Below are 144179 nucleotides of genomic sequence, written 5' to 3'. Positions count from 1 at the left end.
GTGGAGAGAGGGGAACTCTCATCCATTGTTGGTGGGAATGCAAACTTGTGCAGCCACTGTGGAAATCAGTGTGGCAGTTTCTCAGGAAACTGGGAGTCAACTTCCCTCAAGACCCAGCAATTCCACTCTTAGGAATATACCCAAGAGATGTCCTATCATACCACAAAAGCATTTGTTCAACTATGTTCATAGCAGCACTATTTGTAATAGCCAGAACCTGGAAACAACCTAGGTGCCCCTCAATAGGAGAATGGTTAAAGAAGGTGTGGAACATATATACATTAGAGTTTTACTCAGCGGTAAAAAACAATGACATCTTGAATTTTGCATGCAAATGGGTGGACATAGAAAACGCTTTACTGAGTGAGGTAAGCCAGACCCAAAAAGAGGAATATGGTATGTATTCACTCATAAGTGGATTCTAGCCATAATTAAAGGTCTTTGAGCCTATTATTCGTGATTCTAGAGAAGCTAAATAAGAAGGTGAACCTGAAGAAAATCATGTAGTTATCCTCCTGGAGATTGGAAATAGACAAGAGTCCCAGGTAACCTCGGGTGCATGGGGGGGTGGGAGTGTTGTTGGAAGGGGAGAGGGTTAGAGAGAAGGGAGTAGGGGAGGAATGGGGAAAGCTCGGGGAACTGGGATGGGGGGAAGGGAGGAAGGATGGATATGGGATCAGGGAAGAATATATCTCAACTAAGGGAGTCATTTTAGGGTTTACAAGAGACTTGATTATAAATGGAATCCCAGGTCCAAGGAGAGATCCCGAGATTGTTCTCTGGACAGAGGAGAGGGTGCCTGAACCGGCCTTGGCCTATAACTATACTGATGAATATTTTGCTTATCACCATAGAACCTTCACCTGGCAATGGATGGAGATAGAGACAGAGACCCACACTGGAACACTGGACTTAACTTCCTAGGTCTAAACGAGGAGCAGAAGGAAAGAGAACGTGAGCAAAGAAGGCAAGACCAGAGGGAACTTTCATCCGACGATGGATGGCGATACAGACGGAGACCCACATTGGAGCACCGGACTGAGCCCCCCAAGGTCCAAATGAGGAGCAGAAGGAGGAAGAACATGAAAAAGGATATCAGGACCGCGAGGGGTGCGATCACCCACTGATACAAGGGGACTAATCTAATGAGAGTTCACCAAGGCCAGTTGAACTGGGACTGAACAAGCACGTGATCCAACCAGATTCTCTGAATGTGGCCGAATTCTCTGAATGTGGCTGGCCCGGAGCCTTTCTGAAAAGCCATTGACAATGACACTGGGACTTGTTTCCTCTGCATATACTGGATTTTTGGGATCCAGTCTGTTTGGATACTCACCTTCCTGGACCTGGAGGGAGGGGGGAGGAACTTGAACTTCCCACAGGGCAGGAAGCCCTGACTGCTCTTAGGGATGGAGAGAGAGAAGGGGGGGTGTGGGGGGAGTGGGAGGGTGTTGGGAGGAGGGGCGGAAATGGAAACTTTTATAATTTAATAAACTTTTTAAAAAAATCTTGAGTGTTTAATATTCAGAGTAATTTACATTTAAGATACTCTAATATTTACTATAAAGGAGACTCCACCATCAAAATAAATATGATCATTTAAAAAATGATTACAATGTAACTTTGTTGTCCATCCCCGATCATAGGTATCACTAACAGCAGAAGACAGTACTGGAACCTGGAGATGGATGGATTTTGCGTGGAGGTAATCACAGAACCAGGGAAGAAGCCCGGCTTGTTGACACCTATTTCCTTCAAGCAGTGGAAGTTGAAGTCGTGTGTTAGCCTACTTAGAAATGCACACATCAGACAAGACCCATGTCCAAGTGAGAACCTTGTTTAAATATAATGAGAAATAAATGTTAACTATGTGGGAGAATATTTAACATACTGTCAACCCATTTCAAGAACACTCTGAGCTACACTATTATCAACTCTTGGGGAGAGTAACTAGGAAGCTTTTGAGAGAAAACTCATAAAAATGCTCCCTGGGGTATAGGGATTACATTTCCACCCTGCTCTGCAATTCAAAATGTAATCAACCAAGTTTGCTTCAAGGAAATGATCCTTTTTGCAGGAATTAGGGAAACTGTTAAAATCCTGTTAATCCATAAAAAAATACAAAATTGGGTGTCTAAGTGTTTTAAGTAAAAAATTCCCAAACAGGTATCATTAGCTCCATGTGCACAGTTAATGGAAGATGTGTTTTACTCAACAGACCATCTGTCTTTCCCTGGGAAGCATGGGTGTTTGTGTTATACAAGGAACCTTTGCAGTTCTGATTCACTTCCCTTTAAAGCATCCAGATATTGCTTTTTATGGGCTGTGTAGTGACCAGACAGTCTCTAAGGGGGAGCTGAAACTTTCAAGCCTTGCTTTCCATAAAATAAAGCAAAATAAAGAAGAAAGGAGGGTCTGTGTGAGTCTTTGTGGACTGCGAAGCTCTCCTCAGACAAGATCTAAGAGGCATAAGTGAGCGGGGAATGTTCTAGATTCCCTTTCCTGTTGAAAAATGGACTCTGCACAAAAGCTTCTTTTACAGCTTGAAGCACATCTTCCTACCAGAAGCATAAACATTATCGCTGAACCAAAGCAACTTCTACTTTCTCTGTCAGAAACTACCTGGAGACGTCGCAGAATGAAGTCATGGTACCATTCTAAACTATATGTGGTTTAGGTATAGCTCAAGAGAAAGTTGGTGGAAAGTCATTCTGACCTAAGCGCAGTCTAGTACTCAGGATCGCTGAATGAATCAGATGGTGGGATGATGGGGCGTGCAGTCCACTGATGGCTAACTCCACAGGACCAGCACCTTGCCCTTTTGTCTTAGGATTGCTGCTGCTGTGATAAAACACCAGGACCAAAGCAACCTGGGTGATGTGGGATCCCCTTCTCTATATGTGATGCTTTCATTGGCTGATGAATAGAGCTGTTTCAGCCAATGGCCTAGCAGAGTAAAGCCATGTGGGAAATCTGAACAGAGATATATAGAGAGAGTAGGTGGGGTATAAAGCCTTGTAGCTGCTGAAAGAGAAAGACACCACCAAAACCTTACTGGTAGGCCACAGCCTCATGGTGATACATAGATTAATGGAAATGAGTTAACTTAAGGTGTAAGAGTTAGTTAATAAGAAGTGTGAGCTAATTGGCCAAGCGGTGTTGTAATTAATAAAGTTTCTGTGTGATTATTTGGGTCTAGGTGACCAGGAAACAAAGTGCAGTCTCCGTTTACACTTGGGGAGGAGGGTTTATTTGGCTTACACTTCCTATCACTGTTCAACATTTAAGGAAGTCAGGATAGGAACTCAAAGAGAGCAGGGACCTGGAGGCAGGAGCTGATTGAGAGGCCACGGAGCAGTGCCGCTTAATGGCTTGCTTTTCCATGGCTTTCTCTGTCTGTTTTCTCATATAACCCAGGACCACCAGCCCAGGGATGGCACCACCTGCAGTGGGCTGGGCTCTCCCCCATAGATCACTAAGGAAATGTTGCACAACTGGACCTGAGGGAAGCATTTTCTCTATTGAGGTTCTCTCCTTCCAGATAAATCTAGCTTCTGTCAAGCTGACATAAAACTAACCAGTACACCTTTTCTTGTCTCCATTACTAAGATGAATGTCTCTGGCTTATTCAAGAAAATCAGATCACTTTTGTCTTAAACCATCCCTTTATCTTAGTTCTATATTAGTCTAGTAAGTAGTATAGAAAGAAGGCTTAAAAATACCAAGACTGAATGAAGCATTTTCTCAAACAATAGTTGAATACTTTGGCAGTTTGATCAGCAGAAGTCCATCGGTGACCCAAGCACTTTCAGGTCATTGCTAAAGGCACTATTTAGGTTCTTTGTCTGGTCACACCATAGCTACCTTAAGCAGATGTCTGAGGAAACCATCCAAAAATCAGTTCCTTCTCCTTTACTTACTCAGTGTAAACTCTAGGCAGGTAACATGCTCAGCACTGTGTATATAACAGTGAACCCCTGAGAAAATTGATATTGAGAGACCTGCTTCAGAGGGCCATGGCTTTACAACAATAAATACTACTTCTCCTTTGTGATGTGTATCTGTTTCCAGGAGACAGCAACATGGAAGTAGTAATAACCACTGAATGCTCTTCGTCTTGTCAAGGTCTGTGTTTTCCTGCGAGCTCTACCTCAGAGCTGATACACCCACTCACTGGTCATGTGCCCTCAATTAATTTCACCTCCGTCCTACTAATTCCCAGATTCTGTCTTTGTTTCCTACTTCACAACAAACATTAAAGTCACTTAACTTGTATTTTCCAACCATTTTCCACTGCCACTTTCAAATTTATGTCAGTTCTATCCGTTTAAGAGAACCCCAAAAAATCTGTAATCTTTACAATCTTTGAAGAAGGTATTAAAGGCTCTTAAGAAAAAACATAACAATTAGACTACTCAGGAAAATCTTTAAAATACAAAGAAGCAGAAGATAATATCTTCCATAAAAGATAGTGCAGTATATTTTGAAACTTCAATAAGTGAAAGGGTTGGATATTCAATAAAAATGGAAAATACATGGGATATAATAACGTGTTCAGAAACATATTCAAATGCCTATCGAGTTTTGGCTTATCATGAAGGTGACATCTCAAACTGGGTAAAGAAAGAAGAATTCAAAGAACGATGTTGGGGAACTAGCTGGTCACTAGAAAAAAAAAGATTAAAACTATATTTCTCTCATCAGAAATAAATTCCAGATGTGTTATTCAAATGAAAGAAATAAAGGATTTAGAGAGAGGCTTGAGGAATGAGAAGTGTTACATTTATCTTACTTCCTAAAATAACTAGAAAAAGTGTAATAAACAATGGTTTTCAAGCATTGGATGACAAAGTACAATAATCCCTGGGAGAGACACACCAACGACAGGAGCTCAGAAACACCCAGCCTAAGGCCTGGAGAGTTCCCAGGTCATACCATGGGGAAAGAGAAACCAGCTATCAGGACCTCATTACACAGAGAGGATGAGGCCCAGAGGCCCAAGGCCTCTAGAGACCAGAGTAGTGTTCAAGGCTAGAGAGAGACTAGAGTGATTTCCAAGGCTAGAGAGAGACGAGAGTGGTGTCCAAGGTTGCTAGACACCAGAGTGGTGTCCAAGGTTGTTAGAGACCAGAGTGGTGTCCAAGGTTGCTAGAGAAGAAAGTGGTGTCCAAGGTCACTAGAGACCAAGATGGTGTCCTATCAAAAATAGGATGCAGAGAGTAACTGCTGAAATTTCAGTCTCCTGAGAGAAATCAACCCCAATATGCTTTAACAGACATGTAGGTGTCAACTAGTGGAGACGTTGAAAGCCAGGAAGACAGCCATCTGAAAGGACTAGAAGGCTTGCCTCGGAGCAGGCTCAAAATGGTCCTACTCAGGATTGGAGAGATAGCTTAGTTCACTGGCTGCTCTTCCAGAGGTTCTGGGTTCAATTCCCAGCAACCACATGGTGGCTCACAACCATCATCTGGCATAAAGGCATACATGCAGATAGAGCACTCATACACATTAAATAAATTTTAAAAAAAAATAACAAAAGCACAAGAACATGTCTATGAAATCTAACACTTTGTACATTAATCTAAAATAAATAAATAATATTATTAAAAACAAATGAAACAAACACACAAGCAAAAAGGTCTTATTCTCTCATCTAGAAACTATTACTGGACATTTCTCTCCTGCTTGCCCATTCCCAAATAACTACTCAGAGGCTTAATATCAATTATAAATATTTGGCTAGTGGCTCAGGCTTATTACTATCTAGCTCTTACATTTAAACTAACACATTTCTATCTATCTATCTATCTATCTATCTATCTATCTATCTATCTATCTATCTATCTATCGCCATGTGGTCTGAAACTTACTGGTGGTGCCCTGGCATATTGTTCCTTAGGCAACTGGATGGTGACTCCCTCTGACTCTGCCCTTTTTCACCCTTTATCTCTGTTTGGATTTCTCATCTGACTCTATTCTGCCTGGCTATTGTCCGAATCAGCTTCTTTATTAACCAATGGTAATAAAACATATTCACAACTTACAGAAGGGCATTCCACATCAAGAAACACCTCAGTATTGACAGGGCATGAGGTTTGTCTCTTTAATGGGAGGATTTTTTTCTTCAAAATACTACTCTTGTCTTGACTAACAAGATCAAGTGGACTACAACCAGACTCAAGAATTAGTGTGGGGTGTAGCTCAGTGGTAGAGCACATGTTTAGCACATGGCGCAAGGTCCTGGATTTTATTTTATTTAAAATAGATTCGTCTCTCATACAACACATTACGACTACAGTTTCTCCTCTCTTCATTCCTCCCAGATCCCCTGGGATAAATCCTGGTGCCACTGCCAGTGGCACCTCAGTCTGCCCAAGCCATGCAATTGTCAACCACATTCAGAGGGACTAGTTTGGTCCTATGCTTGTTCCTTCCCAGTCAAATTGGAGTTGGTGAGCTACCAAATGGTACTGGCATAACTGGATGTCAACATGTAGAAGAATGAACATAGATCCATATCTATCGTCATGCACAAAACTAAAGTCCAAATGGATTAAAAGCCTCAACATAAATCCAACCACACTGAAGCTCATAGAAGAGAAAGTGGGAAGTAGTCTTCAATCCATGGGCACAGGAGATACTTCCTAAATTTAACCCCAGTAGCACAGACACTGAGAGCAACAATAAATAAATGGAACCTCCTGAAACTGAGAAGCTTCTATAAGGCAAAGGACCCAGTCAATAAGACAAAAAGGCAGCCTACTGAATGGGAAAAGATCTTCAACAACCCCACATCAGACAAAGAACTGATCTCCAAAATATATACAGAATTTGATTCTTAACATTAAAAATAAAATAAAAATTCCAAAACCAAGAGTATTCACAAGATTATAAAAATGATTAGTATCTAACAATATAAAATTCCTCATTTCTGGGAGGAAGGATGGGAGGGAAGGAGGAATGAAAAGAAAAAGGGAAGGAGGGATGGAGAGAGGGAGAAATTTAAAGCTGGGCAGTGGTGGTGCATGCCTTTAATCCCAGCACTTAGGAGGTTGAGGCAGGTGGATCTCTGTGAGTTCGAGGTCAGCCTGGTCTACAGAGTGAGTTCCAGGACAGGCTGCAAAGCGACAGAGAACCCCTGTCTTGAAAAAACAAATACATACATACATACATACCTACATACATACATACATACATACATACATACATACATAAATACATACAAAAAAGTGAATTTAAAGATGTGTGAATATGTAACTGCATGTCATGTGTGTACACAGCTCTGTTTTTTTTTATTATACCCAGAATATCAACTCTCTCTCTCTCTCTCTCTCTCTCTCTCTCTCACACACACACACACACACACACACACACACGCACACACACACATCTTCATTACACAAACCCCTCTGGCATCTGGTCAACCAGTTACCCATTCTCTTGTGTCTTTCTTTTCTCTCTTCTAGTTACTTTTATCCAGCAACACACACTTTGTCCATGTTGGACTTCTGGTCAGGCTAAGCAATTTTATTTTATAGTTTTTGCTACCTCACTTCTTGATGAAAAGCTAATAGCCATGTAGAATTGAATGCTCCCTGTATGCCAAGACACATTTTAAAATATGTTTTATTTAACCATTAAAGATCTCAATGAGAACATGTAAGGACTATTATCACATTTCAAAACATAGAGAAGAAGAAAAGGGAATATTAGACAATTTGACTAAAACCATAGAGCTAGTAAATAAACAATAGACTAGCTGAGAACCAACAAAAGTAACCTGATTCCAGATCTGAACTTCTTGCTATTGCTTCCTTGATAGGTCTTACTTGGTTGTCCCTGTTACAGCACCATTAATTTTCGGAGCTTGTGACCTAGAGTCTACTTTCCAGCTCCTCCTCTGCTTTGGTAGAAACATTCCTCTCACTTCTTTTCCTCCTGAATCCCTCCCTCTTCCTTGGTTTCTATTGCATGCTCTATTGCTTCTTGCATTAGTTACTTTTCTATTGCTTCAATAAAATACCATGAGCAAGGCAGATTATAGGAGAGGGAGCTTATTTGGGCTTGTGATTCCAGAGGGTTAGAGTCCATGATGGCAGAGTGAGGCAGAAAATGACAGGCATGGCAACGGGAACAGCAGTTAAGAGAGCTTACATCATAAACAACAAAGAAGAAGTAGAGAGCTAACTGGAACTTGTGATAGGCTTTGAAACGTCACAGCCTGCCCCCAATCACATACTTCCTCCAGCTAGCCCACACCTCCTAAAGTCACCCAAACAGAACCATCAACTGGGAGCCAAGTTTTCAAATATCTCAGTCTCTCAAGGACATAAACATTCAAATCACCACAACACGGTTCCTCAGGATTCCATCACTGAATTTTGTCTCTATTTCTGACTCTCTTGAAGGGACTTTCCACACAATGCCCTTTCTCTCTAACTCCAGGAACTTTGGGAGCCATAGATCCTCAGTTTTCCTTAGTAGGCATCAACAAAAGCATGTTTCCTAGGCACCAATATTTACAAAAGTCCAGAACTGTACCCATCTCCCAGCTTCTCCTTGCTTCTCCTATTCTGTTTATCATCTGTTAGATAACTCAGTAGAGTCACAGACCCATTCTTATATTACTCTTCATCTACTTTTTCTAGTTATTTCTAAGTTTTCTGTCTGTCTTAGTCACTGTTAGTCACTGATATGAAAAGATGCCATGACCAAGGCAACTCTTACAAAAGAAAGCATTTAATTGGGGGGCTTGATTACAGTGTCAGAGGTTTAGTCCATTATCATCACAGCATGGCAATAGGCATGACAGGCATGATATTGCAGAAGTAGGTGAGGGCTACTTCTTAATCCATAGGCAGAAACAGAGAGTCCATGGGATTGGCATGGGCCCTTGATACCTCAAAGCCTATTCACAGTGACACACTTCCTCCAACAAAGCCACACCTCCTAGTCCTTTCAAATAGTTCCACTCCCTGGTGACATAACATTCAAATACAGGAGCCTATGGGGACCATCCTTATTCAAACCACACTGTCATACAGCTCTAACATGACAACTGTATATTGTCTTGTATGTAGTCTCTCACTTTAAAGACGCTCTTCATACTGCTATGAGAGTATTCCCAAGTCAATGTCTGATTATTTTAATAGTGTATCTAGTGTCCTCCATGGATGCTCACTACCATCAGTGACAGAAAGCTGTCCAACTTCCACAGTGTATCATTGGGAAATTCTATTAACTTCACATACTTTTATAGCCTAACCCCTGTGCCATTTCACCCTTACCGCCCTCTAGGTCTTGAACTAATTCCCTAGCACAACATCCCCAAGTTTTTTGCACCTCTTGGTCTTTTCATAAATTGTTCTCGTATCATGGATGGCTTCCCAATCTTTTTATGGCTGGAAGACCTGACAATATTCTACAATGAGGTCAAATGACGCTCTCCATGAAGCCCTCTTCAACTTTCCTAACGGAAACTGCCTTTTCTTCGCAGCCTGACAGCACAAATACCTGTTATATAATCTGCCACGAAGCATTTGCCTGCTCTCATAGTTTGTCCAAATGACCTATTTGTTTGCCTGACTCTGCACTCAACTCCTATGGGGGCCTATGATGTTAGAACCCCCGGATCTTATTTAGTTTTCTTCTTAGCTCTAGGTATGTGTATTTTGTTCTGTGATATGTTAGAGATCAGAAATTTAAAAATTGTAAAATGCTTTAGTTGAATATCGCATTTGGTCGCTGAAACATGAATTTAAATTATATCCTATCAAATTTATAAAGACGGTAGATTCTATCCAAGTATTAACCACATGCCCAGAAGTAGTTGGCCTACACAAAACAAACACTGTGAGTTTTTTTTATTTTTTATTTTTTTTTGGTGGACTTTTTGTTTCTTCTTGACATTTGGGGGTTCTTATTACTATGCTTTTCTTTGTTTTGATTGGGTGGGTAAGAGGTGGGGAGTATCAGGGAGGAATCAGGGGAGGGATAAAAATCATTAAAATATATCATTTGAAAAATTGTTTTTTAATTTTAAGAAAAACTAATGTTACTTATGTCCCCAAACTGAGAGATTTGTAAGCCAGTTCAGTTTACCATGAGATTTTTTTTTAAATCAGTGCTAGGCTTGTTGAGCCTTCGTATTCCCCTGGTTGTTGCTAGACCTCCTTATTCCCCAGGGAAAAGGTGAGTGCGCTATGTGCCCATTCTACAGTCCCACAACAGGACAATCAGCCGCGATAGGAAGTTGAGTCAAAGCAGGAACTCAGTTTATTACTGTGAGTGTCAACTTATAAAGGTTAAGTGATGTTATATGATGTGGAGGTACCTCCAGCCAATGAGAGACAGCTCCCTCGTGCCCAGCTTTTCTCTGTCCTACAGGCCCCGAAGTATAGGCCTTGAACTAGAGCCCGGCTTTCTTCTGTTCTATAGGCCTCAAGGTACAGGCCCTGAGATAATTTTGGCCCAACAATCAGTACCATCCAAGACTGAATCCCTTTCTTAATATTCTCCATTAAAAACAAATAAATAGTCAGCCATAACCATGTGCTGTCTGATCAACAAGATAATTCAAGTGGTCTTTTCAGAGACGTAGCTCCAGGCAAAGGCTCACAGCTAAGGTGAGTACTATCATCCCACAGAAGAGTGACTGCCAAGTATCCTCAATAAAGGGAGACACAGCGACTCTTTTAGGGCTTTAACCAGATCCCCTGCACAAAGTACTCAACTCACCAAGTAGCACGAGAGCAGCCATAGACGAAAACAAAAACACACATCTCTGTGTAGATAAAAATTTTATCTATGCATAACAAAATCTTAATTTTATATATTCTATATGCATCACAAAATATTGTTATTTTAATGCTTTTCCAATTCTGTAAACATGTGCCAATTAGAAAGCAGAGTGATGGCTCAGCAGTTAAGAACACTTGTATGGCTTCTGTGTACCACCTGCATGCAGTGCCTGTCGTGACCAGAAGAGGGTATCAGACACTCAGTCACTAGCATTACAGATGGTTGTGAGGTGCCCTGTGGTGCTGGGAATCAAAACCAGGTCTTTTGGAAGAGTATCAAGTGTTCGTAACTACTGAGCCACCTCCCGAGTCCCATTATTTTCATAAGATTGATTGATTAAACTCATTTCTTTAGAATATCTATTCTGTTGTGAGCATTTGCATTTTAGCCAAGAGTTTAACATGTGTGTATTCTGGTTCCAGGCTTGTTGCCTTGGGTGTGATCTCCACTGTCCAGTTCTGCCCATATTAAATATCACATATTTATTACAGTTTTACAAATATTCACAGAGATTGGACAACTTGCACATCTAGGTAATAATCTAATGGCTCAGCTTGGGTTAGAGTACAAATATTTTCCCCTCACCTCTAATGTGTCCCTTTGTTCTAACTTGTTTCCCACTGAAGAACCCAGAGGATGTCAGACTACGGAGATTAGATTAGAAACATGCCAACTTCACTGACGTGTGTGTAGCTAGATGGGAAATGCTAATCCCACCCTACGTCATCTCTTCCCAGATACTCATGTTTTCCACTGAAATCCTTCCCTGAGCTCTAAAGCCAACAGTACTAGACACCATGACTTGGAAGAGCCTGAAAGGAAAAAGGCAGAAGCAATCGGAGGCACGTGCCTGGTGACTGTAAAATTAACTAGCAGAACACAGAACCATAATCACGCACACACTCACGTATACATGTGCGCACGCACACGCACACACATACACACACACACATAACTGTGAGTGCGTACTCACATATTGATGAGAAGAAATTGTAAAAGAGCCTAAGTGTATACTCGGCAAAAACAAAATTACCTGGAAACGGGAAATTCATGAAGTGAAACTTTCAACTTCTGCTGGGAAAGGCATCCAGCAAACACAGATGAAGTGGACCATGCTCCTAAGGAGGGGCTAGCCTTCCCATACAGCAGCAGGCATTCCCTAAAGTAATCTATAAATTGAACACGCCCTGAATTTCCAAAGCAGCAAAATATGCTTTTGAACCAAACAGTCTGATCAAAAACTAGCAGCTAGGGACACAAGAGAATCCTAAGAAAAGTAGAGGCACTGAAAGGAGACGTTCTACTGGACAAACAGTGGATGAAGTGACTTTGAGAGTGGTGCGGCAATAACGCCAACTGAGGGTACCAGAAGACCACAAAAGCAGTGCTGATTCTGTGGTGTGAGGGTGATGTTGTGAAACTGTGAATAGCTGATAGGCTGCTTAGGAACTGGCGCTGAAACAGCTGGGTCGTCACTTGGAAGAAAACGTCAGGTTTGATTGACCTCTTTTTTGGTATGAGTACTGGAAGAAACACGGGATTAAAAATAACCTCAAATGGGGAAACCTGGCCTAACTGTGCCTGTAATCCCAGCACTTTGGAAGCCGAGTGAGATGTATCTTCAAAGGTTTGACACCAAGCCTGGGCTACATAACGAGTTCCTGGACAACCTGGGTTAAATAATAAGGCTCTGTCTCAAAACAAACTAACTAACTAACAAATAGTAATGCAAGGAAACCCATCCTTATGATACATGAAATGCACAAAATTTTTTTTTGCTTCTCATCTGCTTATCAGTGTGCTGGCTAGTTTTTTTGTGTTTTTTTTTTTTTTTGTCAGTTTAACATAAACCTAGACATCCCTGGCAAGAGGGAATTTTAACTGAGGGAAAGCCTTCATCACACTGTGCAGACATTACCCGCGTGACATTTTCTTCTTCTTCTTCTTTTCCCCCTTTACGAAATAATTTTTATTTACGGTTCTGATAGAAAGCAGCAAATAGTGAAATTATTTCTGTATTTTGACTGCCAGATGAGGACTAATAAGCCTTTGCATGGGGATTTCAAAACACATTTTTATTTCCCATGTTTAAATCTTCATCCAATCTGAAATCTACAAAACAATTTAAATGTTTTAAAGTTGATCAGATTCATAATATTAAGGAACTCAGTTACTCATTTATGATGGGCATTTTGGGATAGCAACAAATCTTTTTCTGTCCTTTTTAATTTATTGAAAATGGTTTTTTTCCATACAATATATTCCAATTACAGTCTCCCCTCCCCAGCTCTTCCCAGCTCCGCCACACTTTCCCACCTACCCACATCCACACCCTCTGTATCTTCCTTCCTTCCTTTCCTCTCTCTCTCTCTCTCTCTCTCTCTCTCTCTCTCTCTCTCTCTCTCTTTCTCTCTCTTGTTAGAACACGAATAGTCATCTAATACTAATAATAAGATAAAATAAAAACAAACAAACCAGAAAAGAACAAAACAAGCCAACAAACAAAAAGAGCTTAGGGAAAAGCCCAAGAAACATCTAAAGAAGCTGGGACACATATTCTCACACACAGAAAACCCATAAAACCAAGACTGGAAATCATAACATGTAAGCAAAAAAAAAAAATCTGTAAGGTTAAAAAAGAAGAAAAGCTCCAAAACTATCATTGAGTTCATTTTGTGTTGGCCATGTACTGTTGGGTCTGGGGGCATGCCCTGAAGTGTAGATACGTGGGAATTTTCTTATTGGCTAATAGATGTAGTGGGTCCCAGCCCACTGTGGGCAGTGCCATCCCTGAGCAAGCCAGAGCAAGCAAACCAGTTAGTGTTCTTTCATGGCCTCTGCTTCACAGATGTCTCCAGGACATGAGCTACTTCCCTGGCTTCCTTGGAAGATGGACTAAGATGAAGTAAGATCTTTTCTCCCTAAATTGCTTTTGGTCGGTATTCTATCAACTCTAATGCCAAGTTCCAGCAAATCTCAAACCAAGAATACAGAGAAATAGGTATTCTCATGTATCTGTGGGGGTGTACCAGTTTACACAATCCGCCAGTCGCTATTGGATTGCCAATGAATCTATATGTTGTACAAGGAATTTCATCCCGCATATAATGCATAAATGCATAAAATTATTCAGGAAGACATCATCAGTAATAAAAAATAATTGTTATCATCTCCAAATGTTCATTAATTGTGAATTATAGTACATTTACGTTCCAGATACTACATAGCCATGAGAAACACTAAATTAGCTACTCAAGTGTGATGCAAGTTGATTTCCATGATATATGGTTAAAAGGCAAGGAGGGACACAAGGCATATGACTATCAGCTAAATAAATCACTGTACAAAAGTGAAGTTGGGGCAGTTGCTATCCACAGAGATAGCATATGTCTCTGGGCAGAGATGAAGGACACTGACTGCTCCTCCAGAGTTTTCTGAGTGGGACCACGGGACCAGAAGCAGGACCTCCCGCCTGCCCCTTCACCTTTACAACTCAGGACAAGTACCGTTGTCACTGCTTTTTATAACAGACCCACAACCACTATGGCCCATAGCTTTGCTGCCAAAATCCTTCCCCACCTTGCCTGGTCTCTTCCAATCTGCCCTGCTTAATAAACTTACTTTATATATCTTACTTATATAGAAGTAAGATAAGTACCATTATCTTACTTCTATAAGCTGAATGAATGTACAAAAGCTTGCAATAGCCTGTTTTAAAATCTGTGGAGACAGGGAATGTAGTTTATTTTTAAATTGGGTGAAATTCAGAAAATTTTCAGATAAGATAATGGTACTTATCTTACTTCTATAAGCTGAATGAATGTACAAAAGCTTGCAATAGCCTGTTTTAAAATCTGTGGGGACAGGGAATGTAGTTTATTTTTAAATTGGGTGAAATTCAGAAAATAGCTGCCAAAATGATTAAACCGACTGTAGAGACAGTTTTATTAAAAAGACGAAAAGCCCCAAGTCTGTGTCATTTGACTAACTGACAGCAGGGTTAAGTTGTGGTTAGCATAAGCAAGTACTTGCCATGCTCAAACGCAGAAAAGGGGAGGAGAAATTGAAAAAGAATAAAACAAGACGTATCCAAACGAAAGTCTTGGTCCATCCATCCATCTACTCATCTGTCTGTCTCTGTGTTTCCAGAGCAGCTCCTCCAGGGAAGCAATGATGATGTCTCATCCTTACCATCCTAGAACATCTCTATCTTCTCGGACTTGCGAGTCCCCACCTGAGTAAGAGACATTGTCCCCAGACACTTCTTCTGTACCTAAGCATCTTTCCCTATCACATACTGCCTTCACCAGGTGTTCCATTCCATCCCACTAGACACCAGATTGTGTTTCTCAATGCCTTGGGCACAGTCAATGTGAATCAAGGAGATTTTCTGTCCAGACAACAAAATTATGCTCACTTCCAACGATGAGGCTTGGAAAGAGGTTTGCTTGCAGGTCCCAGCTGCCATCACTGAGCTTAAGGAATTAACACGAACTCTCTTACGAGAAACCAGTGGGACACCTGTAATCCCAGCACTCAGGAGGCAGAGGCAGGTGGATCTCTGTGAATCCAAGGCCAACCTGGTCTGTAGAGCCAGTTGCAGGACAGTTAGGGTTGTTGCACAGAGGAAACCCTGTCTCAAAAAACCAAAAAAAAAAAAGAAAGAGAGAAAGGAGGAGGAAGAAGAAGAAGAAGAAGAAGAAGAAGAAGAAGAAGAAGAAGAAGAAGAAGAAGAAGAAGGAAGAAGAAGAAGAAGAAGAAGAAGGAAGAAGAGAAGAAAAAACAAAGAAATAAAAGGACAAAAAAAAAAGGAAAGGCTGGTTTAGTAGCATCCTTGCATTGACGAGCTTCTTTTCTGCAGAGCCTTCCCTGGAACACAGAGATCTGTCTACCAGAATGCCATGATGATTGTGCACTATAGGAATCCCTTTGATTATTTGTAATCTTTATGCTGGGTCTCTCAACTAATGTGCCTATTGTATGACTTGAATTTCCTAACTGCTAGTTCCCAGTTTATGTTTATTTAGGCTTCTGTGTCAGTGTGCTCAAGGAGGTGCATCACACATAGAACAATTTGTGTGTGTGTATGTGAAATCATCCATGACTCTGAATGTGTCTTTTTTTATTTATAGTCATGTGTCACTGTGTATCTAAGACGCATATATGGGTAAGACGAGCCAAAATACATTTGGAGAAGCTCTCTGGTAGAGTTTCCAAAACAAATACACAAGAGTACATTGTAAAATCATTTGTGACTTGTGTTTATTTTAGAGTTTCCCTACTTTTCAGATGGAGGAACTGAACTGAGACTGAGAAGTGACCGAATGCATTCCTCAGCAGCCACATCAGGTGAGGCTGTACCCCTGTGGACAGAGTACAGCATCTGAGAGAATGATCTGGAGACCAGACAGTTTCTGAATCGGATGGAAAATTGACAGTTATGCCTTAGGTTGTGGGCAAGAGAAGAATTGCTCCTCTCTGGGCCACAGTTCTCTTAGGAAGACTCTGAAGAGTCTAAATACACTAAAGGGCTTGGTCACATGGTAGAGAGGCTGGACTTTACTATGTGGAACAAGGCCAATGCCATCATCAATGAGAGATTCAGCCTCCTAGCTACTGTGTCATCATGAATTTGGCTACAGATGACAGAAAACTCAAATGTACAATGGCACAAACACACAAAATAGGCAGAAGCAGATTGTGGCTGTTTAGAAGTTCCATTGCCTCCCATTCTCTATCATTAACATCAAAATCTGTATTATAGGGGCCATGAATCAATAGAATTATTGCTTTGCATGCCTGAAGCCTTGGGCTTGATCCGTAGCATTTTGTAAACTAGAAAATGGTGTCCATCTGTGAGCCTGGAATTCAAAAGGTACAGTAAGGAGGTTCAGAAGTTCAAGGTCATCCTTGACTATGTAACAGCTTCAAGGCCAGTCTAAGAGACATGAGACACCAGTTAAACAAGACTAAGGACAGCAAAGTCCATATTACACTTAAAGAGTTTACTTAGAGTCCGTAGACATTTAAAGACCCTGTTCTTTAAACAATAGCACAAAAGATACAGCTCAGTTATTAAAGTCAGGATGGGTCTGGTAACATAGGTCAGGGGCTGGATAATAGCACCTGCTGCCAAGCCTGAATACCTTAGTTCAATTCCCATACACACACACAATGGAAGGAAAGAACTTTGTCCCACAAGTTGTCCTCTGACTACCACATTCTCACTATAGCACAGATACAAACACACGTGAAATAAATACAACTGCAATAAAATCATGGTGCATTTTTTATATTTATTTATTTATTATGTATAGAATATTCTGTCTGTGTGTATGCCTGCAGGCCAGAAGAGGGCACCAAACCTCATTAGAGATAATTGTGAACCACCATGTCGTTGCCTGGAATTGAACTCAGGACCTTTGGGAGAGCAGGCAATGCTCTTAACCTCTGAGTCATCTCTCCAGCCCCATGGTGGATTTTTTTTAACTCCTCAAAAAGCAATTACACTGGATGGTAACAGGGGCAGACTAAAGAGTAAATAGCTAAAACAGGCACCGGACTAACATCAGCATTTAAACGTACTCTTTACACTCTATACAAAATATTTTCTTGCTCTAGATTCCCTCAAATATTTTTATCTGTTGTTTGCTGTGAGATGGGAAACACATGGATATTCACTGTGACCATAGAATCTATGAGAAGACACCCTGGGCTCACTGAAATGCAGTTACAAATTGTCATGAGTCAGGTGATCACACACCAGTCACTCCTTTGCTTTGTTTTTTCCCTTTTTCCATTGTTTTGCTTTTTAATCTTTTTTTTCAATAATGACTTGCTTTATGATGAGTGTGTGTGAGTGTGTGTGTGTGACTGTGTTAGTGACCCTCTTGGAGTTTTGCTTATTTCTCTAAAATTAATTCAGCTAATAACAAAAGTTTGAAGAAAGAGTTTCTATCACTTGGCAACAAGCCATGGAAATTGTAAGAAAATGTCCTACTTGTTCTGTGTATAACCAAGCTTTACTACCTGCAGGAAGTAACCCAAAGGGTACTCAAAGAAATGAAATTAGGCAAATAGATGTGTTTTATTTTATAGATTTTGGAAAATTAAAGTATGTGCACCATACCATAGATATTTATTCAGGATTTCAGTGGGCAGCGCTTTGAGCTCTGAAATAGCTGATTCTGTAATTACACATTTATTATAAGTTATGACCATCATGGGGATACCTGTGCAAATTAAGACTGACAATGTTCCAGCATATGTCTCTGATTTCCATATTCTCACAAATCTTTAACAACTGTTACTGCCACAATCTATGATAATGAAAGGGTGTTTTTTTTTGCATGTTACAATATTGAAGATATTACAGTTATACCACACAATCCTACAGGACAAGCAGTTATAGAAAGATCTAATCACACTTTAAAAGATATTCTTAATAAACAGAAAGGGATAATAAAGACCCCCAGAGATAGACTGCACAGCACTTTATTGACTGCAAATCTTTAAATGCTAACAAGAAAAGAGTAACAGCTGTGGAGAGACATTAGATAGTAGGATAAAAACTGCTAAATTAAATCAGTCAGTATACTTAGTGTACTTAGTATACTTAGTATACTTAGATTCCAACAGGAGAGAACTCTTGTTTAGGAGAGGCTATAGTTCATCAAACTGCCTGACCATTTCATTTAAATTAATTTATAAGACTAACAAACGTCTTTCATTTGATGGGAAATAACCCACCAAAAATGGGAATTTCTCAATGTTAGGGGCAAGGTTTTGTTTTTGTCTTTTCAGGAGAATAAAAGCATTTATCTAGAGAATCTGAAGATCACTGGACAAACGATTCATCTGAAATAAAAGGACAAATCATTCAGAGAAAATGTCCCCCAAAAGAGTAAACTGGCCTAAAGGTATCACATATTTCCAACAGAAAAAATTCATAAATGTTTCCAAATGTTTGAGTTTGCTGTTCTCTACAGATATATAAGGTAAATGATGTTTTGTGGCTCAACTCAGTTAAAATTTAAAGCTAGCTTTGTAGTTGGAGTGTGACTCTCTCCTTATCTAAATTCAAGCAAGCTTGTTAAAGGAAAATCCAAGGTCTCTATCTCATGTCAGAAAAGTCACCTATATGGGACAGAAGAAAATCAAAATTTAAGAACTATTCTATTGTCACCAATCTCATAATCTTTTCACTTTATTTTGAATCTTTAAAACTTTTCTTAAGGCTTAAATATTATCTCAAAATTTTTATTATTATATAATATATATTTAAACTTCATGTTGTGATATTAATGGTCATTTAGAGTACTAACTAATTCTAGATTTAGGCTTCATCTAGGTTCCTGTACATGATTTTGGTCTTAAGTCTGAAGCAAGAATGAGAAAATAAGATTGTATACCCCAGACACATTTAATAGATTATGGTCCTATAATTTCTCCATATGACATTTTAAATGTCTAAGTTTTCTGCAGTGAACCATGGCCATGACTAACAGTGACCTTTAAAGTCTCCAAAAGGGTGATGGGGCCCAACAATGATAAATCCACCTGAATGGGCTAATACCACAAAGCTGGCAAACACCACCCAAAGATCAGCTTTGCTCTACAAAATTCTCAGGACAACTTCAAAGTGGTTAGCTAAGATGGTCCAACCTCAGCTTCAGATAAGCCTTGTCATTTCTCATCACACTGAGACTGGACAATAGTTAGTTAACCCAGGACTTGATCTTTATCTCATTTTTTCAGGATTCCCTAAAGATACTGTCATCCCCAGACAACAGCAAGTGATTTTAAGAGCACAATTCCCACATTCTCAAGAGGTGGAGTGACTGATTTTTGGTCACTCAGTGAATGTTTGTCATCATTTGGGGGAGTTGGTTACAAGTTGTTATTAGTCATAGTCAGGGAGGAAACTAAGATTCAGGAATCTCATTCCGAAAAAAGGGGCCTGTAGAAATTATAAGATAAAGGGGCAAATTATTAACTATACTCTCAAACTAAAAAGCAACTACTAGTTTCAAATATTTTACATTGATACAGATTTTTTATGTTGATGCAAATTTAAGGTTAGTTTTTGCTATATTTTATGTCTCTATTTCTTGTTTAAGGCATTGTACCTATGCAGCTTATTTAAAAATACAATGTAAAATTTTAGTCCTTGAAAGCTATTTAGGATAATAAAGAAAGACATGTTAGCAGTTAGTAATCTATAACAATCAAACATATCGTCATGTTGGGTATGTTTTCAAGATCAAACAGGGAGATGTTTTAAATAGAATGACTTCAAACACTTCAGAGACCTTCAGAATATGGCATTTAAAATATTTTAATGACATAAGACTTTTTATTACAGCGAGACACGTCTGCTCCTGACAGCACCAACTTCAGAAAAGGATGATGGGCATTGAAGAACCTCCATATGGAGTTTGCTTTTACTGTGGCAAAGCTAGGCATTTGGGCAACAAGCTGCCCTTGCCTCCACTGCTGACAGTATGCTGCCCAAATTGGATGATCAGTACACAAAATGAGGCAACTGCCAAACTTATCCAAGAGAAGGTAGGACAGCCTTCAATATTCCTGTTTCACAAAATGTCACAAAGTATTCTAGGCCTGTATCTTCTATCTTTGATGGGGCTAAAGACTAGATAGTTTTAGTTATAGCTTTCCTTGCTACCAAATTCAGAAAAAAAAAAACTCACAAAAAAAAGGCTTAAAGTATATAAGGTTGACAGACGTATAATCTTAAGTTGTTTATCTCAGAAAATGTTTTGAGGTCTAAAAAGATAGTTTGGGGTTGGTAATACATGTTAGGATAGAAAGCAAATTAGGTGCAATTTAAGATGCATAATGGAATATTTTCTCTAAATTTGACAAATACAGATAGATTGGATATTGTAAAAGTAATACTTATCTGATAACTGTTCTTATTGTATATAGTTTTACTACGTTAGAGTTAAAACTTTCCCTTTTATTTAGACAAAAGGGGGAAATGTAGAATATTTGTACACTGTGAAGAAGTACTGCTGTGATTGGTGCAATAAAAACCTAAATAGCCAATAACTATGCAGGAGAGAGAGAGGTGGGACTTCTGGGAAGAGAGAGAAAGCTGGGAAGAAGTAAGGTGGGGTTGACAGTCAGACAAGGAGTGCCGGAAGCCAGCCAACCTGTTCAAATATGCCTGAAAGGGGGAGGGAGGACTGAGGGAAGAAATAAACAAGAGACAGAAAATAGAGTCAGGAGGGCATCTAGTGAATATTGTAACCCCTCAAATTCATTTCTCAAAGCACTTAGATACCCCATACAAAAGGAAGGGCAAAAGACTTCCTTACTATGATACAAGGAACAAACGCATGTAATTATTTCCTTAATTCTCAAAGCATCCAGTAACCACAGCTTAGATCAAACATCCAGCTATCTGGCCTTGAGGATCAAGGATAGGTTTGAACTCTCTGACCTTAGGTCAAGATGGAATGGAATCAAATCTGTGGGCTTTCCCAAAGGAGGAAGCAGGATGTACAGAGTAAAGGTTACCTAGCCATGTAAAAGAATGCAGATTAAAAGATATGGGTTGTTTTGAACTATAACAACTAGTTAGGAGCAAGCCTAAGCTAAGGCTAAGCTGTCATCATTAATAATAAGTCTCTGTGTCATTATTTGGAACTACTGGTAGAAAAGAAAGTCCATCTACAGAAAGGAGAGCAAGAGCCCCCCAGAAATGCCACCTGCGCCCTTGTCTCCCACAAATCATGGCTGGCCTTTCACAGTGAATAAACGGGCATACTGTTCCACACAGTAGACAAGAACACCTGTTATTTTGGGCTTAAAATACAAATTGTGTACAGAAACAGCGTCGGCTAATGTGTGGACTGTGAGACTTGTTCAGATCATCACTTCAATGGATGACATATGGAAGCCTGTGATGGTAAACCGAGGAAAGAAAGAAATGTCTCAGGATCTGTTCTAGATCTTTTATAGCTGGTGCTTTTTTTTTGGTAATACTTTTTTCACACACCATCCCATAATTACACTTTTATGCTGGGGCAGCAGTCTGGGTAGGACATAGGCTAGCATACACTCTTCCAGGTATGGATAAAATGGCAATAACTCACCTTTCTTCTTCAGCAAAATATTCCCAGAGCAACAGGGACTAGCACCAATTTAACACACTTCCCTGTGGAGAGAAAGCAACAGAGTCACACGTGGTGAGGATGTAAATCATCACCACCATCACAGAATGTGGTACAGAGGTTCGTGTGGTCCAGTTTTCCCACTTCTGGATATAGAGCAGAAGGAAATGGAAACACTTTGTCAAAATCATGCCTGACCTTGTTTACTGTAGCACCATCCCTATAATCAGATAAAGAGTTTGCAAAATGCAATATGCATGTGTGTATGCACATACACACACATATATACACATAATCCATAAATAAAAATATGTGTGTGCATGAAAGCATATGTGTATGCATGGTATATATGGGATATTTATTCCATCTTAAAACAGAATGGACTCCTATCATATGTGGTAACAGATGGAACTGGAGGACATTAAGTGAAATAAGGCAAACACAGAATGGAAGAGTTTATGTGTTCTTTCACATACGAAAGCTAAAAATGAATCAGAAAACACAGTGGTAATTACTATAAGGTAGGAATCAGAGAATGCAGGCATGGGAGCACAGATCAAGTAACAGGAACCATAATACAGAACATACACTTAATCTTTATTTGATAAAGAACTATAAATGAGGATTTTAATGCTCCCAAGAAGAAGAAATCATAAATGTTTAAGAAAATGGAAGTGTTAGTTGACTTGACTTGATCATTCCACATTTATATGCTTTGGATTATCACACAATAAGTACATACATGAAGCCTGTAAATATGTACTGCTATTAACATGTGCCAGTTAAAGGATGCAATCAATGAAACACATAGTGTTGTGACTAGCAGTGCCAGAATGTGGGCTTCTTTCAGGCTGGCTCCAGACTTTGTTTGCCATAATACAGGTAACATAGTGGCAAACATTATTCTTGTTACATTATGCTGAGACAAGGGAATTCCATACACTTCGTTAGGTAACAAAGTTGTAAACTTACAACTTCATATTGAAACTGAAATGCTATTGCTGAAATTCTGGAAAGAAAACTCCTAGAACTTTATTCTCTTGTGGAAAAATGAGATCTGAGAGTTAGCAAACGTGCCCTTAAGAGGAGAATTCCTGCGAGGCACTAGCTCTATTGGCAACCTTGGCTTTGATTAGCAGTGTATGTGACCAGCAGCAGCAGAAGTGGTTTCTCACTGGGAAGTGGCAGAGTATGTTTGTATATGTGACCACGTCATAGAAAGTGGTATTTCAGAAGTGAAAAGCTGTGGGTGACCTTCCAAGGTCACAGTTCATGATGTTTAGAAGGGCAGTAGCACTTAGAGACGGTGGGGATTCTGATAGAAGAGGCCTGCTTTAAACACCCCGAGAAAGCACATACATTTCAACGCCAGCGGCTCATTCCAGTCAAGAACTTTCCCTGCCAAGAGCTTGAATATGATCAAGAGGTTGAATATGATCCCTCAAGGTATAAATCCTTGCTTTTGTTTATTTATTTTATTTGCTTCTCCTGAGAGACAAACAAGTTGGTCATGAAGATGAATAAGCCCAAGCAATGCAGCTTGCCCAGAATTGGTGAATTCACTTGGAAACGTACCATGCTATATCCGTTTCCCCCAGGTCTGAAGAACAGCAATTAAATTCCTTTCCTGGCAGACAGAGGGCACTGGAAGGAGGCAGCTGGTTTACCTGAGTGGGAATAACTAAAATTCCTTCCATCTCAAGGTGCAGTGTGTCAGGGAATGCTTGCTAGTGCCAATAGCAACACCACCACCACCACCCCTCTCCACAAGTAGCAAATAAGGAGAGGGGGAGAGCAAGAATTTAAGTCTATAAAAATGCCAAGCTGCATGGAGCTTTGCTGGCCCTTAAGAAGGGCAAGGGGGAGGTCTCTCTCACCCAGGTAATGACTGTATGGGTCCCATAAGGAGATGGTTAAGTCAAACTGAGATGACTGCGCTTAGAAGGGGAAAAATATGTCAATCACACTGTGCCTTTGACACAAGGAAATTCCTTGAAACTGAGAATGGAGAGTGGAAGGGAGGGAGAATGTCTCCTCATGTGGGTGGCCAGGAAACCAGGGGCCGGGAAAGCGTGAGAGGAGAGAGGGAGAAAGAGACGGGGTGGGGAGTAGGGGGACAGAAGATTGAATTCTAATCAAAATGCTATGAAGCGTTCACACCAGTCCTTGAGAGAATATTAACAAGGTTATGGGGGGGGACTTTAGCCCCAGGAATTATTAGTGAATATGGAATTATATTTGCACAAACACTACCAGATGCAAGGAGCTAAATGTCCTGCAGATGTGTGTGTGTGGAAGGGGCCAGCGGGTGCTCCAAACAGGCGGCAGCTTTATTTGTTTTACTGGTCTTCCAGAGCCGGGGCAGCACGTTTCTGAGGGGTTACATTTCTGGAATGACCACCACACCGTGAACCCCAGTTTCCCAAATTCTGCCTTCATCAGCCTCCATGGTTCCTTGGCCCAGGATGGTGGGGGGTAGCCCTGGAGGCCGGTTTGACTAGCTCACCAACTTATTCTCCTGTCTCCTTTGTAGAGGGGGAGGGGAGAGACAGTCGGGCATTCCCAGAAGGGATTTCCTGAAAGATGAAAGAGATCAGAGCTAGGTATATCACAACCACTTCAGAGAGAGGTTGGGATTACAGATAGAACCCGCAAACAAAGGAGACAAAGCACTTCCTTATCCTATGAAGCATCCTACCTTTTAGTTGGTTTAATTTCAGTTTGTCCCTGGTGGAAAAGACAGACATCATTTCTAACTTTAGCAAGACACTGGCGGCAGAGAGTGCCCTGAGCACCAGCCCCCCAAAGCCCCCAGTAGTCACTTTGAGTAACAGTTATGAGGATATCGGATTGTTTTGAGATGAGATGACTCGGTAGGTAAAATTGCTTCCCGCCGAGTCTGAGTTTGAGTCCTGAGACCCACACAATGAAAGGAGAGAGCTGGCTCCTGCGAGTTGTCCTCTGATCCCCACCTATGCACCACAGCATGAGTGAGTGTGCACGCACACACAAATAAGCTAAATGCAATAAAAACTTTAAAAGATGTGACTCTAGTGAGAAAAGTTTCGGAATGCTGATAGGACATGTAGAAACAGGGCGTCTTGAAGCTAGCCTCAGGAATCCTCACAGGGTCTCTGTCAATGTTGGCTATATCCCTTCATGGTTAAATGTTTTTGTACAGTTCATCAAGTTAAAGTGCTTAATGCCAATTAGTTAATATCGCTCTGAATTTCCTGTCACATTTTCCTCCAGATAGGGTGGTATGCAGGTGGGTTGAGGACGCGTTCAGCTTGCACAGAGTGGAACGCATTATGTGGGTCATGTAACTTTGCTGTAGAGTTGATTGCTAGTTCATACTTGCATAAATGGATTCCAGAAACCCTCTTATTGGCTGCTCACCCCAGTGATCTGCATAACCACGATATCTCATCCTGGAACATGAGCGCATCTTCTAATGCCCAGCTTTGGAATTAGGATGATGGCAGGGGAGAGACAAGACTTGATATGCAAAGTCAGCAGCCGGCATAGAAAAGTTGTCTAGACCACGTGACTCTTGGAGTTCTCAAGGTTCTGAGGAAAGCATTTTCAATCTGATCTAAATTTGCGTGAGTGGCCCTGCGAGCGATTACAGCATGCTCTGAGAAAGTTTCCTAAGCTATCAGCAATAAAAAGCAAGTTTGGTAAAACACATGGAAGAGGAGAGCTGGGATGTCCCTATTCTGCGTGTCCAGTATGTCACTATAAACCAGTTGTGGTCTGTCAGCTGAGAGAATCTTCAGTGTGGCTGCCATCTGCTCATGACAGACAGCTACTAAAGCATCCGCACTGTTTGCCTGGACCAGCAAATGTTTGTACTGACTTGAGACTTTCAGCCACAAAGCTCTACATGGATTTGAACCAAGGTCTGCCTTACGCTGGAGGAAGGCGGTTATCCTGACCCTCACTCATTCCCCGCCCCACTCAAGAGCATGCTGCACCTTGTCAGCTTCTTTTATATTAACAACGCGCAATTCTTTTTTTCATTTATTTTCTTTTTTTAACATATATCGGATAACTGAGTGGCATCTGCAGGCGCTGTGCTGACCTGGGCTGTCAAAGCCTCTCCAGTTCCTCTGGCATGCACTGGAGATCTCATAGCCCTTGGAAGCATGCTGACGACGTCTCTTCCTTACTAAACATTTACTCAACTCCCTCCTATTAAAGTCTGAGTTGTGCATTGTTTATCTAAAGAAGACTCCCAGAGTTGAATGAGTCTCAAACCCACATCCTCTGGATTTGCCCTGGTGCCATGTGTCCATTTCTCAGACACTCTTACTTTCCTCTTTAGGTTATAAGGCAGGCTCTGGTCATACCACCTGATTTGAGACTTTCAGTCACAAAGTTCTACATGGATTTGAACCAAGGTCTGCCTTACGCTTATGCCCACCCAAGAGCATGCTGAATCTTGAGGATCTTTCTGTGCTTTATCTAAGATCCAAATGACTTCACTGACACCACCCCCACTGTATGCCTGTGCCCCTGACCTGCCTCACAGTTGATAGGTTTTTTTTGTTTTGTTTTGGTTTGGTTGGTTGGTTGGTTGAGACAGTGTAACAGCCCTGGCTGTCCTAAAACTTTCTTTGCAGACCAGGCTGACCTCAAACTCACAGAGATCCTCCTGCTTCTGCCTTCTGAGAGCTGGGATTAAAAGCGTGAGTCACCACACTCTCCAGTTGATAGATTGTAAAGTTCTCAAGGTTAGCGTTCTCTTCATTTCCTCTGATACATGTTCTTGTGGGTTTCTCTGGAAAATCCACCATCTTGTAATTCTTTCAGGTGTTTACAGCCCGTAGACAGAAACAGGAAGCTACTTCAAAGGACCTGGGTTGAAGGGATTTTTGAGCTACAGTGATTTAGGTATCTTTTACCTGAAATTCAAAAGACACTTTCTCCAGGAAGCCGCTAGATGAATGGTAGGCTTACCAACCTCCATGCAATTCTCTCGTAGTCCCCTGTTTACTCACACCTACATGGAATGCTTGCTCATCGGCTCATTCTTCTGAGAAGATAGGATGAGCAAGTAATGCCTTATAATCTTTGCTACATGAATGCACATTTCAATTTAAACATTGTGAGGACCCAGCAGAATTTCCAACCAGATGTCTGAAATGAGGCAAGGTTTTTGTTTGTTTTTTTGCTTTAATGCAACTCGGTATCTATCAGGTTACCTTAAAAACAAAAAAGAAATCAGTCAACTTTGTATCAAAACAGAACACCTTGCGTCAGCGTGGGACAGAAATCCTCAGGCCTCCTGACCTGGCTCCCCAGATTCTTGTGTGTGGCTTTGGCTCCTTAGGTGGGACAGCCGTGGATAGTGCTGTTCCCAAGTCTGTAGCTGTAAAATTAGATGGTGTTATTTCTTTCTCATTGCAAAAGTCCCTTGAGCCCTGAGAGTTAAATGATTAATGACCAAAAGCTCCTACACAAACATGAATACTTAATAAAAATAACCCCTCTTTGCCCCAGTGATAGGCACCAATGACCTGATGCTAAGCCTTGATCCAGTCTTGGGGCAGCTGAGATGAACCTTTCCCCGGCTGCAGACAATCTGGACTGGTGTTCTTTTTCTTCCTCCACCAAGTCCCCTGCTCCCGCCTGCAGGCTCAGACTTTACCCCCAGTCACGTGAAATCAGCTCTCTGTCTGTGGAGGTCTCACACAAGGGACAGCTCCAGTGTGGGCCATCGTGGGGTCAGTAGAATTTTATCATCTTTTTTTTTTTTTTTTTTTTTTTTTTTTTTGCAAGGAATATGCCTGCTTGACCCATACCACAAAATTATTAGGAAGGTTTGTGAGATCAAAACTTTTTATCAAATTTCATTCAGTTTAGACCTCCCCAAGGAGAAGCCCTGCGCAGCTGTGGAGAGCCTCCAGGGCGAGCGTGTTTCTCTTCCCATTGCTGGAACTGGAGTGTGCTTGGACAGAAATTCATAAGAAAATAAGTTCAGGCACATTCTGAGCTTACTGTTCTTTGCTGACTAAAACTAAAACTCATCTTTCTCTTCATGTAGAATACAGTTATGTGAAATGTCTGAGCTCCAATCTGATCCCTGAGCAAATTCAAAACACCCCGGGTGGATTATCAGCCAACTCTGACATACATTCAACAGTCTCGTCCCAGACGACTTTCCTTGTCTTCTCTTTGAGCAGACGAACAGCTAAGGGAGCCCCTGCAGGAGAATAGCATCTCAAAGCTTTCTGTGTTCCATGCCGTCGTTGTGTGCATAGCTGGCCAGGTTTCACACCCCAAAGCCAAGCAAGGTGAGGCACATGAGACTCTTCCTCAAGCAGATCTTGATCTGAAATCCCGAGAGAACAAACTAAGAGCTCTGGGATCTTAAACATCTTGTTCAGTTTCCCTCCGTTTATCTCCTTCTACGCAAAGAGGGACAAAGTCACAGAAAGACAGAGCAGAAGCAATGTCATTAGCAGCCACTGCACATTTAGAGGGCTGAATTCCGACTTTAGGATCTGGGCGAGCAGGACCAGGAGTTTGGTGAGTTTGGTTCCATCGTAGAAGCCGACGTGAAGAATAACTGACACAGAGCAAAACCTGCCCTCAGAGGATCCAAAGCAAACGTCTGTCCTTATATACTCTCTGACTTTTTTCCAAGTGTATTATCAATCATATGTAGAAGTTGTACATGTTCCTCAGGCTGGGAGTACAACCCAGCAGTATGACATATACTTGGCATGAGTGAGGTTCTGGTTTCAAGTTCTCAAACTAAAACTCAGAATAAAACAAAAGTAGTTGGTCAAGTTCTTCGGTTACATAAGCTGACTGTAATCACAACTACATAACATATTGTGCAAAACATTGTGTATTATAAAATCACAGCTTAAAACAGAAGAGGGAGGTGAGGCCTATTCAGTTCTGTAGCCAGAGCAATGAACATCACCATTAATCATTATCTGGGAAGTAATTTGAAAGCCTAGCAAAGAGCATCTCCTGGGCCTTGCCTTGGACAATTTTTAAATTTATTTTTAAATGCTTAGAAACCATCTATCTCATGAGACTTCTACTCCTGGTACTGGTGGAGTAAAGGAACTAGATTTGCCTCTCTGTGTAAAGTCCTGAGTAGATGCATGTAATACTAGCTTTCTTGACATTGGGAATAGTTGGTAGAGGATGGTATTCTCTATAGAAACAAGGTAGGTGACCTCCACGGTTGCCCCCAGATACACAATGAGGAAAGCAGGGTAGAGTCCTGGTGGCTTTTCTGGGAGGAGTCACTGGAGTCCAATGAAGCCAATGTGGTCAAAGTTTTCAAAACAGAGATCCCAAGGAGAAAGAGAGACGGCCAGCGAGAGTTTCTGGGATTTGTAGTCTCTTGCAAGATTTCAGCTAAGACGTGATCAAATAGAATTGACTACCTTAAAAAGCAATGAACTCTGATATCCCAGGATGCACAGGGGGCCAGGACAGTGATTGTTTCCATCATCCTGAATTGAAAATCTCATACCTCTTGGGGCTGAGGCTAGTAATGAGAACGTTCTGGTCTCAGAAGTGTGGAGGCATTAAAACTGAGCTAAATATTGTACTGATCCTACTGAGCAAAGACTAAATCAGGATCAGCACCATCAATTTGCTTCTTTGTACTTGGCCCTACTTGGGAACAGTGTCTAGCACCTCTTAAGACAAAAGAGCTGAAGCTGGGCACCTAGGAGAAAATGACCAAGTACACAAAGAATTGATTTTTAAATCGTGAACTGGAAAATAAATCCTCTCCAAAATTAAAATGATTCAAATTATAACATTAATGAGGAAGGTTAATAGAAATAGATGTGGTAACTGTGTTCCAAATGTTCAGAATGTGAGAAAGGGGTTGAGAAAGAGCTCAGCAGTAGGACATCTGCCAGGCTCTGCCAGGCTCTGCCAGGCTCTGCCAGGCTCTGCCAGGCTCTGCCAGGCTCTGCCAGGCTCTGCCAGGCTCTGCCAGGCTCTGCCAGGCTCTGCCAGGCTCTGCCAGGCTCTGCCAGGCTCTGCCAGGCTCTGCCAGGCTCTGCCAGGCTCCATCACACTCCGTACTTCAGGAAGAAGGGAGGAGGCCCCACAAGCCTTTGCCTTCCACGATAGCACGGCCGTCGGTGTCCTTGTAGTTTAGAACTGGCTAACACAGTCATGCTGATGAGACTTCATGGGTGTGGTTTCTGACATTTCTAGGAAACACAGTCTCACAGCAAACTTCCAGTTTCTCTGGCTCTTGCCATCTTTCACTTCTATTATTAATTTCATGAAAATTAATACTACTATTATTTACAAATATTTTACTAAATTAATGCTAATTTAACATTTAAATTATTATTTAAACAAAGGAATCATACACTAGAGATACATTTGGTATATTAGGCAAAGATAGTGAAGATGTTTCTACAAAATGCATTTCTAGCTGGGTACCCATGGACCACACCTGTAATTCCAACACTCAGAAAATGGAAAGAATGATCCTGAGACAAGGTAGGTTGGGCTCTATTGACAAACCCTGTTTCAAGACCACACCTGAAATGGTATCTAAATATGGAAGGAAAAGCATCAAAGGTGTAAAATGCACTGGATGAGATTTACACTAGCTTAGGCACCAAAGACAAATTGGTATGTGACTTTGAAGACACAGAAATAGAAACCGTTCAGTGTGAAGCGCAGAACTAAAGGCAGCGAGAGAAAGAGGAGTGAATACTGGACCACAGGACAGCCTCAGACAGACCAGTAAATGTGTGATGAAGGGAGGTCAGGCAAGGTAGGGCACCAAATAGTGAGGAAATAATAGCTAAAATATTCCTAAATTTAAGAAATAGCCAAGATGCTTCACCTACAAGAAACGTGAGGAAATATGAGAGCATCAAGACAGGTCACCATCAAATTGCACAGACAAGTATGTGCATGTACAGAAATGCTGGGAGATTTTATGGTTAATATTGCTATTAGTATGTTAAAATTTTAAAATTAAATTCAGAGTTGTAACTAATAACCTTGGAAGTCAAGTACACACACACACACACACACACACACACACACACACACACACACACACCCTTGTTGGATTATCACAGGTCGAGAAATACCAGGCTAGCTACAAGACAGACCAATTGTATTTTTCTTTATTATAAGGGGTAAACTCACAAAACAGGAGCGAGAAGTTCAAGCTCAGTTGTGTAGCACAGGAACCAGAGAGAGAGAGAGAGAGAGAGAGAGAGAGAGAGAAAGAGAACACCCTGGACCATCCATCATTTTTCTCTTTTTTCTCCGGGTACCCTAAAGGTCACACCCCTAACTTGGTCCCACCTCTTAAAGTTCATTGACTGACAAGAGATTCCCCATAAGAAATCTTATTATCTTCTATAAACCAAAGGAACTAAAGTACACAAACAACAACAACAAAAATTAATTAAAATAAAAATCTACCCAAATCTCCCACTAACTATTTTTGGATATTGGAAAAATATGATAAGATATGAGCTTATTTCAATTAAAATGGTTATTATAAAAAAGATGAAAGAGAAGTATTGACCAGAAAACATCAATGTGGGAAAGAGAACATTTGTATACTATACTGTTAGTAGGAAAATAAGTTAGTTTTACTATTATGGAAAATTTGTCAAAAAGCAAAGAATCAAATTACCATATAATCCAGCAATCCCACTTCTGCCACTTCTGAACATTTACTAAAAAGGGGTGAAAGCATACATGTATGCACTCCTGTGTTGGCTGCAGTTATATTTATTTGCATGATCCAAGTTCTAAAAATTAACCTAAGTGTCCATCAGTAGATGAATGAATAAAGAAGGTGCAGTGTCTATGTACAGCACAGCTTTAAAAAAATCCTGTCATTTGTGTTATGAAAGCCCAAAAGGCAGCAGAGTAAATAAAACAAGTCAAGACAGGCAAACGCTGATGGCCTCATCTGCATGAGGGATATTCAAAAATGAAACTCACTGAAGCAGAGGATAACATAGTAGTTACAATAGGCTTGGATGGAGGGAAACTGTGATGACATTGGTCAAAGATACAACAATTTCATTTGATATGAGGAAAAAGTTCAAGATAAGAGTTGAACATTGCAGAGACTGTAGTTATGAGCAGCATGTTACAAATTGATATCCCTACAAGAAGCTTACATGGTCATTTTACATATAAAATAATACAAGTGTGTGAGGCAAGCCACAGGTAATGGCTTGGGTTAGCCATTCCACAGTGTTCACATATAAGGCATTATGCATACCATAAATATATGTAATTTTTACTTTTCAATCAAAATATTAAAGGGGTAAAACTGTCACACTAGAATTATCTAGTCCTCTAAAATACCTTTTAAAATGAAAGCAAAATACTTTTCAGACAGAAAAAAAGAGACAGAAGCTAATGATTAAAAACTATAGATGGAGAAAAATGTAACAAAGTTCAGTAGCCATCCTTGGTTTTTCTTCTTTTCTTCTCTGTGGTTTACGCCCTAGAATAACACTACAAAATGGAAATAAAGTCACAAATCTCAACAAATTGCTACTAGAACAAAGGCTCTTGTGTGTGTGACTAGCACATACTGGAGCCCTACATCTAATATCATACTTAATAACACATACAGGAACCCAACAGCTAGTATCATACTTAATGGCACATACAGGAGCCCTACAGCTAATATCATACTTAATAGCACATACAGGAACTCAACAACTAATATCATATTTAATAGTACATACAGGAACCCAACAGCTAATATCATATTTAATAGCATATACAGAAACTCTACAGCTAATATCATACTTAATGGTGGAAGACTATATGCTTTTCCTCTGAAATCAGGATCAAGTAGGGATGTCTGTTCCACACATTTATTCCAAATTATACTGGAAGTAGCAGAATAGAGAAGGAAAAGAGCCAAATGGCATCCTCGCTAAGAAGAAGTAATGTGTCTTTATTCACAATGGTGAAACTGTATACAATGGAGATCCCAAGGAAGCTACAAAGGAATTTCCCAAACTAACTGATGCTTTTAGTAGGGTTACTAAATACAAAATAAATAAACAAAATTAATTGCATTTTTGTACACCAGTAACAGTTGGAAACTAATATGCAAACTGCTATTTACACTAGCATCACACAAAACATGGGTTCACTTGCAAATGAACGGGTGATAGTTGTGTACTACAAGCTACAGAATACAAAAGACTTAAATATGGTTCATGAATTGAAAGATTAAGTAAGTACTATGTCAGTTTTTTGAAAACCAACCTGTGATTCAACTGCACTTCCAGCCCAAATTCTATGGGCTTCTTCGGTGAAAGCAATGAACTAGTCATAAAACTTATAGGAAAAGGCAGAGGTCTTAGAAGACTCCATAGCACTTTAGAGAAACAAAACAGTACGGAAGAACTCACACTGCTTGACCTAAAACAAAGAGGCCATGGGATACTAGTGTTGGGAAAGACAATGAGATCCATGGAACAGAAGACAGCCCAGAAAGAAATCTGTTCATGTGGTGAACTGGTTTGGACAAAGAGGCAAAGACAATTAAGTTGAGAAAGAAACGTATTTATATCAATGATATGTTAACAATTTACCTTCATTTAAAAGATAGGCTTCAATCCATAAGGCAGTATGTGCTAAAATTACCTCAAACAGAGTATACATCTAAATGTAAAACTTAAAATTATAAACCTTGAAGATATTGTTTGCTGGACCACTTGACCTGAGTTACAGGCGTGTGACATCGCAACCCTAAATACTTCTGTAAGTACTTGAAAAATGAAATGCTCATTGTTTGTTAGTGATCTCACACCAATATAGCTGAGACCTGACAGGACATCATCACATAACTCACAATCTAAATTCAAATTTTTAATTGGCCTGCTAATATCTATAGTGATGTTTTGTTCAGGATCTAACATACAAACCTTGCCTGAAGATCAGAGGGCAAAATTAGCCACACTAGTCAGTCATAGTGGCCAGGCAGTGGTTGTATGCACCTTTAATCCCAGCAGCCACACTAGTTAACCGTAGACACCAGGCAGTGGTGGTGCACACCATTAATACCAGCACTAGGGAGGAATATAAGGTGGGAACTCGCTCTTTTCAGTCTGAAGATTTCATAGAAGTCAGAGCTCTCTAGTGGTTGGCTGATTTGCTTCTCTGATCTTTCAGCTTTACCCACTAATAGCTGACTCTGGGTTTTTATTACTAATATCAACTAGAACAGGTCAAGGGATGTGTATTACATTCACTTTTCATGTATTTTTATTTCCTGTAATTTAGAACAGATTACCCCACCCAAATTTTTACTTTATGAACTTAATACTATTCAAAAGCCCATGCTAGTAGTATTAAAGGATGCCCAACAATATGGACCTAATCTATTGCTCATCTTCAGAGTCAGGTTAAATATTTAGTGTGTGCTTCTTAAGGGACAGTGTGCACCCCCATTGTGTCATAGCAGATATCCCCAATGTCAGCCCCAAGGGCACTGCTGTTGAGACCCTCAGTGGTGAGGCACCTGCTGTCTCCAATGTGAAGAAGCCTCCTTCCCTTTGTGATAAGCCATCGCAGTCTGCGAGTTCTGCTATTCCCAGGCAGCTCACCAATGATGTCCTTTAGTGAACCAGTGATTTCACTGGTGTTAAAAAATGTTAAATTTGTAATTTCAACATTCACATTACATGTAACAATTGGCATTTTCCATGAAGTGGAGATTGCCTTCTCTTGCTTTCTTTCATGGTATCAGTATGAGAGTACAGATCTTAAAATAAATGTTTTATCTTCACAAATTACTACCTGTAGCATAATTTCGTTTAATTTGTGAGGTACATGTACACTTTCCCCATTTCAGGGTTTTCTTGTCATTTCCCACTCCACAGTTATGTTTCTCCTTTTGAGTATGAGCGGACAACTACCAAAATGCATTTTTAAATCCTATTTTGTTCTTTTTTAAAAATTTATTTTTATATTACATTTTACATTCCAACCACAGTTCTCCCTATACCTCCTTCCTGCTCCCTTGCCTCCCTCTCAGCCAACCCCAATCACTCCTCCCAATGAGTAAGCGATCCCATGGGGTTGGCAACAAAGTCTGGTACATTAAGATGGGGCAGGACCCAAGCTCTTGGGTAGGCAGAATTAACATAGTAAAAATGGCAATCTTACTAAAAGGAATCTACAGATTTAATGCAATGTCCATCAGAATTCCAGCAAAATTCTGTACAGACCACAAAAGAATGGTACTCAACTTCATAAGGAAAAGCAAAAAACCCAGGATAGCCAAAACAATCCTGTACAATAAAGGAACTTCTGAAGACATCACAATCCCTGTCTTCAAACTCTACCACAGAGTTACAGAACTGAAAGCAGCCTGGTATTGGCATAAAAACAGACAGGAGGACCAATGGAACCAAATCAAAGATCTGGATATCAATCCACACAGCTACGACCACCTGATTTTTGACAAAGAAGCAAAAAATATTAAACGGAAAAAACGTATATTCAACAAATGGTGCTGATATAACTGAATATCAACATGTAGAAGAATGAAAATAGACCCATATCTATCACCATGCACAAAACTCAAGTCCAAATGGATCAACGACCTCAACATAAAGCCAGTCACACTGAACCTCATAGAAGAGAAAGTGGGAAGTAGTATTCAATGCATGGGCACAGGGGATACTTCCTAAATATAACCCCAGTAGCACAAATACTGAGAGAAACAATTAACAAATGAGACCTCCTGAAACTGAGAAACTTCTGTAAAGAAAAGAACACAGTCAACAAGACAAAACAGCAGCCTACAGAATGAGAAAAGATCTTTACCAATCCCACATCAGACAGAGGGCTGATCACCAAAATATACAAAGAACCCAAGAAATTTGTCATCAAAAGAACAAATAACTCAATTAAAAATTAAGGTACAGACCCATATAGAGAATTCTCAACAGATGAATCTAAAATGCCTGAAAGACACTTAAGAAAATGCTCAACATCCTTAGCCATCAGAGAAATGCAAATCAAAACAACTCTGAGATTTCATCTTATACCTGAAAGAATGGCCAAAATCAAAAACACTGATGACAACTTATGCTGGAGAGGATGTGGGGTAAAGGGAACATTCCTCCATTGCTGGTGGGAGCACAAACTGGTACAGCTACTTTGGAAATCAACATGGCAATTTCTCAGAAAATTAGGAAATAGCCTACCTCAAAAACCCAGCAATACTGCTGTTGGGTATATACCCAAAAGATGCTCAATCATACCTCAAAGACATGTGCTCAACTAAGTTCAGAGCAGTATTATTTGTAATAGCCAGAACTTGGAAACAACCTAGATTTCCCTCAACCAAAGAATAGATGAAGAAAATGTGGTACATTTACATAATGGAGTACTACATAGTGGTAAAAAATGATGACATCTTGAAATTTGCAGGCAAATGGATCTAGAAAAAAACTATATTGAGTGAGGTTTAACATAGTAAACCCAGACCCAGAAAGACAAATGTAATATGTATTCACTAATAAGTGACTTTTAGACATAAAACAAAGAAAAACAGCCTACAGGCCACAATCCCAGAGAAACTAGACAACAAGTAGGACCCTAAGGGAGAGAGATACATGGATCTAATCTACATGGGAAGTAGAAAAATATAAGATCTCCTGAGTAAATTGAGAGTGTGGGGACCATGGGAGAGGGTAGAAGAGGAGGGTGGAGGAAGGGAGGGGAGCAGAGAAAAATATATAGGTCAATAAAGACAATTTTAAAAAAGAACGAAGTATAATTCTTACTGATGAATGTCCCTTACAGTGCACTCTTATCCTAGGGATTGTGTGCCTAGGGAGGCAGCAATGCTATCTATTGTTACAGCTACTTCTGGCCTCCTGGATTTGGTTAACACACAGTATGATCTGTAGTTCTCATGGGTAAGCAACCTTCCAGCCCTATAGGCTTTGTGCACTGCCCAGTGTTAGCTCTAGTGACTCATTCCCATGGTCTTTCTGTGATAAATAATCTGCTATTGTAGGTCTTTATTTAGCAAGTGAAAATTTAGTCTAAAAACCATTGTATATAAATGTTCTGAATCTCTTGTTTTTTTAATTACCAAAAACCCCCCCTATTTCTGTATCAAGTTTATTCAGCTTGAGGAAAGAGTGGAGAAAAGAATCCCAAGATCTTGTTTTATCTTTTTATTTACAATTTGATTCTTTTATTTCTTTATATTGTGTGGGCATGAAGAGGTGTGGTGTGTGTTCTGGGCTGAGCACATGCCCGTGGTGTGCATGTGGCTGTCAGAGGACGGCTCATAGGAGTTATTCCTGCTTTCACATTGTAGGCCCTGAGGACTGAACTCAGGTTATCGGCTAATTGGCAAGCTCCTTCACCTGCTGACCCATCATGCTGACCCTGCTATTTGAATTTTCCTGTGAATGTATTCCTCTTAATATTAAGAATACTTTCAATGAGCAAATTTCCATCTACCCTCCTTCTCTTATTTTCTACCCCCCAATCCCATTCTTCCCTTCCCTCTTCTCCTTCCTTCCTCCCCTTCCTCTCTTCCTTCATTTCTTTCTTCCCTCCTTTTTTCTCTCCTTTCCTGTTGCAGGATATTTGATCACATTGTGTGATGATGTCTCAGATTTACTGCACATGCCAAGGCAACTTCTGTTTGGTTTGATAAAGAGCTAAACATCCAATAGTTAGGCAGGAGAGGATACATGAGACTTCCAGGAAGAGAGAGAAACTCAGGGGAAGAATCTGAGAAGAGGGGAATTGGCCAGTGAGACACCAAGGAAGTCGGGACATAAAGTACTAAGGAGGTGTAATGAGCCACATGACAGAATGTAAATTAGTATAAATGGGTTAAGTTGGGAACAAGCCAAAGCTGAGGACAAGCTTTCATAATTAATAAGAAGCTCTATGTCATTATTTGGGAGCTGGCAATCCAAAGAAATATCTGCTATACCTTCCCTCCTTCTTATCGTCCCTTCTTTCTTTCTTTTTTCTTCCTGCACTTCCATCCTTCCTTGTCTCCTGCCTTCCTTCATTCCTTTATCTCTCCCTCCACTCCTCTCTCTTCCTTCCTTTCTTACTTCCCTTCCTTTTCTCCCTTGCTTCCCTCCCTTCCTTCATTAGTTCCTTCCTTCTTCCTTCCTTCTTTCCTTCCTCCCTCTCTTCCCTTCCCTCCTGAGATGGTTCGTGCGCAGAACTATTTTCAGAAAAAAATATTTTCCTTGTCATTACTTTTCAATAGTTGTCCTCAAAACAGAGGAAAATCAGCACGCATTGTTTAGGTTATGGCAGTTCTGAAGTAGGGTTTTTTTTTTTTTTACACAATTATCGTTTGCTCAACTATAAGAACCAACCAACATAAGCTTTCAGGCAACTTACCAAGAAATCTGAAAGTTATAAAAAGCCTATAACTTTATAGGCTTTTTTTATTTATAGGCTTTTTTTATTTTTATAAAAGAATAGAAGTGCACCAACCATCTGACCCCCTTAAATAAAACTTAGCTTTACTAATGGTTTACTTTCTAGGTAACAAATCACAGTAGTGTTGAAAAACATGAGCACATAATTGCTTCATTATCATGGGAGATTTGCTCAATATTTATTTGAGGACCAGTAATTTTTAAAACTCACCAGAATGTCTTGAACCCCCAATTATACAGCCGTATAGAGTGATAGGCCAGGCTAGCCCTCGCAGGCTGACCAGGGTAGAACTGCACAAAGCCCTCAGCACCCTGAGGAGCTGCAGCATGGTATTTGGTCACATTGCTCAGCTTCTTTAACTACTGGGTGACTTGTGTGATTTTCAAAAACTCAATATACGACTTAGGATATTTGTTAGTATGTCACTGTTCCCAGAGGACGGAGAGCTCCTTTTTTCTTGTAAAGTACAGATCAGTTGCCAGAGATGTCCCCTCAGCTGCTTACAAGAGTCAGGCGTGATACCAAACACCAACTCACGGCACGGTGACATGTTTGAGCTTTTTCAAAGGAGTTGTCTCTCAGCGCGTGCTGCTATCGAAAGAGTTCTTAAAACCTTCTGATCCTGATCAAGTGAAATTAAAGCTCAAGGACTTCGGTCACCACCCTGGCTGCTCCCACTGTGGAAACACTTCCCCTCCCCACCTGAGAACACCTGCCCTTCCATGCAGCCGCTGTCGACCCTCCTAGGGCTCCTCAGTCCGGCCTGAACACGGATGCCTGACCAAAGGCATGGCCAGTGTCTCTACTGATATGTGAAACCAGACTGACATCTATCTCCCACCTTAGACTCTGTGGAACATTCTTCTTCTCTTACATGTACTATGTCCCTTTTTCCTACACAAACATGAGCTCACTGGAGGTGGTAACAGTGCTCTCATGACACCTTTCGCCTGCACGCCTCTTCAGCAAACCAGGCTGAGTGCCATTGAAGAGTACTTCGCTAAGAAAGGTGTGACTGTTGTTATGTTTTCTAGAGATCCTCAGAACGGAGAATGATTTTTCTGGTTTTTCCAAATGGTAGTTGGACTTCAGGCCCTTTAAATTGTGTCCAAGAAATTACCAACATGTTTTAATCTCATTCAGCTCAACTCAACAACTCTCTGCTGAGTGTCTGCTGTGCACAGTGCTGTTTATGGTGTATAACCCTGAGCGAGGCCGGTCACTTCTCTGGAAGATATTAAAGGTCCATGGAGAATACAGTCAGCCAATGGTGTGATGGGCTATGCATGAGAAAGCCTGTGAAATGCCGAGAACAGGACACTAAGGGGACACCAGGAGGGGTATGATCTCCACCTTGGAAGAAGGGTGTATCGCATGTGGCTTTACATCTTCAGGCTGCTGAAGAAAAACATGCTGCTCACATCTTGTTCTTGGCTTTGTCAATGTTCAATGTTTTCTTCCAAATTCCTCCTTTTATCTCATTGTGGGTTTGTGACTCCCCATGAGCTGTGCAGGATACTGACTCTAAATAGATTCCTGGGAAGAGCACTGTGGAGGCCTGTGTCATGCCAGGACGTGGGAGGCAAGGGGTGATGGAGCCAAGCAGGGACACCAGGTCCCAGGAAAAGGAACCCACAGCACAGCTGGGACTGGTTAGCGAAAGGGGTAACCATGGGTAGGCAAGGCAGATGAGATGGCCCCAACCTACAACAGCCAGGCTGCTCTATGAAATCTGGAGAGCACTTCTACGTCTGCGTCCTGTGTGCAAGTCAACCACAGAGCCTGCCTCAACGTAGCTCAAAAGTGTTTCTCCATTTTAAAGACTTAAAGTGTGTGTGTGTGTGTGTGTGTGTGTGTGTGTATGTGTGTGTGTGTGCGTGTGTGTTCATACATCACCTGTGTGTGCATGCCCAAGGAAGCCAGAGGAGGGCATCAGATCCTCTGGCACTGTAGTTACAGGTGATTGTTACCTGCCCAATGTGGGTAGTGGGAAATAAACTCAGTTCCTTTGGAAGAACAGCAAGTGCTCTTAACCACTGAGACATCTCTCCAGTTCCGTTTCTCTGTTTAAAACTATTATTAACACAGACACACACATACTTAAAAATCACTCAATTAAGGGACAATGCACACATTAAGTCTCAGTGTTTTGGGGGAGGAAGTGTCATATAAAGTAAGCTAGACTTGTTCTTCATCTCGTCTCTGGTGTTTTTGTCCACGACAACAGATGTCTGTGAACTTTGTGGGATCTGAATGAGTGGATTAATACGAGCGAACAAGCGAGTCTAATAGAGTTGTTACAAGCCTAGGAAAAAACTGTCCAAAGTCAGGCCAGCCACCAGGTGTGTCCCATGCTCTAATCCCAGCCACAGAGAGACTGAGGTAGAAGGGGTGTCACAGATGTAGGGCAAACCTGGGCTACAGAGTAAGACCGGAACTGAAGAAAATAAATAAGAAATCAAACCAACAATTGCAAAAAGGAAGTCAAGCCAACATCCAGGAGGCGCTGAAAGGATCCAGGAGCAGTGACTGACACCACCAGGGGTTAGCACAGCCCACAATCTCAGCGGAGCTGAGTTTTACAATCCCTCTCTTGGTTGAGAGGCATGCAATGAGCCTTGCTTGGGAGCTTTTCCCCAAGAATGAGGCTGCTTGGGGGTAGATGCAGGGAAAGGAAACACTCCCAGGATGGTCCAGAGCTCTGCCCAGAAGCATAAGCATCAGGTTCTAGTTTGGCGGAAATCCTATCCCCTTTGAATTCAGGAAATGGCGTTCACCAGGCCTGCCTCTGCTAGTTTGCCAACTTTCTGAGGGCAAGAACTGGGTTCTTTATCTCACCTGAGCAAATACAGTATCTTGAGCAGGAAGGAAGGGCACTCAGTTGTTAGTTATGGGATAATGAATTAGCAAACTGGCCCGGCCTTGCTCCCCAGATATTCTGTTAAGGTGCAACAAATAGGGTATACAGTAGCTTACAACAGCACAGTCCAGGCTAGAGAGAGATGGTTCCATAGTTAAGAACACTGGTTGCTTGGGTGTGGTGGCCCACACCTTTAATCACAGGCCTCAAGAGGCAGAGGCAGGGAAATCTCTGAGTTCAAGGCCAGCCTGGTCTACAGAATGAGTTCCAGGAAAAACAAACATAAATTAAAAATCAAAACCCAACCAAATCAAACAAAACAGAACACTGCCAGTTATTCCAGAGGACCCAGATTTAGGTCTGATTCCTAGCACCCACATGGTGTCCACCAAACACCTGCAACTCTAGTTCCAAGGTATTTAACACCTTCTTCTGACCCCTGTGGTCACCAAATGGGCACATAGTGCAAAGACATACATGCAGACAAAGTACCCATACACAAAAAAATAAAAATAATTTTTAAAGCACAGTATATTACCCTATAGCTTTTGCAATAAGCAGTCCTGAGGTAAAGGTTTGTGTTCCACCTGAGAACTCCAGAGTCAACCCTGGACTCTTCTGTTCTACCACCTGCATTTCTTGGCTCATGACCCTTTCTTCTAATCTGGTGTCATTACTACAGTGATAGACCAGAGGCAGGTATATATGGAAAGAATTATACACACACACACACACACACACACACACACACACACACACACACACACACATATATATATATATATATATATATATATATATATAAAGCCTCTTCATAAAGAAAAGAGGTTATTAATTGAGAGTTCTGAGAATTCATAGGTAAGAATCAGCCATCAGCTCAGCTCTGGTGAGCATCCTATGACAGGTGGCAGGGGCACCCGTCAGAGGCAGAGATCACATGGCTAAACAGGAAGCTAGAGAGGCAGAAGTGGATACCACAATTCGAGTCTAAAGGCCCCAGTGACCTAAAGACCATCCCCACTAGGCTTCACATCTTAATGATTCTGTCACCTTTCAATAAATGAACCTTGGGGGACAAACCACACCCAGAGCACAGCAGACACCAAGGGGTGCATCTTTATCCCACCAGGAACCCTCCGGGCTCATAGAGTTTCTAACTTGAAGTTATTTTTAATAACTGAGTGGGAAACTTGAATTGCCAAGCCTGAGCTCTAGAACACCTCGACCTTATTATAGTTTTATAAGTTAACAAGAACTCACCCTTGTTAGCTTTTGTTGCTGTTTACAGAGATAGGGTTTCTCTGTATAACAGCCCTGGCTGTCCTGGAACTCACTCTGTAGACCAGACTGTCCTTGAACTCACAGAGATCCACCTGCCTCTTCCTCCCGAGTTCTGGGATTAAAGGCATGTGCCACTATGGCCTAGTGAACTCTCCCTTGTGACACTCAATGGAGGAACATCGTTTGGTTTTCCACGGAGCATCAGAGCAGAAGAATGTTAATAACATGTGACTAATAATTTTGAGAAGGAAGGCTGTGAGGGAGGAAGGATGTAGAGAAAATACAAAATAGGCAATGAGACCCACGGCGAGATGGTGGGTAGTAATGGTGACAGCATAGTAAACACCTGCCCTGCTCTGCCTGGAAAATACTGCTTCCACAGAGTCACCCACTGCCTCTGGCTCTTACCATTTTCCTTCAAAAAGATCCCAAAGCCTTGTATTGTGTGTGGAATAATGCTAACAATTCAATAATAAAGGAATTATTTAGGTTGTAGTGGAAACAGTTATCAAAATTGGAGGCGGGCTTTGACTAGACATCCCTGGGTGGTATTTCCAAAGCACGAGGGGTCGCTCGGTTACAAATGCAATGCCTACGTGAACATAAGCTGAAGACTGAAAGAAAGTGTGAGGGCCATTTGCTTCAGTCACTTCCGCTATTCAGATAACAAAACAGGCTTAGAAGGAAAGGCGTCTGTCTTCTGGTGATGGCAGGGTCCTGCTGGAAACAACGTCTGTTGTTTGTTTGTTTGCTTGTTTAGTGCATTCTCTCTCTCTGGGAACATTATTTCTGGCTGCCCATTGCCGCCTTTACCCTCCCAAGGGACATTTATCCACTGTGTATGTACAACTGATTGGGATGTATACTTCAAATGAAATGCTGGCCAGCAGAACTTCTCGGTAAGCAGGGAGATGATGCAATCGCACGGACTTGGTCCAGAAATGCATCACATCTTCATGGAGTATTTACTGAAACTGGATTTGGAATAATTTCCCCAGAAATTATTTTACCCACAGGAATGCTATTTCTTCCCACAGGGATTTGGCCAAACAAAAAGAGGAACAAAATGGAGGGCGAATTGTGACTTAGATTTATTTAGAAAACATTAACTGGAACCTAAGTAATATCCCTCAAGTAATCAGAATATTGTATATACACTGATTTAGCCAAGAGAGCAAACCACAAGAAAGTAAGCATATATCGTAGAATTTTAAAATGCTTCCAGGGTTTAGCTTACACACACACACACACACACACACACACACACACACACACACACACTTTCCACTTTAACTCTCTAAACTGTATACTGTTAAAATATCCCAGCACGGATCTGTCTCCTACCCCCTCACATGCACACTTCTGTTCATTTAATCAATCTGATAATATTTACTGATCCCCCTCCTGGATGTACTGAACACTCTGCCAAACAAGTCTAATATGGTAAAAGTCTCATTTCCAGAAGTTTTGATGTTAAAATAAGAGTTAACCTAAAATTTAGGGTTCCCCCCAGTTTTGGAATTCTGTCAATAGACAGTGGGTCTGTACTGAGGGTGTCCATTGGTCCCTCCAGATCCATCATTCACCATCTCCATCCTGGCCTCTTTTTCTGGGCTTGGCAAGGGGACTTTTGTAGACCAGGTAAATATTTTTTCCCCTCTGTGAGGTTAAATAAATTGAGGAAACAAAACATCAGAAGGTGGGTGGGGGCGGTGAGAGAAGACAGAAGCAGTGGTATTTAATTTAGAACAGGCATGCACGCCAGTGCACCAAGCCAGTGCCAGATGGTGATGCCAGTTCCCTCCTAAATGCTTTCTCCAAGAACTCTCTTTCTCTCTGTCTCTGTCTCTCTTCCTCTCCCCCCTCTTTGATTAGCAGTTGTCATATAAGCCATTGTGATTGTCAATAAGAAAATCTTAAGTAGATGGCGTGACTGATCTAATGGGAGCTCACAAGGCCAGTTGGACTGGGACTGAATGAGCATGTGATCAAACCGGACTCTCTGAATGTGGCTGACAATTGGGGCTGACTGAGAAGCCAATGATAATGGCACTGGGTTTTGATTCTACTGCATGTACTGGCTTTTTGGGAGCCTAGTCTGTTTAGATGCACACCTTCCTAGACCTGGATGGAGTGGGGAGGGCCTTGGACTTCCCACAGGGCAGGGTTCCCTTGTTCTCTTAGGATTGGAGGAGGAAGGAGCGGGGGAAGTGGGAGGGAAATGGGAGGAGGTGGAAATTTTTAATAAATAACTAAATTAATTTTTAAAAAAAAGAGAGAAAATCTTAAGTACATTTCAAACGGAAAGAAAAACAGCAAAACGGCTGAGAACTAAGGGAACTTCTTCCTAGAGAAGTTAGAGAGGAAGTTAAGCCAGGATATCCTGTCAACCATTTGAGGCTTGTGAAAAACACCACTCCCACGTTCACGGTGGCTGAGAAGTTTATTTTCTCCTATGTGCAAACTTGCCATGTTGAAACGACAGGTAGGGCGGTTTCATTCAGTTGGGCCTACCTGTCTGAATCAGACTGGAGAAGTCCTTCTCAGGTGGCTGTCTCCTCATAATGCCCGCGAGCACAGAGGCCATAGCTGAGCGCTCGGTGTGAGACCCATGGTGCCTTTCTAATCACTCCATTTTAGGACATCGGAAAACAGTAGCCTAGACAGATGGGATGCAATGTATGTCCTCTCTCAATCCATTTCCCCCCATATATTCTACATTTAGGAAAAAAGGTGTGTGAAGTTTAAATGACTCGTGGAGATCATTAGCAAGGCCAGCGTGCAGATCTTCTCAAATTTTTTGCTATTCTATTTATTGAAGGGAAACCATGAAAGAAAAAATAGCCGATTATAAGTCGATGGATTTGGGGAAGTCTGATGGATTCTAACTCACTGAAATGGAATTTGACAGCCATAGGGTGAGGTTGATAAGCTATTTTTAGAGAGATCAAAATCACTTGATTTTTAACTTCAGGAAGATGAAGGTATAAATATTTTGTGTGAATTTTGGTAGTCACAGTGAAGTGGTTCTCAATCTATGGGTCATGACCTCTTTTAAGAGGAATGACCCTTTCACAGGGGTTGCCTAAGACCATTAAAAAACATATATTTAAATTATTATTTGTAACAGTAGCAAAATTACAGTTCTGAAGGAGCAGCAAAAGTAATTTTAGAGTTGGAAGTCATCACAACTTGAGGAACTATATTAAAGGGTCGTAGTAGCCTTAGGGAGGTTGAGAATCACTGCTGTAGAAAGATGGGAGATGAACAAGAAATAGTTTGATCAACCAAAACAGAAAATTCAAGGAGATGGTTGTGGGAATTTTTTGCTTTTTATTTTTTTCTTATGACATGGTCTCACTTTGGGACAGGCAGGCCTCAAATTTATAGCCATCTTCCTGCCTCAGCCTCCAAAGGAGCAGAATTATGTGTAGACCTGAGTCACTATGCTTGACTTCCAGGAAACATTTTTGGAGAAGTCTGCCAAAATTTACTGCATGGAAGCTCAATTTGGAAGTAGGAGACCTGTCCAATCCAGTTATGAAGTAGCTGAGAGCCAAGGATGGGTTTAAAATAGATCATGCTGTAGAGAACATATAGGTCTTATTTTCAGGGCCATACCATCTGGGGAAAAAATAGGGCATTCCAAGGCAGTTATAAAATATTTTTTCAAAAAATTTAGTTTTTCTAATTTTCAAGTTCTGTTTTCTCCTTGGAAGATGAAGAATGCGGTGGGAAACACTGAAGCAACCTCTTTCGATTCTCTCCGAGATCCACGTTGAAGGATCTTCATTCTCTACCTTCTTTCAAGCCATTCTCTTAAGCTAAAACTGCAACTTCAGAAAGGATATGGAAAGAATACTAAAAACTAATAGCCGCCCTTGGGCCTGCATCCTATGTAATCCTATGTAACTAGTTCTCCTATGGCTATACACTAAAGACCACAGGATTCCGGATTCTGAGGATTACTGCATCTAAATCGCCTGCTGGGCATGCTCCATCTCTTTCCACTCTCTCCTTGATTTCTTTTAGCCCCAGTCACAATGCTGTGAAGTAGGAATCAAAACCCTTAAGGTTCTTGCTATTCATATCCTTTGCTTTCTCCCTTGATCTTATTGGATTGCACAGTCGAGAAGAGACAGTGATGTCTCCCTTAAAACTGCTAAGTGACCTTTCAAAGTAAACAATGAATCTTTTGATGATTTTCACAATGAGATAATTTTAAACCCCCCTCCACACGGAGTGGGGAATAGAGAAAGAGTATCTTCTAAAATACAGATGAAGAGACCAGCATTACCTATCTAAAAACCAGATACTCACTGTTCTGACCAAAAGCCTCACATGGGATGTGGCTTCATGTAAAACCTTCCCTCACTTGGAACAGATTTAAGCTCAGTTTTCGTAGCAAGGCCCTAGCATGGAAACGGAATTGAAGTGTGTGTGTGTGTGTGTGTGTGTGTGTGTGTGTGTGCGCACGCGCGTGTGCTTGCGTGAACATGTACACTCATGTGCTCTTGCTCCTATGTGTGGAATGGTTTGTGACAAGTACTATGTATGGACCAGTTTCATAATCTATGAAATGCATCACAGAACGAAGGCTAAGCCAAAACTGAAAAATAACACCTACCAATTCGTCATCTCAGCTCACACATGCTTCAATGTGCGCGGTGGTTGTCTTACACAAGGGTGGGTTTCCACAAGTCACTTTTAGTTCTCTATGCATAATGGATCCAGACTAAAGTGGCATGGTCAGAAAACTGTTGATGTAGCTCTACACCCATAATTATCAATTTTTTTTCTATTACGAAATCTCCTCCTTCACATTAAAAAAAATGGCATACTCTGTATGAAGGATCGGGGTGAGTGGGTTATGCTTAAAGTAAGTTTTGAATACAATTGCCATCTAATTTTTGCAGCCTGCAAGATTCTTCTTTAAGTGAATAAATGTGTAGGGCACCTCTCCATTACCTTGATCAGCACCTAATACCAACGTGACACTGAGAATTAAATTAGAGAAACAAAACTGGATACTTTGAGACTTGGGGGCTGATTATAATACTAGAGTTAGGAGTGTGTTTAAACTCTTCCCTTATCCCATTTAAATCTAACTAGGTATAAACTCTCCATTACTGAGGAGTGGAGGTGTGTCTGCCGACGTGGAGGTTCCCTTGATGTTCGTGGACGAGGAAACCCAATCCTCTTTTCTGACACACATGGTTGCAATAGAAACAGCTCCTCGGCTGCCAGTCTGGTTTTAATCTGTTGTTTCTAGCGAGAGAGGATTTTCAGGGAACGTTAAGAAGAGCGCAAAATTACCAGAACTTACTATAAAATAAAAGTGTTGATGAGAAATCAAATTTTAAACAAGTGCTCACACTCCTAAACATGAACACATGTGGACACACGTGGTGCGCGCTACAACTTTAAGAATAAGAAAGCTTAATATTTTGAGAATGTTCGAAGACTGCTCTGGTAACTAATTTATAACTTGTTTTAAGAAACCACTTCATCTTACTCAAATGATCCTAGAAGGAAAATGCTGCCGCTAAGCACAGTGTGCCAGTTAAACAGCACTCTTTGGGAAATTTCTGTATGAACAAGTTTAGCATTGCAACCTTTTTAAGTATTAATTACTGTGTATGGAAACACTTTTAAAAGTGCATTCTACAGCTTTTTAGAGATTGACCATTACAGTGATTAAAGATATTTGTTAAAGTGAGCAACCCCTGTACACTGTTTGTTTTGGAAGATGGTTCAGAGGATAGCAGCTCTTTGGTCAATCTTCCTTCAATACTAAAACACTATTGTAAGAAAACTGGCTGGAACTGGCTCTAATGAGTCTTGTTGATTCTGACTGTTAGAAGTATTCCAACTTTTTTTTAAAGCCACAAGTCACATAACATCTTAAAATAAAATTTAGATTTAGAACATATAACTACTCCATGCAAGGTACTTTCCTAAGTGATTTGGAGAAATGTTCATGTTTGTGAAGTTTTTATAGTATAATAAATATTGTGTAGTCCTTTTCCTGGCAACAATTAGCTATTAAATCTCTAATAACATCTTACCGTTTATAAATGATTACCTCAAAGTATTGGAAATACATTGATGGTGCGTTACCATAAACACATCTTTTACCAAGAGCGAGTCCAGATTTCTCCCTTTGTCTTACATTGCCTTGTGTTTGCAATCTTTCTGCTGCATGAATCTGAATCTGTGCTTGCCTGAATTATGTCATGGAAATCTGTCCTTGTGTCTGTGTGTCCCTAGCAAAAGCTTTTTGTTCTGTATTTATTGATCAGCAAAGAAGGCATTTCATGGAGGAGGGATGGATACTTCACTGGAACCTTGAACAGAATTTCACAAAGGATGAAACTTTACTGACACAAACTGACGCTGGCAATGAACAAAAACTATCAACTATATCTAACTTCTGCTTCTAGTGTTTGTGGTGATTTGTTGATAAGGTTGTTTTCAACCTATTTGTTGCTTTCAACAAATGTCTACTTATAATACACAAATAACTGCATGCATTGCTTTCTGGATCATAGGCAAGGAAGAACATTTATCTTAAGATTGCAACTATGCATTAACTCAGGTTATTGCATGGAAAATTCAAGACAAGCAATGTTGATTATTACATGGTTCCCTCTCTCTTTTGTAGTTTTTGAAATTATATCATTTCCTCCTTTCCTTGTTTTCTTAAAGGCAGATTAAACAAACAGGCTGAGTACATAGTAGCATAGCAGTCTTAAGTAACTTCAAGGTGTATAATTTGCTGACTGTGAGGTCCAGTGAAAGTATGAAGGGATATTTTCATAATAATATAAGAGATATTTCCATAATAATTTGTCACCAGAGCAAATGATTTATTCAAAAGTCACGGTACAGAAGTAGAGTCTTAGTTAAGATAAACTGTCTTAACTAAGAACGTGTTCTGGAAATATTCCCCACAAAAGCATTACCAGTCATAGCCTGGGCACAAGATTCCAGAACACAACTGGCCCAACTGTCTCACAACTAGGTTTTTTTTTTTAATTCTATAATCTGGATGACCAGGAATGCTACAAGTCTAAAGCTAATTCTGAAGGTTATAATCTCATTGACTCAAATTATAATGATTTGCTTCCTGTGGGAAGACTAAACACCTAAGTCATTTACAAACCCCATGTTGCAGTGGATATTGTATGTCTCTTCTCCTGATGGGCTTTGTCCTGGTCTTCAGTTAATACCACACACTTTGGTTTTCTATTAATTCATGGCCACTAAATTTCCATTTCTTGGCCACTTTTGCATTCTAAATTCTATCTGGTTTCAGTTTTGTTTGTTTGTTTGGCTCCTAATACCATGTTCTGTGGCTCCAGTCTCTTCTCAGGTCTGTACTCAGCTGTGTAGTTAAAATGCTTTGCACTTGGAAGTACATGCACCTTGAGTTCAACTGACAAAACCAAAATCACGTTGGTATGTTCTGTTAAGGGATGAACTATGACCTTATACATACCTGTAATTCCTTCCCTGCTCACTTTCAATTACAGCAATTGTGCTTGAACTTTGGGGTCAATTGCACACTTAGGAAATTTTATTATATGATTTGAATCCCATCTTAACCTTAGATTTCAACTCCTTAGGAGTACAGGCACCTCATATACACCTTAACCTGCCATGGCCCCTTGGTAATTTTTTTGTATATGTCTCTTAGACTAATATAAGAAATACAATAGGATTGGGCAACATCTGTTTCAGTTATATTTTTTTTTACTGATTCTTAATCTGAGAGTTTTCAGGTCCACCGACAGAAGTCAACTATCTTAACACAAAACACTTTCTTCCTCCCGGCATCATTGGTGTCATTAAGCTGGTACTGAGCCACCAGGGAACACTGCAGCCCTAAGCATTGTCTACTGAATGTGGTGCTTGCTTCGACACCACCTCCTCAGTGTGCACCATGTATTTACCTGCAAAGGCAAGATACACACACATATGCTTATACCATCAGTGTTTTCCACTTAGGGTACGAGAGTATAGTTGGGGACCCTATGACCATCACGTAAGTCTCAAAAAGCCACTATGATCCTATAGGAGAAGCAATCTTCATTCTTAAGAGACATGAAGAGAAAGTTGCATCTTGTTACTAGGTCAGAAAAACAAACTACTTGAGGGTTTTTTTTTTTTCTTTTTTCTGTAAGAAGTAAAGTCGGGAGGGTGAGGGAATAGGCTCAGTTTGACCTCAAAGCTTTGAGAGCATATTTTTAATGGTCTTTGAGGTCACTGCTCTTCGGTTCAGTATCCGTGAGTATAGCAGAGCAAGCCATGTAGGGTCTGACAAGTCTTAGTAGTAGAAAGGGATGGTGAGGGGATGAATTGGATGAGAAGGGGAGTGGGCATGGTTTGCCATTGTCAGGGACTGCTTTTCGAAACTGCAGTGTGGAAGATTGCCTATTCTTGCCATCTTAGGTGTCCAAGGAAATCCGCAGGCCGAATGTTCCTAGGAACCTTGGGGTCTATTTTATGGCCCTTGTTTAGAGTGGATGATTTCCTTTATTTCCATGTCTAACGCGCAACAACTTATTCCCAAGGGCAGATAGTCTCCTTCAAGGAAGCTGGCACAAAGAGTACGATTGTAGGAAGAACACTAAAGCCGAGTGCCAGTTCATTCCAGGACGCACCTGCTCTGCAAACACAGGAAACATCCCTAACCAGCTAGATTGGTCAGCAAGCACCGTGAAGGCAAAGCGCATGCGCAGTAAGCACAACTCGGGCTCGCCCGTCGACGTCATTCCGGGCCAGGCGGCTCCGCCCTTCCCAAGATGGCGCTGTGCTCCGTGCGGAAGGCGCGTGGGTGCTGGAGTTTCATCCGGGCACTTCACAAAGGACCCGCAGCGACTCCTGCTCCCCAGGTAACCCGAGCCGGCACTCTGCAGCAGGCTTCCGGTCCCGCCGGCGCCTCTCCGCACCTCTTCCCTCCGGGCACTTATTTCTCTCTCCTTGTTTCCCGCAAAGAGTCCTCCGCACTTTCCGCGGTCCACTAGCCTATGAATGTCCCCGACGTGGGGACGTCGCAAACGCACGTGACAGAATTAGGCCCTGCTGCTGGGAGACTCGCGCCGCCGCCCGGCCACGTGGCCGCCGTTGCCAGGCAACGCAGGAAGCCGTCTCTTGAAAGAGCGTGCGGTTGTCAGACACTCTGGAGTCGTTCTATACGCTGGTCTGTCATGGTTTTTATCCTCCTTTCCCTAACGGCTACCCCGGGTGCCGCGAAGAAGTCATAAAAGGTCTGTTTAGGTTCGTGCAGTAGCTAGCAGCGTGGAAGGTGCGCAAGTACCGGTGCACCACCGTGGTTCTTTCTTGATCCTTAGGCCTGTATCTAGCAGGCCCTGAAACCAACAGCAACAAGCTGCCAGGGAGCTTCATACTGCTGCTTGCCTGACAGCACTGAGCGTGATACCTTGTGTTGAGACCCACCGTGTTTGCACTTTACCCTCAAAGCCAAGCGTGGCAGGGGATATGTTGTCACTGGTTCAGACACGCACCAGATAAAGTATCTTATCTTAAAAAAGATAAGCTTTTTGACTTAGATTATCATGGCAGTAGGGTCTGAGAGAGGGAAGGAAATGTGAGGAATGAATTCTGACACCCTGCGTCTTCATCGCCACTAATGCACAGATGTGACTTGAGAATATACTATCATAACTGATGTATTGAAAAGCAAACCGGCCTAGAAGTTAGGAAAACATCCTAAAAGTTCCTGACTTTTTTTCTGACGTTTGCTCAGATCGAGTCTCAATCCTCTGGGCTGATTGGCATGTTAAATGTTTCCAAGCCTGGAAATCCTGTGGGTTCATCACTATGAAGATAAAATAGATGAGAGTAGATGAAAACCAACATGTAAGATTATGTTTCTAATCATCCCATAAATTACTGATTCTCTGAACTTCTGTTTTCTTCATTAATGTAAACCTCACAAGATTCCGTAAGCATAAAAGACACAATATACTGGAGACTCAGCAAGCAACTATTCAAAAGTTACTTTAAGTTTTAAGGAACAGTGTTCGGTAAGAAATGATTCCAGCTTTAATTATCAAATGCTGTTTCCTTGAGGTTTGGGATTTTTGATTTTTCAGAATAAAAATATGATAGGCATTTTAATGTGTATGCAACCAAGAAATTCTCGGGCAGATTGCCATTTTAAAACCCTTCATTTAGCTTTAAATAGAAATAATTTACTGTTCAAGTACCGTTTCTGCACTGTCATAATGTATATCACTTAAAACTAATGACAGGAAAGACTAGGGTAAGCCTGGCCTGATGATGGCAGAGGCCTATAATCCCTGCTATTCTGGAGTCCGGAGTGGAGGCTGGAGGATGGCAAGTTCAAGACCAGACTGGGCTATAAAGTTCAAGGTCAGTCTGGGTGATTAAGTGCGATTTTTTTGTCTCAAACTAAAAAGTAAGAAGAAGTATAGCTGAGTGTCAGGGTGCTTCTACAGTGCACGTGATGACCCAGGTGGAGAAACACCAGCGAAGTTCTGCGGAAAGACTGGTGGAGAAGAGTAAACATTGTATTCAGAATATTGCAGTAGTTTTTGTACCTAAGTGTTTGCACATAGGAAGAAAAGGCTGGAAGGAAACAACCTTTAACATTTTTGTTGTGTCTTGTTCATCCTAAATAGGGGATTAAGAGTAATTTAAGTGTGCTTTAAGCATTTGTCTCTTGTGTTTCAAGTTTCAAAACTATCACGTTTATAACCAGAAAGATTTGAAAGCATAAATCTCCATGCAAACCTGTAGTCACTGACGCTGTTTTGGCATTTTAGGTTTCTGAAAGAGATACCTGTCCTATACTGCCATTATTAAAGTGGCCTTGGAAAAGGACTCCTAAAAATTTATGGCCACTTTTCCTGTGTGGGTCTTCTTTTTCTATTGAAAGGCTTCCTTTGAAGTCCAAGGGATTTTGTGAACAGATGCAGAAATATGTGAAGGAAGAATTGGATTCTCAAACCAGATGCACTGGACATTTTTATGACATCTCATAACCTTTGTACAAAACAAAAAATAGTTTGTAAGAGCATACTATAAGAGAAAGAATTGCACATTTATCATATAGGTGGTTTTATCAAACCAAGGAATGGTTAAGTTCCTCGGTTATTGGTTTAGGCTGTGCTCCTGCCCCCCTGAGGTGCCCAGTGGGAGCAATAGTCTGCTTTGAGGTGAGATGAGTCATAGTTGTGCTTTGTTCAAAACTGACTGGATGTACCTTGACTCCTAAGTTCTTTTAATGTTTGGGGAAATTTTTAAACAATATCATGGCTAAGAAACGTAAGAAGTGCACTGGTAAGAAGTGTGACATATTTACTCCTCAAGGCTACCTGTACACGCAAACACAAATTAGCAAGAGAAGGGCTAGAGGTGCAGCAGGTGTTTGCCTAGTACGGAAGAGGTCTTGGGTTTAGTCTCTGCTGTCTTAAGGAGGGGCACGGGGGAAGAAAATACGCATAAGAGCACATCATACCATATTCACTGTGGATGTCTACAATTTATGTGAAAATGGTTTATTTTGTCAGGTGTTGCTTGACAGAAAACTGCTGAAATCTGATGAGATGAGAGTAATCACAAAGTCAGAGAAATGACAATCTGACATGCTGTTTAAAGGCTGGTGGTATTTGGCCCAGTTAAGCCTGTCATCATTGGCCAAACACAGGCCCTGTCCTTCTTTAAGCGCTCATTCATGGTTGTGTTTTGAAAACAATAAAATAGTTTTGATTAGAAGATTTTTTGCCAGATTATTTATAATCATTCAGCTCACATATAAAAAGTCCTTGGTTCATTTTTAGCCCTCCTCATCCTAGATTTGGCCAACACTGCCCCATTCTTCTTCCTGCCGATGGTCAAAATGTAACCAGTAGATGAAGGAAACATGTTTCAGAAAGAAGAAGGAGCCACTGTCTTAAATTCCTGATTACACGACAAAACTTCTAAAAGCGCTTAATATCTCCAGAGTTGCCGAATTAGTTCCTGTCTAGCCTGTGATACACTTTGTACTACACATTTCTTCCCAAACATTAAAAGAGCATGATTATCAAAACTGAAACTTAACATCTGAACAGTGCCATCACCTCAGGTATGAACCAGGTTCTAATTTTGCCAGTTTTTCCAGCACTCATTGTTTCTTCCAAATTGAATGCAGGATCCCATGTTTCATCGCTGTGCATTCTCCGACCTGGATTACTCTCTGGTTTTTACTATTGAAGGGAGCATCTTGGCCACAGTCGATGAGTACATGTCATGCTTGGTAGGGTGGCCCAGTGTGAGTTCTCCTAGGGATTTCTCATGGTTAGACCAGAGTTATGGATTTGGTAGAGTACACAGAGGAGAAGTTTCTGACTAGGTCGCGAGGCAGATGTTAGCACTTTAAGAACTAGAAAATAAGATCTCTTTAAATCCTTTCCCAGTTGATCAGTGGTGGAACTGAGATGGTGAAGTTTACTCTGGGCGTTTCGCTCCACATTTTATGATTATTGTTGGTTAGGTTTCTTTGATCATAATGCCATGAAATTGGGATTTTCCTGGTAGCTTTTGACTCAGTTTGTTTCCAGTTCTGTCTGTGCCCTGTCCATCACCTGCTCCCTCTGTATGGGAAGCTTTAGGAGCTGCGGCAGTCAGTTCAGAGTCTTGTTAGTTGAGAACTGTGCCAGTTAGGTCAGACTGTTTCAGTTCTGCTTTCTTAGGCAGTGCAAGAGGGCTCTCTGTGGATCCACCCCACAGCTTCTTTTCATCTCAAGAAGTAAATACATTTGTTGAAAATGCCCCTTAGGTTGGTTGTCTATGAGGACTGAGTTAACATAAATATAAATATCTCAAGTCTTTGAAAATATCTCTGGATAGGTAATAAAAACCACTGCTGAAAACACAGAGAAAAAAAGCATAGATAATTCTTAGGGCTGCCACAAGCAGGGAGTGCTGGAGAGAGAGCGCTGCTGCCCTCCAGATTCCTGCTGAGTTTATTATTTTCGTACCTGCCTGTGCAGAGCTGTCTTCACAAAGGAACTGGTGTGTGTGTGTGTGTGTGTGTGTGTGTGTGTGTGTAGGTGTTGTGGTATCTTTTAGAAGAGGAAATAATGTGCATGCTATGTGTTGAAGCATCATGACCTGTGCCATGTGAGCCTTATCTTACTCCTTCCAAGAGTTTCTGTAACTCTTATCTCTATGCATTTTATGAAAGAAGACACTAAATTTGGGGAGAATAGTCGACGCTCCCCAAACACAGAGCTAGTAGAGAAAAGTGCTGGGATGCAAACCCAGAGTTGCCTCTGCTTTTTCACTTGATTAGAAATTCCCTCTTATCGGTGAAATAGTGTAGGGGGTAAAGAGACACTTATAGCCCTTCTTGTCTGACCCCTCCTCCTATTCTCCAGCCACACATGCAACCCAGGACCCCTGAGATACAATTTGAATTTCATTCTTATTTTTTTCATTTTTTATTAACTAATTACTTTTTTCTTCAGCCCCAACAGCTCCCCCCTCCTCTCCTCCCAGTCCCTCTCCATGACCCCTCCTCCATTCTCTCCTCCTTTCTCTTCAGAAAAGTCCAGGCCTCCCATGTATGTTAGTCAGCCTCCCATGTATGTTAGTCAGCCATGGCTTATCAAGGTGCAGTGAGACTGGGCACTTCCTCTCCTATTAAAGCTGGATGAGGGAGCCCAGCAGGAGGAAAGGGTCCCCAAAGAAGGCAGCAGAGTCAGACACAGCCTCTGTCCCTACTGCTCGGAGTCCCAAAGAAGACCAAGCTTCTCAACTGTAACATATGTGCAGAGGGTCTAGGTCAGTTCCATTCGAGTTCCCTGGTTGGCAGTTCAGTCTCTGTGAGCCTCCATGAGCTCTGTGGGGTTTCTTGTGATGTCCTTGCCCCCTCTGGCTCCTCCAGTCCTTCATCCCTCTTCCACAGGAGTTCTCAAGCTCTGCTCAGTTTGACTGTGGGGCTCTGCATCTTTCTGCTTCAGTTGCTGGATGAGGCTCTCTGATGACAGTTGGGCTAGGCATTGATTTGGGAGTATAGCAGACTATCACTAGGAATGATTTCACTGACTTTTTTTTTTTCTTTTTTGCCAGTCATACTTAGTTCAGTTTTAGGTCTCTGGGTTGTTAGCCCTCCAGAGAGTGGCATGGGTGAGTTCCCTCTCATAGTATGGATGTCAAGCTGGACCAGTCACTGGTTGGCCACTCCCATAATTTCTGTACCACCTTTGTCCCAGCATATCATGTAGGCAGGGCAAATTGTAGGTCAGAGGGTTTGAGCCTGGGTTGGGCTCCCAGTCCCTCCACAGGAAGTCTTGCCAGCTTATAAGAAATGACCAGCAAGTTCAGGCTGCAGCTTCCTTTAGTATAAAAGGGAGTTTGCTGATCAGGTCCACATTTGATGGATAGATTATGTTTTAGGAAGCTGCCCTGAAATATTTAAGTGGAATATGGTATTGGTTCTGTTTACCTAAGCTCCATGAGTATAGGGAAGTCATCAAATACTGTTCTCCTTCTCTGGGTTTTCCATCTTCTCTGTTCTTTCTTTCCTATCTTCTGCTTCCTCGGAGCTTACTCTCCATGGACTGCTGACCCTTACGCAAAAGGCAATGAATGTCATAACTTTATCTTGGGTCTCTCCCTGGCCTCACCTCCAGCCTCCTCACAATGAACCCTCCCCCCCCCACACACACACAATGTTGTGCTCTTGACACTAGTGCACCCTAGTGTTTGAGAACTTCTCTTCTAAACACCGTGGCCCACGCCCAAGACTTCCTCCTAGATTCTTCTCGGGAAAGATGTGCTCTTTGAGGATGAAGCTGCTCTGCCCTGGTGTAGCATGGCAGGTGCAGAGACAGTTTACAGACAGAGACAACTCACTGACTGCAGCTTGCCTTCATCGGCGTGGCATTGGCAGACATTCATCTCTATCATTTCAATGAGACCTGTCTTTTATCGCCCCTCGGCGTTGACCAAGCAGAGCAAGGTCATGTCTAGGTTACTGCATTGCCCCATCACTTGCGATCTCTTGGTCCTCCAATCATTTACTGAAATTCGTCCATAGCTCTCTTTTCTCTTGAGACAGCCATTTTTGTTGGTTTTTTATTTTTTTTCTCTTGAACTGTCCCTCCATTACCTGTTGAACTTACTTCTGATTGGCTAACAAACTGGTTTTTTTGACTGCTTTTTTGCCTTTTGAGTAGAGTCAAGTCAGTGTGATGCCTAACCATGAGGTTCCACTTCCATCCCTATGCCAGACCAGCAGCCAGCATTCAGGTTCCAACTCCTTCTCTTTCCTCTCTCCTGTTCTGACTGACTCATTGGTGAGACAGCTTCCATGAGAGTGTAGCCCTGAATGGTCAAGTACAACCCTCCCTGATCTCATTTTTCAGAATGTTAATTATAGATTTTAAACAAATCTCTCCTTTTATACATTTTCAAATAGAATCTATGGTCTTCAGTAATAATATATTATTCAAATATAACACTCTATACTGCCCAAAATATTTCAGATATTCCCATCTAATTTTTGAATACAAAATATATGTTGCAAGGAGACTGCTTGTTTGTCCTGGCTGCCCAGCCCCGAAATAATCACATAGAAACCGTATTCATTAAATCATTGCTTGGCCTATTAGCTCTAGCTTCTTATTGGCTAACTCTTACATCTTAATTTAACCCATTTCTATTAATCTGTGTATCACCACGAGGTCGTGGCCACCAGCACATCTACCTCCGACAGCTCCATGGCATCTTCTGACTCTTTCCTTCTTCTAGCATTCGGTTCCATCTTCCCCACCTACCTAAGTTCTGCCCTATCAACCGGCCAAGGCAGTTTCTTTATTCACTAATGGTAATTACAGCACACGGAGAGGACTTCCACATCAGATCAGAATTATTTAGCTGTCCAAAATTTCTACTCCCTGATGATAATAATTCCATTATTCTTTTCTTCTTCTTCTTCTTCTTCTTCTTCTTTTAAAAAAACAATTCAGTGATAATGAGCAATCTAAGTATCAGTGCTCTTTTACATTTTAATTTAGTGAGTGTTTTCCTATTTCTGTAAAATCAGTTTAGTACTTAACTCATCTGGGGGCCCTATTCTGATAGGACTTAGCCTTTCAGTCATTGCTAAGGATAATGACGGGGATGTAGTACCAGCAAATACTGAATACCTGCCTTGTCCCAGGAATGTTGGTAAAGGCATCAGATACACCAATCCTCCCAACTCAACTAGGTCTACAGATAAGAATTCTGAGAGGATTTAATAAGTCATTCAAGGCCGTGTAATTGGCAAGTGTAAGAGCCAACATGTGAGCCCAGTTATCCTGATTCCATACCCTGTATGTGAACTATAAAATGGCAGAAATATCTAAAAAGAAACAATGCATGGTAATTTGCTGATCACCCCTTTGAAAACTTGTAAGTACTCCATGAAAGCTACCTTTGTTATTGCTGCTCTTGCGGTGTTGTTTGGCTGCATGAATTATGTAAAAAGAGCAAAGCTGTCTTGTACATTTATCTCCGTCTCCATTGGTCACCGCAACTAAGATTACCTTAGATAAAATAAGGCTTTAAAACATGAGTCCCAGGGCGCATGTAGGAAGTTATATTTATGTATTGTCTGTAGCCGAAAGGTCATCCTGGACAGAGCCCTGCAGGCAGAATGGAGGTGAAGAGTGCTAAATCTGCTGCGGATCGGGGGTCGCTGTCTGGCTGTACTGTGATTTATGGCTGGAATACTTTCTTCAAGGAGTAGAAGCAGTGGTGGCAAGGCTTGCGAGGTGGGAGTTAGTGCTGTCGGCCCCCTCTACAGAGGATAGGGAGTTCCTTTCTTGAGGATTCTCATTTGTTAATGGAGTTCTAAAGAGGTCTACAGTTCACTAATTATAGAGTATGGACTGGGTGATTGCCAACTCATTAGGATGCGATGAGGCTTTAAATCAGCGCGATTGGACAGAGCTGGCACTACACTAGCAAAGGCCGCCTTGGTAGCTTTTTCTGACAATGTGGAGACTGGACATTTGTATTCAGCCTCACCCAGGAGTCCTTCAGGAAGGCATAAAAATACAGTGGTGAAGGGAAGTGGATTTGTTTGCTTAAATCCTTGATTTGGTCTTAAAGGTAGTTAAAAAAAATACTGCAAGATAGCAAAGGTCCCTTGGACTAGGGGACTAATAAAATATTATACAGCGAAGAGGTGGAGTTTCAAGGATAGTGAGGACTAGACTATCAAGCAGTTGCACTCTGCTGCATAGCGAGATTTTGGTTGAAGGGAAAAATCCAATGCAGACAAGTTTGGCTTCCAGTGTCCAGCCGTTCTCCAGCGGCCACATGCCACTAACTGGAGCATGCGAGGTCAGGAACTGTGAAGAAAGTTTGTAAAAGATAAACATTCACATGTTTATCTTGACATCAGAACACATCGTTCCTTGTGTTCTGTTGGGCTGTTTATCACAAGGAAGCATGACATGGCAGAATCTGCCTGACTGTAGGATCCCACAGGCATGCCAGTGTGATGCCATGTTTCCCGGTAAGCCATCACCTCGTGGTGCTACACAGATTACTAAATATGGGTTAAAGCAAGATGTGAGAATTAGCCAATAAGAGGCTGAAGCTAATGGGTCAGGCAGTGTTTAGAAGAATACAGTTTCCGTGTAATTATTTTGGGGGTAAGCTAGCCGGGATCCGGGCGGGAACGCAGCTCACCGCTCCTTCTACACTTTTCTCTTTTTCAGAAGTGTCAATAATGTTCACATTGTAGAAATTTTATGTGGATTTAAGCATCTATCACGTATATAAAGTCCCTTGGCTAATATTTAGTACTCAGTAGATCTTTCCCTTTGAAGAGGACTGTTCCCACTCTTATCTACCTTAATAGTATTTTTCCCATCACCACACAGCCCTTCCTTCCCAACACTCAACCAGATTAATTTCTCCAAAGCAGAGCAGACTTGTGACTTTTCATAAAGTCTGTCCTCCTCATGACTTTTAAAATCTTCTCCAGACCATTGCTATTGAGGTGGACCCTTGACTCGGAGTTGCATAAATTCTGCTTTGCTTAGAGCCACCCCACTCACTTAATGCTATATTTTTAAAGGACCTTTCTTTCCATCTATATCTTTCTGTATTCTACCATTCTTTTTAATTTCATTTTACTTGTTTTATGACAGGATCTTACTTTGTAGCTTTCACTAGGCTCAAGCTTGCGATCTTCTGCCTGTTTCCCAAATGCTAGGGTAATGGGCATGCATCGTGCTGCTAGCCATTTCCCAAATGCTAGGGTAATGGGCATGCATCGTGCTGCTAGCCATTTCCCAAATGCTAGGGTAATGGGCATGCATCGTGCTGCCTAGCCATTTCACCACTTCCAAACACTAGGTGCAGCTTTTGTACATCGGTCAGAGAGCTGCTTAAAACAAGCAGCAGCAAAGGATTCTAATAAAACTTTGTAGAAATTTTTTTTCTGAAGCTGGAGGTAATCACTTCCAGTTTGAAATTGTATCTCCCGTTTTGAAATTGTATGAGACTTCGCTCCTGTCTTTAGAAATACTCGCACACCTCTTTATAGTCGACTTGAGACAGATGGAAGTGCATGGCTTTGTTCTATAGACTGTTTTTGGACACTCCAGCAGGAGCAGTTCAATAGACGTTGTTTCACAGATGACCTATGGGCTTCACTTAGCATAGAGAGCTCCCAAGATGTTATCTTCTTGGAGACCCCTACATGTCCTAAAAAAATGAGGATGAGCCCTTCCTGTTGAGTGGTAGCTGTAAGTGTATGTGTGATAAATGAGGTATTACTTAAATCCTTGGTATTATGACTCCTACCATAGAAACCTCAGTAATTATTTATTGAATGAAGTCAGTGAAAACCAAATCAGTGCAGTGATAAATGAGAAAATCTACAACATTGATACTAAGCGTGTTGTTGAATAGAAACCACACATTTTAATATATTTTGTGTTTAATTGACTGCATCGGATCTTAAGTGTTTATCGCAGGTAGTGAGTGTTGTTTCCCAGTGTATCTAGGCATCTATGTTACCGGAAGGCTATCGGTTTCCATCCTCTTGGCTGTGGCTGAGTTTTACTTTGCCAGCTCTAGTCTTCATGGTGCTGCTAATTACACTGCGATGTTTGTTTGTTTGTTTGTTTTTGTTGTTGTTCTACTGAAGTTTGCTACCTATGTGTCCAGGCAAGTGTGAACATATTCACAATTACGATGAAAAATTTTTATTTTGTTTCGGGGCTGTCTAGTTCAATAAATGTGCTGTTTTACCTTAAAATAATTACTATTATATTTTTGCTATTATAATTAAGGGTTTGCTTTTTACCTTTTATGAAAGAGATGAGATCTCATTTATTAATTGTATTTTTTTCTCATTCAGTCACACATTTGAAGTCTCCTTAAGGCAGCTCATTGGACCATACCAAGCACTTTTTGCTCTGTTGTTGGTGGTGTGTTTTGCGTAGAAAACAACCCTGCTTTTCACTGCAATTATGTGACAGGCGCTGTAAGGCCAGGCCTAAACTTCTAATGTAACGTGCCTTGCTTTCAGTTGCACCATGGTAAGAGAGAGCTAGCATGATGCAAGATTTCGTATGACCAAGTACTGCAAGCAATTTATGTGTTCTTTCAAAGTGGCCAATAGCTCTGACCAGATGTCTGACTGGTGAGAGGAGCAAGGGGTCTCTCTAGGATCTCTCATAAGGACAGTAATCTGTGAGACTTACCCACTTCCGTGACCTAAGTACCTCCCTGCTTCATTTTCCAGTACCATCACATTGGTGACTAAGTTTCAACATAAAGTCCTGGGGTTCGCAGACATTGTCTGTCTTAGTGTGTTATTTCAGTGGCCGAACATCTTGTAAAGCAGGACTAGTTCTCGAAAATCTTTGAAATGTGTTGGATGTTCCAGTGTTTCCGCGTTGACATGGCATCTAGCAGCTGTTTTTCACTTCTAAAATGGAGCAGAAATTCTTTAGCTGACCATGTGTCCTTAATTTTGATTGGGAATATATTAACATATTTATGACTTAAATAGAGACATAGCTTGTTCTCTGATTTTACTTTTTTTCTAACTAGTGGGCCTTTTGATCAGATTTCAATGATATTTTTCATTTTGAAAGTTACAAGTTCACTTTAGATCATGTGGATGTGGGATACAGGACCAGACCATTGGCTCACATGCTAGATAGAATGGGAAGAGAGAGCCACGTGGCTCGGTAACATAGACAAGAATAATGGGCTAATATAAATTATAACAGTTAATACGAAGTCTGAGCTAATGGGCCAATCAGTTTATGACTAAAAAAAAAAATAGATGACATGATTGTGTGCCTGTAATTCTAGTGCTGGGAAACAGAGACAGAAAGATCCCAGGGGCTTGCTGGACAGTCAGTGAGAGACCCCACAGAGTGATGGGGAAGGATATCTGATGCCGGCTCCCAACCTTCACAGGCAGGTACAGGTGTTCATGTGCACATGCACCACACACAGGAAAGGAGAAAAGGAAGGTAGGAGCATAGAGAGAGGGCGGGTATATAAAGTGAAAAAAAATAAAAACCTGGAGTTAGAAGCAAAAGTTGAAGACTGTAAAAGAAGAATCATTAGAGGTTCAATGTAGGGTCTCCCAGGGGGCTACAATGCCAAAAGTCAGCTGAAGACTGTATATTACTATATTTTAATATATAATAGTACTATATATTACTGATATAGTAAATAAAGACTGAGAGTTATTAAAAAGCATTTACAACTGATTAATACCCAGGGATGGTAGCATCAGTAATTGTAATTGAGCCTGAAAATTAATAACAGACAAGAGATGAGCAAGTGAGGACTGCCCTTTTAAATAGCCTGCTTGAGCACAAACTGTCTTGGAGGGTAAAGGGAGCTGTAGACATGACATCGGAAGCCAACTCTTAGGGTAGTCTTTAGGTTCGAGGAAACTTAAGCATGATTATAAAATCAAGCGTAAAGATGGAAACTTGGTAGATAAAGGGAAGAATGAATAAAGTCTGTCCAGAGTAATTGTAAACAGCAGGAGAGAAAGCTGTCTCTGGGAATAGGTGGAGATGGGTGTGGGTCTAGAGTTTTCTGGAAGGGTGCAGTCAATGGAGGAACTCCAAAGCTATTGGGCAGTAGCTCTTCCGAGGGGTGAGATTTGGGGAGGCAGTATAAATTAATGGGTTAATGTATGGGCTCTAAACTTAGACACTATTCTTGTCCAGCTTCTTCCATTTGATAGATAATGGAAGTTGGGTTCTGGGGTAAGCACTAGAATCTAGATCCCATTTCATCTGTAAGATGAGCAAGATCAGAGTTAATGACTTGACCACTACAGCCAGCCTGCCAGTGTTTGGGCTGCATAGGCTCCACTACTGTTTTCTTTTACAATCTGTAAAATGAAGATAATAATACTTACTTTTGCCTGTGATGGTGACTGTGAGGAACACCTGAGTCAGTGTTTATAGGGATCCTGGACAGCACTAGGTACATTGTATAGACCAAGTTTTAAAAAATGTTTTATAAGCAGTGTTGAGACCCTAGCTGAAGTTAAAACTAGAAATTGGTTTTATATATAAATTCTGCAGAGTTTTGACACTTTTATTGTTGCCCAAACTATTTAGCATTTAGTATCTAAAGAACTTCCTAACCTTAATCCATGATTGGAGTCTCGCCGGGCTGTTGAGACACAGTGGCAAGGGGAACTGAGGTGGCTCGTGGGTGCACAGTCCAAGTAGAAGAGCATTGGCGTTTATGATGTTAAAATGGCGGAATGCTGATATGAACTTGAGCATGGCATGGGATAGACAGTAAGAGCTGAAATCAAGCAAGTGTGTCGAAAACTAATGTGCCAAATGGCTCAAATGCCTTTACAGACAGAGATACAAGCTGAAATCTCTTGGAGAGTAGAGCTTGGCAAATACAAGATTCCCAAATGTGCAGTAAATTTAAGAGTGCACCCCAATGCCACTCATCTCCCCATCCCATCATATCTGCCTCTGTCCATGCAGCCTCCCTCCCCAAAATAAAATAAAGTTAAAAGACAAAAGGCAAGAAAAAATTCTCATTGTGGAAGTTGTAATGTGTCACAGTGAGTCATACAGTAGACCCTTTAGTCCATACATCTTTGCAAATGTTCATTGCAATGAGTCCTTAGTCTGATTCGAGGCCTCTGGCTTCTACTACACCATCAACACTGGATCATCACTGGGCCTCATCTTGGATAGATATCCAATATTGCTGCCTTGTGGTGTGGAGATCATGCAGCTTTGGATTTGCAGGGCCAGCCTCTTCATGTGCTCTAGCAGTTCATAAATGGGGTGGATGTTGGGGTGGGCCAACTCATAGCCCTGAATCTGGGTGGTAGCTGAGTTGGTCAGCCCGCCAGCTCTCCTGAATCTTCACTATGAGGGTGAGCTCTCCAGCACTGGCCTGGCTAGCTCACCCAGTGTCCAGTGCCACAGGGAGCAGGGAGCAAGGCCAGTTCTCCTGCTCTCACACCTTCAAGTGTCTTTATAAGCCCTCGGTTGGCCTTGCATCGTGCTGCCTTGTTTTAGTAGCAGGGCGTGAGGTCAGAGAACTTAGAGAAGTGTAGCCCCGTGGTCAGAGAGGTGGCTCTGTGGCTAAGAGCACTTGCTGTTCTCAGGGAGGATCAAGGTTCTAAGCACCTATATGGTATCTCCCAAACATCTGTAACTCCAATTCCAGGGCAACCATACACATAAAATAAAAATAAGTGAGTCTTTAAAAAATAAAAGACTTGACTGGAATGGTGGCACATGCCTTTAATCCTAGCACTTGGGAGGCAGAGGCAGGCGGATCTATAGTTCTGCCTGTGAGATCGAGGCCAGCCTGGTCTACAGAGTGAGTTCCAGGACAGCGAGGGCTATTACACAGAGGCCTTTGCTGAGATTGAGTTGGGAAGTCATTAGAAGGCTTTAGCCTGGTAACGTCTGACATGGGTATTAAAGCCTCGCAGTGGGTGCTTTGACAAAGAGTTTAGTGTAGAAAGCAAGAGCACAGGCAGGGAGACCAGACATGGGACAACTGTGAGATTCAAGTGAGTGATCGCAGTGCCTTGAGTTGAGCAGGGTGGTGGAGATGGAGTGAAAGAGTCTGGGTATTTTAAATGGAGGTAGAATTAATACAGTTTCCTGACTACTTGGGACTAGAATGAAAGAATCAGCTGGGGTTCTAAGGACTCCAGCCAGAACAACTAATGAACAGAAGGAATTCACACTTACTGAGATGGTAACGCACTGTGTGTGACAGAAACGTGATTTGGAGAGAAACCTGGAGTTCACTTAGGTGTGCTGACGTCAGATGCCTGTGGAGCTCTTCCGTATAACTGTCAGGCAGGCAACCAAATACCTCAGGCCAGAGCTCAGGAGAGGCCTAGGTGGGGCTTGGCGATTAGGAGTTCCTAATAGGGCATGCATAAAGCTACCTTGAGGTTGGGTATACCGTGGCAGTTTGTTTAGGAAGGATGTGGGAAGAGAGAGAGGAAAGGGGGAGGGGATAGAGCAGAGAGGAGAAAAGCAATCCAGAGACTGGATCTGTGAACTCAACCAGGCCTGGATACCTGAGTGTATCCACTGGGCACACATGGTGGAAGGAGAGAAACACACACACATACGCACACACAGGGTTAGGGGAGGTATCTTTTTTTAATTAAAATAAAAGATGTCAGGAAGATGAGAAAAACCAAGCAAGATTGTAGTAGCCAAATAGGTGAAAGATAAAGTAGCTGCTATACCTGGTGCTACAGATATGCAATGCCAGCATTCTGGAGTCTGCGGCAGGAAAGCCTTCATTTGGAGCCGGTGTCAGACACATGGAGTTCCCGTCCAGGCAGAACTGTATAGTGAGATCTTGCTACAAAACAACAAATAGACAAACAAAACAGAAAAGCAAAAAGAAGTATCCTGAAAGCCAAGTTAGGAAGCTGTTTTCGGATTGCTATGTGCATGCGCTTGTCCATGCTCACTCTCATACATGCACACACTCAATCACTCACACAATACACGTATATCCCCTCACACACCTGCACATACACATACATGCACACACAGACAATTACACACTGTCGCATGTGTGCACACATTTGCACACTCAAACACTCACATAGTTACACAGACACTCTCATACACACACACCTTCCATCCCTTTGTATCTGTCTCTCTCTTTCTCACACACACCTTCAGTCCCTTCCATATCTGTCTCTCTCTCTCTCTCACTCTCGCTCTAGTTATAGAGCGAGAGTGAGAGAGAGCGATCACACCTTCGTGTTGGCATTTCTCTGCCTATGGAATAACATACAAAAGATAAACAGCCCCGTTTCAAGTACTGGACCCTCTTCATCACTGTTGCTTTCTTTGCTTTTCTTCACTGTTTACCTAGAAACTAGTCCCATGAGCTTTGCAGTGAGGACTTTATGTGAACGATGGGGTATTTGATGTTTCAGAAAGGAAAACCTCTGGGCTCTCTGGCCTCAAGACCTTTATGCCTTCTACATACGACTTTTAGTAAAGTCAACTTACGTGATAGCACAGATGTCTAAGACTGCTAGCTGATTCAGAAATTCAGCCTTTCGTAAGAAAGCCTGTACCATAAGATGATGCTGCCTAAACATTAGGAACCTACACACACACACACACACACACACACACACACACACACACGGTTGCAGTTTTGATGGCAATAGGAGTGAAAATATTTTTCCGACAGGAGTGAAAGGCTTCATGGAATGTTAGCACTGACATCCGTCTGAGCTTTGCAGAAAGTACCCTCAGAATGTGTGATTAGAATCCATCAGATATTTGGCTGTCTTTTCCAACCAAAAGATGGATTTGAACCAGATTACCACTTCTATGACTTAGTTTTGAAGAAAGAGGGGTGGGGGGGGGGAGCAATTATTTGTCTCTTTGTTCAAAGGCCTTTTTGTATCGTCGATCCCTGGAAAGCTAGTGGAGGGGCCGGCCTTTCACATCCATTAAGGTCAGCCCTGAAACTGTTGAATTTGATCTCTTCCATTTACCATCTGGATACAGTAGAGAAAAAGCTATTCTGCATTGGGTTGCTGGACACCATCCAGAAAATAATATGTCAGGGCATCAAAGGCTTGAGGCTCTTGGTCCATTCTGGCTAATGATCACAGGCAGGGTCTGCACTCCAGTTTTGTAGTATGTTTCATTTTTGCAGTGACAATTTATATCCCAGTAAAATAGATCACAAGGATTACTGCCAGCTTGTCAAAGCTAAGATTCCTCTATCATAGACATCCCCGCAAAGGACTGGGTTTTAATTGGGCAAAGCTTGGTTTCCAAAGCCCCTTTCCCTCCATTCCCTTCCAGTCTGCCTCCTTTCTCATAGACAGCTCTTGCTTACTGCAGGAAGGTTTCTAAGCCATAGACTGTTTCATTCCATACCCAAGCCCCCAGTTTAAAATCTTCTTAAAACGGACCTCATTTAAAATCGCTATTCATCGTCATCTTTATAAGGGGGTCTAGTATCTGGCCAGCCAGTGACACTGCTGGCAGCTATCCAGGAATCTGACAACCACATCTCATTATTCACACCAACTGGAGCTATTGTGGCTGGTATTTATTATTATTATTATTATTATTATTATTAATATTATTAATATTATATTAAATGTGGATAGGAAGCAGTGGCAACGACATGTCCTATGTCTTCCCTGAGACAGAGAGGAGACCCTATCAGAGAGCGTATGGCTGCATTTTAAGGTAGCTGGAGGCCATCTAATGCTAGGTTTTGATACAGCAGCTTTTTTTTTTTTGATCTTTCAGGACTCACCCTGTCATAAATTTATAACTGGAGTAGAAAACAAACAAACAAACAAAAAACAACTGTAGGGAATTGTCATTTTGTCTCTTACAGTGAGAAGGGATTGCAGGAAAAATTCGAAACCCTGACAATAAAAATTACTTTCTTGTATCAAGGATGAATCTCAGGCTGCTTTCTCAAACAAATTTTATTTGATATCTCAAACAAAATGGCAGGTCCTGAATTCCTGCTCTGATCCAGAAAGCTGGGCTGTCTCTGAATTCTGGCTGTCATCAGAAAACATGTTTGGGACTTGTAGGTTTTGCCCCACCATGTTCCCCAGGAGGTGCCCTGCCTCCGTCCTCTCATCATGGCCGCATTTCCTCTCAGAATCTTCTGTGCTCCTCTTCCTTTTGATTTCTCTGTGCTGGTGTCTTAGCTGTTTTCCTTTAATAAGAGTTGCCATGGTCATGGTGTCTCTTCACAGCAATAGAAACCCTAACTAAGACACCAGCATTGTTCTAAGTGTGTGCATGTGTATGAACATGGAACACACACTGATCAGGACTTTGGTTGTCCTCCTTTGTTGTTCTTCACCTTATTTTTATTTTTTAAATAATTTTTTTAAGTTCTGAAACTAAAATTATGTCATTTCCCCTTTCTCCTTTTTCCCTCCAACCCTTCCCATGTACCCCTATGCTGTCTTAAGTCTGTGGCCTCTTTTTCTTCCTTTGTGTGTATGTGTGTATAATTATGTATAATTAAATTATGTATATATATATACATACATACATATACACACACACACACACACACACACACATTTTAGCCAACTGCTTTTCTCTTTCCTAGTATCAGTAAATTCCAGTTTGGCGTAAGCATCGGTGTGAAGCAGCACCCACTGCTTCTTCTGCTATAGAAACCGAGCAGACTGCCCTCCCTTTCTGTGCTCTCAGGTAGAATGAACAGTAAGCGAACAAGTCCTAGGCTCCAGCAGGGGGACTCGCTGTGCCTACCTTTGAGCTTTGCAGGGAGCGGATGACTAAGCTATCTCCCTGGCTCTACATCTTTTAAAATATTTTCTCCAGACCTGTAGCTTGTCTTCTCATTATCATGATGTGCAGTCTTGGTGAACTGAAGTTTGTTGACTGTGGTTTCTGTCCCGCACGATCCTGCAGCCGTTCAGTTCCAAAGAAATACACTGAGGTCTACATTAATTATAAACCAATTGGTCCAGTAGCTCAGGCTTCTTATTAATTAATTCTTATAACTTATATCAGCTCATAATTCTTATCTGTGTTAGCCACGTGGCTTGGTACCTTTTTCAGCAAGGCAGTCACATCTTACTTGCTCTCTGAATCTGGCTTCATTTGTGTCTGGGTGATGACTTCAGACTGACTGTTTCCTGTTCCCAGGATTCTCCTGTTCTCATTGCCCTGCCTCTACCTCCTGCCTGGCTACTAGCCAATCAGTATTTTATTAAAGATAATACAAATGACAGGATAAAAGACCATTGTCCCACAGTAGAAGTTTATAATTTTAATTACATACAGTTTATCAATTATTTCCTTCATGGATTATGCCTTTGGTGCCAAGAAATCATCACCATGTTCACTGTCAGTAAGGTTTTCCTGCCTTTTTAGGAGACTTAAGGTTTTGCATTTTGTATTTAGACTTAGGATTCATTTTGAGTTACTTCTTGTCAAAGGTTTAATATCTGTGTCTGTTTTGTACATAGGAGTCTAATTGTTGAAAAGACTCCTATGCTGAGTTGTCCCTTTCTACATGGGAAAGATCAGTTGACACTATGCACCCTATTCTGCTCCATGGATCTGGTTATCTGTTCTACCAATGCATACTGTCTTGATTGCTGTAGCATTATCCTGTGTTGACCCCCAACTCTGTCCTTTCGCCAGTCTGTGCTGTCGTGATTGTTATGGGGTGCCATAAGCATGGGGAGCGCTAGTTCCCTAGTGCTGGGTTGGTTTGTTGGTTTGGTTTTACAGTTTGTTTTGTTTTACAGCTGTAGCAACATAATGTCTTAAAATTGGGCAGTGTTAGCCCTTCAACTCTTTTCTTTTTCAACTGAATTGGCTATTGTGTTTTTCCACGTAAACTTTAGAGTCCATTTGTAGAAATATACAAGATAATTTGCTGAAATCTGAACTAGGATTGAGTCGACTCTTTAATACTTATCCATGAACATGGACCATCTCTTTACCATTTTAGTTCTTTGATATCCTTTACCAGAGTTGTTGTTTTTCTTTTGTAGATCTCTCTCTCTCTCTCTCTCTCTCTCTCTCTCTCTCTCTCTCTTTTTCTCTTAATCTGTCCCACACCCACACACATATTCGTCTTAAAGTTATAGATAGGCATATTGGAAGATGCTAATATAAGCAGTAATGTATATTTTTGTTTTAAAATATGATGGGGGAGGGAAGAGAGCATGCACATATATGTGTATGTGGAGAGTCAAAGGATAACTTTGGGGCGTCAGTTTTCACTCTCAGCCTTGTTGAGCCAGGTCTCTCTTCTTCTGCTGCATTGCATACTCAGGCTGACTGGCCTGAGTGCTTCTGGGTGAGTCTCCTGATTCTGCCTCATATCTCATGATTGCAATGTTGGATTGCAGATGTGTGTCACAGAATCTGGCTTTTTCCCAGGAATCAAGCCCAGACTGTCAGACATTCATGGCAAGTGTGCCTACTGAGCTGTCTTAACAGTCTTTTGCTATATTTTAACTTCAGGTTTTACTTGCTTTTGCTGTCTATAGAAACCCCATTGTCTTTTGCATGCTAAACTTGTGTCCTGCCACCTATCTGGAATCTCTTGTTCTAGGAGGCAGAGTTTGTATCATCATCATCATCATCATCATCATCATCATCATCATCATTATTATCATCATCATCATCATAGTTCTTTTGGATGTTCTGGGTAGACAGTCATGTTGTGAACAAAGGCATTTTTCCTTTTAAATTAGAATATTTTCTTGATGTAATTATCTAGGATTTGCAGTAATATCGAAAATGGGTGGTAAGAGTTGACATTAATCTTTTGTTCCTGATTTTAGCAAGAATTTTCTTTTAAGATTTGTTTATTTATTATGTATACAGTGGTCTGCCTGCTTATGTACCTGCAGGCCAGAAGAGGGCACCAGATCTCATTATAGATGGTTAGGAGCCACCATGTGGTTGCTGGGAATTGAACTCAGGAAGAGCAGCTTGTGCTCTTAACAGCTGAGTCATCCTTCCAGCACCCGTGATCCTTGTCTTTGAGTTATTTCCCTAAGTATAATTATCTTTAGTTTCATCCATTCCCCTGCAAATGACAGGATTGTATTCTTTTTAAAATTCCATTGTGTGTATGTGTGTAGGGGCTCTTTTCTCCTGCACCCTCACCAACCTTTATTGTGTATTTTCTAGCAGCCATTCTAACTGAGGTTAACATGGAAACTTAGTGAGTGTTGATTTATAGTTCCCTGGTGACTCTGGATGTTGAACTCACCTTTTCGTTCTTTTGTGTGTTTATTGATCATCTCTACTTATTCCATCGAAAACTTTCTCTTCAAGTCCATTGTCCACATACTGATAGGATTGTTTCTTCTTTTGTTACTTAAAGCTTTGAGTTCTTTATGTTTTGGGTAGTAATCTCTTATCATAGAACAGGCATATTTTTCCTGTTCTGTAGACTGTCTCTTCACTCAGTGTTTCTTTTTCTGTTGGTATACAAAGGTTTTTAATGTATTTAAATTAATATGTAGTATCTGTGCACATATCTAATATCTAATATCTGATATATGATGTATAATATCCATATAAACATAATATCTATACATAAACTAATATATAATATTTGTACATATATATATATGTGTGTGTATATGTATATATACAGAGAGAGAGAGAGAGAGAGAGAGAGAGAGAGAGACAGGACAATATGATGAATTTACTAATGTTACAATGTGTATTGCCATCTAGATAATTAACATTTGCTTCTTACCAGACATTCTTTCTGTGTGCTGGGAAACTTTAGATTTCAAATTCTTTTGAAATATATCATAAAACATTATAAGCTATTATTGCCATTCTGTGTTATAAAGCAACAGAACTTTATATATATAATTATATCTGACACATGTTCCCTAATCCCTGCCAGTCCCTGCTCCTCCCTCCCTTTCTAGAGGTCTCTGTTCCGTCATTCGTCTGTGATGAGATTGCTCAGAGGCCTCTTGAGTAGCTGCAGTCCTGTGCGCCATTTCTTACCACCCAGCTGCTGGAGTCCTTTCTGGACTGTCATTTCCAGTGCCGAGATCCTGGAGCATTTGCCCTGGTCTACAGAGCGAGTTCTAGGACAGCCTGGGCTACACAGAGAAGCCCTGTCGATAAAGAGATAAGTGAATCTTTAGATACTAGTGCGTGCTGATGGCATCCCAAATAACTCCAGCTCTCCCTCCTGCACGGCATGTGTCTCCATCGATAGGTCAGCATCACCACATAGAAAACTAGGGAACACCTGCACCTTCATTCTCTGAAATAGAACTTCTAAATTTTGTTTCAGTGATTTATTTTCACAAACAGCTGTTTATAAAACAGGTTTCTTCCAGTTAAAATTGATTTAGGAGTTTAGGTCGGGTCCTCTGAGAAGCAAATGGGGGAGGAGCTTTTATAGGGAAAGAAGGGATAGGAATAAAATACAGAAAATACGAGAAAGAACTTCTGATGATTTTTCATGTGTGAATTTTTTTGGTCCAATTATAGAAAATGTTCCCAGGTGCTAGTTTTACTACACAGTCATTTCCCTCAGTTTCCATTTCCCTCCTTCATCTCTCCTGCTCATCCCATCAGCAGGTATTAGTAGTTCCTTCCCAAAGATGAGTCCAGGCTGCCCTTACTTTCTGTTTTCTTCCAAGTTCCCTAATCAAAGCCACTGTCACTGCCTCTGCTCCTCCAGCAGCTTCTTTGCTTGCCTTGTTGATCGCCTTCCATTTTGTCTTGATCTAGAGACCAGAGCAATCCTTAAAAGATGCCAATCTGATCAGTTCCCTGCCAAACTTCAGTCCTCTGCTGGTCCCTGCTCTTTAGTCTCGCTTCCCAGTGTTTGTCTCCCCTTGATCACTACACTCCAGAGACACAGGTCTCTGTTTTGTTCTTGCTGATTTTATTTTTGCCTTTAACTTCTTAAAATATCTTCTTCCTTATTTTTTTTAGTTTAAAATTTTTGAGGCAAGAACTCAGTCCCTCTGCCTCTGCATTCTGAATTCTAGAATTACAGGCACGCACCTCCACGCCTGACTTCTCTCCTACTCTTTAGGCAAAAGTTCGGATGTTGTGTGCTCCAGTATTCGTCTCTCCTGCTCCGCCTGAAGAAGAAGCTCCATCGTTGTTCTGTTGTCTCGTTCTCTCTTTTCTTCCTGCTCCTAATCATATTCTTCATTTACCACATTTATTTTTTTCCTTGTTTTTTTTTCCAGGTCTTTTTCTGGGATTTAAGTTCCATAATATTAGGGCCTTATATTCTAGAAGCCTGTAGTAACTGGAGCTGTGTTGCTTTTTGAGTTTATAGCTTTAAATAATCCTGTGCCATCTGATTCTCAGAAGGAAGAGAATGGAGGCAAGGAGATTAGCAGAAAGGCTTTTAGACGGGAGAGGAGAAGGGTCCTACTAGTGTGGACGTGGGGTGACTGAAAAGACTTGCTACATTTCCATGGCCTGCTCCAGAAGGATGCCCTGGCATGTTGTCAGCACAGGCAGAAGCAAATGCAAGGAGATACATGTGTGCAGTTTTGTTGCTATGCCTTCGTCGCATGCCTTTTGGTAAAGATGTGGATGAACATTACTTCTGGGTCTTAGTGTTAATGGCTTCATCCAGGTCTAATAAAAGAAGAAAAAAAAGATGTTTTTAAGCCCTTTATGTGGTTCTGTATTTGGCTTGGTATTAGAAGCAAATATTGTAGCCTTATTTTAATCTGGTGAAGTAAAGAGAAGAAAATAATGCAGATCGTCAGACTGAAGCTCGGGATGTTCCTTAGCTACCCGTTTGCTTCCCCAGAAAGTCCCATTGGAGATACATGCACAGCAGCAATAGTGTGTGGGAACCGAACTACTGCCCTGGCGTCCATGAGGCCTGATCCTCCACTGTGTGGCTCTGATAACCTTGACTTGCCCAAGCCTTTCCACCCTAAACTTAAACCCAATTCTGGAGTGTTAATTACCGGCTGCCTAAGATAGAGGGTGCAAGAGACCAGTCTGTGCTGTTGACTTGGGAAGAGGCAGAGAGCTGGCCAGGCTGCGCTGACTTGTAGGCTTAGCTCCTCTGGTAAACACGCAGCCCAGCCACAGTCTGGAAGTGGATCATTTCCACACAGTGTCCTTCCATCCAAGCCCAGAACAAGAGCAGGAAAAGAGAGGGGGACATCAGCTGCCAGATCAGGAGAAGCTGGAGACTGCTGGAGGGCAGCTCCTCACCGAGAATAAACCAATCAGGAACCAACAACAAAGTCAAGCTTGGAGAAATGAAGGGTTCTAAAATATAAACCATACAGTGGAGCTTCATGAAAATGAAGACAGTGGCTTATGATTTCCTTCAATTGTTTTTATTGATAATGTTCATTAGTTAATATATAAAATAGTGGATTTTGTCATGACATTTCCATAGACTTTTGAAAGGATGACAGCTGTGTCAGTTGAGAGAGTCCAAGAGATCTGTGAGGAAGACAACAGCAGGGCAAGGAAGGCTTGGACTAGGGTGAGGGGCACGTATGGTTCCAGAGATACTAGGAAAGGCTGTAACTAGCCCAACACTCAGGAGACTAGGGTGTTTGAGAGGATTGAGAGTTTGAGTTTAATCTGGATTATATAGTGAGGTCCTGCCTCAAATTTAATTAATTAAGAGTTTCAGTAATTCTCTGGATGAGAAACCAAACTGTAGGCAATTAAAGTGGATGGCAGATACAGGACTCTTGTAGGAGTGTTTAGGGTGAGAGGGAGAAATAGCCCAAGGTCAGGGCCTGCCTCCTTGTGCTTTCACATATTAAGAAACCCTTGAAGTACCCGGTAAGCAGGTGGGGAAAAGAAGCCAGGTGTGGTGCACACACCTGTACTCCCACCTCTCAGCAGCCAGAGGCAAGAGGACTGTCCTGAGTTTAAGGCCAGGCTGAGTTGGCTTCAGCTACACTGTAAGACTCTGTCTCAGAAATGAATTTATTAATTATAATTTAAAAGGTGGAAAAAAACTCATTTGAGCAATACTAAATAAAAAGCAAGAGCTGTTAGAACTAGCATTTACCCTGCTTCTTGTAGCTCTGAATGGCCCTGCTTGGAATGCCAGACACATGTCAGTACTGGGGAACCTGCACTTCCTGGCCCTTGCCTCCTCATCAGAATGTCCTAGAGACCTAGAAATAACTCACAGCTTCTTATTTAAAGCTGAACAAAGGTCTCACCCATGCGTTAGGAGGTCCACTTTCTGCAGTCGTGTGTTAGACAAGTGGGAACCAGGGTTGCTGATGTAATGGCATATGCCTTTTCATCAGGGAAAGACCAAGGGAAAGGACAGAGATGGGTAGTGTGTGTTTCATTGATGTATTTATTTTATGTGCGTGATTATTTTGCCTACATGTATGTATGTGCTGTTTATTTCTGGTGATCATAGAGACCAGAGAGGACATTAGCCTCTGTGGACCTGGACTTCCAGAGGTTGTAAGCTACAGTGTGGGTGCTGGGAACCAAGCCCAGGTCCTCTGGAAAAACAGCAAGTGCTTTTAACTTCTGAGCCATCTCTCCAACCCAAAGAAAGATGGTATTTGAGTAAAGAAAATAAAAATGCGTCTGGCTTCTAATTTCTCTGTCATAATGAAAAGAAAAGTGATTACCATTTATTTACTCATTTATCCAGGATTACTACAGTGAGGGCATCAGGATGTACTAAGCATGTACAAGGTCCTGGATTCAATCATTGGCTACAGCAACACACATGATAAAACTCAAATGAAAATAATAAACACAGAGATACAAAAATGTTCATTTTAAAAACAATAGTAATTATATGTTGAACAACTATAATATATATACAGAGAACATTTTTTATAAAGTGAGGCTAATAAACTGAGGCTTGTTTGCATTTTTTATATATTCTTCATAAAAAGTACTGGGTGTCTTGTTTGATTTGAATCAACACACTAATACTCCAAATTGGTTATTTCCAACAAAAAGAGTTGAAATGATTATGATACTTCAACAAACATTCCTCTGTATAGCAGTCAGCATTAGATATTTGCTGTTTGAGGATGTTGGAAGGGCTGAGCCTTTCTCCTGCTCCTTTGGTTGTTAGCAACCATCGCTGTAGAAGCCCTGACCCCTTGAACCACTGCAGCAACAGATGAACAAAGAACGAACTAGACTTCAAAATATTTTGTTTTCAGATGTTACTTGTTGTGTTGAAGTCATCACCCAACATCTGATTCTGATTTTGAGATTCTTAATTCGTTCTTTTTAAAGAGTCAGATTTAAAAAACATAAACACATTTCCTTTCAGTTTTCCCATGAACCTCATCCCATAACTCAACTCAAAACATCCTGCTCCTATGGCACCCTGCTGTGTTCCTCCCATCGCAGATTAGGATGCCCCTGGGTGCCTGCTGGACACACACAGTGCTTGTCTCCGGAACAGCGGAAGTACCCTGTGTTGTAGACTAGGCATATACTTAATCCAAGTGCAGAACTCATCAAAGCAGGCTGAATTCATATCCAGAGCTCCCTGTATCCCTTTGAGTACCTGTTTAATAGCACATTGATAAAATAAGCATGAAAGTATCACATGAGAGCATTCTGAACCTTCAAGGATTCCTTGCAGTCTAAGGAGAGTTGAGTAGTTTATAAAGTAGTTATTAAGTGCATATTATTCTGAAAGTATTTTACAATAAATTCAGTTAAAATTCTATTGTCTTAAGACTTCATGAAGATGTTCTAGTGTTGTTGATATTGCTGCTTTTGTGCGGGCAGCCTGAAAGCAATTCTTTGAAAATCCCCTTTGCTGGTGCCAGGATGTGTCCTCTGCTCCTCCTGATCTAGCTAGGACCCGAGTGCCTCAGCATCCAGGACCACACTTCTAACCGCTGCAGTCTGTAAGCTCCGGAGTCTTAGCTTCTGCTCCATTCACCTTATTCATTGACTAGGTTGAGACTCGTCCGCTCTGGTGGTGTTAACGACCAGAATTCCACTTCTTGATGAGACATGTAGGGTAGATAAGTTGCAGTGTGTTACATATGAGACAGAGAGAGCACCATGGGGAAGTTACAGTGTGGTTACATATGAAGCCAAGGGGGGGGGGGGGTCTAGCTAAAGCATGATGAGTGTTTGTGGGACTGAGTAAGGAACATTTAGAGAGGAGCCAGGATAGAATAACACCGTAAAGAGTAGCTTGAAATTCATAAGATGGGGGAAGGGAAGCCAGGCAGAAGGCACTGCATGTGTAAAAGCCTAGCGTTTAGAAAGAGTTGGCTTTTCCAAGGAAGTAAGCAGACAGTTGGCGGATCCTAGGGTTAGGAGGAAAAGGCTACGGAAGCAGCCAGAGTCTTGTTAACATGAATGGGACATCAGCAAGGAAGCTGGGATTGTTAGAAACACAAGAGATTTGAGAAGTTCTCAGTTACACAGATCATCTGATAGGTCGCTGGACTGTGTAGTGTGTGTGTGTGTGTGTGTGTGTGTGTGTGTGTGTGTGTGTGCGCGCGCGCGCATTCATTACTGTTCTCAGGACAGGAAAATAGAGCAATATCCCTTTCAGTTCAGATCCTGACGTTTCGGGTCTGTTTCCTCAGCTGTCTCTGGGGCTGTCCACAGAAAACAGCTCTGCCACTCCGTCTCTGCATTAGTCAGCCTCCCTCCCTGTTTACAGCTCCAAGCAGGGGAATTTACAGCTCCCTTTGTCTAAACAGTAATGTCAAAACAAGAATCCAGTGTTTTTTTTACAAAAGTTACCCAAGGTTTAGAGACTGGGCAAGTTGTACCATCTCTTGTGACACCAAATATTTTACCTTGAGTGACTGCCCAGCACACAGTTGCTTGTCACCTGCAAGATATGCTTTTAAACCTGGCACGTGGCATTGCGAAGAATAAGAATGGTGTTGCATTATTTATGCTGATCCTCTTATCTACTAAAATGTAGTTGTAGGGAATTATAAACATTGTAAAAATTCTAATGGGGAAGAAATCTTAGAACCTCATACATAAAACATTTAAAACATTATGGTTTGAGGGAGTAATGACTTTGTGGTGACGCTGTTGCGAAAAAAATACCGATTTTGACTCAAAACATATTTTCAAAACTATAATGTGACTATAAAAAACAAAATACATAAAGTAAGATCTTTATCTTATATGGGGAAGGTGTACTGGGCTAAAAGCATATGCTACAAAAGCAATCAATAAGTATCTTGTTGGTGAATAGAGGCACCCTTCTGAAGTTAGGAAGTCGAAATAAAATAGGACAGGGGGGAGCTGTCTTGGTTTATGTACTCACACTTTGGTGACAATGAGAGCACACAAGTTCTAAATGCATCACTAGAAGGAGGGCAGCAAAACCACGCTGCTGCTGTAAAGTGAGGGCTGGCTTCAGTTCTATTCAATGATAGGTGGGGAACCAACTTAACGGAATGAAAAAATTAAAAACAATCAAGGGAGGAAAGCTTTCTCAATTAGAGGATGTTGAATTTGATCAGGCTCAAAGACAGCTAAGGCTACTGAGTTATTTTATATACGTACAAACACACAGTGAGTGCAAGGCATGATCAGGAGGTCACTCCTGCACACACGTAGAAAACTAACCTTGATGGCAGAGTTTCAGAGGAAGAGCTACTCACACATGCAAAACTAATGTTGATTAGTGAGTTTGAGGAACTGTGAACTCTGAAATGCTTTCGATACAGGCACCTCTTTGACAGCATCCTGTCTGCGTCTGGATGCATGTTACCAACCTTATTCCCAGCTTTTATAAGAGACCCAAAGATAGGACCTGCAGGAAGCAATGTGGCATGTCAAAATATATTGGGCTATTTGTTCTCTAGCGTTATGGGCTGTCATTGAGAGATTCCAGAGATTATTGACATGCGCTTTTGAACATAAAGAGGGATGGTGGATTAATGATCAGCTGACACTGGCTTGCAAATTTGAATCCCCTTCCCCCCAGTTTATTAATTATACACACAAAGTTTTATGAACTCTTCTTAAAGAGCTTCAAAGAAAAATCAGACATGTGTGCTTGGTTTTTCAAAAGTTAAAGAAACAGTTCACTGTTTGTTTTCTTTAAAAGAAGCCTGTATCTCAAAACCATTTGTACCATAGTGGTTATGCCAAAAAAAAAAAAATCTGTTAAAAATTCAAAGAGAACAAAAGCTATTTTAGAGAGCAGCAGTAGATCATGGCTATTCAAGTAGTGTGTGTCCCGATACTCCGTTCCAAAGACGGTGTACAGTGAGTGGTTTTCCACCAGAAAAAAAAAATGTCATTTGCTAAATTCACATTTACATTTTTCTGAGTGATTACCCATAATGGAAATTCCAGCGGTGCTGTTTAACATGGAAGCAATAAGTGGAGTTAAAGCCAAAACCATGTGCAATAATTTTAAGGAATCAATGCAAATATGACCCTAGAACTTTGAACTGATCCTGGAACAAAATAACAGCAACTTCATCTATGATTACGCCCTCTGAGTTGATCGGTGCTGTTTATTTGATGTGGTTTGCCCAGTAATGCTGCTTTGCAACGCAGCACCACCACCTATACACAGTTGTGGTTTGGCCAATCACCAGAGGCAGTGCAGGGTTTTCATCCTGCTCTGCCTTGCCCACAGCACTGGCCCTTGCAACTCCGGAAGGGAGGTCCAGTGGCCAGGCTCACTCTCGAAGGGATGGCAGTCAGATCTCAGAAGACTGCGCATCTGTGTGCTGCACTAGCTGAGCTGGCTTGTTTCCTCCCGGCTGCTGTAAATGGCGTGCCTCACTCAGCCCTAGTAGAGCTCAGTGCAACAGGAGCATCTCTTACAGCTCTAGTGTCAAAGGCAGACAGAAGCAGCATCTTCAGGATGCTTTCCTTGCCGTGGGGCTGTATCACTCCAACCTCTCCATCAAACATGGCTGCCTTTCCTCTTTATTACTGCATCCTCTTATAAGGAAAATGATTAGGACTTACTCCAGTCAAATATGGCCTCATTCTATTTATATCTGCGAAGACTCATCTTCCAAATAAGGTCATACTCTGGAGATCCACGTAGACATGATTTGCCAGGGGAGCAGTTAAGCAATAGAAATTCTGTAAATTTAAATTTACCCAGAAACAATGTCAGTTGTTATATAAACATTTCTTCCATTTTCGACGTTAGACTACAGATCCTAAAGAACACTGACTCTTCTTACCATGTTAGTTGAACATAACATTGACTCTAGTGCAAGGATGCTTAATTTAAAAATGAACGGTTAAAAGCAAATCACCAACCCAAAGTTTCTCATGGGAGTTTTAATTTGCTTAATTAAGATCAACTCATGGAGACACTTACCTCTGCCATGCTTTGGTGTTGTGTAAAGTCATACTTTGAAACAAGGGATTTGGGTTTAATGGGGGAAAGAACAATGCGGTCACTATTTTGAAAAGACAGTACACATGATGGTATGGGTCCTACAAAGTCCGAAGCAGTTTAAAGCCTTGAGGAGAGATGGGGAAGTGAACAGGATCCCGGTTGCTTTTATAGCTGATTGGCTGATAATGGTGCTAGCTAATATTACCGAGTGCTTCCTGGGCACTTGCAGTCTCCTCCTCTGTTTAATCCATGGAATAATCCCATGAAGTCGAAGACAGTGACTCCTAAATACTCAATGAAGATTACACAAGCAAGGATGAGAGGAGCCAGGGACCGAATCCATGGGACATAGTGAGAAAGAAGGAATTGGGAGTGGTTGTATGTCGTTATGTCATTCCTAGACTGAGCAGGTTTGAAAGGATGGATTTGGAATACAGTGCCATGCTTGATGGGCCGCTGGTTGGAAGTGCACATGAATATGCCACGTTGGTGGCTGTAAAGGGTCAGCAGTGGTGTTTCCCGTTAGCATCCGTCTGCTCTGAATAATATGATAGTGTTTGATTGTATATCTTATATGGCTACATGAAACATGAAAAATAATACTGTCTTCTAAAAAAGCATAGTAATTCAAACAGGGTGAATTGTTTGCAATTGTATATTCTAAGGCCCCTTTTAAGTTAGGTAAGTAGGTACCATATTTAGAACTTCGTGGAGCTTTTCAGCCAAATAGAGAAGAGGAATTTGTGACACACTGGGAGCCAGCTGGCTAATAGGTGGATGAACTTCACCACAAACCCCGTCTCACCTTGTGCTCCAAGCTTTCCTACAAGCACCCCCTGCATCCCTCCAACCACCGGTTATCCCACTCAACCTGACGGCTTGTGGGAACCGCTTTGTCAAAACCATTAGAGAAAGAAATGCCTGTGAATTCTCGTCCCGAAGCCGCGCCTGTTTTCAGTGGCATTTTGCTCTCATTAATCAGCATTGCAGCAGGGCAGACACTGTGCTGTGTATTTTACTGTCCCCAGCACAGCAGCTCCTCCATCTCTGCCCCCAGGCTGACGCATTGGGGAAAAGGGGAGAGGGAAGCCATCAATCTTCCAAGTTGCTCATGTCAGCGGCGAGTCCTTCCCCCTTCCTGTTGGCTGTCTCTCTCACCACCTGTGTTTAGAATTAGCATGGAAGCTGCTGCCCACATGAATAAGAACCACTGTCCTTGTCACCTGCCCTTGTACGGGCCACCAGTCCTCAATGAAAACAAGTACATCAAGCAGTTATCTCTAGTGGGAACTGGGGAGGCGAAAGAGTCACACGTCCCCTTTGATGATATTCATGACATAAAATTAAAGTATGATTTAAGTCATATATTTCAGAAGGTAGGGATAATATTAGTGGCTCGAAGAGGTAAAACCAAATAACTTTATTGAACCCCATCTTCTCAGAGTTGTTTGCAGCCAGAGTTGATACCTGACTCACAGCCTGTCTACTGTTTACCGTCCATTCGCCACTCCTTCAGTCTCCTGCTGCTCGGTTTGTTCTTCTGTAAAACGACTACATCTGAGCTTTTGCAAAGATTGAGACAGCATTCATAGCTCTTGTAATGGTATCCACTAAAAACTCTCGCCAAATGTTAGTTAGTGTTGGGCCTCCTTGCTCAAATAAAAAAGTAGCATCACATTAAGTGATGCAAGTATAATATTAGCAGGCATAGAAAGAATTTGACCCTAGCACTCTCTGATCCCCAAAACTCTAAGTTGGAGGGGTTGTTTTTGTTTGTTTGTTTGAGACAGAGTTTCTCTGGGTAGCCCTGGCTGTCCTGGAATTCACTCTGTAGACTGAGCTGGCCTTCAAGTCAGGATCTGCCTGCGTCTGCCTCTCTAGTGCTAGGGTTTTATGCATTTTGTGTAAGATTTTTGGTGTCTCAGCTTCACTTGATTAAGGTCACCTGTTACTAATTCAGGCTTGGATCAGCCAACTGAACTGGTGATCATAAGACCCAACCCCATACCCTACAGAATTTACCAAACCATCTTTGGGGATCAGAAATACAAGTGTTTTATTTTTATAATACTTATTTATAAATATTCATACAAGAATACAAGATAGCTAGTACTACAACATCACTTAATTATGAAAGCGAGTGAGTACCAAATCTTTACTCCGGTGAGAGATTAGGAGCCAAGGAGGATTGCCAGACAGAAACATGGATAGAACTGAGCCTGTTAGCCATAGAGAATTTTTGTCTTGTGCTTATACTTGGAGTGTTTTAAAGATCTCTTTGTGAAGTGCAGGCTGTTCATGCTTCCTGAATCCCCATGCCATGTAAGACTTATGGAACTGGACATTGCCAAGTAAGACTTTCCAGCTGCTGAAGACGGTGTGCTTGCTTGTCAGCGTGTCTTCTCTTTCCATTATAAGATCAGAAATGGCACCGTCCTTCTCTGCTAACCTTCATGGCTGCCACATGGCTGCTTCTGACTCTCCGTTAAAGATGAATTGTTTCAGAAGTTTTGCTGTAGTGTGATACAAACTGTAAACAAATGAATTTAATCATCTGTCTGTCTGATCAAGTTGGAAGCTTTGGAGAGTAATTATGTAGTAATTGTCACAGTATTGGTTGTTCCATATTGACCTCACATTAGAATCACCTGGAAAGCTATTAAAGTGTAAGATGCCAATGTCAAATATCAGAGTGATTAAATAAGAATCATGTCTTTTAAAGCTTCGAAGGAAGACTGAGAAGGGGAGGCTTGGAAAGAATCATCTTTTTTTCATTCATAAATAGTATTTCCTTCTATACATTTGTAAAGTTGAAGATAAAGAATAAACCATTGATGCCTGCCTTAGTTTTCCTGTTGCTCTGATAAAAATACTGTGATAGAAGCTACTTCAGAGAGAAAGGGTTTATTTTAACTTAGTTTCAGGTTACAGCCCATAATGATAGGAGTTAGTGGGAGGAGTTAGAAATCATGGTCCCATGGCCTCCATTACCTGAAACAGAGAGCAATGGATACATGTGTGCTGTACTCAGTTTTAGAGGGTACATGACTCCCTGCCTAGGAACTGGATCTTCTCACAATTAAGATGAGTCTTCCCACATCAACTTTGGTAGTCAAGGCAACCCCTCCAAGGCATCCTTGGCGGCTGACTGTAGTCTAGGTAATCCCTCACAAGTATGCCCAGAGGCTTGCTTCCTAGGTGTTCAGTTGACATCACAGTGCTCAAAAGCTCCTTTCAAACTCCAGCATGCATTGAGGTTGCTCAGAGCCCTTTGAAAGACCAGTCCTTGCAACTTTCTTCATTTTCTCTTCCGTGGTAAGGCTGTCGGAATTCTTCATGAGTAAAACTAGGAGATCCTAGTATGTCCCCAAATGATACTCCTGTACTGGCATATACTGCACTTCGAGAGCCTCTGGTTTGACCTCTTCCTCCCACCTTTCTTCCTTCTCACAGGGATGCAACGGCCTTAAGTAGTCCATTAAGTTATCAGTGCTATAAAAGTCCTGGGTTCTAGAGGAGGCACAGTCTGTCACTCCTATCCAATAATCAGCCAATCTAATTAGAAACAATTGACTATGCAAAAGCAAACTTCACTTTATACAACATAGTTTCCCCCTAAGACCCTTCTTCTACAGACTTGGAGATAGCACTAGATGGGTTTTGATGTTCCAATGTAAGACTTGAATTTCATTTTTCTACAAAAATAATTTTGTGAATTTTGAAAATAGCCAAGATTATGCTGTTGAAACCATCTTTCAGGGATACTGTGGGCTCAAGGACCTTTGATGAGTTACTTCCCAGAAGCTTAACCACCATTTATAGAATTAAGTTTCAGATTTTCAGAAAAGCAACTTTTACACAAACTCTTACAACTAAACCTGTATAGCCTTGCAGCAAAAGCATTGGGTTCACTTCTTTACAGTTCTCTTGCCATTTTCATTTGAAACCAGAGAGGTAGAGAAAGCATTGGTCTTGCATTTAACTAACATTTATTGGGTGCCCATAATGCACTTGGCACTGTGCTATTTACTAGTGATTTAAAGATGAAAAAGATGGCCCCTGCTCTAGAGGAGCTTGTATCCTAGGTGAGAAAATATTTACTAAGCAAACAAGGAAATATTTACCAAGTTTCTGATGTGCTATGTGCAGTAATGAAAAATGGCGAAGGCGAGATCTGTTGATAGTGTGGCTGATAAAGGTGTGATGTGTGTGTGTGTGTCTACGTGAGTCTTGTGTGTCTTGATGTGGGTGTATGTAGTGTGTATAGAATTGGTGAGTTTATTATTGGTTGGTGTTCAGGAAGTGTTTTCCTAGCAGAAAAGGAAGAATTCATTCTACATTGATCCAGTGTGCATTGAGGAGCATGTGCTGGAACCAACCCTGCATAGTGACTGAATGGCATGAACTGCCTGCCCATCGTGTTGGAGCCTCATTCCAGAGAAGAAATAAAAACTTTTGCTAACTCAGGGTATAGTATTTCCACTTTTATCCCAGCCTTTCTTTTTGAAGAGTTTTGTGCTACTGTCTATTTGTCAATTTAAAAGTGTAAATTAATAAAGTTTTAATAAAGTTAAATTTAATAAAGTTAATAAAGTTCCTCATGTTGTGATGACCCCTAAGCATATTATTTTCATTGCTACTCATTAATTTTAATTTTGCAACTGTTATGAATACTAATATAAATATCTGTGTTTTCCAATGCTCTTAGGTGAACCTTGTGAGAGGGTCATTTGGACCCCCCAAAGGGTCACAACCCATGGGTTGAGAATCACTGATATAAGTAGACACCTTTCCGTGCTGCAAAAGAGTAAATATTCTCAGATAAGTAGCTGAAGCAGGGACTTAAGGCAGACATTGATAGGGATGTCTGAACAATGATTTGGGTTAAACTTTTCATTGGCCACCAGAGGTAACAATAAAATTGTTAACAAATAAGACTACTTGAGAATTTTCTTATAAGGAAAAAATTTATCTTAAGCATTTGAATCATCTTCTTTCTACTTTAAAACTTTTTGTTATTTGTCTCTTAGTTGTCTTTAGTATTCATTTTTTAAATTTATTTCTTTGTTTTGTATGTGTATGTGTTTGTCTGAGTGAGTTTCTATGCACCAGGACATGCAGGAGCCTGCAAAGTTCAGAAGAGGGCAACAGATCCCATGGAACTGGATTTGCAGTCAGTTGTGAGCTGCTGTGTAGGTGCTGGGAATTGAACCCACGTCCTTTGCAAGAACAGAAAGCTCCTCAACCACTGGGCCAGCACTGCACCCCACTTTGGATATACAAATAAATTATGTAGTAGTGATTATGATGTGCATGGCATGACTGATTTAACAAGCAGTGTTTTTAGATAGTAAAAATCTTTATGTATATCATGTTTAGATGTTATATTAATTTAGTTTTGTAACCACCTTTCTAATAAAAGGCAAAAGGATTTTATCCTATTTATGTATTTCATATAGTCTTTGCATTTAATGCAGTTTAGCCTCCTGTGAGGTGACAGTAATCTTTCCTGAGAACTAAACTCCCATGACTTTATGTATGTGTGTGTGTGTGTATGTATGTATAAATATAAATATATATATATATATATTTGATTTTTATTGAGCGCTACATTTTTCTCTGCTACCCTCCCTGCCTCTCCCCTCCAGCTCTCTCCCAAGGTCCCCATGCTCCCAATTTACTCAGGAGATATGATATTTTTTAGCTCCATCCATTTGCCTGCAAAATTCAAGATGTTATTTTTTTCTGCTGTGTAGTACTCCATTGTGTTACTGTACTACATTTTCCTTATCCATTTTTCTGCCAAAGGGGCATTTAGATTGTTTCCAGGTTCTGGCTATGACAAACAAAGCTGCTGTGAACATAGTTGAGCACATGTCCTTGTGGCACAGTTGGGCATTCTTTGGATATATACCCAAAAGTGGTACTGCTGGGTCTTAAGGAAGGTTGTTTCCTAATTTTCTGAGAAGTCGCCACACTGACATCCAAAGGGGCTGTACCAACTTGCACTCCCACCAGCAATTCAGGAGTATTCTCTTTACCCCACAAACTCTCCAGCATAAGTTGTCATCAGTGTTTTTGATCTTGGACATTCTTACAGGTGTAAGAGGGAATCTCAGAGCTGTTTTGTTTTGCATTTCTCTGATGGCTAAGGATGTTGAGCATTTCCTTAAGTGTCTTTCAGCCATTTTAGATTTCTCTGTTGAGAGTCTCTGTTTAGGTCTGTACTCCATTTTTTATGGCATTATTTGTTTTTTTGATTTGTTTTCAATTTCTTGAGTTATTTGTATATTTTGGAGATCAGTCCTCTGTTTGCTGTGGGGTTGGTGAAGATATTTTCCCATTTTGTAGGTTGCTGTTTTGTCTTGATGTCCATGTCCTTTGCTTTACAGAAACTTTTCAGTTTCAGGAGGTCCCATTTATTAATTGTTTCTCTCAGTGTTTGAGCTCCTGGGGTTATATTTAGAAAGTGATCTCCTGTGCCAATGTGTTCAAGTGTACTTCCCACTTTCTTTTCTGTGTGGGTCAGTGTGGCTGGCTTTCTGTTGGACTTTATTTTATTTTTATATTATTTATGTGTGTGGACATATACATGCCACCACATGTAGGTGGAAGCCAGAGGACAGCTTACATGAGTTTCCTTTCTCTCTCCTATGAGACGATTTCCAGGAATTGAATTCAGGTCATGAGTTTTGGGAGTAAGTGTCTCTATCTCCTGGTCATCTTGCTGGCCCTCCCATTTCATTATTTTTGTTTGATGGGAAGGAGATCTCACTGAGGTGCCAAATGACAGGAAGAGAAAAAGACCCAAAGAAAATAGCCCAAAGAGATGTTTAAGTTCTCAAAGAACTAGCGATAGAGTCACATTTTATAAATGTAAAAACCTGATTTTGTTGTTGTTTTAGTTTGGTTTGGTTTATTTTTTTGTTTTTGTTTTTGTTTTTTGAAACAGGGTTTCTCTGTATAACAGTCCCAGCTGTCCTGGAACTAGTTCTTGTAGACCAGGCTGGCCTCAAACTTGCAAAGATCCACCTGCCTTTGCCTCCTGAGTGCTGGGATTAAAGGCATGCACCACCAATGCCCTACTCAATCCTGCTTTTTAAACCATGTCTTTAACAAAACACTGTAGATTAATGTATAAAGAACAAAAGTGTTCTCCATTCTAGAGGCTGTTAGTCCAAGATCCTCTCTGATACCTAGAGAGGGCTGTTCTCTGCTTCCATTGGGCGCACTGTTGTTCTCTCCTTCAGTGGGACAGAATGAGCACAGCATCCTTACGTGCCAGAAGGGATGGAAGGACAAAGAGAGTGAACTTCCTCTTAAGTCTCTTTTGCAAGGACATTAATCCTACTCACATTACCAAAGACCCTACTCTCTTCTTATTTGTGTGTGGAAGAAAAAAAATTAACAAAAAAAATCTCTGCATGAACTTGAAATTGGTTTTCAGTCACCATAGAAGAGGATGTGTTCTATAAAGAAGAGATGTAGAATCCTGGAAGCAATTTCTTAGAACAGCCCCAATAGATAGCAAAGGCCAACACCTAAGAATGTCAAAAGCCTTGTCTGTGGGGAGGCTGGGAAGATGCTTACAGAAATGCTATATTATGCATAAACCAAATGAGCAGTCTTCATGGCAGTTATAAAGCTCCATACAGTGAAAGGCTTTTCCTGTAAGCACTTCTGCTGCCTAGCAAGAGTGGCATGAAGTGCATGAACACGTAAGGAGTTTTTGCCAGATATCTGACCCCTTGATGTAACAATGCATGCACTCCTAAATGATTCTGCTTCCTTCCACCTAGAGCTTTTGGCAGCTACGAGAGGGAGGCCGTGGAAAACTCCACACTCAACACCAGTAGCCAGAGAGTGGCCGTCCCATGTGTGCCTTTCTTCTTTCATTTTTTATTATTCTGCTGCCAAAAAACATGATTTTAAAGAATTATACTCATTGCACTCTGGCCATCAAGATTTAAAACTTAAATATTCTGGGGGTAGAGACAGCACTGTGACATTTAGAACTCTGATAACAAGCAAGGTGGTCACAGGTTGGACTGGCTCGAGGACTTCCCTAGCCCTCATGATCAGGTGTCAGGAGTCCTTACTTGAGTTCTGGTTCTCGATGGTGTGACTAGTACAGTAAGTTCCATATGGTTGTTTTTCCCATCAGCGGAACATCCACCAGGATGTAGCACATCAGTTTCAGTGATGGAGCGTGATTTCCGATCATGGATTCCACTCTCACAGTGGCATCCTTTGCCGTAACATCATCTTTCATGTAAATCTGGTCCATAACTGCTAGGTCAGGCTCACTCATTGGAGTTTCCAGGGCTGACTCTGGGAAATCCAGAGTTTATAAGTACTCACAGTCCAAATTCATACGTCCGCATCATATGCTGTTCCATTTGAGGAAGCTACATTAAGAAGCTCTGCGTCTTCCTGGGTATTCCCACGGGGATACCATTGGTGAGAAAGCATCACGAGATACTTAAAAAGAATTTGCAGGAAGAAGCATAGAGGTAGAAAATCTTAGATTAAACAAGGCAACCCAGACTCAGACGGAAATCACATGTTCTCTTCCATATGTGGCTCCTGCTATGGGGTGTGTGTGTGTATGTGTGTGTGTGTGTGTGTGTATGTGTGTGTGTGTGTGTGTAGGGGTGGGTATAGTGATGATATGAAAAAGGAAACTACGAGAGAAGAAGGGGTTACTGAAGGATGTGGGGAGGGCAATAGGACACACATGACATGAAAGGGGAGAGGGAACTGTTGGAAGGGGGGAAGGCACAAAGGGACCTGGGGACTTGGGGAATGAAGGGAAGAACAGAACTAATAAAAACAAATTTTGTTTGGCAAAGCATTTTAAGCCCAACACTCTATGTGTTAAGAATGGAATAAAAGAAGCAGCTTTGTTTTGAGTTAACCCCACTGTAATCTCTAGACGGCTTCAACGGGGTGACCAGTGCTTACTCAGCAAGAGGGAGGCACCAGTGTCTTCAGAATGAACCATCGCTTGGCTAGGTTCTTGTCCCAGCTGAGATGTGCTCTTGGCTTTGTTTTGAACATTACTGAAGGATACTTTCCTCCTCTGAGAAGTGGAATGGGACAGAAGATGGTACGAATGGAGGTGCCAGCCATTCCCATATTGAATGCAGTGCCTTTTGAGAAGGGGCACAGAACCAGATCCCAGGGGTGAGAGCATACATCCCTCTCACCTGGCTCTCTGCGTGTTCTTTAGTCTTTTGCTGGGGAGTGATGCCAAAACATTCTCTCACAAGATGAAGGTGACACAGTGCATACTGAGGAAAAAAGGGAAATCAGAAGTTTGAATAAACCTGTAGAAACTGTTTGAAAATCTAAGTTTATCTCTGTTAGGAATATTTTCTAACAGAGCCTCTCCGCTGGTGCAAAGAAATCCAATCAGGCCAGATTAAACCAAATTAAATGCCCGAATTTAATAGACGGTGGACTCCCGGGTAGCGGGGAGCATGCAGGGGGACTACAGAGGAAGTGCACACACAAACCCAAAGCCACCTATTTCTCCTCTGGACACCTGCCTAAATACCCTGTGGGAGGGGTCAGCACTTGGCAGGCTGGGAGTTGGAGTCCAAGCGCTTGGCAGACTGGGAGTTGGAGTCCAGACCAACAATCTCTTTTATACCCTTTCCCCTGATTAGCAATGTATTTATGCAGTTATCGTAGATGTTTGTAATGAACTTACTGTCTAATGGGTTACTCACTTTTTCTTTCTTTTTCCCTTAAGTGTTAGTTGTTGCCCGCGTATTGTTTCTTGGGGAGTGGGGTGGGGGCAGAAGATTTGCTGTGTTTTGTACTAATTGGGCATTTACTGTGTTGATTCCCTGCTCTGTGCATCCAGTTCTGTTTCTTGGCAGAAGTGAGCCTACTTTCTTGGTGCTGAGTGGGCATTTCTCAACAGTCCAAGGTTCTAATGCTTTGCGGAAGCTGAAGTTGGCTGCAGCAGAACAGTGCTGAGCCCCAGTCAAAGCTTCCAGAGAGCCGCCTGGTGATTTTCTACACAGGGTCTCCTGAAGCACGATTAATAAAAATGCAGGGTCAGAAATTGGGGTTCAACCTGAAGATCCATAAAGCAATACAGCCAGCCACTGGCTCTTACCTTGACCTCAATCTGAAAAGGCAATCCTGCCTCCCAGAAGCTCAGAAGGACACTGCCTGTTGAGAGCTGTTTCCTCCCATTTTATAATCCTCTCTAGGGCTGGGGTTGAAGGTGTGTACCACTGTGATTAAAGGCATGCATCGCACACTAGTTTCTATGGCAACTAGTGTGGATACTGGGATTAAAGGTGTGTGTTACTAAAACCTGGTCTATAAGGCTGACCAGTGGTACTGTTTTACTCTCAGATCTTCAGGCAGTCCTTATTTATTAAAATATAATTGAAATGCCACTACAGTCTCCTCTGCTTCGACTCTGAAGTCTTTAACTGACAGTGGAGGGATTCAGGACGGGTGAAGGTGTTAAGGTGTGGTTCAGGGTCTAGAGCTGTGATAGTGACACTGATGGCAAAGGGAGAAACTAGCAGAGCGCTAAGGGGAGCTTTAAACAGTGTTTTTAACTTATATGCAGTCAGAAGAGCAAACAGACTTATAAAAAAATATTTCCATCCACGTTAGCTGGTAGTGTTAATAATGAATGACTTTATTGAAGTCTGTGGCTCCGTGGGCAAAGGCACATGCCACAGAACCGAAAGACCTGAGTTCGTTTCCCAAAATCCGTGTGGTAGAAGAGAACCAACTCCTGCAAGTGGTCTTCTGATGTACTCCCATGAAACTACCCTGTGGTCTATGTGTGCCCCCACATATGCACACACATAAACACACGTGCACACATACATACATACTTACATACATAATTTTTAATGCCAGTCTTTTTTAAACACCTTTGGAGGCGTGGTCCTACTTTGTAGCCTTGCCTGGCCTGGAGTGTGCTGCCATGCTGGCCCTTCCCTGCCATTCTGATAGCCAGTTAGACAAGGAGCTTCTTCACTCTAGTTTCTGGGTTTGCCTCTTTTGAACACAGTTAAAAGAAGTCTGATGACTGCATTTGATGCTCTAGGTGGACATGGCAGGGTTTTGTAGGAACAGCTGAGTCTTTGTTTCCCACCGTTATTTTCAAGTTAATGTGTTTCACTGTGCTGGCTGGCGCCATGGCTTGTCAGGTGAAGGTGCAGCTGCCATAGCTGATGACTTGAATTTGATCCCCAGACCTCACAGGGATGTGCTGAAGGGAGAGAACTGACTCCCGAATGGTACCCTCTGATTTGTACATGCACGTGTCCCCTAATAAATAATAAATAAATAAATAAATGTTTAACACACGCGCGCACACACACACACACACAAAATAACCGTGTCAGGGCTAGTAGGCAACCCACCCCTTTTTATGTAACCTACTTACTTGTGATCAACAGCAGAAGTTCTCTTGAGTGGTCTCAAGCATTGTCTTTTGCAATAATTAACAGTTTGGGATTTTTCAATTGTTTCTGAGTGTAAGCATTAACATTACGAAAATGATAGGTCTGGGATATGCACAGGACCTTATGTAAGAGAGTTTCAGCTCTGTGAAATTGGTGAACCCGTGCCACCTTTGGTGGAATCCTGCACCCTCTTGTCAGGACTACATCATTGTCCATGGCTGGTGTTGGTTCTACAGTGAGCCAGTTAATTGCTTGGAGGTGGCTTCTGTGAAGGAAATATGCCTGAAAGGAAAACGAGGGGGTATCATACACAGTCGCTTACTCTGTCCACCCCTCCAGCGAGTGCATGCCTGTGGGCTGGTAGTCCTGACGCTGTTTTCTTTGTGGCTTGCCTGCTGTCCACGGGGGAGCCCATGCGCCTTTCATTTTCATTCTTCTCTGACTACCGTGCTTTTGAACACAGAACCCCCCATCCTCCCACCACCCAAACTCCACATTCCAACTCCGTGATCTCATGGTACCAGGCATATCTCCCCTGCCATGCCGTCAGACCGCCTGCTGGCTCTCGCCGAGGAACAGACTGCAACATAAACTCAGCGCAGAAGAGCAGGACGCTCTCTGTATATTTTTAAGACCGGGGATCCAGATCCCATTTAGAGGCTGTATTTGTTTAATAGCTCCTTGAAAACTGAACAAAACATTTCTTGTTGCTCTTACGTCTTGGTAACATCATTCCCTCTGCGCTGATGTACAGAATCTCGGAAACCGGAGGATGGAAAAGCTGCATTAGCTCATGGTTAATCCATTCCCACTGCTCATGGTGCCTTTTTCCCACAGTCGATCCTCTCGTGCTTTTCTCTTCACGTCTGTCTTCTCAAGAATTTATTTTCTCCAGTTCTCCTGGGGCACAGTTTCTGACTTTGACCATAAAGGAATTTATATGGAATTATTCATGTTCTTTTTTTTTCAGCTTAATATTCCTGGTCTCCACAACCCTTTCTATTACCATAAACAGCCGCTCTTCTTCCTGGTCAAGTATTTCTGGATGGTATTTTCGCTCCCATTTACTGAGTTCCGAATTTGTTTTTCTGCTTTGCTTTCCCTCTCCATCAACCAGCGCTGACGCCCATTAATCATTTGTCAGTGCACTGAAAACCCCTTGCTCATTCCCATATCGGAGCTACCCGTGGTCCCCGGGTACTGGAAGAAGCCTCCTTAGTCTGTGTTCATTTTCTCTCTCCCTCACTCTGCCTTCCTTCGCTTTCTCTCCCTCTCCATCTTTCTGACCCCATTCTTCACTTCCCTCTTTCCCCTTCTCTCTCTCCTTTTCCCTCTTCCCTCAATTCGCAACTGGAAAATTATTTTTAGGTACTGTTTATAAATAATGATTTGAAGATTTCATTGAAGGGGGTGCATGTGTGTGTAAAGGGGGGAATGAGGTTGTCAGTGGTCTGATGATATTTTTTCATAGTCCCTTGAATGGCATTTTTTATATCCTCAGAGCTACAAATCTTTTGGATCCTGTCCTAACTGCTTGGATCAGAGCCAATGCTGGACCATAGAGATATGATGTAATATTCTATTTTGACACTGTCATCTTATTAACTGAAAAAAAAACAAATTATATTTGTAAAATTTGGAGTTCTTGGTGAAAGAGAAAAGAAAGACTTCAGTAGCCTTGCCACTCGCTCATGTGAAGTAGATCAGCTCTCAGGAGCTGGTGTTAGGTAAAAAGATACAGCTGTAGGGTGTTGTATGGTTTCCCATGGTGTCAACATGGTTGCAGAGTGTTGTAACATGAAGATGTCCATTCTGCCTCAAACAGTCTCTTTTTGGGTTCTAACCAGATTCTTCACACTCTTGTATGACAGAAATGGCATTTCAGAGCAAGGAGACGAAACAACCTTTTTGTACACATAGTGCCAGAATAATCAGCTGTTCATCAAAAGAAAACTGAATGCCACCTTCACACCGTATGCAAAACAAACAAAACACTCCAAATGGATGCAGACCTCCATGTGAAAGATAAAAGCATTAAAGTGCACACATGGAATTTATTGAATATGCATATATGTGTGTATACGTACATATCTCCTCAGGACCTCATTATATTAAAAGATTTCTTCTATGGCACGGAAGTCTGAAGTAAAGTACATTGTATTTATTGACCTAGTAAAGAACTTCTCTTCATCAAAGATAATGGGAAGAAGTACACACATAATCTGAGAATGTAGTTCCTGTGCCTGTAATTAACAACAGTACCTAGAACATATACAGATTCTTAAATAGTAAAAGGCATTTCATCCAACTAAAGCATAGACTAGCTTGCACGAGATATTCACAATAGAAGTAGAACTGGACGATAATCACAAAAGATTGTCAAGTTCTTTAGTAATTAAGGAGATGAAGCTAAACTTTCATGAGATTCTACATGGTGTCTGTTCTATTAACTAAAGAGACTAGGGCAGGCAGTGCTCAGGGTTGATGGGAATCTGGAGGCACAGGAAGGGGTGGTAGAAAGTTCACCAGGCCATAGAGTGATTGAAGAGGCATGTGCACACCTTATGATTTTGCATTCCCACCCTCCATACAGAGAAGCTTGGCGCGTGGCACCCAAAGATGTATGTCTGGCAGTGGTCTTCATTCCTCTGTAGCCATCCTGCAAATTTTTATACCTACAGAAAAACTGGCAAAATTATTTTGCCAAAAGCAATAGATTCTTAATGATTCTGAGCAGAACATGGGTAGTTGTATTAGTTATTCTTCTGTTGCTATAAGACACTGTGACCAAGGCAACGTACAGAAGAGAGTTTCTTTGCTTTGCTGTTCCAGAGGGTTGAGTCCATCGTGGCAGGAGGGCAGAGCAGCAGGGGCAGGAAGCTGAGCGATCACATCTCCACCTCGAGTACAAAGCTGAAACTATGAGAGTGGCAAGGCAGTGTGATCTCACAGTCCCCCAGCAGTGACACGCTTCTTCCCGCATGGCTGCACCTCAAAAACCTCCCCTAAACAGTGCCTCCAACTGGGAACCAAGGGCTCAAACACTACACCAGCATATGTGAGACCTTTTCATTCAAACTGCTGCAAGAGTAGAGGGACCACATATTGGCTTTAAAATCGCACATCTGCCATGTCCTTGCTGTGTGACCATGGGTAATCAATCTCTTGATATCTGTGACCTTTGGTTTCTCATCTGCAAATTGGAAGAAGTAATAACCCTGCTGTATTAGGTACCCAACTAAATGTGTGCCTTACATAAAGAACTGAGCTTATGGCTTTTGGGAACCTCTTTCCCCCATGTTAGATTTCCTTGCCCAGCCTTTATACAGGGAAAGGAACTTGGTCCTACCTCAATTGAATGTGCCATGCTATGTTCAAGCCAATGGGAGACCTGCCCCTTTCTGAATGGAGACAGCAGAGGGGGAGAGTAGGTAGACAGGAGGAGGGGGTAGATGGGAGTGGAGGGTAATGGAGAGGAGAGAGGGGAAACTGTGGTTGATATGTAAAATAAAGGGTAAAATGATAGTAAAAAAAAAGAAAAAGAATTCAAGACGGCTAGGGCTGTTACACAGAGAAGGAAAGAGCTGAGCATAAAGTGTAAATGTTAGCAACGTAGCTGTCCAGTAAACACGGGGACTGTTGAGATGTCCTTGCAGTGCTGACTGAAACAGCAGCAATGTGGTCTTTAGACCCTGTAGTCCCTACAGTTGTTGATGCCTGCTCACAACTGCTGAGTCATCACTACATAATACTAAACCACTCAGGAAGTCATTACAACTGTTGAGTCATCCCTACATAACACTAAACCACTCAGGAAGCCATTTTCCTCTCACTTATTTTTATCACACTAGAAAATGTGACTTAAAGGGAAGACACGACTAAGACAATAATATTTTTATAATTTAGAAAATTATGCAGAATTTTAAAATTTCCTTAACAAATTAAAACCTAAATACAGTTATCAAACATGAAAAAAACCTTAGCTTTAAAGTATTACAATGAAGTACATATTCTCTAACTCTAGCCCAGGACCACACCCATTAAATTATAATATCAATAATAAGAAATAACTAACAGTAGATTTTAGTCTAATGTTGTGACCTTCATTTTTAGTGACAAAAAGTGAAATCACACGCAAAATCCAAAGGCTCCTTCAATCCCTAATGAGATGACTTCCACAGCACAGGCATTCATGGTGACCGCTGGGACCAAAGCCAAGCTTTTCCTCTTGGGAACTGTCGTCTGTTTACCCCATTTCTGGTTCATTCTGTTCATGATTGTATGAACCTTGTACCTCATCTTCTCATGTATTGTCAACTAGATTGCTGTCCTTTGGCTAAGCAGACCTTTTCCTAAGCATCTTTGTATGCTTTGGAAGTAAGAAAAACCATTTTTAATGTCCATTTGTCTCTAATAGCACCAGCATAGTGAGTTAAACAGGGTACACACCAAACAATGCATGGTGATGACCCTCAGGCTGCAGTTTGCAGAAATAGGACTGTACGGTAGTAAGTGCACGGAATGCATGGATGCTGCCTCCAAGGCAACTATGTTTGTTTTTCCTTTCCCTGTTGCAGAAGGACAGTGTGGAGCGCGTGTTCTCTGGCATCCAGCCGACAGGAATCCCCCACCTGGGCAATTACCTTGGCGCCATCGAGAGCTGGGTGAAGTTGCAGGAGGAGTACAGCACAGTGTTATACAGCATCGTTGACCTCCATTCCATCACTGTCCCCCAAGACCCCACCGTCCTCCAGCAGAGTATCCTGGACATGACTGCCGCTCTTCTTGCCTGCGGCATAAACCCAGAGAAAAGTATCCTTTTCCAGCAGTCTCAGGTCAGCTCCTCGGACCAGAGCCCAGAGAACTTGGGTTTTTATGTTGTTTGACATGCCTGTTCACAATCTTTTTTTAAATTATTCAAGGATGACATCATCTAATGTGATGCTTCCAGTTTAATATTTACATGCATTTATATCGTTAAGTATCCTTGTATTTCAGTACTGTTTATCATCTTCCTCCTGCTATATACTTCATGGTCTTTCATTCTCCCCAAAGTTTTGCTACATTAGTTCTTTGGATCGTGAGGTTTTTTTTTTTTTTTTTTTTTTTTTTTTTTTTTTTTTTTTTTTGAGCTGGATACTTTTAGTCCAATGACTTCCCATGGTTGACTAATCTCCTTGTGATCAGAATTAAATTTTGTGACCAATGATTTTTCGTAATTCCAATGGTGGTTTATTGGATATTGAATTTGGAAGGCCTATTGGATAATTTCCATTGTTCCTTCTTTGTATAATAGCTTTTGAAAGGATTTAATGGAGCAAGCCAGGATATTTGAAGACCAAGTCCCAATGTCAATATATAAGCCAAGAAAATCTTCAGAAAGCCAAAAGAAATGAAGCCAAAATATTTGACTCATACCTTCACGATGGATGAGTCAGTTATCTTTAGACAGGAAGAGATCCTACCCAGAAACAGAGCAATTTAGACACACGCTAGCAAAGAAGATAAGAATTCCTACTGGGTCACACCCTTACCACAGATTCGCTTTAACCTGCAGCATAGCCCCAGTCAAGGGGTCCCCTTTCTTGATCACTTTTACTAAGTTTTAATAAAGCTTTTTATTAACCCAGAATTTACTGCAGTGAATCACAGAGTAACCAGCTGAAAATATACAATAGGTGTAGGTCTTGTCACTTGATGGTAAAATGCTTCTCAGAGTTTTCAGTTGAATTCTCAGCATGGCAAAACACACAAATATACACAGACATACATGAACACGTGCACACTAAATAATGAATATCCTTAATAGAGTTATCAATGTAAGCTTGTCGCTCATATGCATATATGAAATGATGTCATCATTAAATGGATCATGCTGACAACTTACCTAGATTTACTTTTGATTTACAGTTGATTGGAAGCTTTTGCTTATGAACTTTTCAAGTTTAATGTTGGACAGACCTAAAGTACATATCTGTGTTGGACAAATGCAGACTTCTTGATGATTTCCATGCATTCATTAGCTTTGGCTTTTTAAAAAGCGTAGTAAACCAGATGTATCTTCTGCACAACTGTCTATCAATTATTTGTATTTATTATGCTATCTTTGTCCTATAGTATTACTTTTTTAAAAAGTTTTTTTTTTAATTTTATGCATATGGGTGTTTTGTCTACATGTATGTGTGCACCACGGGCATGCAATAGCCATGGAGCCTAGAAGAGGGAACTGGATATCCTAGAAATGGAGTTACAGATGCCTGTGAGCTGCCACATGGGTGCTGGGAACCAAACCATGGTCCTCTGCAAGAGCAGACAGTGTTCCTAACCACTGGGTCATCTCTCCTACCTCGGTCTTACTTTCTCCATGCTGCTGGTCCCCAGTCCTCCCGCCTGGTCAGTCATCCTACCTGGGAAGCGTTTCCCCTTCTTTCTGAAGGATTGCGATGCTTGTAGTTCAAGAAGCTGGTTTCTTTCTTTCCTTAACGCCTGTCCCTGACACTGCAGAGGTGCTCCTCCTCAGCCACCTTTTGAGTCACCTCATGCGAAGCACGCCAGCTTCACTCCCTCTAAGCTGGTTTTGATACAGGCGTTCCTTTGATCCTTATTTGATGTTATTTCTAAAATTGCATTCTCAGCCACAAGTTAGTATTTCCATATTTCTTGGAGGTGAATACATCTAATCCTCCCCAAAATAGCTGCTTGCCAAGTTGCTTTTGAAGTCATCTTTAAATTAATGACTGTTTCAAAAGCCACATTCAACAGTAGTACTTTCAGCTCCTTCCGCCAAGGATAATTTCCCTGTGATAACATTTTTAGCATCACACTTGCATATTATCAATGATTTTCCTTGTAATAGACTTTTGACAGTGACCTCTCTAGGTATATAAAATGTGCAGTCATTGAGATAATTTCTTTAGCCTATAACACTTAAGAAAGAGTAACCTGGAGTGTGAGAGACTTGGTGCACTGTCTCATGACTGAGGGATAAGAACATTCTCCTTCCCTCTGAAGGAACCCAGGAACTCCTGGGCTGTTGGTTCCCAGGTGGCGAGTATTCTAGGTCAGGGAACTTCCGTCCTCCTACGCTGTCATGTTTCCTTGCTGCCACCCTTGACTTCAGCTCTGTTTTGATAGTTCGACTGTAAACTCTAAGGAACACACTGATCTTACCTACATGCCGCAATTCTGCCCTCACAGCCAGTGTGAAAGGCTTCCTCAGGTGCCTTTGTAGCCAGGAGACATACCCAATCTGGACAGTTCCCTCTGTTCTAACTTAGACAGTCACAGTGTTCCAACTCCACAGATGAACTGGATCTCCCAGGCCCTGTTTAGTAACCACACAGAACACACTGAGGTGTTCATAGGAACAGAGCAGTGGCCACGCTCTCATGCTGTTAAGTTTTGTTCATTTAGTTTTAGTGAAATAACTTGAAGTAGATATCCCATACAATAGCCCTGCTCTCCTTCAGTATTTCAGTGTGCCTCTCTACAAATTTAGAAAATGCTGTATATAAATACCATGTTATCATTATACCTAATGAAATTGGTGATGAATATACATTACCATTTAATCTCAAAATTATTTTGAGTGATCCACCCAGAGCCACACGTTGGGTGTTTTGTTTGTTTTGGAGTGTGCGTGTGTGTACTCCTTCCCTTGTGGCTTCTGGGAATGGAACACGGGAGATCAGGCTTGTGTGCTGAGTGCCTTCACTGAGTGACCTCACCAACGCTACAGTAGTTCTCGTGAAGTTGTTCTTTATGTCTAACTGTAGTTTTGCAGCCTGTACCCTTTGACTGACATCTCCCCATTTCTCCCTCCACCATCCCCTGATAACCACCCTTCTTTCTACCTTCTGTTTCTGAGTCCAGTTTCTTTCCATTCTATATATGATATACAAGACATTTATCTTTCTGTGCCTGAACTATTTTGCTTATCCATATTGCTGCAAATGACAGGATCCTTTCTTTTTAAAGACAGAATAGTATTCTATATTAGCAGTATATTGGTCTGTTGGTAGATATCTGGGTGGGTTTGTTGCGTACCGTTATGTTTGGTTCTGCAGCTTATGAAAGGTGCTGTCGTAAGCCTTTCACAGTCTCAGGGTTTGGACCCAGAGTAGGGTCATGTGGGTGTCTTATTTGGTCTCCTTTAGGAACCGCCACACTTGTTTCCAAGATGGCTGTACTTTTTTGCTCCCACCAATTCCTGGCAGGAGTTTCCTTTTCCCATATGTTGCCAGCATACGTAATCTTTTGACTTTTTAATAGCAACAGCTAAAGAGATATGAGGTGATGAACCTGTGAAGCCGACATAAGTGAGGACAGAAAAGAACCGTCTTGTTAGGTCTGCAGGACAGTTTGTGGTCATGTTCATGAGCGATGGGGCAGGACCTTCCTGCCTGTGCCTGCTGACTCTCCCGTGACTTTCCTCAGAAGCTGCAGGCGGAGGGCTGATGGGAGAGCCACCTTAGGCTTTTGGCCCTTACCTCACAGAATGTCAGTCCACCACCTGTGTGGTAGCTGCAGGCATCTACCTGGGGCCAAACCTACCCCAATTTAGCTAAAACTTCCACAGCCGCCGAGCCTTTCTGCCGTACTAACAAGGTGACATAAACCTGGCACCAGTTTGTTTTGTGTTCGTGATCTGCTTTACTCTCATCAATGACTTTCAGGAGCACATACTGAAAAATGATTTAATTTTGATAAAGTAAGCCCCAATATAGGAGACAGGTAACAGGTAATTACAGATCATTTATGTACATTATTTAATACTTTTTTTTCTACTGTTGTTTCCTTTATTTTGTCAGTTTTGTACCACGTGAGCATTTGGTTGATAAATAAAAAAACAGAGAATTAGGAAGATTTCAGAACTGGGGCCAGTTAAGATCATTTATACCTGACACCCCCACACAATTATTCACAAATATAATTAATAGTTTTTGAAATTGTGAGTTAGATAAGAGTATTGTTTTCTACCATGTAACATCTTCTTAGTAGTATAGCCATTGGTTAAATGATTTTCCCATGTGCCCTGGTTGTGCATTAGAAAAAGCCCTAGTAATCATTTAAAATGGGAAAAGAATTTGGCTATGCTATGATGCTGATTTTAACAATAATTTTCATCTGCAGTTCTTTGCAGCCTGGCTGGAACAGTTTAGACATATTGAAGATTTTTCCCCGTTATTTTCTTTTTCTTCCTCTCCCACTGGCCTGTAGTTGCAGTGCTTCTCCTAAATATGTTTGCCATATGTGGGGCGTTTGCAGACCTCGCCTGAAAATGTGTACATGAGTGTGTATGTGCACATGAATGTGTTCACAGTGCATTTTGCTTGAGAGAGGGATAAGGTGGGTGGGGGGAGAATACCTATGTGTGTATTTGGCAGAGGTTTCCATCTCAAAGCCAAAGTCACTGTCTTTTGTTTTTGGCAGGCCTGAGCACAGATCCAACCCGAGTCCCCCAGATGTCTGTGAGGGACAGGTCGACACATCTCTCCCTGAAACCGTCCCTGCAGTATAATCACTGTGCATATGGAAGATAAAAAGCGCAAGGCTCAGCCCTTAGCCCTGGCTTCCAGCGGAGGTCAGGACAAAAGGAGGGTTTGGGGTATCAGATATCAAGTTACTGAAGGTCCAGAACAGTCCAGGAAAAGTCGGGAGAACAGGAAGGAATCAGAATCTGGAATGTAACCTCTTCTCTAATTAGAGTTATATTTTGTTTCCCAGGAAACAAAAATCTATAATAATAATAATAATAAATTAAAGGGTACTATGGGGGAAATCAGTTGCTGAACGAAGGCCAAAGGAACTGACTAAATGGATCTTGGCCCAGTCTGTGCACACAAAGTTATACCTGACTCCCCTCTCTGTCCTGAGAAGTAGAAAGGCAGATCCTAAAATGAGACAGAGTCCCGATGGGCTCTGTGTACGCTGTCTTTTGCAAGTGCATTTGAGCATGTGTTCATGATTGTGGAACTCTCCAGGTTGTTAGCTACCAAAAAGGAGTGCGTGCTCAGCTTTTAATAGGAAGGGGACAAACATCTGTGCAGACTAACAGCCTTTTGGAATGTGTATTTGTAAAATTGGCAAATACCTCTAGAGTTCCTGGGGGAAATGAGTCTCCGAATGGCCTGTGCTGTAGACATAAGGTGAAGAAATGATTCCACATCCAGAGTCTGTATGTGTTTTCTTCTCTACAGAGTTCTCACCTAGACCACAGGTGCCCCTTCCTGGCTTCCATCCGGGCTTCTGTATGACCGGATGAGAGGGGATAGGACAGCTGGACTGTACCTACAGGAAGTGGCCTTGCCTCATACTCAAAGCAAGAGTGGCCTGAATGTCACCGTCATCTCTTTTTATTCTTATAATTGACAAGTAACTAATTTTTTTCTGAAGCCTATTTAATGTCTATGATAGGGGATTAAGAAAGCCATGTGTCACATTTGGGAAAAACTAACTTTCTATCACGTCATTGTGAGCATGTCCGTGTCTCCAGGTTCCTTGATATGGCAAAGGTTTTGTATAAAGTGGATTAACAGATGGTCATCCAGCTAATGGCTATTTTTTTTATCTTCTTTAATAAAATATTTTAAGAAGCTTTTTGCTTACTTTTTTCTTTCCAAGGAATATTTTGGATATCCAAGAGTATTGGATACTAAAAAAATGTTTCAACCATTCCAAAAAGTACGAAGATGAATGGCTGTCTTTTGAAATATTAACTTCCTTCATATAGGCTTTGATTCCAAAATAAAACATTGCAAATATAAGAGAAACTTTTTAGCTCACTCAAATTTTGTTCCATGCTCTGACCCCCTAGAGGCAGCCCCTATGTCTATTTGGTATTTATCATTCCCGCATATGTGTTTATATTTTTATTGAGTGTGATATGGCCATAAATAATCTGTATTATTTCTTTGCACATCTTCAAACTACGTAAATGGTTCCTGCTGCTTATCTCTGCGTCTGTTATCTGGTCCCTGCTTCATTTCATTTCTTAGATTTGTCCATTTTTGTGTTTGCTGTAGAATTCTCTGGCTCTGTCAAAATTCATTTACCGATTAGCTTGGCAAGAATACTTAGAATTCTTTTTCAAACTTTTTTTTATAACTACAAACAACAGTACTGTGGTCCTGCTTGAAAATGTCGTTTGTGTACTTGAGAAAGGTTTTTTCTCCCCACACCCCCCAGAGACTGGGTTTCTCCGTAGCTTTGGAGCCTGTCCTGGAACTAGCTCTTGTAGCCCAGGCGGACCCTCTAACTCACAGATATCCGCCTGCCTCTGCCTCCCGAGTGCTGGGATTAAAGGCGTGCACCACCACCGCCTGGATGAGACAGGTTTTTTTTTTAATATTTATGTATTTGTGCGGGTGGGGGACCATGCACACACTGACTTGCATGTGGAGGTCAGAGGACAACTGGCAGAAGTGGGTTCTCTCTTTCTACCATGTGTGTTCCAGGAATCAACTCAATGCTAAGTTTGGTAGCAAGCACCCTTGCTCTGAGCCAGCCCTCTTGGCCCTGAACGATTGTTTTCTATGTGCGTGTATCAAGAGTAGAATCATGAGGATGAGCCTTTCTCGTGCTGCCAGCTCACACTGATTCTAGTTTGCATTCCCACCCCAGACACTCTTAAGCTGCTCTAGGTCCTCAGCAATATTAGTGTTGTTTGATGGTTTTCTTTTTCCGTTATACACTATGCTGTCTTGTTGGCACTTTTTTTGAAATTAATTTTTTTTCTCTCTTAACCCTTCTGTTTTCATCTGTGATTTATATGTCTTTTTGGCCCATTTCTTTAATTGTGTTTTCTTATTGATTTGAGGAAGTCTTTTACATCTTCTGAATACTAAGCCTTTGTGATATACTGTCTTTTCTCAGTGTGTGTGGTTTGCCTTTTTTAGTGGGTTAATTGAAGTGGGAAGACCCACTCTGAATGTGTGGTGCCATCCTGTGTGCTGTGTTCCTGAACCTAATCAAAGGAAGGCTGTGAGCTGAACACAGGCGTGTGTTCATCGCATTCTGATCCCAATTGGACTCGCTGTGGCCCACTTCCCTCTGCTCCTGCGGCCGCACATTCCCTGCTGCAGCACTCTAGAACTGTGAGCCAAAAGAAGTCTTGTCTTAGGTTGTTTATCACAGAAACAAGCCAAGGCAACTATGGAAAAGCAGCCTTTATTTTCCTGCGGTTGAGTTCTCACGATGTGTGTTTTCAGTAACTCTTCTCTGGCTTAGCATTGGAGAACTATTCTGTGTTATCTCCAGAGTGTTTTTTAAGTTTTATTCTTCACACTTAAGACTGAGCTATTCCTAAAACTTAGGAATTCCTGCACATTTCATTTGTAGTGGTAAAAGGCCATGCTGATAATGTCATCACAGATCCCCTCAGGGGACTTTGAGGAATGAAGGGTACGCGTTTCCTAAAATTCCAGCTTTTTCCAGGAAGCAGAAATGCTGTCGCTAGCCACATCCTCTGGGTTTCCTTGAAGTGGGATTATCCACTGATTTGCCTTAGCCACTGGAAAGGGAGGAGCAGAGAGCACACCATATCCAAGCAGGAGCGGTACTTGAAAGCTGCTTTGTCAGACATAAATAAAGCCACCTTCTTCTCTTAGGTCATTGTTCATATGGGCAAGCTCTCACTTTTAGCTATGTGTTTCTTAGTCTCCCATTGGCAGCATATAAGTGAATTTTTTTTTACCTATTCAGCCAATATATCCTTTGTTTGGTGACTTTGATCCATTTCAGATACGGAAGAACTTAGTGCTGTTTCATTATTTGTTTTGGTTGTCTTGTAGCCACTTTACCCTTGCTTCCTCACTTGACCACTTTTGCATGGTATCAAACTCTGATCCCTTTCTCTTTATCACAAAAATCTTGAAGCATCCTCCACGTTAGACTCTGAAATGAAAAGAGACAAAGTGAAATATAATCTGTAGGTGTCAGAGGATAAAAAAAGAGACAATGTGTTTGAGGCACATTGAATCAAGAGCAACTGTTACCCAGTTTGTCCTTAAAGCTGATACAATGCTTCAGATTAAGGAAAGGTATGTGCAGAGGTGCGTATGCACACAGCGAGCCCCAGGACTTAGATGGAGTGCCTTTTGAGTTAGGAACAGGCAGATAGAATCAGCATATTTAGCTTGGGAAGTATTGGACAGAGAAAAAGTGAACTCATGATATGTACAGACCAATATTCAAGTCCTGACAGGAGGCAGTCCTATTGAGGAGAGTGAGAGTGGATCATTGATAGAACGTTCTTTTAATTAAAATCAGATCCCCAAACAAGGTTCTTGTTAAAGGGATTTGTCATGGGGATGATAAGAGTCTAATAAAAATAACTCAGCATGAAATTGCACGTTTCCAAGAGGAAGCAGTAAATGAGAGTTTGTGAGTCTGAATAGTCTTCCAAGCATCCTAACTAAAGTTTGCAGGACCTGATGCATGGGAGGGTAGCGTTTGCATGGGAAAGAGTGACATCCTGAGGGACCCTGAGGGTGTGTTAGAGATCTGACCCAAGAATTACCGAACTGGGTCATTGGCTAGGTATGATGGATATCTAGCAAGTACATATTTTGGAGTCGGCTTCCTTGGGCTCTTTTTTCTTAATTTCTTTTTTTTATTTTAAAAATACAGTAAAATACAGATAATGGCATAAGGAACATCCATGTTCTCAGCACAAATATGAATGTTGTTAATATCTTCTCATATTATTTTCAGTTCCTTTTAGCTTCAAAAAAGTTACAGATGATGGAACTGGAAAGATGATTAAGTTGGTGAGGTACCTCCCATATAGACCTGAGGACCCAGATTCTCATCCTTGTCACCCTCATAAAAGCCAGTTTTACCTCTGTAACCCTGGTACTAAGTGGGCAGAGACAGGTGGATCCTTGCAAGGGCTCATGAACCAACTAGGATAGCCAAATCCGTGAGTTCCTGATTCAGTGAGAAATCCTGTCTCAAAAAAATGAAATGAAGAAACAATAGACAAAAGATGCCCAGTGTCCTCTCTGGTTTTCATAATCTTTGTCTTCTCTCTCTCTCTCTTTCTCTCTCTCTCTCTTTCTCTCCCCCCTCTCTCACACACACACCATAAACTTTTATTTTTATGTGTATTTGTGCTTAGCCTGCATGTGTATCACTTGCATATCTGGTGCCAGAAGAAGAGGTAGAATTTCCCGGAACTAGAGTTACAGATGGGTTTTAGTCAGCATGTGGGTCCTGGGAATTGAACCAACATCCTCTGGAAGAGCAGTCAGTGCTTCATCTTTCCAACCCCATAAACTTTCACAATTGTAGATAAAGTTGAACTTTTTTAAATCCCTCCCTTGTGCAGTCCTTCCATCTCTCCTCCTCATATCCATTTCCTTTCACCATAGAAAGTCATGATCTTGAACTTCATATGATCAGTGTGGCTCATAATTGAAACTTATTTTCCCACAAACTCATATTTTGTACTTACAATTCCATTGAAAATATATAATGCTTTTTGGTTTTGTGACTTTGCAAAAGTAATATATTGTGGTACCTTTCACAGTTTTCTCTTTTCACAGAATAGTTTATTTGATTTTGGTCTGGAGTGATTTGGATTCGGCAAAGTTTTTTGTTTGTGATGGGGTCTTACTCTGTAGCACTGTCTGGCCTGGCACTCCCAGAGATCCTGCTGCTTCTGCCTCTCAAGAACTGGGACTTAAGGCGTGCACAGGCACACCTAGAAGAGTTTCTGTGGTCTCTCTGGAGCTTCCGATCTGGCTGGTCTCTTTTGCTGTGCAGACTGCCAGGCCACCACTGCGTTTAGTACACTCCTTGTTGCTGTCACCAGATGCTTGAGAAGAAGCCCCTTAAGGAAGGAAGGGATTGCTGTGACTCACAGTTTGAGGGTACAGTGCACCGTGGCTCAGAAAGCATGGGGGCAGGGATGGTTTGCAGCTGTGGCAGCAGGAATCTGCGGCTGCTTACTCACATCTCAGTGGGCTCGGAAACACAGAGGAGAATGTCAGTACCCACTTTTTCCATTTGTACCATCTAGATCCTCAGCCTTGGGCAGTGCTACCTACATCCACATGAGTCTTCCCTCCTCAGTTAGTATCACTGGGAAACTGCTCATAAACATACCTGTTACTCTACCTTTTAACGCCTTAATCAAATCAAGTTGACAGTTGAATTAACTATAACAGCCACATGTGTCATTGCATGATCACACTTGATTTTGTCATTTCTCTATTAGTGAGCCTGTATTCTTGTTCATAAATTTTGCAAGTATTCATTGAATATATGTAAATTGTAAGTGCTCTTACCATTAAGTACTTATGCTGTGCCAGTGAATAATTCAAATAAAAATCTTTAATTCTGTAGGATTAGAAAAATAAATAACAACAATTGTGCATAAGACAACTGTAAATTATATTAGAAGGTTCAGTTTCTTTCATTGCTGCAGCAATACACCATGATCAAAGCAACTTATTAAAGAAGTTTTTTAATTGTTTTACATTTTCAGAGGGTTAGAGTCCATGATGGCAGAGAAAAGGCATGGTGGCAGGAACAGTTGAGAGCTCACATCTTGATCCACAAGCACACTGGGAATCGGAAGAGTTCTGAAACTTCAAAGCCCTCCCCCACTGGCACACTTCCTCCATCAAGGCCGCATATCCTAATCCATTTGAGCCTATGGAGGCTGTTCTCCTTCAGACCATCAGATTAGGTCATAAGTGACGTGAAAAAAGGAATCAACTACACTTGCTATGAGATAGGAGGGTAGCAGGTTGCTGTTTCTAATGGTGGGATCTGCTAATGGGAGCAGACTTAAGGTGAAGAAGGAGTTAGAAAGGAGAATTCCCTCAGAGAAAAGAGCCAATGGAAAGCCACTGAGGTGGGAGTGTGTCTGAGGGAAGGCAACAAGGCCAGCTTCTGAGAGAACAAGGAAGAGGGAGGGGAAGACATGTGGAATGGGGAGACAGTATTTTTTTAGTACCTATAGTAATAGTAACTGACTTTGTGCTAGGTATTGTTCCGAACAGGCTTAGGTAGAGACTACTGTTATCCTTCCTTTGTCAATAATGAAACTGAAGCCCAAAGAGCTTACTTCAATACTAAAGTATCTAGTTACCCAGAGTAACCTAGCTAAGGAACAGAACTAGGGTTCAGACCCAGGTAATTCCTTCGAAAGACAAAAGCTCTTGGGTGTGAGGTGATCTGGATAGCTGGGCAAGGGTCCCATTCCTCCCTCCTGCAAGTTCCTCCTGAAGCTGCACACTCAGTCCAAGGGGACAGACAGCCTTCTCACTAGAAGAGGACCATGCTTCTGCCAAGGGTATAAAAGTACCCGTGCTCCCCCGATAGAATCTTCAAGTTAGCTCTCAAGACAAAGCTTTAAGCCCCACTGCCATCCTTGTGTGCCCTTCTTCATACCTTTCTTGGTAGCCTTACCCTTCACCTGCTATGATTTAGCTCCCATTGCAGCTGCTTCCTTGATATTGCTTTTCCCTGTATCCACAAGTTGGTTTGCAACTCTGTTCTTTCTGCAGCTTCTGGTGAAGGTCATACTTGCAGCCAGTGCCCAGTATATACCGTGTATCAGCCTGTATTTTACAGGGATGAACAAGGCAGGCAAACTGCGGTGACTAAAGAATGTTTGTGCTTTGTGTTCTGTGGATGGGTGCAGTCTTGTTCGTGGATGGTGAATAGGCCAATTCCCTGCCCTGACCTTTGTCTGTGGCTAAAACAGATCATATAGTTGTTTTGTTTGTGGCTTCGCAGCATAGGAAAATGATATATTTAAGTATTTACCACTTTGAATTTTTTTTTTCAAATATAAATCTGTACCTCTCCATGTGATTGTCTTGACTGTGGCAATTATTTCTCATATTATTTCTCTTATAATGATTGAAGATGAACGGCAAAAAGTTAATTGGTCTTGACCTTTTACCTATTTTCTCTACTGGAGTCTATTTGAATTAATTTAATGCTAATTTGAAAACATCAAAATCTCTGCAGAATGTTAAATAGTTCTCATTCCATCTGGCCAAACAAAAAGCTACTCCAAGCAAAATACTTTCATTCATGGAGACACAGTGGTAAGCTTCTTATCATGTTGCTTCTTTGCACATGTCACCCATACCCACTTGCTGTGCTCTCATTCCTTCCCTCCAGTCAATAAAGAGGAAGACAGATTCTCTCCCTCTTCTCTGTGCTAGCTGTTAGCTGTGTTCGGATGGGAATGCGTTTTCGTGGTGACTGGAAGCCACTCTAATCCTCTTGGCGACATGCTGGGTTACTGCTGGTTTGTTTGCAGCGCAGTTGGCATTTTTCTCGGGCACTGTTGTCATAGCCCTTGCCTTCCCTGAAACCCCTTAGAAGAAAGATGACAGATTCCACCCAGCCACTCGCAAAACTTTAAAAGCAATTCCTTGTCAAATACGTGAAAAACAACTCTTCCTTCTCTCTAACTTGAAGGGGAAAAAAAGAGAAACTGTCTTGCTCCAGATGTCGGTTCCTTGCTAGTGAAACAGGCTGAGCTGGTTCATCCCCATCCCTTTATGTTCCCTTTGCAAAACCCACAGAGAACACATTTGGGGCCACTTTGCAGAATTGGCAAGAGTCTCTGCTTTTTAAGGGAATCATATGGACACAGAATGCCACAATCAATAGACTCGGAATCCCCAGGGCCCAGAAATGGGATTCTTAAAACTCACATTCTAGGTCATCAGTTAGAATATGGCCTGGGCCCAAGAATCATCCCAATTGTTGCCAGGTTTTGCTTACTTGATTAAACTTGATTCAAACAAAACTAGGTTGAGGAGAGTTTGTATTTTCTTGTTGATTAGTGGTTGGGGCAGGAAAACAAAACAATACCAAAAAGAAAGAGAAGAAAGTGAAGAGTCAAAAGAGGAGGAGCTAGGATCTTTACAGCTCTCCTTTGGGGGACAGGTGATGCAGCCAGTCCACTTCCTCGTCACTGCAGATCTGAACAGGCCAAACTTTTCATTGGAGTTAGGTGCCTTACTTTGCTGTCTACATGAGAAGTTTTGTGACTATCATCATGGATTTAAAGAGGATCCAAGAGGACTTTGAATGGGGAAGGGAGGGCAAGAGAGGTGAGGAGAGGAGAGTGAAGGGGAGGGGAGAGACAAGAGAAGAGGTGAGGAAAGGAGATTTATTGACAAGCCTGACATTTCAAGGGGATGGGTACCCTAGGATGTAGTGAAGTGCACATTGAAGATACTGAAACATCCCTGGTCACCTTACTAGGGATGTTGAGAACTTAAACAATAGACTGGTATTTGTATTAGTTGGGATGGGTGTTTTTAGCAGTAGCAGTGGTGGGTATATGTGTGTGTATGTGTGTATGTATATGTATATGGGGGGATATATATATTCATATTCTTCTCCTTGACCTAAGGGTCTATGCATCAGAAATAACAGCCCGGCCCTTCACCTGTTTCCTTTTAATAACCTTGACTTGAGTCATTCTCAACTATTTGAGCTATCCATCTTGTCTAATTATTTCTACTTTTGTGCAAGAAGACATTGACTTTATTTTTTTTCACTATTTTTTTGTTATTACTATTTTTTCCCTTAGGTGTCTGAACACACTCAGTTAAGCTGGATCCTCACCTGCATGGTCAGACTGCCCCGGCTGCAGCATTTACACCAGTGGAAGGTAAATGCCAGGACAGGATTATTAATGGAAAGGAAGGCGTCTGTTTGTTTCTGTGCCAGGTTCTAGGAGTCCTGAGTTGACTTGCCACATTGGTCCGCCACTCACTGTAGGCTGGAGCAGCATCACCCGCCTCTCCATGTGGAGAGCAGAAAACAGAAGGGTTCTCCAGGACTCCGACTTCAGACCTATTTGTTTTATCTGTATTTGGATAGATTTGGGAATGGCTTTGAACCTACTACATTATAGTTAACGAACAATCAGAATCTCTAGAATACTGGTCCCTGATTTTGCCTCCAATACCCTGGAACTAACAAGCATCCTGGAAAGAATGTTTTGTCTATGGGGAGAAGAAATAATATTTTTAATATTTAAACAAGTTGAGCCTAGGCAACAGTTCAAGTCCACAGAAGTTCCACTAAGAAGATAAATTAGGTAATTCAGTGCTTCACTGCCGTTTACTTTTGCAATTAGCTAACTTGAATTAGGTAGCCCCAATTATATCAGCACTGATTGTAGTTTCAGCTTCTTTTGAGCATATTTTTCAGGGCTGTTCATTCCTCAGAAGCCATTCCCTAAACTGCAGAGAGAAGCCCCCCAAAGTGTCTGTGCCTGGTCTGGGTACAGGGGTGCCTGTCTTCCAGATTCTTATCTTGAAACCCAACCCCCAGCAGCTGGGACTTTGAGAGGTGGTCAGAGGGAAAAGGGGGGTCCCTCATGAGTGGGATTGTTGTTCTAAAATAAGTCCCTTTACCTCTCTCACAAAGGAAATAAGGACACATACAAAAAAGCACCACTGTCCAGTCTTGGAGGTGGGGTGTGGGCTGTGGCAGAGGCTCTCTCTTTTCTAGCTCTAGTCTTTGTCTTAATCCTGTACTTCCTGGCATCCAGAACTAGGAAAAATGAATGTCTATTCTATTGCTTATAACAAAAATTAGTATCTTGTGAATGTCCAAAGAGCTGGTAAATAAGACACTGATGGGGAGGCTGCAGATAGACCACGGGCCAGGAACTGGAAACAAAGGTTTTATAAGACTCTCTAACATATTTTAATTTTAGGCAAGACTTTGATATTTTAGTACAACATTATACTACTAATTTCTGATTGAATCTAATAATTAAGTGTAAAAAGTTCTCTGAGACAGAATTTTAGTATCCTGCGAAGATATGCGAAGGGCAATTCCAGTGGGGACAGTGAGCACAGGGGGAATGGTGTGAAGGGCGGGGACAGTGAGCACAGGGGGAGTGGTGTGAAGGGCAGGGACAGTGAGCACAGGGGTGGTGTGAAGTGAGCACAGGAGGAGTGGTGTGAAGGGCGGGGACAGTGAGCACAGGGGGAGTGGTGTGAAGTGAGCACAGGAGGAGTGGTGTGAAGGGCGGGGACAGTGAGCACAGGAGGAGTGGTGTGAAGTGAGCACAGGAGGAGTGGTGTGAAGGGCGGGGACAGTGAGCACAGGAGGAGTGGTGTGAAGTGAGCACAGGAGGAGTGGTGTGAAGGGCGGGGACAGTGAGCACAGGAGTGGTGTGAAGGGCGGGGACAGTGAGCACAGGAGTGGTGTGAAGGGCGGGGACAGTGAGCACAGGGGGAGTGGTGTGAAGGGCGGGGACAGTGAGCACAGGAGTGGTGTGAAGGGCGGGGACAGTGAGCACAGGAGTGGTGTGAAGGGTGGGTCAGGGCTACTGAGGTAGGTTATCTGGAGGGTTGCTGGATAGAGCATGGATGGCAGATTAACAGCACTCAGTAAACACTGGTCTTCTCCACAGCACTTTGCCTCCTGTGTGATTGCAAGGCCAGTATGCTAATATAAAAAGTAAAGGAGTAAAGGGCCGAAGAGATGGCTCAGGAGTCATAAGGTCTTTTTTACTCTTCCAGCACCACATTAGGTGGCTCACAACAACCTGTACGTCCAATTTGAGGGGATCCTACACCCTCTTTCTGGCTTTTCAGGCACCTACTCACATACATAGATACATACAAATACATAAAAATAATAGTAATAATTTATCCTCAAATTGGGCAGCAAGATGAATCAGCACTAGCCTGATGACCCGGATTCAGTTCCTAAAGCCCACAGTGGAAGGAGAGAACTGACTCTCTGACTCTCCAAAAGTTGTCCTCTGACCTCTACATGCAAGCTTTTGGGGTATACCTTCAGTCATGCCAACATGTATAGGCACAAGACCACACACAAAATAAATAAATAGATAGATAGATAGATAGATAAAATTTATATGTAAATTTAATGCAACACAGTTTCAGTTTTTAATTGTTTTTAATGTTTTTCTTTATCATGTCTGGGGGGAGGATAAGCAATGGCGTGTGGAGACCAGAGGACACCTTCCCAGAATCAGCTCTCTGTTTCCAGAATATGGGTCCTGGGGATGGAGCTTGGCTCATCCGGCTTTGTGGCAAGCCGCTTTAACCATTGAACTGTTTTGCCTGCCCTGGTAGCAACATTTCAAAAATTAGATTATTTTGTTTCTTTTTCCAAATTACTCTTCTTTAAATTAATCTTTTATGAACTTTACCCAGTAACATTTGTGGTAAGGGGCAGAGTTGACTCCTGTTAACATTGAGAAATTTAATTTTGTAATGATTTCTGAACATAGTTGATTTGGAATCTAGAAAATCCCTTTGTCCTTAGTGAAATGAAAGTGCACTAGAGGTGGTCCAGGATCCCTCCTGGGGCAAGGGGCCATGTGTGTAGCTCAGTGGTAGAGCTTGGGTGGGCTTTGCCCCAGCTCCGAGAATAAACTAAGATACAAATGGTAAAAAGCTGCCCTTGCTTCTCCTGGAGCCCGGAGCATGACCATGGTAAGCAGCCAGGTGATGCCGGAGTGTGTGTTATTGCAGGACCTCCAGAGCACTCCTGGCCTCCCTTCAAAGTGTCTTAACTGAGCAGTATAATCGGGTCCACGTCAGGTTTCTTTCTCTTCTCTCCTGTTTCTACAGGCTAAGGCTGCAAGGCAGAAGCATGATGGGACAGTGGGACTGCTCACGTACCCAGTGCTGCAGGCGGCGGACATTCTGTGCTACAAGTAAGGAGGGAGGCCAGCCCTGCTCTGGTGCCTATGTATTCTCGCCATGAGAAAAAAGGTCTGTGTGGGTGTCGCTTGTTCACAGCAAAGTCACACTGTGCAGCCCAGGCTCACGGTGAACGTGTGCAGGAATTGCAGGCGTGTGCCACACAATAGTATTCTTAACACTATTTATCCTAACACAGACTATCAGGGAAAGGTCTGACTTGCGGAGAAGGGGCTACAGAAAGGATCAGATATACCAGGTAGCCCTGCGAACTAAATCTGTGTATGTTTCAGGGACTGACTATTTGGAGCTAGTGCGGAGGGCCTACTATGTGTTAGGGACCTTTCTGAGTCACCTCTGTGCATGAATCCTAATAGCCTTGTGAAATTTATCATCATCACCCCTGTTCTTCAGAAGAGAAAGCTGAGGCACAGCGTGGTCAGCAGCAAATCCAGAGTCACTGTAGCTAAAAAGGCTTGGAGTTGGCATCCGAGACCCAGAGGTGTTCCCAGTCTAAGGTCAGGCAGGCTTGTGGCTTTGAGTCTACAGTAGGGTGCTGGATGGCAGTGACAAGAAATAGGTAGTAGCTCGAACTGCTCGTCTGTGGCCAGGAAGAAAAGAGGAGAAGGGGAGGGGAGGGGGAGGGGAAGAGGGAACAGGATGAGATGGAAGGAGGGAGGGAGGACGGTGGGCAGGAACAGCATAGCACTGCCCTGCAGTGGTAGCTGCGTGAGTGTGGGCTCTCTCTACGCATCTGTCTTGTTTTCTCTGGTGGGGATAAACTTAGGGCCTCTAACCCTGTGATAGATTTACGGTCCCATTTTTGCATTTTGGCTTCTGAGACAGGGTCTGCCTAAGTTGTTCAGACTGGCCTTGAATTCATTCTGTGAATTCAGTCTTCAAATGTGTATTCCTCTTGCCTCAGCTCTGGGTAGCTGGAATTACAGCCTGTGCCCCAGGTCCAGCTCTAAGTTTATTTTACTGTGCTGTTGTCTGCCTTGCTTCCCATGCTGTCTGATGGCCTCAGTGAGCTGAGGTTGTGGCGGCAGGGGGTGAGTGCTTATCATGCTTTCTTAGTTTGGTAAAATTAGCACAGATGTAATTTTCCCCACCTCTGTATTTCTCAGTTGGATTATCCTCTATTAGAGGTTCTATCTATTTTAATACATGACTGCTTTTTTTTTTTCTGAAGTTGAGAACGCTCATCTTTTCACCAGGTCCCTTCCATGAGTCTGATTTGCCAGCAACACTCTCTGCACACTTTGGGACCGGTATGCTGTAGCTTAGTCACTGTGAGGCTGTGCCCAGGCAATGCACAAGGGTGACATGAGAGCGCATGTAGCTATCACAGTGCATAGTCGTCATGGGAGTGCTGGTTGCCGCCTGATGGCAGGCAGGGAAGGACAGTGTGTTGCTTACAGTGACATGCCTATTCAAACTTACTGCTTCTTTCTGGGATTTTTCATGTATGTTCTTATGCCTCGGTTGGTTTTTAGGTAACTGTAGTTGCAAAACTTAAAACTGTGGCAAAAGGCAGCTGGTGTATATTTTCATCAATTGTCCAAAATCTAATTGGCAAAATGATATTGCAGTCCTTTTATTTGCAAATTACACTAACAGGGACACCTCTGAGAGTTACTGAACGAATTGCATAGGATCAATAGCTGATGATACAAACTTTATTGTTTGTAGATCTAGGACACTTAGAAGGCTGGCGTTAGCAAAGCAACTTGCTAAGGTCTCAAAGCATGTTTTATGTGCCACCATCATTAGAGTCAAGTCCCACTTTGTGAATGTCCTCATAGCATACACAAAACTGGAAGTACAGATATGGCAGGAAAACCTTAAAGTTTTCTGCTGGCTTCTTCTCTGCCTTAGTCTTTGTGATATTTCATTATATTTTAATAAATAAAACTTGCCTGGGGATCAGAAAAGTAAAACAACCACTCAGCCTTATAGACCAGGTAGCAATAACACACACCTTTAGTCCGCCTGCTCGCCGCCATCATGGACACGAGTCGCGTGCAGCCCGTCAAGCTCACTAGGGTAACCAAAGTGCTGGGCAGGACCAGTTCGCAGGGACAGTGCATGCAGGTACATGTGGAATTTATGGATGACACCAGCCCCTCCATCATCCGAAACGTCAAAGGTCCTGTTCGAGAGGGAGATGTGCTCACCCTATTGGAGTCAGAAAGGGAGGCTCGGAGGTTGCGCTGACCTTCCTGCTGGGTCCTGAGTATCCACCACTTGGCCCATGATGACCTGCGACTATTAAATAAAGCATTTATATTGTTTTAAAAAACAAACAAACAAACAAACAAAAAACCACACACCTTTAATCCCGGTAGACACACTAGCTTGCCATAGAAACCAGGTGGTAGTGGTGCATGCCTTTAATCCCAGAACTAGAGAGGAATATAAAATGGGAGGAGACAGCTCTCAGTCACAGTCTCATTCTGAGGTTTCCTAGAAGCAGGATCACCATTTTCAGACTGAGGTCGAGGTAGGAACCAATGGCTGGCTGCTGTGCTTTTCAGGTCTTCAAGTTAGTTTTATTTATTAAAATACAAGTGAAATGCCATGACAAGACCTACCTCCAACATCAGCAGGGTTTGCTCATAGAAGTACTTAGTGTTTCCAAGATCGGCATTTCTTTCCCATTCTGTAAGAGTTCCTTGACTTCTACTGATTTCCTCAGTGGTTGGAATAGTGCTTCTTCTGGGCTTCAGAAAGGAGGGTGGATGATAGTGGCAGAATTCTTCTGTTCTCATCTGTGTTCTGATATACACAGACAGTTTGTCCATGCAAACAGATAAAAGATGCTTTTCTATAAAACCAGGCAATTGTCTATCTTCAAGATGGTGGTCTCCTTCCTAAGCCTAGAAATTACATGTCAGATCTAATGCCATGATTGAATTACAGATGTGTACATCTGCATGCCTCTTTACTAAGAGAAACAGCCCAGTGTTCCCTTCTGTCTAGTCTCAGGCTAGACCACCTATGCAGTTGGGAGTATTTTCTGTTTATTTTTGTTTTGTTTCATGTCTTTCTGTATTTGGGAAAAGTCGTGTCTAGGAATATTTATATTACAAACATAGGTAGGTTGATAGATTGAAGTACGGGTAAAATGTCTGTGGTTTCCATCTACCAGAAAATCTGTGTGTCTTCTGCATAAAATGCTGGTGCAAGTCAAATATAGGTTTTGTATTTGCTTTAGTCAAAGTCAGCATTAGAATGAGTGGTACGGTAGGCCAGAGAACAAACACTGGGCCAGAGAATGAAGAAGCAGCTTCAGATAGGCTTATGAAAGACGTGTAATTGTTTCCATAGGAGTTGCTTAAGGAACCAAGGAATGGAGAACTGAAATGATATTATCCGGAGAATATGATAAATAGCAGAAATTTAAGCCAAGCCTGGAGGTGCAGGTCTGTGATCCCAGCTGTTCATCAGACTGGGCAGGAAGGTCACAAGTTCAAGGCTAGCTTGAATGACTTAGTGAGACCCTGTCCCAAAATAAAAGTATAAAGAGGGTAGGTGATGTAACTCAGTAGTAGAGAGCTTGCCTAGTGTGCATGAAGCCCTAGGTTCAGTCTCTAGCACTATCAAAATAATATTGATGATAATAGCATATGTTGAATATATATATTGAATATATGAAGAAAGCGCACTCAAAAATAGCAAAATAGCAAAATTTCTTATATTTTATTCATGCATTTCTTATTTATCGGAATGCCTAATTTTATTTTTTTAATTTATTTATTGTATATATAGTATTCTAGGCACCAGATCTCATTACAGATGGGTGTGAGCCATCATGTGGTTGCTGGGAATTGAACTCAGGGCCTCTGGAGCAGCAGTCAGTTCTCTTAACCTGAGCCATCCCTCCATCCCTGAATGCCTAATTTTAAATAGCTAACCATCAGAGGATCAGAAGGCCAGCTGCTAGATAATGTCTTCTAGATATGGTAGGGGAGCTGTCCCCATGACATCTCAACAGTAAGGTCACCTAAGCAAGACTGCGTAATGACACCACCAGATGAAGAGCTGTAGGCAAGGAGGGATAAGATGGGCCCAGTGGGCATGCTCAGCAGGCAGGGCACTTGTCTCCGAGTCTGACAACCTAAGCACAAGCCAAAGGACTCATGTGGAAGGAGAGCATTGCCTCACATAAGTTGTTTTGCGACTGCAGGCATGTCGTGCGCACACGCTCACACACGCACACAGTAAATACATGTTTTTAAAAAGTCTGAAGTGACACAGAATGAGGAGGTGGGCCTTTAGAAACTGTAAGTAGAAAGCCAAACTCTGTTAGTCGACTGTCTTTAGTGAAGTCAGCTTTGGCCTGGGTGTCAGCAGTTTCAGAATGTGATTGGTTGGCTCATTGCTGCGGGTCTAGAGTGAAGCAGGATGTCGTAGTGGGAACATGGGGTGGGACAAAGCTGCTGTAGTCCATGGTGACCAGAAACAGGTATAGAAAGGCAGACCAGGGTCCCCAAGTCACCTTCCAGGGCCACACCCCAATGACCTAATTTCTTTCTAGCCTGCCTGCTCCTAAGTGATCCCACATCTCCCAGTAGCACCATAGACTGGGCCCACGCCTTTAGCACATGGTCTCTAGGGAACAGTTAAAGTACAACCAAGAAACAAAAATGTAGATAGGAGAATAAGTGGCCTGGAATTTCAGTTTGAGAGTCTCCTCGTTGTCTGGGGTTGGAAGTGCTGCTCTGGGAGTATGCTTTCTTAGAGCTCGTCTTAAAATTCTAGGGTTCTTAAACTTTATCCAGTGAGCCCAGGCTGGCCTGGAATCTTTCTTCCGTGGTCCTGAAAGCCGCTGCACCAACTTCATTCTACCATGCCGCCTGCACGGACATCCCTTCTCTGTTCTTCTGGAACAGCTCTAGTGCACAGTGCTCTGTGAAACAAACTCCACTGGAAGGCAGTCTGAGGTGCAGAATCTCCAGGCTCTGGTCCCTGACACTGGGAGCTCACAGAGAGCAGGGAACTGTGTTTGACAACAGACAAACCAAGTGTGTGCTCCCAGAACGGGAAGCTGTCGGTGGAATTTAAGGACCGAGCAATTGGGTGTCATTGATGCTTTCCAAAGGAAACCTTAAATGCAAGGATGGATTAAAGGAGGACAGCAGCTGGGCCAGTCTGTTGCAAGGCTGTCTTACCAGCCTAGAGCATGGCAGTGATGGTAGAAGAAGAAATGCAACTTCCCACTAGATGGACTGTGCATGGGTTGTGTGTCGGGGTAACCACACATTTACTATGCTGTTGCCCTGCTTGAGGTGGGCAGTACTAGGAGAGGCCTCGTCAGAAGTCACAGCTCCTCTCAGTGTCTACTGAGTGTCAATGACTAATAAGTAATTGCTGTGATGGAGAGTCACTGCAGCATGTCCAGTAAGCTGTCAGTGAGGGGGAACCAGCCCTTTCTGACAGAAAAGACAACCCAGACCCCTTTCTCAGCCTGCCGAGTAAAGGCAGCATTTCTGAAACCCCACAGGCACAGCCAAGCCAGTAGGGAAAGCAAGATCTCCACGGGCAATGATCATTCATCTGGACACTGATGTGCCAAAGGGGCGGGGCGGAGCCCAAGCAAACCTCGAGGCAATAAGGATTGAAGCAGGAGAAAAAAACGGTTCAGTCACCAAAGAAGAAGATCAGAGGCATTATTATGTGACAGAAGTTATAACAATCAAAATTATGAAAGACTTTTGTTTTATGTTGTGTCTGAGAAAGCACAGCCAGGGTGAGAGGGATTGAAAAGGCAGGGGAGGAAGAGTGGACGTATTAATATGGATATCATTATGTCGGATATAAATTTTGAAAGCGCAGCCCTAAATTATTTGAAGTGAAAGGCAGACTGTGAGGAGAATAAGCCCCGTAAGTGAGCGGAATCAAAGGCAGGCTGGATAATGTGAAGTGTGAACTCGGCGGATGAGAAGCAAAGGCCAAGATAAATTACAGGAGGTGAAAGCGGCAGCGGCCGCAGCGGGAGGAGGGACCAGAGACAAACAAACCAGAGGCAGATGCAAATGCCACGTGGAGCAACAGGACCAGGTGAAAAAAATTAAAATGTTTTTAATCCTCTTATAAAAAAAATCAAAACCCCACAGAAGTGTAAGAAAAGAGTCAAGGATCCAACATAAGGCAAGACGCACACAGTGTCATTATGAAAACTAAATGTGTTTTCTGTTTAGGGGGTGACTCTGTGAATCTGGAACCATTTTGACATGTGGAAATATTCATTTTGATGTGCTTAAAGTGTATTGATTATGGTAATTGTATTTTCTGTGTTAGTTGCAGTCCATTGTGATTTCCTATGGGCTACTGTAACTGCTTTTTAACCTGCTCTGTTGGCTAATTTGGGCTCAGGGAGCCAAGGTGACCTCTGCATATGGGCATCAGTATAATTACTAGGTAGGAGCAGCAAAGACCAGTCCAAGAGAAATTGACAAAAGCAGGCTGTGTGCTTGCGGACCCCAGAGAGGAGCCCGTGCTGAGCAGAGGGCACAAAGTAACCATGCCACTTCTACCACTCAGTGAGCCACTGGCCTTCTGCTCCAGTGACTTTAGCTCTCCCAGGCCCTCCACTGTTTTCTGGAACTGCTTTTGCTGACCTCGGGAAAGGAGGAAACACTTCCTGGTTCACAAGCCACACCTTCTCCTCTTCACTTAGTGTTCTGGTTTTCTTAGGTCAGAGTTCTCAGGAGTCCTATACAGTAGTTTGCATTTGGGAATCACCTTTCAGTTTGACATACAGGTTGTACCCAAATCTGGGCTGTCACCAGATCTATGATCATCTCTGGGGTGGAGCACTGGTCTTTCTGTTTTGCAGGGTTGGCCATTAAAATAAAGATGATCTTATTAGAGAAACCAGTATGCCCCCATACGGCCATTTACGTCTTTCTCTTGCCATTTTGCCCTTCATCGTATCCAACGTTAATGAGTGACTGTCATATCAGTTGCTTCCATGTATTGAGTGTTTGCTCTCAGGAGCTACCCTTGATAACCCTAGAAACAGCATTGAGAGGAAATGAAGGCTTGAGAAGAGGGAGGACCCTCCTATGCTCACTCACTGCTTCTTCCAGATTAAAATAAAACTCCTCACTCAGAAGCTGTAGCTGTTTTATCAAACCTGACCCCACAGCCCAGCTGAAGTTACCCGTCTCCACCCCAGGAGTCCGTGCTTTGAACTGCACATGCAGGAATGATACCATCATAAATAAATTCTTTGTGTTCTGAGTGTTTTTTTTTTCCCCACATACTCATTTCTTAATAAATAAAAACTTTTAGATAAAACTCAAGTTTCCTTAGTTCCTTTTCTCAAATCATTTTCTTTGCTCTCTCGAAGCAGCTACAGTGAGGTGACAAAGGTGGCTTAGGTCTGTCTTTCTCCTTCTTTCGTTATCACCGTGATCATCATCTGTCTGTCAGTCCTCGAGAGTCAACCCAGTGCCTTGAACTTCAGCCTTTACCGGGTTGCTGGATCATTACAGATCTGTGCATCTCTGGAAATAGGTAGCATTTGAACCTAGACTCTCATAATTCACCTCAGTGCCGGTGTGCTCTTCACACGCCCTGCAGTTCGCTCTCCTTGGGCCACATTGTCTCCTAGACCCATCTGCATGTGCTTTGAGATTTTCATTTACATTCCCCGTAGCGTATTAGCTGCCCTCCGATTACAATTCCTCGAACATGGAGACGCATATTGCCGAGAGATCTTGAATCATTCCTTGCTTGATGAGGAGAGGCTCTGGCCGGAAGAGCTGTCTGCCATCTCTAATTTGAAGAATGGGTGGGGTGTCTTTCAAGTGTGGGCCGCAGCTCTGAGGTAGAAGCATCTGGTCTAGGTTGGAGTGATCTGTGCTGACTGGGTGAGGGATGAGGAGTGGCTTTTAGACACAATTATAGGCAGAGCGTGTGTGCTACTGAAGATACCATGGCTCCCTACCGGCAAGATCCTGTCACTGGTGCTGATGGCTGCACTCGTTTGCGATGGGAGAGACAGAACCGGAGCAGACACACACACATCTCCTCGGCATTTGTCTGACACACAGATAGACTCGGGTCTCCGTGTTCCCTCTGTAGTTGGTGACCATTTGTTGAACACCAGCGGTGAAGTAGGCACAGGACACGCAGCTGCTTGCAATATCATTTCTGGCTAAGAAGGAGCCTTGCTGAGTTTCTCTGCCTGTGTTTTATTAAAGGTCCACACACGTTCCTGTCGGGGAGGATCAAGTCCAGCACATGGAACTTGTCCAGGATCTAGCTCGAAGTTTCAACCAGAAGTATGGAGAGTTCTTTCCGTTGCCCAAGTCCATTCTCAGTAAGTAACAACCGGATGGTTATGAAACTTGGCTCGTGATGAAGAGTGGACTAGAGACCTGGAACTTTGCTGGGACCAAATTTGGCTGTCTCCCTGACAGGCTTCAGGATTCTTAGCTGAAATCCTTATTGTTTGGGATTATGTAGGAACATAAAAAAACATGTGAAATATGGGAAGAAACTTTAAAAATCATAACTTTATTTTCTAAAATATTTGTCAATAGATTGTGTGTATAAAATAAAGATTTTACTGGATAGAGCAAATTACATGCCCTATTTTACACATAAGCAGACCAAGGCTCAACAGGGTTCACGCTGTGTCCAAGTCACGTGTCTAGTTGATCCCAGAGCTGAGCCCTGTCAGCTCTGCTGATCCCAGAACCCACGTACCTCACCCTTCTTGACGTTCACAGTGAGACAAAGGTCGGGAGAATGAGAACTGCGCAGTCGTAGTCCAGACAAATGAGAGAGAACTGAGATCCCTAAATGTTGTTTTCTGAATGAAGAGGAGAGCTAGGACCGACACCTAACACTGCATCTGGAATGCCAGCCTCAGCTCCGCTAGGGTGTCCCGCACACTGACGGCACCTCTGTTTTAGCAGTAAGAGTTCAATGTTCGACCCATTGCTTTTTACCTACTTCATCATTAATAGCCATAAACTAAGTAGTTATCGATAACACTGGTTTATGAAGCACAGATTAACATCCCCCTCTGTGCGTGTGTTTCTTTGACTGTGTTTCTATGTGTGTGCATGTGTCTGTAAGTATGTAACTGTGTGTAGACATGGAAGTATTGCCACAGGTAATTAAAGTTGCGGCATTCCTACAGCAAGGTGGAGACAGGAGAATGGCCTGCTAGCCTAGGAGATGCAGCCTAATGGCAGAAGGAAGCTATAACCTGCCTCAAAATGAAGTGGATGACCAAAACAGAGTCTCAGAGGTTGTCCTCTGGTCACAGATTCACCATAACACATGTGAATCTATCTGTACACACATCCACAAACACAAAATTTAAAAATATATGAAGTGTTCACAGAGCTTAAGAAATGGCTTAGAGGATAAAGGCCCTCGCCATGCAAGGCTAGTGCCCTGGGTTCCCTGGAACCCACAAGTGTGCACAGAATAAGTAATATAGCCAACATAACTCTATTTGTGTCAGTTATACACTGGATGAACCACTGCTGATCCATGCTGTGGATACTGCCCTAAACAAGACCTGTCTCTGGTGTCTTTACCTCCACACTTGATAAATTGCTCAAGTTCTTCAGGTATGCTGTTTGTGCAATCAGATAATATCTCTGGTGTTTTTGGTATCTTCAGGATCTAGACTCTAACTTTCTTAATGACGTGTCTTTTCACTAGCGTCTATGAAGAAAGTGAAATCCCTCCGTGACCCCTCTGCCAAAATGTCAAAATCAGACCCTGACAAACTGGCCACTGTCGGAATAACAGACAGCCCAGAGGAGATCGTGCGGAAATTCCGGAAGGCTGTGACGGACTTCACATCGGAGGTCACCTACGAGCCAGACAGCAGAGCTGGCGTCTCCAACATGGTGGCGATCCACGCAGCCGTGTCAGGCCTCTCGGTGGAGGAGGCGGTGCGCAGCAGTGCAGGCATGGACACGGCGCGCTACAAGCTGCTGGTGGCAGACGCTGTGATTGAGAAATTTGCTCCAATCAGGAGTGAAATTGAGAAACTGAAAAAGGATAAGGACCATTTAAAGAAGGTTTTACTTGCTGGATCTGCAAAAGCCAAAGAGTTAGCCTACCCTGTGTTCCAGGAGGTGAAGAAGTTGGTGGGGATCCTGTAGGATGTCAGCAGTCACCACACTCCAGTCATGACAGCCTTCCTCGGGCAGATTCTAGTCTGTACACAGATGATTTGATGATTAGCTTCATTTGATGAAGGCTGCCAATTGATGCTCGAGTTCCATCTCAAATGCTGTGATCAGCAGAGCCGAAGCAGACTCAGGTCTACACCCCAGTTCACCCCAGTTCATTTTGAGGTCTGAAGTATTCCCACGCACTTCCCAGCTAACAGTTTCTGATGTGTGCCTGTTTATGCAGGCTTTACTGTGACAGGTTCACTCTGTCTATTTCCGAGCCCTTCTCAAAGCTGTGCGTCGAGGCCCTGTGCTGGAAGCCTGAGTCCCCTTTCTATTTGGAGTTCATAAAGACGGGTTGATGCTTCCAGCTCATGTGTCACTGAGATGATGTTTGTCCTCCTGTATGTGAATGACTTAACCCGAGCCAGGAGACAGCTTAGGCTCAAGGCACCTGCTACCTCGCCTGACAGTCTGAGCTCAGTCCCCAAGACCAACATGTGAAAGGAGAACACTGACTGGCAGGTTGCCCTCTGACCTCCATTTGTGCACAATGGTCTAAGTACACACACACAACAACAAATAAATGAATAAAAATATAATAATCTACTTAATTTACATTTGTTTCCTAAGAAATCATGCTGGCATATTCCAACAAATGTCTGCTCTTAAATTCAGTTTCATTTATTTATTTATATTTTATATTATTTATATGGGGCCCAAGTGGTGTTCTTTTTTTTGTTTTGGGGGAGTTTTTTTTTGAGATGGGTTTCTTTCTGCTTGTTTTTGTTGGTTGTGTGTGTGTGTGTGTGTGTGTGTGTGTGTGTGTGTGTATGTGTGGCTCTGGATGTCCCAGAACTTGCTCGGTAGACCAGGCTGGCCTTAAACTCACAGAGCTCCACCTGGGATTAAAGGTGTGCACCCCCCACACACACACCTGGCTCATGTTCCTGGTAGGCACATTTTTACACTCATCTCAGTCTAGTAGCTCCGCCCCCTTGCTCAGGAGCACACTGAGAGAAGTTATATTTTACACATGGTAAAATCAAGGGTCAGGATGCAGAATTAGCTTGTACAGGGTCACTAATCAAGAAGCAAATTCAAGAGTGAAGCCTTTTATCCCTACTCCCACGACTGTTGCTTTTTAAGGATGCTCCCATAGCTGTGATTGCCAAAGCTTTGAGCCTCCAAACATCCCAGTTTTGAACATGGTACTAGAAGGACAGAGCCTGAAGTACCAATGTTGTTGGTATCGACTCAGCCAATAGCTGTGTGTTTAAAATCTGAATTCAGCTTGCTTTGGTCACATTTACCCCGCAGAACCCCAAAGGTGGGACCCAAGGCCTCGCGTCTAGATTGCAGAGACACCTGCTTGTCTCTGCCTGACTCCAGTGGGAGTGAGGACTGGAGCCTCCATATTCCCTGTGAAGAGAAACTTCTTGTCTCATATCTGCCTCAGTCTCTAGGAAATGACAGACCACCCAGAACATAGATCTGCACTTCCCTGTTCACACTTGAAAGAGGAAATGGCAGTCCTGGCTTGCGCACCAAAGCCTAACATCAAGTTTAATTTTGCAAGGGTCAACAAGATGGCTCAGCAGGAAAGGACACTTGATGCCAACCAGGTCTGACCCCCTGAGTTCAGTCCCTGAGAGCCACATGGTAAATGGAGACAACCAGCTCCCCGCAGCTGTGCTGAGACTTACACACACACGCACACACACATGCCACACACAAATGTTTAAACTGTTTAAATGTTTAGATTGATTTCACAACACATACCATTGTCAGACAATGGGGACTAGGAAACACTACTTCCCAAAGTCCATATTAAAATAGACTTGACTCAGGGAAAGGATACATTTTACTGTTGTTGTTGTTGTTGTTGGAGGGGGGCATGTTGTTTTCCTAATTCATTTATTTATTAGCGCTAGTATTTCTATGAGCAGGATCATGCCAAGGCGTGTTGTTATACCTAGCCCATTCCATGCCACGAGGAAGGGGAAGGCAACACATGGGTATCAAGGATTTTATTAAATCACCACATAAGAGGATCACTGATGGATCAGGACTACAGGACAGGGACTTGGGAGCCTTGTTTCTCCTGACAGCCCTGAGCAGGGTCAGAAGCGGGTTGATAAACACAAAGCATCACAAACATCTGTTGCCAAGTTACTGTTACAATGCTCACCAGTAAGGATTTAGAGATTAGGGGCTTCCTTGAATATACCATCATTGTCAACAATGCAAGCCTTTCAGTCCAGCCAATCAGATTCATTTGTTCCTTCTGTTGTTGGGAACAGCCAAGATGTTTCTAGAGAACTAAAGGTGCATAACAACTCTCTCTGTGGTTTAGGGAGGAGGTTGCTCAGCCACTGGAAAGTTCTCAGCTTGTGAATCTAAACTTTATTTTACCCTACAGGGTGAAGTTTGAAATCTAAAATCAGGCCAAGGTGCTTTTACCTTTTCTCTTAGATGTCCGTCAGAGCTGGAGGATGGTGTGTGGAAGTCAGTTCTCTCCTTCCACCGTGTGGTTTCCAGGAATCAGAATCAGGTCAAAAGGCTTAGCATCAGGCACCTTTTCCTGTTGAGCCATTTCACTGGCCCTTACGTTTTCTCTTTTAGGTCTTTGTCAGGGATGCCTATCGTCTGAGGATATCCCTGGAAATATCTCTTACAAGGATCTTTTGACTTTCATTTTACTTTATGTTTGCTGATGTTGGCACGTGTGTGCACGCCCATGCTCATGTGGGAATGCATGCCACAGTACATGTGTGATGTCGGGACAGTGTGCAGGAGCTGGTTTTCTTCCACCATGTCGGTTCCAGGGGTCACACCCAGCTTGTCAGGCTTGATGGCAGTCACCTGTACCTGCTGAGGCCCCCACACCAGCCCCTCTCTTTGCAGGAAGCCTCTTGGGAATACCGGAAATTATATCTAGCAAACCAATTGCCTGCTTATCTGTGTGGTTTTTCACCCCTGGCAACACATCTGTCTACCAGGAATTAAAGGCAGTATGGAAAAGATCCCCAAAAGCGGGGAGGGAGAAGAAGCATTAGAACAGGGTAACCTCTAAGAAGCAGGGTCAATGCATTGACAGACAAGAGTTGACTGCATGGGGGCTGGAGAGATGGCTTAGAGGTTAAGAGCGTTGCCTGCTCTTCCAAAGGTCCTGAGTTCAATTGCCAGCAACCCCATGGTGGCTCACAACCGTTTGTAATGAGGTCTGGTGCTCTCTTCTGGCCTGCAGGCATACGTACAGACAAAATATTGTATACATAATAAATAAATAAATATTAAAAAAAAGAGTTGACTGCCTCTGCCTCTTTAAGACTCCTAGTGCCTAAAATCTAAATTTGCCACAATAATTAAAATCCTTGCTCAATGCAGGGAAACAAATCTAACAGGACACTTAGCAAACAGAAGAAAGACTTTATCAGGGACTGGAGGATGGCTGGTTAATGTCATATACTTTTATTGCCAAGAACATGCAGTTTGGTCCCCAGTAGCGAGGTTGGGCAGCTCACAACTGCCTGTAACGCCAGCTCTGAGGAGATCGGGTATCTCTGTCCTTAGCATGCCCCTGTACTCATATGCACAGACCCACACAGTATATACATGTACATTAAAATTAATTAAAAATAAATCCTTAAAGATAATTTTTTGTATGGATTTGATCACATTATTACAAAAACTGGAGGAAAAAAATCAGACTGTTGTCTTCAGTCTAGGGACTCAGGACAGTAGTGTAATCAAGTCAAGATGTAGAGGCTAAATCGCCTGTGGTACACTCAGTCCAAGGCTTTCGGAACCGGGAGACTGGGATGAAAGCTCCTGTGTCAGTCCCAGAGTCTGAAGGCCTGGGAACCCGCACACTTTGATATTCCAAGATGGATCAGCTCAAGGAAAGAACAAGTTGGCCTTTCCCAAGTTTTTGAAATGGTCCCTCAGTGGACTGGTTGCTAAGTCTTTGTTCACCGACTCCACTTCCAATCTTTTCTACAAATACCCTTATAATACACCAAAAAGGAGAAAACAAAGTTTCCCCAGCTACCTGTGTAACAAAAGCTGACACATGATGTCAACGGTTACACAACCTGGATGCCTTCTTCACATCCCTTCCCACTATCATGTATAGGCTCCTCATTGGGACCCGGAGATGTACCTTGACTAGCAAGCTCAGAGCGGTGGTCGCCCTTGCTGGTCCACAGTCTTCTCTCCTGTGCTCTGTTATGTTCTCAGTCTATAATTTTCCTTCTCTGCCCCTCCTGCTTCTCCTCGTGCCCCCACTTGTTTCAGTGTTCTTCTAATTACTCCCCAGAACTTCATTCAGGCACACCGCACCCCTGCGCTTTGTTCCCCAGTGGCCTGGGTCTGCTGTGAGTTAAAGGGAAAGTCTGTGCCCTGTGGCAGTTCTCTCTCTTTAGCATGAGAATCCGTCTGTGTCATCCTTAACTATGTGCTATCCCTGTGTGATCGCTTGTTTTCCTTCTGTCAGCTTGGTGGCTCTTTTGAAATGTTTTGCATGGGGAGAGCCAGTTCCTCCCCGAGACTGCTCTGGAAACAGATTGCCTATCATTAGCAATTAGGATTTCCCAGCACCCTGGGCCACAACAGCCAGGAGCACAACTGCTCATCCTTTTAAGCTCTCATTTGTTAACTCAACAGCCCTGTTTTGTTGGTTACATGGGGATTGTTTCTTTCTCTAGGAAGGAGACTCGGGTCCAGTGCATTACAAATTTGTCCTCAGATATTCTGTTCAGCGCTGTGATCATCTTTATGATGGATCTGCCTTGTGAGAGCAGCGTGGGAAATGCAATATACCCATGACTTAGCAGAAGACACAGAAAGATGTAAGTTAGCAATGCTGGATAAGCTTGGGAGTGAGCAATTAACATGGATACCGGGGGAAAGATACCACAGATCAGGGATAGGAGAAAGGATTTTCTTTTCTTTTTCTTGTTTTTATTTTATTTTATAATAAATGAATGTTTTTTTCTTCATGTATGTATGTGTCCACTATTGGCATGCTCGGTGACTACAGAGGTCAGAAGAGGGCATCAGATCCCCGGGAACTGGAATTGCAGGTGGTTGCGAACCACCATGTGGGTGCTGGGAATTCAACCCAGAGCCTCTGCAAGAACAGCCAGTGCTCTCAACCCTCAAGCCGTCTCTTCAGCCTGTGTTTCCACATTCTTAAATACCTCACAACTGGGATGGCGTCCCACCAGAAGCTTCAGAACAGATCCACATTCAAACCACGTAAGATGGCACACTCAGTGGTCTTCACATAAATGACATATTTTACATCTACTCTAACTGCCTTGGCTCTGTGGAAGACTCTTCCCTAGATTCTCTCTACCCTAACCCACATATACATCAGACCTCCAGTTACCATTTTCGAAAGGTATTTCTAAAAGGCGGATGATGTGTCTTATGAGTCTATTTTGAACTCTGATATAACAGAGTTGACTGTTTTGAGTAACAAGCTCCGCCTTGGAAGAAAGCCATGTCCGTTTCAGGCACATGGATGCCATGATGAAGTAGTGCTGTGTGGGTGGCTCTTCCCACCAGGTCTCACCACTAGCATGTCCTCAGAAAACCCTTGCGAGCATTGTTAGTTCAGATAAATGTTCTCTCCCGAGAGTGCCTTGAATTCTCCAAACCTGCTCCCAATAACAGGGAGTTATGTGATGCTTTTTAAAATTAAACTTTGTGAGTTTTATAGACATGGCTGTGGAAGCTAGCCCTAGGGATAGAAGTGTTCTGGTTGTGGATGATCAGTGAGCAAGAAGTATCCTGTTCCTAAGGACTATTCCAGAAGAAAGTGCGCATACAAGACCACCAAGTGGCTTTGGGTCAGTTTCTTTCCTGGGTCTCTACAGAGGAAATGAGTGAGTAATGCGATCCCAAAAGTTGTTGGCCCTTTGAAGGATTCTTCTTTGTTAGCTCCACCCTCTTTGCTTGCTGGTCTCCTTTCTGCTTCAGTCCTACTCAGCTCAAAAACAATTGTCTGACAAGTGTGCAGGACAGTCATGAACCTTTGTCCCTGGGACACCTCATCCTTGCTTCTCGTCCCCACATCTAAGAGGATGCCGGATCAGGCCCCCGCCCCTGCTTCTCTTACCCATCGCTTTCTTTAAATAGCAAACCAAACAAATACAGTCACAAGGCCAAGCAGCCCTTCAAGGTGAGCACTTTATAACTCACACTACAGCTTGTCACTAAAGGGAAGCTCTTTCCTGAGATACTTCTAGACTTATCCCTCTCTTCCACTGTTTTCGCTGATTCTTGATGCCACTGAGGCCAAAGTGCATGACCTCTGTGTAGTCACGGTATGCCTGGACTGGACGCCTATGCCCTTCCCACCATTCTAGAGTAACTATCCCCGTGTGCCTCACCACTCTCCCTATGGTCGTTGCTGTGCCAGCCACTATTGTGACTTCCGTGCCAGACCTGGCAGAGTCTACAACTGGACACTCATCAAACCATCTGTGGATCTACATCCATCTGTTAAGGAAATATCAAGTGTGTTTCTCAGATACACTGGGACATGCTGGGCACATTGAGGTCAACAGAAAGGATTTTATTGCTTGATCCGTACCAACACCAAATTAACCACCTCAGTATTGATTACCACTAAGAACAATTTCTTCCTTGTCCCCTTTTAGAAAGAATGAATATACATGTAACACACACACATACACACACACACACACACACACACATACACACACACACACATACACACACACACACACATACACACACACACGCACATACACACGTACACACACACACACACACCGCATCTTATTGTGTTTACTGCTCAGGTTTTCGCTACTATATTCATAGATTTGTCATGGATTTTGAGTAACTACTCACCCTCTTCCAGCATCCACCCGCCCCTTCTTTCTTGTTAATAATGGAACCATTTCTCTTTAAACTTCAGCAGCGCTCTCAGCCCCTAGATTTCCTCCTAGGTAGCTCCTAGATTTCCCAACTTGCGGTAAAGTAAATGTGACGACTGTTCCTGGTTGTCAACTGATTGCATCTGAAATTAACTAAAACCTCAAAATTAGAGGGGCATAACTGTGAGGGGTTTGTGCTTAGTTTGAATAGAAAGATCTATTTCTAACCCAACTCTTTGAGGTGGGAAGACACGCCTTTAATCTAGAGTTTTTGAGGTGGAAAGACCCATCTCTAATCTGGGCCAAGCCTTCTGCCAGAAACTTGTATAAGGACATGGAAGGAGGAAGGTTTTGCTGCTTACTGGCTTACTCAGCCTTCTTATAGAATCCAGAACCTCCAGCCCAGGAATGGAGCCACCTCCAATGTGCGAGGGTCCTCCCCTATCAATTACTGATTACCCAAATCAGTCACTAAAATACCCTACAGGCTTGCCTACAGCCTGATTTTATGGAGGCAACTTTTTTTTTAAAAGTCTTCTCTCATACAATATATCTCAATTGAAGTTCCCCCTCTTCTGCTCCTCCCAACCTTGCCACCCCCACTTCTCTCGTCTCCTTCACATCCACTCCTCCACTGCTTCTCTTCAGAAAAGAGCAGGCCTCCAGGGATATCAACCCAACACAGTATAACTGGTTGCAATAAGACTAGGCAAAAAACCCTCATATCAGGACTGGGTGAGGCAACCCAGTAGGAGGAAAACAGTCCCAAGATCGGGCAAAAGAGTCAGATACACCCCTCACCCCACTGCTAGGAGTCCTACAAAACCACCAAACTAAACAACCATAAGATATATGCAGAGAACCTAGCACAGACCCATGCAGGCTTTGTGATTACCATGTCAGTCTCTGTGAGTCCCTATGAGCACTGCGTGTTTAATTCTGTGGGCCATGTTTTCCTGGTGTTCTCTATCTCTCTGACTCTTGCAATTCTTCTTCCCCTCTTCTGCAGGGTTTCCCAGGATCCAAGGGGAGGAACCCAGTAGATCTCTAATTTGGACTCTCGCTGTCTAATGTTTGGTTGTGGATCTCTGTTCTGAGATATTTGTACACTGTGAAGATGTATTTGTTGTGAGTGGTGTAATAAAGAGCTGAATGGCCAACGACTAGACAAGAAGAGGTCAGTGGGACTTCTGGGGACAGAGAGGCCTCTGGGAAGAAGAAAGGTAGCGATACCAAGAGACACGGAAGAAGCGGGATGGGTGGTACATGACAGACCATAGAGTAATAGAAATGGGTTAACTTAAATTGTAAGAGCTAGTTAAAAACAAGTCTAAGCAAAGGCCAAGCTTTAATAATTAATAGTAAGTCTCTGTGTCGTTATTTGGAAGCTGGCTGGTGGGACAGCAAATGATTTATTACAGGTCACTACATCTGCTCCAATCAGCTGCCTTTGGAAACCCCTGTGATGACAATGGGGCTAGGCACTGACCTGTGAGTCTAGCAGAATAGCATAGGAATAACATCTTATTGATTCTCTTTCTATCCTAAGTCTCTGGGCTATCCAGGTTCTGGGTCCTGGTCATCCAGACAGTGAGTGTTGAGCATGAGCTCCCTTTGGTGGCAGTAGGCCTCAAATTAGTCCAGCCATGGTTGGCTCTTCCTACAAGTCCTGCCAGCGGCGTTTTCTTAATTGAGGTTCCCTCCTCTCAGATGACTTTTGCCTGTATCAAGTTGGCATAAAACTTTCAAACACAATGAATTTCTTCTAGCTGATAGCCAAGACATTTAAAGGTGATGAGCACCTTCCGCATCTAACTCTTTTTTTAAAGGAAGCTCCTTTTCCTTGCCTCGTTTCCTAGAGCAACATATTTGACTCACTAATGGAAAACAGAAAGGAATGATGGGAAGAGTTAACTCTGCAACTGGATGTCTGGACTCAGTAAGCAAGCCCTACTGCCTCTCTTAACTATCTATCTGCCTGACTTACCTACCACACTTAAGCAGCTTCCTCTTGGGCTCTCTGTGTTACATGTGCTAGGCCATAGCCAACCTAGTTTCTTGCCTAATGGCCCCTCTACATCTTGTTCTATTTAGCCTTGTGCAGGTAACATTAGTTGTGCTAATGCAGAGGTTCAGCAACTGTGATCCCCATGCCAGATGTGCCAAGGTCTCCTGGACACTTACATGTTAGCTATGCAAATCTAGTGTCCACCTAATAGCTACTGAATGAAAAACTGGCAATGAAGCTTAGCTATGAGTTTTTAACTCAAGGTGAAATAGAAAGATAGACATTTAAGAACCAGTGTGCTGAGGATGAGCCCCCCCCCCAAGAATTAATTTTTTTATATTTATTTATTTATTTATTATGTATACAATATTCTGTCTGTGTGTGTTTGCAGGCCAGAAGAGGGCACCAGACCTCATTACAGATGGTTGTGAGCCACCATGTGGTTGCCGGGAATTGAACTCAGGACCTTTGGAAGAGCAGGCAATGCTCTTAACCTCTGAGCCATCTCTCCAGCCCCCGCCCCCAAGAATTAATAATGTTTGCATTGGTGAGAGTTAATCAGTCATAAAAACACTTGTTATCTTGACTTTCTGCTATTTCCTGTCTTTTCCTTTTTAAAGAATCAGATTCACTCAGAACAGTTTATCTTAGATTACTTTTGTTTATAGATGTGATCACAGAAAATTTTAAAACCCAAGGTCATTTGAGTGTATGCAAATCTTAAAAGGAGAAATAATTGGTTGCAGTTGTAGATAGGATAAACAGACCCTCGACTCCCCAATACTGGAATTAATAAAGAGTTCCTGAAGCCAAGAGAGACAAGTAAGAAGAGATAGCTATTCACACAGTGGGTAGTAAAATTACAGTTCTTATTAGCCGGGAAAGGGTTATATGGTCTAGAAATCAAAACAGTTGAGCATGGATTAAATTTATGGGCGAGAAAGTCATAAAATTATATTAAGCACAAGTTAGGAATGTTCACATTATTTCTGAATGTGGCTGACAAGAACATCACAGAAGGAAACTTTTCTAACACTCAGTGCTCAGAACGCTAGACCAGGCTAGATTAATGTGGTGCAGGAGATGCCCTGGGAAGTAGACTAAGAGCAAAGAGGCCTGTACTTAGCATATCTCATGTAAAATCTCTTTACATTTTAGATAGGATGGATGGTTTCATGGAAAAGATACAGTAGATGCAATTCATAAAAGAATTGTGTTTTGAGAATAAAACTAGCATGTCATTATTCTCATTAGCAAGAAATAGCTAGATGACTGAAATCATTAGATAACTCTGCTTTGAGTTGGATAACTGCCCCCCCAAAAGCTTAGGTTGGTCCCCTACTGTTGTGACAACTACGTAAGAGGTAAAGCCTGGTGACCCCAATCCCTTCCTCTTTCTCTGCTTTTGTTTTCTCCATATTTCTACCCTGATGAGGTGACTTTGCCACAGACCCAACACTGATGGGTCCAACTGACCAAGGGCTGAAATTGGCAAAGCCAAGAGCCAAAATAAACCTTCCCTTCTTACTCATTGATTACATCAGATGTTTTTACAGTAACAGAAAACCAACAAACTCAACACCTAGTAAAATGCTGTTATTAGGGGCTGGAGAGATTGCTCAGCAGGCAAGAGCACTGGCTGTTCTTCCAGAGGTCCTAAGTTCCATTCCCATCAACCATATGGTGGCTCACAACCATCTATAATGGGATCTGATGCCCTCTTCAGGTAAACATGCAGAGTGCTCATTCATAAATGATAGATTAATTAATTAATTAATTAATTAATTAATTAATTAATTAAGTGTTGTTGTTAGTCAAGTGGTGGTGGTTCGCACCATTAATCCCAGCACTCAGGAGGCAGAGGCAGGAGGATAGCTGTGAGTTGGAGGCTAATCTGATTCACAAAGCAAGTTTCAGGACAGCCAGGACTGTTACACGAAGAAACCCTGTCTCAGAAAAACAAATATAAAAATAAGTGCTGTTATTAGTATACAGGGCAAAATTATTTTTTAATCTTTAGCATGAGAACTTTACACTTTGGAGAGAGTAACATAGAGAAGAGTGTTCAGGGAAGAGGGGCTGGAGAGATGGCTCAGTGCATAAGGGGTGTTCTGTGCATCAGAAACCAGGCAAGCATGGGGCATTCCTTGAATTTAAGTAGTGATGATCATGATGATGATGAGGTGGCTGATAGTTTTTCCCAGCTTCCTTCCCAACCATGCACATGTTAAATTCTCCCACCCACTATCAGGAACTCAAAACTCACTTTGCACATCTGCCATTTGCTGGAATAAATCATTTTAGCCCTGACTTTATGTTTTTCAACATCTTGCAGGGTCGTTAAACTCCTTGCTATCCATTCCGGTGAAACAGTGCTGTGTTGTCACCTCCCTCCACTTCTTTCTCTTTTCAAGAACTTCATTTAGAAACTGCCTTCGGTATGTAAAATAAATGAAAAACAATTTAATTGAAATAAAGAAAAAAAAGAACATCTAAGTTCTTTCCAAAAATATTGTTAGTTACCATCTCTATTCCAAATAGTTTGGAATCAAAAGTATTCCACAGTCTGGAGGCAAGTGAGATTTTTATTGCGTTTTTATGGAGAGTAAATTGAACTTGGGGGGGGCAGACTGAAGAGGGACTCCTCTATAGGGCTCTACCGTGCCCTCCTGCTGCACCCCAACAAGCACTCATGTTACAGGAATTACATCCCTGGTCTACTTCCATTTACTGCCCAGCACCAGCATACCCTGGGCACTGCCAGGCGCATTAACTCCTTCCTGGGCCTCAAAACCATGCACAGGAGGCCTCGTATGGCTTTCAGAGATCTCTCTCTTTCTTCTCATAACTTTCAAATACCTTCCTCATATTCAGTTCTCGCTTTCGTTTGCTACATCAGAATCATTATCCCCTTCTGTTGATAGTCTTTCCCTGGTTGCTATGTTACCCAGTTTATTGCAGTTTAAGTTTGCACTGCATGTTGCTGTTCCTTTTGCCTCTTTTGTATGTACTTATTTTAAGCACCTTTGGGCATAAATTATTGCAAAAAGAAAAAGAGTTGGTGTCTTTTCATTGTTGCCTTTGCTTGTCAGATCATTCCAGTGTGAAGCACATCACTGCACAGAGGATTGGTGCCAAAGTGAGGCTTATTGGCTGAAAATAACCCCGACTGGAGAGAGGTTAGAGGTTGCCAACTCAAATGGTTTCAGGGGGCAGAGAAGGGTGCAAACATATTACATCATTTTACAAATGTTTATTCAGAGGTGCTATATTTGCTGGCCACTATATAGGCACTGGCTGTTCAGCCATGAGAAAAAAAGAGAGACAAAACTCTTTCCCTTGTACTGAGACTATTTGGGGGTGATCGGCCCTCTAGAGAGATAATTACAGTTAAAATGAGTCTGCTGTGTTGGGCCTGCAGAGAAGGCTGAGTGATTAAGAGCCCTGGTGCTCTACTAGGGGACCAGAACCCACATGGCAGCTAACAATCCCATTTATAACTCCACTTCCAGGGGATCCAATACCCTCCTCTGGCCTCCAAGGGCACCAAACACACACCTGATACACAGACATAAATGCAAGTGAAATACCCATACACACACACACATATATATGCATATACATATATATGCATATATATTCATACATACATATATTCATATATGAATATATACGAATATACATATATATGAATATACATATATGAATATATGTATATATGTATATGTGTGTATATATTCATACATGCATATATTCATATGTGAATATATATTCATATATGTATATATATAAATATATGTATATTTTTAAGTATATGTATCATTTTAAAAGTCTAAAAACTGAGTCTGTTAGAGTGTACTGCAACCCGTCAAACTGGTACCTTTCTTCATAAGACATAAAATAGGATGCTCAGAGAGTTATCAGGAGTGTGCACATGGAGAAAGGAAACATGAGAACACAGGCAGAAGTCATCCTCAGAAAAAGTCAGACTTGCCTATACCTTAATCTCAGACTTTTAGCTTCCATAACTGTGAAGCAATGTCAGTCAAAACACCCAACTTATAGTATTCTGTTGTGGCAGCCCTGGCAAACTGATCCAGAGTTGCAAATATAGCGACTCCAACCATACTCTGCTCTACCTATAGATCGGTGTCTTGTTCAGCCATCATCAGCTTCCTCCTGCAGTGGATGGAAACCAATACAGAGGCCCACGACTGGGCAAGGTGCAGAGTGAGAAACTTTGGAACACATCATCTTAAGTGGGATGTCTCCATCAGATTCCTCCCTTCAGGGCTTTGGGACCTCTGCAGAAGAGAAGGGAGAAAGATTGTAAGAACCAGAGGGGAGGGAAGATGCCAAGGGAACAAGGCCTTCTAGACACAACAGGACTGGCACACACATGAACTCACAGAGACTGCGGCAGCATGCACAGAGCCTGCGTAGATCTAAGCAAGAAAATGGACACGAACCCCCATCCCTGACCTAGAAGCTCTTTCCAGCTGATAAACACTAGCAAAGGAAAACATTGTAGATGGACTTTCCTTTGGGCCAACAGCTCACAGAAATGACACAGACGCATACTATGAATTATGAAAGCTTAGCCTATAGCTTAGGCTTGTCCCCTTGCTCTTTTAACCTAAATTAATCCATTTATATTAATCTACATTTTGCCTCTTAACTTTTTACCTCTCTTCCGTCTTTTACCTCCTGTTTCCTCTCCATGTCCTTGTTCATCTCTGTCTCACCTCAATTCATTCCCTCTGTCCGCAAGTTTAAAATTGAACTGCTGTGGTATAAGGAAAGTAAGGGGAGACTGTTACCTCAAAAAACGAAATTTTTGAAAATGAAATTGATTCCCTGGCAATGCTGAAGCACGCATGGGCAGCCCGTATATGGTGGTTCTGTTGAGCTCGTCCATATTGGGTTTCATGGTCTAAGTCGATGAGGACGACTGACCTTACCTCAAAAGCCAAGTGGGAAACTTTCAGGCAGAAAGCTAGTCTATGTCCAGTAAATGGGAAGGACAGTAGTTTCAGTGCTGGGGGGGAGGGGTCATTAGAGACCTTGATCAGAACAGTTTGGGTAAATGGTGACATCCAATTTCTACCAACTGGGAGCCAAGTATTCAAACGTATGAGCCCTTGGGGCCATTTGTTCAAAACGCCACAGTGAAATCAAGACTGTAGGCAAAAATGTTTAGTCATGACAAAGTTTGATTGTGGCAAAAAAAAAAAAAATCATCATCATCTTCCTCTTTGGTATAGTAAAGGAAACACTATTTCTAGAGAAAAGAATGAATGCACCCATATTAACCTGGAAAGGCAAAAACTACTGCATAAGTGAGAGTTAAGATTCTCATGCATAGGAGGCTAACAGTCCCTGAAGTCATTTTATCCGAAGGAGGCTTTCCAAAGATGTCCTGACGAGTCATCGGAATAAAATGCAGACTCCAAGGATAATGCCTTTGAGGGGAAGTTCTCCTATGAATATGCAAGTGTGTACATGTGTGCATGCACCCCATCACTTTATAGTTAGATTTTAACCCTTAAAATGTCTTCCCTTCAGGCCCCCGATGGCTTTGCAGCTGCAAGCACCCGCTGCTGCTGCAGAAGTTGAGGGTTCTGTTTCCAGCACCCACATGGTGGCTAACTCCAGTTTTAGGGGTCTGATGTCCTCTTCTGGTCCCCTCGGATGCACACTCTGCACAGCTGTGCATGCAGGCAAAACACCTCTACCCATGAAATCAAATTTTTTTTTAAAAAAATATTGAATTCTTTTCTGAACTGGCCAAAGGAAATAACACTGTCTGGCTGGAAGCTGCCCTTCACCATGATGTGATTATCAAGCCTGTGACTGAGACAGAGGTGAGGTCTGGTTTGTCAGGTTTAGAATTAAACCCAGCATTTTCTGCCTTCCACTTTAGCCAGTATTCAAGGTGACTATCTCGGCTTGCTTTTGCATGCTAAGTCAGTGTACTGGAGAATCAAAGACTAGGCTGTTCATTGCGAAGCAAGCCGACAGTTTAACTGTTTGCACATTGTACTTTATTTACGTGTACGTGTGGGGTGCTAATGGCGTGGCAATTCCAGAAAGCAGAAGTCTCTCTGCTTAGAAAGCCATTGCTAGATCTAAAGTGCCTGTTTACAATGGCGGATAATTCCAATGAACAATAAAGGGGGTCAGAAAGCTCCCAAGAAGTATGTCTGTTTTATTTATTTCAGCCTCTCACGGGCTTAGCAACCTGTGACGTCATGGCTCCTAGAAGGAAATCCACTGATTGGACTACCTCTGTCAAGACATTGCCTGCGAGTATAGGAGTGGCTAGTCTCCAGAGTTCTCCAAATAGCCTTAAGTCCAAACAAATATTCAAGTGATAGAACCTTGGTCATGACCTGGTCGCTAGCCCACCCAACCTCCCTAAGCCAACCAGCCATTTCTGTGTACACTTTAACTGTGTAGAGACAATACGGAAGTCACAGTCACTTCAGTGCATTTTCTTCTCTATGGCTTTATACTCTAATGAAGGAAGACAGGAAGGAAAGTGTAATTCTGAAGATAATTTGTGTAGGAGAAGCTGTAATTAGACTGAAGGGATCTGAACAGAATTTCTTTAGCCTTGGATCACGATTACCCATCTCCTGAGGTACCTTACATTCCAAGAGGGTGCCTACTCATTAAGTTTCATGTAATAAGTTCCATTTTAAACTGAGTCATATCTCAACAATTCTCCAACATGACCAGCTGCCCAATAATATATAAGATGTTGTTTATAATGAAAGTATTAACAATGGGTCTCTGATCTCTATGGTACAATTTAGTGGAGAAGACAGAATGTTAACCCTTCAAATGTAATCAGCTTCCCACCACTCAGCATAAGTAGTCTTCCTTTGAAAACCATATTATCTCAAGAACTGTATCATAGAAGGATTTAAAAAAAAAACTGAATTGAATTAAACGTCCAGTTCTTTGGGAGCTCCTTTACTTCGCTCTTCCTCCAAGTTCTACAAGCAAATGTTTACTGAGTGTCACCTGTGATGGGCAGGACACTGTCTCTGTCATCGAGAAAACCAAAACAAGCATGACCAGCTACCCAGGATGTTAAAGCTGAGCAGTAACCTCCACACCCCACACTTGGGGAAAAATATCTCTCATACGTTTCTATGTGGAAATTTCCAAACAAAAGCATTTTGAAAATTATCTATCAACTTTCCTTTCCCCCTCATGATGTGCCTTTAATATTATTACAAAAGTACTGAAGGTACCGTGTAGCACAAAAGCCTCGAGTCTGTAGTGCCCTGGGAGCCTGAGGGCTCTCTAAGCGGGGCTCCCTGTGCCTCGGAAGCCCTCAGCTGGTCTTCAGCGGCAATGATGACAGAAAGGAAAATGAATGCGGTCCCTTCATCTTCCTTCTTTTTCTACGGCATGAAGCTAGGGGCCCATAGAGGATCTAATATCAAAAGGAAGAGGGCAATACCACTACATGGAGAGGAAAAAAAAATAATTACCAAATTTCCTGAATAGTAAACAGCTCTTTTTAAAAAGCAGAAGGAAAAGCTCAGGCCTTTGATAAGTAGGCCCCCGGTCTGCTTGCGGATGCCTAAAGGATTGTATCATCAGGCCGACTCCAGAAGGCCGTACTATTGTTTCAAAAAAAGAGGAAACTAGGAGGAAGACGGGGGAGAAAGTAGAGGGGCCAGGGAATGCTGCCTCTTGGGGAGGAGTTTCATTTTGAAAGTACAGTTTAAAAGGCTAACAGTAATAAGGCTGAAAGACAAATTGAACGAATACTCTTGAGTCTTTCTCGGAGCCAGTCCTACTTTTCTTGAGGAATTAACGAAACAAGTAGATTCAATAATTATTCTGCCACAGATGACATTATCTCCAAAGCAACCCAAAGGAGCCCGGAGATGTCATTCTGAAAACAATCACTTGGGGGCAGTCTTGTGACTGTTAAATTTCCTGTATCACTACGCCGGATTTTACTACTCTCTCTCCTCGTAATCGGTTTCTTTATCTGAGATTGTCAGTGGAAGGGGGAGGGGAGGCGAAGGGAAAGGCGGCTTCGGAAGAAAGCTTTGAGGCGCTACTGCGTCAGTCCGGTGATGTCACTAGAATGCTCAGACGGGCGGAACAGTCACCACAGTTTAACTTTGGGTCTTGGAAACGGAAGAGAACGGACAACGCAGTGGGTAAGAGGTCCGGGTTGTAGCTGCATCACTGTGCACACGCGCCAGGGACTTCCTGCCCCGCGCTGCAGGGCCAAATCTGTGACTCTCATAACCTCCAAGAAGCTAGTTAGCGAAGGGATGAGCAGAGTGTGGACCCTAGGAGGTTGCTCACTAACTCGCTCAAGTCTAAGCAGCGGTCACAAAGGGTTTCCCAGTGTAAATCTGAGCATTCTGGCCTCCCTAGCAGCTTGCCCAAGGCCTGTCTCGGCTCCTGGCCAGTGGCAGTGGTGTGAGAAACTGTGTGATGAAGCTGACTCCGGCTCTTAGATTGCACACCTCAAAACAATCCAAGACATTACAGCATCTGTACCTTTCGTTCTGATTTTGTTTCACATTCAGAGGAGTTAATATCCTGTATCTTTATGTGCCCGGAGATTAAAATCCATCGAAACGAAGCAGCATGTGGCCTCTCCCTAACACATGAGTTAACAGTGCTGGCCCAGAACCCCAAGACCAGAGAGAATTTCCCTGTTTGTGTACTTGGGTGTTGGGGCATCTCCATCTCCGAATAGCTAAAACCCCAAGTAAAACCCGAGAGCCCTAACAGCAAACAGCCAAAACCTCGCTTCCCAAAACGGTGGTGGAGATTGTATTCCAGCGCTGGTGGGTGAGGGAAGAAACCATAGACCTAATTCGCAAAATCGGGTACACCTTCAAAAGTCAGGAAAATGGGAAAGGTTGGGCCGAGAACTTAACTCTGTAGTTGATCTGGCCTTAACCTTCAGCACAGAGGTGTCACCAAGGACGCCTCCGGTCCACTGCCCTGCGAAATCCACGAGATTCCACGCAGCTACAACTACATCAGAGCTCCAAGGTCCAAGGAAATCACATGAGCTCACCCTCTGGCCGTTTCTCTGTAAGGTTAGGCCCTTCTAGAAAGAAAAGGGCGGTTGTCTGGGGAAAATGCAATAAAAGGGAATAGTTAACGTTCAATGAGATACATTTTCCCCCTCCAGAAAACTGAGAAGAATGCAATATCCGACTAAGACAGACTAGCCAAGAGACTCAGCCCTTCTTCTTCGGTAAACAGCTAAAGGAGACGACTTGGTGCTGGTTCTCACCGACCAGTCTCTTGGAGAAGCCCTGCAGGGGCAAGCACATCCGCACTGGGGAACCGTTTGAGGGCCTCCGGCCCCTTTAAGCCCGAAGAAGCACGGAAATTCAGTCACACGTTAAAGTTTGGATCAGGCTTCAGGACCTGGCTAGAAACTCAGCCCCACAACATCTTTTTCTCCCCCTTCCCTTACCCCACCACCACCGGAGCTTGGAGCAGCTGCAGCCCGCCTGGAACAAAGGCAGTTCATTTCTGTCCGTGTCTGAGTCTCAAGGACTCCAAGAGTTGCGCGCTCTGCGCTCTAGGCTTTCTTGGGTGCCAACGAAGGCTATGCACTTCGACGAAACCAGCACTAAGGACCGAGCTGCCGGCCCTGCACAGCACAAGGCATCCTTGATTCTGCTGTCAGGAAATAAGGACTTTCCTGATTCCTATCTCGAGGACGCTGGGAGTCTAGATTCCACTCCCCACTAAGGTCCAAGGCTCGGACTGCCTATCGGCCTCCTTCAGTGGCCAGCATCTCTTGGCCCTGCTAAAGTCTGGCCAAGAAAGAAAGCTCGCAGTTGGAGCTCTCCCTAAGTGATAGACGCCTGCTTAAGTAACTTTAATGACCCGACACCGCAAAGGGTATGAGCTCGTCCCACCTCTGTGGGTAGAAAGAATCCTAAACTAAGCAAACCTGCTTGCTTCGCCAATAAGGTGAAAGAGCTGGATGGTTTTCTCCAAAATGTATTTCCCTGGACATACCTGGGTTAAATGAACCATCAGGGGTCGTGTTTAAAAGGTCCACGGAGTCTATGAAAGGAAAGTCTCCCATTAGCGTGGTCCACTCCCCACTGCTTTCAAACTTCCCGCAAACTGCATCTAGCAAGGTGCAGTTCTCCCTGAGCTTGAACCTAACTATCGGCTATCCGGACAAGCTCCAGTGGTATTCAACCTCCACCCTCACCTTTGCCCTTGCCCGACCGGCCACTACCCACGTCCCACTCTCCCAGTGGCAATGTTTTCCCTGTGATTGTGGCTGGCTACCTCATTGCTTGGTTTGTGGAGTAGAATTCAATGTCACAGCCTAGGAATAGGTTTGAACTAGAGGGTGCATGCACCAACCCTTGAAGGCTCATCCTCTAACTCCCGTAAGCAGTCTAGGCAAGCATTTCTTACTGGGGAGAATCAGTTGGGTTTTACCATGGAGCCTCAAGACAACTAGCTCACTTGCTTTTCCTCGTTGATGTCTCCAGCTCTTGTTACACAGCGGTATAATAAAGCATGTAGAAATTGGTTTGTTTTTTTGTTTTGACCACAGCCGTGGTATTCCAGCATTCTGGAGGTTGTGGCAGGAGGTTGAGGAGTTCCAGCCCAGGCAGAGTTATATGGTAAGTTCCGGACTCTTAAAAAATAAAATAAAATTAGGGAAGAAAGGATGGAAGACCTGAAGGAAGGAGAAATAAAAATCTAGTGTTTGGTTGGGTGATAAAAAACTTTAATTAGGAGTATGTTTAGGAGATCTATACTACAGTACAGATCTAAAACTGTAGTTTTAGTCCTGAAAATTGTTAATAAATTTTCACCATAAAGTAAGTATATAAGGCAAAACTGCAGCTATCAAGCCATTTTGTGATACATAAGTATTTCATATTATGTACATAAAACCCAGATTTTTTCCAATAACTTTTTGAAAGTTAAGTGACATTTTATGTGCATTTGTGGAGTGTCTGGATTTGGGAAACTCTTGTTCAACCTCTTTTCTAGGTTGGGTGAGTGGATTTACAGAATTCTGTGTGCATTAGTGTGCCCATGTGCCTGTATGC

General features: G+C 42.3%; 1 protein-coding gene, 1 non-coding gene and 1 pseudogene across 3 annotated transcripts; 2 read left to right on the top strand and 1 right to left on the bottom strand.

Moving 5' to 3' along the window:
• Nucleotides 1-25979: 25979 nt before the first annotated feature.
• Nucleotides 25980-26092, bottom strand: LOC125405693 (small nucleolar RNA SNORA44). The gene has a single exon (XR_007233665.2). It is a non-coding gene; the product is annotated as a small nucleolar RNA SNORA44 (small nucleolar RNA).
• Nucleotides 26093-51291: 25199 nt separating this feature from the next.
• Wars2 (tryptophanyl tRNA synthetase 2, mitochondrial) lies at nt 51292-124788 on the top strand. 2 transcript variants are annotated; one of them, XM_048442180.3, is made up of 6 exons: nt 51292-51416; nt 96920-97177; nt 110914-110994; nt 113945-114030; nt 122230-122348; nt 123710-124788. In XM_048442180.3, exons 1-6 carry the CDS (start codon nt 51327-51329, stop codon nt 124156-124158), a joined length of 1083 nt encoding a protein of 360 aa, XP_048298137.1. In that variant the 5' UTR covers nt 51292-51326; the 3' UTR covers nt 124159-124788. The 2 variants fall into 2 exon arrangements, with proteins under 2 accessions (XP_048298137.1, XP_048298138.1); XM_048442181.3 differs by lacking the exon at nt 96920-97177.
• Nucleotides 114751-122223, top strand: LOC125405597 (small ribosomal subunit protein eS28 pseudogene; annotated as a pseudogene).
• Nucleotides 124789-144179: the final 19391 nt, after the last annotated feature.

This window comes from Myodes glareolus, chromosome 17, assembly GCF_982192425.1.
Source record: "Myodes glareolus chromosome 17, mMyoGla1.1, whole genome shotgun sequence".
NCBI lineage: Eukaryota > Metazoa > Chordata > Mammalia > Rodentia > Cricetidae > Myodes > Myodes glareolus.
Note: the sequence above shows the minus strand (reverse complement) of the source record. Positions and strands in the feature narration are given on the sequence as shown.

What these genes read in the sequence shown, in the direction of transcription:
- Wars2 (XM_048442180.3), top strand. Translation starts at nt 51,327, where the DNA reads ATGGCGCTGTGCTCCGTGCGGAAGGCGCGTGGGTGCTGGAGTTTCATC. An exon ending in AGCATTTACACCAGTGGAAG is followed by an intron (nt 110,995 to 113,944) that starts GTAAATGCCAGG and finishes CTGTTTCTACAG; the next exon opens with GCTAAGGCTGCAAGGCAGAA. An exon ending in GCGGACATTCTGTGCTACAA is followed by an intron (nt 114,031 to 122,229) that starts GTAAGGAGGGAG and finishes GTTTTATTAAAG; the next exon opens with GTCCACACACGTTCCTGTCG.